General features: G+C 38.2%; 1 pseudogene; it reads left to right on the plus strand.

Annotated features, from left to right (window-relative positions):
• Nucleotides 1–45,223: 45,223 nt before the first annotated feature.
• On the plus strand, nucleotides 45,224–111,569 carry LOC118633531 (annotated as a pseudogene).
• The last annotated feature ends 32,610 nt before the right edge of the window (nucleotides 111,570–144,179 follow it).

The following is a 144,179-nucleotide window of genomic DNA, read 5'->3' on the forward strand; positions in this document are numbered from 1 at the left end:
TGAATGGTTTGGTAGCTATTTAACCCTCCTGGACATTGAACTTAATCCCTAGTACTCTGCCCAATGCTTAAATTCAAAGGTTCTGTGTGATCACACTAACTCATAAGGTTTTTGCTTTGTTATGCATATTTCATGGTAATAGAAGCATTTGAATGTAAAAGAAAGTTCAAGAGTGTCTTTTGGGAGAAATACACTTTTACCTTGCCTGTACTGCTATCCTTGTCTGTCTTTCTATGACAGGGGACCAAAGTTATTTAAGAAAATCTCTTGTGTAAAGGATGAGCTAATTGTCTTTTTTCTTATTCAGCATCTCATACTTAGAAGGAATTGGGTAAATATTTGTCGACTATATTAGTGGATATTGATGTTGTTGAAAAAAGGCCAAAGGTCCTATTGCTAATTTGGGAAGTTTCAGCCTTCCGTTGTAAACTTGGTGTGGGAACAGAGTCATGTTGCAATGAGAATGTTAGATTTTTGGAGAATGTTGGTAGGAACATTTCAGGAGTCACCCAGAGGGGCAGCTAGGTCTTCTGTCTTCTCTCTGCCTTGAAGACAGCAATAGCAACGTGCTGACTTCGCGACCATGCAAATGGCCTCCCACAAGGGAGTTGTCCGTAGTTTTATTTCATGATGTTGAGGTCACACACCATCTTAAACTTCTTGTTTCTTCTTTCCCTTTGGACAAACATGGAAACAAACAGTATGTTATCAATTGATTGATGTTCTTTTTGCCCTGAATTTGGTCATTGAGCCAGCGAGATACCCAAATCACAGTCTTGCCCTCACCTACTCTATTTTGTCATCAGTCCCTGGGAGTGGGGGAGGCAATGACAGGTGGTAGAGAAATACTTCCAGATGAGTCTAGGAACCCAGCCATGCCTCTGACGAGACGATTCGCCACGGGAGTTTCTCCCCCCAGGCCTAGGCACGTTTGTCGCAGGGATGTTGGAAACCGGGCTCCAACCTCCAGTTTGAACAGCTCTTTCTTCTTTTACTTCCTTCTGTAAGCTCAGGGAAGAAAACATTTCTACCTTTGGAAAGAAATCATGGTGCGAGGTGCAGCCGCTTCCTCAGAACATCGGGGCGTTTGTGAAGAAGCAGGGCCCTTAGAGAGGGCGGTGTCTGGGGCCGCGGGCTGGCGGCTGTGTGGTGCCTGCCTCCAGCTCGGAGCCTCAGGGCTCTCGCCAGCACGGTTCAGACTCGATGGGAAATGTAATGAAGTTTCCGTCAAATGTGTAATCTGTGTGTACAGAAAATTCTCATAGAAACTCCATGCACATATATTTTCAGTCAAGATTCATGACCTAATCCTCATATGCTTTCTGAATTACTAAAAACCTATCATTTTTATAATTAAAATGTCATGTTATACTAATAGATATGTACGTGGCTATATTTTCTGAAACAAAACCTGGCACGATGTGACTGGTAAGACTATAGTAGTAGATAAATGGGTCCATAAGAGCAAACATTTGAAATTATCTGGAAAATCCAGGGGTTTTGAACCCAGCCCGGCCAATTATGGATATGGATGTTTTGTTAGTCTCAGTTTAAATTGCAGGGATAAAGGCTGATTTACTTCCTTCTTTTGTCCAGTGTTAAATTACATATTGAGAAAAACATTGTTACTTATTATATCTAGTTATTGGAGCTGAAACCTTCAAGCTCACAAGTGGGGCTTTATAAACTCAGCCACGCACAGAGCAGCCTGTCCACATTCTGGCTGTAATAATTCTGGATCCCAGGTTTGACCTCAGGACACGTTGTGTGGATTATAACACAGGGAACTAACTAGCTTCTAACAGGAGGCACATCTGGAGGGCGGATCCCTTCAGACATTCTGCAGCTCTGGAGAATGGAAGCCAGCCGGACTCACCAGGGGCCAAGTTGCTGTCAAGTCCAACACGGAGTAGAGAACCAAAGACATCAGCGAGTTTCCTAGTAAATACTCAGGGGCCCAAAGACTCCAAGGATCAGTGACATGAATTCAGGATGATGGTTCATGCAGCTAAGGCTCCTTTGTCCTCCAGGATAATGACGCTTGGAAGCCCAGATTAGAATTTTATTTCAATTTGTCTCACTTTGCAACTAACAGTCCAGGGTATCTGTGGCATTAACGGGATTGCCGTTCTGTTTTGCCAACACCTTCGCATTTACAAGATTAGACATCTTATCCAGACGAAGAAAGTCTGTTATATATTGAACCACATCATCATGTCGATTCCTGAGCGAGCTGATTTTTAGCATATTTGAATATATTTACATGTAAACATAAAGCCATTCCAGTTTTTTATACTTCTGAGCTTGTAACAGAAACTGGTGTCTTTGTTACTCAAAACCAAACATGATTTTTAAAGGAGATTCTCATCAGTGAATAGAAGTCAGCCAACATATTATTAGGAGTGTACACCTTTTAAGAAGTGGGAAAGAGAAGACTTTCATATATGCACTAACATTCAATTTGAAATACTAGATTTTTTTCTCTCTCGTTACCTTTACCTCCTTTATGACTGGCGTTGGGCTTGGTGCTTGATTTTCAGCTGCGCTCAGTTCAGCCAGCGTGTATACCCCTGAGTGTGGGCGAGGGCAGGACAGTCAGGCTGAAGGGCACCTTTTGAGTTGTAGGAAGAAAGAGAGGCATCTGGGAGAGTGGAAAGAGCCTGCATTTTCAGTGGCTGTTCCTATTATTTATTGCTGTGTAACAAATCCTTCAACATTTAGTGACTCATACAAACAACAATCAATTTGTTGGTGACAAAGCTACAGTTTGGACAGAGCTGAAAAGGACTTACTTCTGCTCAGATGGGATGATTTGAGTTGCTAGAGGCCGCTCCCCATCATCTCTTTAGGTGGTCCCTTGGCATGGTGGCTTTGAGGTAGTTGGACTTGGTGGCTCAGAGCTCCAAGGGTGAATGTTCTGGAGACCAAGATGGCAGCTGCCTTGGAAGCCACCTGCATCTCTTCCGCTGAATCCAACAAGTTGTGGTCAAAGCTGGACACTGAAGAGGCAAGGACAGATTTAGTCAGCAATAATTATTGCAACAGGGAAAAGAATCCAGTGTGAACTCAACTTCCATTTGTACAGAGGTGACTGGGTGTTTGAAAGAGAAGGTGAGGGCCGGTTCACGCGACACCCATCTGGGTTTGCTAACTGGTGGCTACGGAAGTTAGACTCCTCCTGTCCCTTTGAGGCTGGGACGCAGGTGTTGGCTGGAATAAGCAGTAAATTTGTTTTGGTAGCCTTGCGTTTTCTCACGTAAACACTTTAAGGGGGTGAGGGTCCTCCTAGGGATGAGGCCTTGAGATGTTAGAAACGATGCTAGTGTTTTCTTTGAGTCTGTACAGGCGAAGTTGAGGCCCAGCAGAGAAGGGACTCAGAGGAGCCCGGCTAGAGGTTGGTTAAGGAGAGAATCTTTGTCATCGCACAGGCTAGCTTTGATTTCTGCAGAAGGGTGTGGCTACCAGAGGTGCAGATTATTGGGGGACTATGCTCAAGGTTACCGTAGTAGTTAAACCAAGACCTACCTGGGTTCAAAGCTGGCTCAGATTCTTTAGGCGAATTATATCTCTTACGGAAGCTTGATGTGCTTGTCAGCAAAATCCTCATAGCATTTTATGAGGATTAAATGAGATAGATAGTGCTTGGTAAGTAGTAAGTAAAGTGGTCAATAAAAGTTAATTCTCATTTCTGTCATTGTTATAACACTGATAATTTACACAATAATGGGAATTGTTAGGGACTAAAGGTTTTTCTTTGTCACTAAGACCACTGAAAAATTGTGAGCCTCCTTGTCTTCCCTGAGTGCAATCCAGGTTCCTGTCACTATATATTGCTGTTTCTGCTGTAAATTGGGGGAAGGACATCTGCTGTACAGGGCTCGGCCAGACCACAGTGGACAGCAGGCTGGTCTTTAACGTGAACACAGAAAAGATCATTTCGTGTGAATTTCACACCCATGCTCCTTGTAGAACCTGTTCAGCATAGATGGACACACATTTTTCTGCTCTTCTTAGAGACTGCTATGTGTGTTAGGTCTGTAGAATCCACTATTTAGAACAAGACAATTATTTTATATCACATAACGTGTCACACATGGGCAACGTTACTTCATAGTAACAGAGCTCAGTGTAGTTGTACTCGTGTCAACACACACTTGATGTTGAGAACAACTGGATCCTCGGCGGGTTCAGTCCAGCAGAACTCAGCAGTGCTCAGGGCATCAGTAAGGGCTCCTTGACAGCGCGGGTTCTCAGGTGGCGGCGACTAGACCAAGCGACTGCTGATGGGAAATTTATAAGCAACATTTATCCATTTAAACAGTGAGCTTTTGCCCGATGTTCAGTAACATAATACACCCGCCCTCTCACTGGAAAATCAAGCACGGAAGAATGTGTTAAGAGCAGAAAATGTAAACACATTGATGTTCAAAGCGATGACTTTGGTGAAACTGACCTGTGTTATGAATGACTTTCACCTAGAACCTTGTTGATCCTGGCTCACTTCTAAAAATGAGGATTTAGGAAATCCTATTTTCAATATCAAATCACCTACGGAGAAATATTTTTTTCTCTCTCTCACCTCTTAAAAACCCAATATATAATACATTTCAAGATTTCCTATTTACTCAAGGATATATGATAAAACCGCAATAAACTGAGCTTCTAAAGGATGATCTTATAAAATAGTTTCTCGTAATATTTGTTGACTTTATCAAGCTACCTCCTTTTCTTTTATAGGAGTGATAAACTTGGTTTGGCACTAATACTGATGATCTCTATTTAAGTGCACATTTTCCCCACAGCTGAGGTGCAGGAGACCTATCGATGTTGCTAACAAGGTCCCCAAGTCCCAGAAGCACCCTGAATTATAATAGACTTTGAAATAAAAAGCCTATGAATAATTCAGTGTTGTGGGTCCTCCAGGGGTGGGATTATTGCCCTTAGCATTATACAGCATGAGCACTGCATGTCCTTTATTTGGAGTAGGCAGATGAATGGACTGGAACCAAATGTGGGCCTTTGGATTTGTTTTAAGACTTTTAACAGTTTAAATAGAGAGAGACAAAGAGGTCATGCTTCTTGTAGTTTGGTTGGAATATACAACCATGTTGTTACTATTATTTTAATAATTATTAAATTGTCTGGTGGTTGTAATTAAAGCTTTTCAGATACCTAAACTAAATGACTGATAGGGCGACTCATCTAGAGGGGAGTCTGATTAATTGCTACATGTAAGCAGTAGGACATTATGGCCTTTCTGATGTAACTTTCTTTTCTTAAAAAAAAAGTTTTTTCTTTATTGATTTGGGAGAGAGAGGAACATCCATTGGCCGCCTCCTGCATGCCCCCCACAGGGGATCTGGCCCACAACCTGGGTATGTACCCTGACCAGGAATCAAACCTGCAACCTCTTGGTACATGGGTCGACGCTCAACCACTGAGCCACACCAGCCGGACTGTGATGCAACTTTCATAAGCAGCATTCCTATTTGGAGTGTTCCTTTTCTTGCAGTTGTTCATTGGGCTGCTCATCTGTAGTCCATCAGCTGGTTAGCATGAGTAAATATGGGCCTGACTTATACAACAAATGTCAGAGTCCTTTCCCAAGCCATAGGTTGGAAGTAGAATCCCATTTGCTAGAGCAATACAGATTCTCTTGAACTTGCCAGAAATACAAGGTTTTGAGCTGGATAGTTCCACCTAGATACAAGGCCCCCGAGACACACTGAAACAGAGCTTTGAAAGGGGATGAGTATGGATCTAGGCGCTAAGATGATCTTTTAAGTATTTCTTTTTACATGATACAAGTATAACCCCAACATAGTAGCCTGTGACATCAAAAACGATTACATTCCCCAGGCATGCAAGAATAATGGTATCTTAGCTCTCCACTCATGTAACTGCTTAGAGTATCCCTTCCAGTGTTTCTGGGAGGCCCCAAAGGGTTTTGCCGTGTATGATCACAAACTAATCCGTCGGCAGAGTACGTGGCTATGTCTGCCCTGTTGTTCTCCTCTCGGTCTAGCTCCCACACAGCTGATCCTTTGCCCAAGAAGTAACTTGACAGGTTTCTCCGCTTTATAACTAGACCTCTACTAACAAAGTCAAGGATCATGTCTACACATCTCAAAACATTCATTCTTGGACTATTAGTCATGACAGCTACAATCTCCTGCAGCGACAAATATTTATCTTGTATACAACAGTCTGATTTATGCTAGGTGGCTTCCCTGTGGATGGTGACTCAGGACACCTTTGAGCCCCAATTTGTCACAAAGGGGCTCTGAAACATGGGTTTACCTTATTTGCAGCCTCCTCAGAAGGTTGTGGGAATGTTGACACAACACGGAACCACTTATACGAAGAGTGTCTTTCGGCACCCAGTTACCAACCCTGAGCAATAGTGGCTTAGAATGGTAAGGCTTCTTCCTTCCTCCCTCTGTGTTTTTTGACTTACCTTTTAAAAAAAGTCTGAAGGTATCTGCTGGCATTGGTTCTGGCTGCATTTTTTCTTTTCTTTTAATCAATCTTAGAGAGAGGGGGACAATGAATTCATTAGCTGCCTCCAGCAAGTGCCCTGACTGGGGATCAACCAACTGAGCCACACTGGCCAGGGCAGTTCTGGTCGGTCTTTCATGATGCTGAGTCTAGCATTTGTGAATTTTCCTTGTTTTCTTCCCTCAGCTTTGTCAACTATGGTTGCAGAGGCCACTTGATGCGGGACATTGCATCAAATTGAATGCAGAAGCAGATATGAGTTACAAAGATTAGCAAAATATGAAACAGTGCCATTCTTTTATTTTTTTTTCTCTAGAAGGAATATTTTAATACAAATGATGTTTCTATTAATAGTTGATGAGTTTCTAATGTTTGATTTAACTTTCAAAATAGTAAATATTTAATCCACACATGCAAAAGTGTTTTTGGAGGGGTCCTCAATGATTACATATTAAAAGTAGTAGAGAGATTCTGAGACCAAAAAATTTAATAAAAGCTGTTTTATAAAATAATCTAGCAATTCATTCTGTATTATGAGTTTTGCATCTGGTTTTCTCAGTTTATCATTTGGCTGTTTATTGTGTTTTTAATTATAGAAGTTTTATGATTTTTATGGAGTTAAATCTGTAAATTTAGTTCCTATCGCCTCTGTCTTTCTACTATTTTCATACATATGTGTGTGTGTGTATATATGATTATATATTTTTTAGTGCTTAGACACCTAGTTTTTTATATATTGTAAAAATAGATATAACTCTTTATATTTGAAGAAAAGTCAGCTTTCTCAACATCATATATAGAAGATCATCTTTCCCCCTTTTAATTTGATAAGTGGTTTCTTAAAACACTAGTCTTTGGGTATTTCTCGGCTACAACTAGAAAGACAGTTCTCATTACCATAGCTTTAAAATATGATTTTGACATCCATCTATTATCAAAAGTATTCCTCATTTTGGTTTCTCAAGTGACATTTGCCGTAACTCTTAGAAAAAATACACAGAATTATACTGATGGAAATTCCTTTAAATTATGCATGCCATTGGGGAGAACTGACTTCTTTATACTTCTGAGTCTTCTAGAATTCCTGTCCATTAGATTGTCTTCATATATATGTATTTAATAGTCTGTAATGCATATTCTTTCTTATAGTAATCACACTTTTTTTGCTGGATTTGTTTTTAAGATTTCAGTGTGTTCTTTCTAACCTACTTAGAATTTTCGCTCATCATAATGCCACTAGCCACCCTGTTTTAAACCACGGAACTTATATGCATGTGTGCATGAACAATGGACATGGACAACAAAGCTGGGGACAGGGCAGGGAGGAATCAGTGGGGGAAAAAGGAGAAACATCTGTAATAAAAATAAATAAAGCATCCCCAGTTTCGTCCCCAGTTTCAGGAGCTTTTGGTCATTTCTTCCTATGTGCTTCCAATTTCTATCCACAGTTACTATTATGATAGGTGATTTTTTTTTATCCTCACCTAAGGACATTTTTTTGTTCAGAGAGAAAGAGAGAGAGAGAGAGAGAAACACTGACGTGAAAGGGACACATCAAGTGGCTGCCACCTGTACCACCCAACCAGGGCCGGGGACAAACTGCAACCAAGGTACGTGCCCTTAGCGGGAACCGAACCCGGGTCTCTCTGGACTGCAGGCTGAGGCTCTAACCACTGAGCCAAACAGGCAAGGGCTGATAGGTCATCTTTTTACACTTTTCTTTTCTTCTTTTTCTTATTATATATATATATAAATATATATATATATCATATATTTTTTTCTTTTTTTTTTTAAATTAATTTATTTTTGTTACAGATGTTTCTCTTTTTTACCCCCACTGATTCCCCCCTCCCTACCGTCCCCAGCTTTGTTGTTCATTGTTGATGCATACATGCATATAAGTTCTGTGGTTTATCTCTCCCCCTCACACCCTCTTCTGGGGATTGTCAGTCTGTACCCCACTTCCACATCTCTAGGACTACCCCATTCCTCAGACTGTTATGTTCATTATATTCTACAAATAAGTGAGATCATATGACACTTGTCTTGCTCTGCTTGGCTCGTTTCACTTAGGATGATACTTTCCAGGTCTCTCCATGTTGTCTCAAAGATAAGAGATCTTTCTTTCTTACAGCTGCATAGTACTCCATTGTGTATATGTACCACTGCTTTTTTATTCATTCTTCTACTGATGGGCACTTGGGCTGTTTCCAGATCTTAGCTATTGTAAATAGTGCTGCTATGAACCTGGGGGTACATATATTCTTTCTGATTGGTGTTTCAGGCTTCTTAGGGTATATTCCTAGAAGTGGGATCACTGGGTCAAATGGAAGTTCAATTTTTAATTTTTTGAGGTAACACCACAGTGTTTTCCATAGTGGCTGCACCAGTCTGCTTTCCCACCAGCAGTGTACTAGAGTCCCCTTTTCTCCACACCCTCGCCAACACTTGTTGTTTGATGATGGCAGCCATCTGGCGGGTGTGAGGTGACACCTCATTGTTGTTTTAGTTTGCATCTCTGTGATGTTGAGCATTTCTTCATATGTCTCTTAGCCATTTGTATGTCCCACTTTTCTATCTTGCATTAGAAACTCAGAGAATGAACAACATTTGTCTTTCTAACACAGATTTTCAGAAAATATTTTCAAACTAGACTAACACCCTATGTCCTAAGATATCCTATTTCTGGGAACTGTTTTTTTTTTTTCCCCCTAGTTTCCCAACAGACTCATGTCTCTTTTTGAAGCTGTTCTTTTCTTCTCTTACAGTATATTAAGTTAAAGTTGAATTGCTCCAAAGGGAACTGAGCAGCTATATTAGTTGCCATGGATAACCCGAACTTTCCTGGAGTAAAGGGAAAGTGAATATAACAAAACTTTTGCAGAATTTCAAAAATTACTTTCTTTGTTGTCAGCATCATGCAGAATTATCTGGCCTGAACTACTGGAGTGATCCAGACCTTGTGGAGAATATATAAATTTAGATACTTTAGCTATTATTTGAACTTTAACCAACTATTTCTTTCAAGGCACCTTATATAATCTATTTTTGTTATTCTTTATTAAAGTGTAGTTGACATTCAATAATAGTTTTAGATGTGATCACCACGGTAAGTCTAGTAACCATCTGTCACTGTACAAAGTTATTCTGATGTTATTGACTGTATTCTGTGCTGTACGTTATATTCCTGTGACTGACTTATTTTATAACTGAAAGTTTATACCTCTCATGCCTTTTATCTCTCCTACCCATCCCTTCCAGCAACCATCTGCTTGCGCTCTGTGTCTCTTGTTTGTTTATTGAAGTGCACTTGAAAGCAGGACTCCTCAGTTGAACAAATAAAATGAGATGCCTATTTTAATTGGCATGCAGAAACCTCCAAAGTAGTTCCATTGAATGATTCATTGTAAAAGGCTAATGAAAAATTTCTTTTTATCCTCACCCGAGGACATTTTTCCATGTTTTGTTCAGATAGAATGGGAGGGAGAGAGAGAGAAACATTGATGTGAAAGGGACATATCGAGTGGCTGCCTCCCGCACAACCCAACCAGGGTCGGGGACAAACTGTAACCGAGGTACGTGCCCTTAGCAGGAACCGAACCCGGGTCTCTCTGGACTGCAGGCTCATGCTCTAACTGCTGAGCCAAACTGGCCAGGGTGGCTAATGAAAATTTAAAGTCCAAGAGATACCTAAAACAAAGGCCTACATACTGATGTAACTATTACTGCTCCCCTCCATTTGCATTTACCTGAGAACTTCCAGTCTACCAATCCTCTATCCAGATCACCTTTAAAGAGACTGCAAGATCATAAACAAAAGTTGGCCAAGTTAGTGGCCTTCGAGATACCCCCATATCTACCTTCCACCCCATATTTGTTTCTTCCACCAATGATGAGACTCTGATAAACTACTAGTTTTCCCCTTACAGAGCCAAGAGAAAAAATTAAAAATCATGGAAAACCTTGCCAAATTCTGGTACATATTTGGACTCGACTCTACTTTAAAGTACTTGCTCTGGAGCCTGGAGGTGCAACCCTGGGAAAACAAACCAGCAAAAGGTAGGAGTCCTTTCCCGAGTCAACTCTTCTCAGCTCTGCAGTGCCTATGAGAGGAAGGCGGAATTTCACACTGCCCCTTCCAGTTTATCTTCAGGGACAGCTATCATCTTCTTGTTTTGTGTCCTGAGAACTTAGCATGGCAACTATTAGGGTGGAGTCCACAAAACTATGCTGGACATAAGTATGGGTTGTACTCCATTTGCAAAACCATACAACAACAACAAAAAATCTACCAGTAATCAAGAGAAAGGAATTCAATTAGAACATTTGAAAAACCAACACTTTGCCCTGGCCAGTGTGGCTCAGTTGGTTAGTGTGTTGTCCAATGCACCAAATGGTGGTAGGTTCGATTCCTGGTCAGGGTGCGTGTGAGAAGGAATTGATTGGTGTTTCTCTCTCTTCCTTCCTCTCTCTCTAAAATCAACAAAAAGAATAAAACAAAAAACCAACACATCAAAAGGAAAGAGATGCAGTGAAGAATAACAATAACAAAAAATTAAAATTGCAGTAAGTTCATACTTATCAATAATTGCTCTAAATGTAAATGGACTGAATGCTCCAGTCAAAAGACAGATGGTAGTCCAGTGGGTGAAAAGTATGACCCATCTATATGCTGCTTGCAAGAGACTCACTTTAGATGAAAATATATTCCATACAAATAGAAACAAAAAGAAAACTGGGGCAGCGATACTTATGACAAAATAGAATTCGAAACAAGGAATACAAAAAGAGACAAACATGGACATTATATAATTTTAAAGGGTTCAATCTGAAGAAGATATAATAATTATAAATATCTACATACCCTACACAGGAGCACCCAAGTATATAAAGCAAATTTTAATGGACATAAAGGTAGAAATTAATTGTAATACTGTAATAGTTGGGGAGTTTAATACTCCACAGACCTCAATAGATAGATCATTTAGACAGAAAATTAAGGAAATAATGACCTTATATGCTACATTAGACCAATATCACTTGATAGACATTTATAGAGCATTTCATCTAAAAACTGCATATTATTTTTTTTCAAGTACATATAGAATATTTTCCAGGATATATCACATATTAGCCTCAGCAAATCAAAGAAAAATGAAATTATATCAAGCATATTTTCTGAACATAATGGCACAAAATTAGAAATCAACTACAGGAAGAAAACTGAAAAAAAAACAAAAAACAACACAAAAATCTATGGAGATTAACCAACATGCTTCTAAATAACCAGTGGGTCAAAGAGGAGATCAAACAGAAAATCAAAATCTACCTTGAGACAAATGAAAGCACAATTTTACAAAATATGTGGGATGCAGCAAAAAGAGAGATAAGAGGAAAGTTTATAGCTATACAAGTCTACCTTCAGAAGCAGGAAAATCTCAAACAATCTAAATTTGTACCCAAAGTAAGTAAAAAGAAGGAAATGATAAAGATTATAGCGGAAATAATAACTAGAAAAGTAAAATTAATGGAACTAAGAGCTGCTTATTTAAAGGAATAAATAAATCTGGCAAGACTCATCAAGCCAAAGAGAGAACACAAATAAAAGTAAATCTCTCCTGTTTTGCATCTAATTTTAATCAACACCACAAAAATACAAAGGATCATTAAAGAATACTATGAACAATTATATGCCAACAAGTTCAGAAATCTAGAAGAAATGGATAAACTTTCAGAAACACACCCTTCCAAGACTTAAACCAGGAAGAAACAGAAAATCTCAACAGACCAATTACTAGCAATAATATTGAAGCAGTAATAATAATAATAATAAAAAACCTCCCACAAACAAAAACACAAGACCAGATGGTTTCACAGATAATTTCTATCAAATCTTAAAAGAAGAATTAGTACCTGTCCTCGTCAACCTATTCCAAAAAATTTAAAAGGATGGAATACTTCCAAACTCATTCTATGAGGTCAGCATTACCTGAATACTGAAACCAAACAAAGATACTACAAAAAAGAATTATAGGCTAATCTCTCTGATGAACACAGATTGTCAAAATTCTCAACAAAACACTAGCAAACTGAGTCTAACAATACATTAAAAGTATTTTGCACCATAGTCAAGTGGGATTTTTACCAGGGAAGTAAGGGTGGTTCAACATCTGCAAAACCAAGGATAACAACTGAAACAGACTCCTAGATACAGAGAACAAACTGATAGTCACCACATGGGAGGGGGACTGGGATGTGTGTGAAAAAGGTGAATAGATTAAGACGTACAAATTGGTAGTTACAAAATAGGCATAGGTTGTAAAGTACAACATAGGGAATATAGTCAATAATACTATAATAACTATGTATGGTGCCAGGTGGGTATTAGATATATGAGGGGGATTACTTTGTAAATATATAAATGTCTAACCACTATGCTGTACGCCTGAAGCTAATTAAAATATTGAATGACAACTGTAATTGAAAATTTTAATGAAACAAAACTAATGATAAAAATAGATGCAGCAATAGGTGCAGAAAATGCATTTTAAAAATTCATTAATTTATGATAAATCTCTAACCAAAATGGTATGAAAGAATTGACCTCAATGTGATAAAGGGTATGTAAGGACAAGTCATCATACTCAATGGCAAAAAGTTTTTAAGATCAGTTATAAGAGAAGGATGCCCATTCTCACCACTATTATTCAATATAGCATTGGAAATTTTAGCCATAAGAAAAAATAAGACATCAGAATTTGAAAGAAAGAAGCAAACTGTCACTATATGTAGATGACATGATATATATAGAAAACCCTAAAGAATGCACCAAAAATTAATAGAATAAATTTAGTAGGATACACAATATACAAAATCTGCCATGTTCCTATAAATTAATAACAAATAATGAAGAGAAATTAAGAAAATAATCCCACTTATGATCGCATCAAAACCTATAAAGTACCTAGGAATAAATTTAAACAAGCTGGTAAAAAACCTGCACTCTGAAAACTATGAGATACTGAAGAAAGAAATTGAATGGGACATGAAAGAAATGGAAGTATATTCCATGCTCATGCACTTAAAGGATTAATTAACCATTCTACCCAAAGCAATTCTTATCAAAATACCAGGGATGATGTTCTCTGAACTAGAAGAAATAATCCTAAAAATTTTAGGGAACCACAGTTCTCTGAACTAGAAGAAATAATCCTAAAAATTTTAGGGAACCACAGAAAACCACGAATAGCCAAAGCAATCTTGTGAAAGAGAACAAAGTTGGAGGTATCATGCTCCCTGATTTGAAACTATACTACAAAGCTATAATAATCAAAACAATGGGTAATGGCACAAAAACAGACACGTATCAGTGGAACAAAATAGAGTGACCAGAAATAAACCCTTGCCTATATGATCAACTAATGTATGATAAAGGAGGTAACAATATACAATGGAGTAACGGTGGTCTCTTCAACAAGTGGTACTGGGAAAATTGGACAGATACATGCAAAATAATGAAAATGAACCACTCTCTTAACATATTGAGTTTATTTTTGTTTATGGTATAAGACTTAAATATATGACCTGAAACCATGAAACTCCTAGAAGAAGCATAGTAGTAAAGTATTTGACATCAGTCTGAGTAATATCTTTTTGGATACATCCCCTTGAGCAAGGGAAACAAAAGTAAAAATAAACAAATGTGACTTTATCAAACTAAAAATCTTCTGCACAATGAAGGAAACCATCCACAAAACAAAAAGACAACCTACTGAATGGGAGAATACGTTTGCAAGTGATATATCTGATAAGGGGTGATATGCAAAATATATAAAAATCCAATAAAATAATGGCAGAGGACATGAAGACATATCTCCAAAAAAGACATACAGATGGGCAACAGAAATATGAAAAGATGTTCAATATCACTAAACATCAGGGAAATGCAAATCAAAACCACAATTAGATACCCCCTACACCAGTCAGAATGGGTATTATCAAAGAGCCAACCAACAACATATATTGGTGATATGGAGAAAAGAGAACCCTTGTCACTGTTGGTGAGACTGCAAATTGGTGCAGCCACTATGGAAAACAGTATGGAGATTTCTCAAAACACTAAAAATAGATATACCATGCGACCTAGCAATACCACTTCTGTTTATCTGAAGAAAATGAAAACACTAATTCTGAAATATATGCACTGCTGTGTCCATTGATAGATGAGTGGATAAAGATGATCTGGTATGTGTGTGTATATATACATATATAAAAGATGGAATATTAAGAAGGTAATCTTGCCATTTGTGACAATATGGATCGACCCAGAAGGTATTACACTAAGTGAAATGTCAGACAGAAAGACAAATACTGTATGGTTTCACTTATATGGGGAATCTAAGAAACAAAACAAAAACAGACTGAAACAGAGACCAAAGGGATGGTTACCATCAGGGAGGGGGTGGGAGGATGGGTGAAAAAGGTAAAGGAGAGTTTAGTCCATAATATTGTGATACGTTTGCACAGTGATAGTTGATTTTGGTAATTGGTAAAACTAAAACTAATGTAATATTGTACTTAAAAAATTATTTTTTCTGTTAAAAGGCTCAAGTTTTCTTGGACTATTGGCCTACTTTTGATAAGAGATCATGAAAGTTTACTTACTTTTAAGTCATCTACATGGACAGCAAATATTTTTGTCTTAACAAAATGATTTAGTGTGCTTCATGTTGTCTTTATCAGGTCTTTAATTACTTAAGAATACCCAATCTTTTTAATATGTAAAGAGCTAAGTGTTGTTCACTACTGTAACCCTCTATATTTGCCTTTAATATTTTTTATTGTCACTTAGGTTAAATAGATAATCAAATATTATTTTATCATATCTAAGATTCCATTTAATAAAATATTCAAACCTTTTTGACATTCTAAATGCTGTTTCTCTGACCTCAAACTAACTTTTCAATTTCTTGGAGGGTCCCTGGAGAAATCTCAAAGGATTTGTTTCTTACCTGGTAAGATGTTAAAATATTGATGTTTATTTGATAAATTACATAAGATGCATTCTCAAATAAGAACTAATGCTAAACCTCCATCATATTCGTATAGATGCATGTTATTACAGTAAAATGTGTTCTAGAAATTTTATAAAATTCCTAGAAATCTGGTATGTCCTGGTGTAATGTTATTAGTCATAATTCCACTTATTATCTTAGAATGTCGTATAGCACAGGAATAACCAAGTTTCCTTGTCGATTCCCTTATAATGAATTCTTATCAGATCTTTAAACAGGGAATTTTAATATCTTTTGTCTTTTACATACTATTATTATTTTACTTTGAATGAAGCTTTTGCAACAGTGGGGTTTATGGAAAGGACCCTACCGAGTACTCTTGGTCACTGACACAGCTGCCAAATTATGTATCAAAATTGGGTGCATATTTAACCAGGGAGGAAGGCTCCACCTAACATCTGGTCCTGTGCAAAGGCTGGAGACTTCAAAATGAAATTGACTAGGAAGAGAAGTGGCTGGACATTGGATCAAGAATATTTCTTTCCATTCCTCCTTCCTCTCCTGGCCATTCTCCGCCCCCCTAGTTCTTTGAAGGTGTTTTTAATTTTAATTTTTTTTGTCTTGACCTGACCAGGAACTATAATGCTATTATTCACATATCTCAGGCCACTGTAAAGTGGGTTATCCAACCTCCAAATGATTGTTGAATTTGCCACAATACTGGTGATCCTGTAGTTTTGCTTGTCACAAACTTCTCCCTGATTTCAAGTGCCTCAGTTTCTCTGGAACAAACTCAACCTCCTTTCTTTCATGTCAGACGTCCTAACCCTGGAGTTAGCCAGACTCCATTTCCCTGTCTCTGGTTAGCCCCCTGGGGAACCTTGTATCCAGGCTCTGCGCCCAAAAGAGGGAGAGGGCGTGGAGACACAAGGCAAGGGTCAATCTATAGACCCTTCAATTGAGTGGCCTCCATGGCCATCACCTTTCCAGTCCCAAGCCACAGACTCAAATGGGAAGTGTTGGGAGGCATTCATGATTCAAAATTAGCTTCCTCTAGCAGATCCCTCCTCTCCGGGCCAGGAGTAAGTGTGTGTGAGGCTATGATCAGGAAACTCTTAACTCGTGGAGATCTCGGAGACCTGCTGCTAAAGTAGTAGCAGCCCAACAAACACCCCTAGACTCTCAGGCCAAAGTTGTTCTTGATCGGCTAGCCCTCGGTTATATTTCACCACTTGCTGCACCTGGACTGCGCCTTCCGGTGAAGGTGCGACTCAGCCCCTTGGCTACAAAAAGTGACTCCTCCTTTCTTTGACTAACTTGATTCTGATTGGTTGGGACCGAGGCTCCGAACTGCACTCCAGGTGTTGGGAGCTCTCCTGCACGTGGCAGTCTCCCTGGGCACTGCGTTTTCTCAAAAGTGTTAAATGCATGTTCACAGCCACTAACCCCCAAGCACACAATCTCCCAAAAACTAGAACATCAGGAAAGGAGTGAAGAGAAGGAGCAACGTGAAGAATGTGAGCCCGACCTGTGAATGTACCACACACAGATTCAGCAACAAAAACCGCAAGAGCTACAGAGTGGTAGCTGGGAGTAACCCTGAGGCCTTCAATTTTGATCACATCTCACAGTTAAGTCAGAGAGTGTGATCAAGGGGAGGGAGTTGTTAAAAACAAGACAACAGGGCCAAAATGGAGTCAGTTATGCTAAGCCCCATGTCACCAAACCAAGACTTGTCTTTTTCAGTGTTGGCTCTCCTAGAAATGGAATCGGAAACCGGCCCATCAGGAATCGCCTGAGCAGCACTAGTTAGGTCATCTGCCTGCGGGACCCCTGCCCTCGTCTAGGAAGGTAACCTTGCCATAGGCAACCCACATTTTTTTTTTGCCTCGTATAACTTGTTTGTTCCCTTCTGCCTGTATAAGTTTTTATTACATATAGCTCCATGGAACTCCTTTTTATCTGTCAGATTGGATGCTGCCCAATTCATGAATCATCAAATAAAGCCAGTAAGATTTAGAAAATTTACTCATTTAAATTTTTTTTAACACTAAGAATCCATGATGGGAAAGGACTGTTCATGATAAGGGGCCATTTTAGAAACAGAGAAGTTGGTTCTTGTAAGTTTAATGGAAAATTTTAAAGTAAAATAATTTAAAAACTGGGCATATGGGTACAAAATAAATTTAATCCCTTCTAAATTATTGTGACTTGGAGAAACATGCAAAGGATACTCCAAAAGTAATGACTGTTTATTATGATGGATAAAAGTACTAAATAATTTTGGGGGGATTCTCTACTTTCAAAAGTAGGAACAGTTATATTTTTAAAGTTACTATCAAACAAATCACTTTAAAATTAGAGCTTAAAGACAACTACTTCAAAAGTTTACTTATTTTCTGAGTAAACATATACATTATATAAAAATATACACACTAGTAAAATGAGGGCTTTAACTGTTCTCAGGAAAGCTAAGGGCTTTGGGTACATTTCTTTCTTGGAGGCAGGCTTTTCAACTTCCAGAATTAAAAGAAGTTCAACTCTGAGGCCTATTCATTATAGAAAAATTGATTCATAATTATAAGTGAAATTTGTATTAAACAGTTTTTCCAAAGAATTGACTACTGTTCTAATAGCTTTGTTTGCTTTCACAATAAAATGATCATTTAATGGGAAAGAAAAGTTGTAGCTAATTAAAGACTAAAGTAATATATATACTGTACACTTCATTTTTCAGCAATTAATTGATAACCTGCTTACCTTGGGCTATCTAACAATTAACCAGGGAAACATTTCTAGGAAATAGGAAGCATTAATGCAAATGTGTTCTAGATTTATTCTTTTCTTTTTTTTTTATCCTCACCTGAAGACATTTTTCCATTTTTTGTTCAGATAGAGCGAGAGGGAGAGAGAAACATCGACGTGAAAGGGACACATCAAGTGGTTGCCATCTGCACGACCCAACCAGGGCCTGGAATAAACTGCAACCAAGGTACGCACCCTTAGCGGGAACCGAACCTGAGTCTCTCTGGACTGCAGGCTGATGCTCTAACTGCTGAGCCAAACCGAACAGGGCTGGATTTATTATTTTCTAATCCACTTACCACATTATGTAATCTGGCACAAGCAGAAAACTCCCTAGAAAGATTAATATTCAAAAAACACCTCTAAAACCTCTGGTTTGGGGAGCCCTAATTGTTTTGGCAACATAAATTGTTAGTATAAGGAGTTTCTAAGGATAATTCTCATCTATCACAGAAGTCTGAGTAAGAAAAGGAGAATAAAGTTTTCTAGATGTTTCTATATTATGGATTGGCAGCTCTAACATGTTCTTGATCAGGGTGAATATTAATGTACTTATGCTGATATACCCACAAGTGGCTGGGTCCATGTGTGGTTACAGGTGTCACATTTAAATACCACTGCCTGTCTATGGCCATACCACCCTGAACACACCCAGTCTTGTCTGAATACCACTGCCATGAACTAAATTATAGAACAATCAACCTGAATAACCAACTTAAGGCTAGATGAACAGACATCTTATAACCAAGGTTTTATAGAAGAAGCTACCTCGAGACTGGTAGGAAGGGCAGAGTGCGAACAGGGCTGGCCCCACACCCATGTGCTTCTGCTGAGAATCTGGAGGGATATTTCAGCTTCAAAAGTTCCCCTTGAGGAATGTGGGGTTTCAACCCTATGCTCAGCTCTCCAGCCTGAACCACCAGAGCCAGGAAGAGGCACCCACATAACATTTGGCTGTGAAAATCACCTGGGATTCTGTCTGCCAGGGAGAAATGGGAATCTTCTAAAAAACCTAAATGCCTTCTTAAAGGGCCAGAGCACAAATGTTCTTCCCAGCCATCCATCCTGGGCTCTGGCTGAGGGAGGATGATTCAGAATAGATTATAGTCATGTGAGGATAGATTGTTTGTGTGCCTTTGGGGAAAGAGCTGAAGGAACAGCCACCAGGGTTCCTGTGTTGAGTCCCTTTCTTACACTGAAGATAGATGCCATCTGTTCTGGCTAGAGCACTCCCCTTCAAAGAGAGAGCAATCATAAGAAGAATCAGTCAGGAATGAAGAATACAGTAGGGAATCAACAGCTAGCTTAATGAAGAAGAGTATTGAATCAGAAATTTGGAAGACAAGGTAGCAGAAAACACCCAATCAGAGCAGCAAAAAGAAAAAAAAATTAAAAAAATGTGGATAGACTAAGGCCCAACACATCATAATTAGAATGACAAAGACAAAGAACAATGAGTGAATCTTAAAAGCAGCAAGAGAAAGAGAGTTACTTACAAGGGAACTCCTATAAGACTGAAACATTTTAGACAAGACGGGATTAGCAAGAAATATTAAAAATGATGAAAAACAAGGACCCACAATCAAGACTACCCTATCCAGCAAGGCTATCATTTAAAATTGAAGGTCAAATAATGAGCTTCTCAGACAACAAAAAGTTAGAGTTCATTACCACCAAACCAGTATTACAAGAAATGTTAAAGAGTCTTCTTTAAGAAGAAAAAAGAGAAACATAGTTATAAAAAAATAGAATGGCAACAAATACATACTTATCAATAATAACTTTAAATGTAAATTACATGCTCCATTTAAAAGACCTAGGGTAGCTGAATAAGAAAACAAGACCCATATGTATGTGGTCTACAAGAGACCCACCTCAGATCAAAAGATACACAGAGACTAAAAGCAGAGGGATGGGGAAGATATTTAATGGAAATGGAAATGACCAAAAAAATAAAATACAAAGCTGAAGTAGCAATACGTGTAGCAGACCAAATAGACTTTAAAACAAAGCCTATAATAAGAGACAAAGAAGGACATTGCACAATGATAAAGGGAGTATTCCAACAAGAAGATTTAACCCTTGTAAACATTTATACACTCAACCTAGAAGCACTTAAATTTATAAAGCAAATCTTGATGGACATGGAGAGATTGACAGTAATACAATCATAGTAGCAGATGTTTTCACCTCATTGACATCAATAGATAGGTCTTTTAGACAAAAGAACAAATTAACAAGGAAACAGTGGCCTTAAGTGACACACTAGACCAGATGGATTTAATTGATATATTCAGAGCTGTTCACTCTAAAGCAGCAGAATATACATTTTTTTCAAGTGCACATGAAACATTTTCCAGGATATAGCACATGTTAGGAAAAAGCTCAATTAATTCAAGAGGACTGAAATCATATCAAGTATCTTCTCTGATCATAATGGTATGAAACTGGCAATCAATCACAAGAACCCTAGCCCCCAAAAAACACACAAAGACATGGAAGCTAAATAACATGATACTAAACAATGAGTGGGTTAACAATGAGATCAAGGAAGAAATCAAAAGATACCATGAAACCAATGAAAATGAATACACAACAACCCAAAATCTATGGGACACAATGAAAGCAGTCCTATAATAGAAATTCACAGTAATGCAAGGCCTACCTCAAGAAGCAAGCTAAATCTCAAATAAAAAAACCTAACTTTATACTTAAAGGAACTAGAAAAAGAACAAAGACCAAAGTGAGAAGGAAGAAAACAAAAATCAGGGCAATAATAAATGAAATAGAGACTAAAAATAATACAAAAGATTAATGAAACCAAGAGTTATTTTTTTTGAAAAGATAAATAAGATTGATAAACCTTTAACTAGATTAATCAAGAACAAAGAGATGACCCAAATATAATCAAAATTGGAAGAGAAGAAGCAACAACGAACACCACTGCAATACAAAGGATTGTAAGAAAATATACGAACGACTATACAGGGTGGAGAAAAAGTAGGCTTACAGTTATTTATATGGAAAATAATACAATACTTAATAATTACTAATACAAGAATAAACTGTGTTTCACATGCTAACAATGGTAAACCTTCTTTTGACCCACCTTGTATGCTAACAGATTGGACAATTGGGAAGAAATGGATCAATTCCTAGAAACATATAATCATCCAAAACTGAATCAAGAAGAAACAGAAAATCTGATCAGATAGATTACAACTAATAAAATGAAAGCAATAATGATAATAATAATAATATCCCAGCAAATAAACATCTTGGACCAAATGGATTCACAGGTGAAGTTTACTGAACATTCAAAGAACTAATACCTATCCTGCGGAAGCTACTCAAAGAAATTGAAGATGAGGGAAGATTCTCAAGTACGTTTCACAAGGCTAGCATTATCCTAGTTCCAAAACCAAATATAGACACCAGAAAGAAAGAAAATTCTAGGCCAATATCCCTGATGAAAGTAGATACAAAATATCAATAAACCAAATCCAGCAATACATTAAAAAGATCATATTCCATGATCAAGTGGGATTTATTCTTGGGATGCAAGATTGGTACAATATGCAGAAATCAATTAACTCGATACAGCATATAATCATATCAATAGATGAAAAAAAAAAGCATTTGACAAAATTCAGCACCCATTTTAAAACTCTCTACAAAGTTGGGATAGAAGGAACATACTTCAACATAATAAAAACCATATAGGAGTCTGGCTGGTGTGACTCAGTGGTTGAGCATCGACCCATACACCAAGAGGCCACTGGTTGTTTTTTTTTTTTTTTATCCTCACCCAAGGACATTTTCCCATTTTTTTGTTCAGGTAGAGTGGGAGGGAGAGAGGGGAACAGAGAGAGAGAGAGAGAGAAACATCGATGTGAAAGGAACACATCGAGTGGCTGCCACCCGCACGACCGACCAGGGCCGGGGACAAACTGCAACCAAGGTACACGCCCTTAGCGGGAACCGAACCCGGGTCTCTCAGGACCGCAGGCCGACGCTCTAACTGCTGAGCCAAACCGGCCAGGGCGAGGTCACTGGTTTGATTGCCAGTCAGGGCATATGCCCAGGTTGAGGGTCTGATACCCAGTGGGGGCTGTGCAGGAGGTAACCAATCGATGTTCTTGCTCATCGATGTTTCTCTCTCTCTCTTCTTCTTTCCTTCCCTTTCTCTCTAAAGTCAACAAAAAGGAAGAAAAATAAGAAAAAAAAAAAACACCACACACACACATATGACACCCCACAGCCAACATCATATTCAAATATCCACAGGCAAAAACAAAAAGCATTTCTTTTAAAATCAGGAACAAGGTAGGAATGTCTGCTTTCACCATTCTTATTTAACATAGTACTGGAAGTCCTAGCCACAACATTCAGACAAAAGAAAAACATAAAAGGCATATAAATTAGAAAAGAAGTAAAACTGTCATCATCTGCAGATGACAGATATTGTATATAGAGAACCCTAAAGATGCCATAAAAAAAACACACAAAAAACTAAAACTGATAAATTCAGGAAAGTAGCAGGATATGAAATTAATATTCAGAAATCAGTTTCATTTTTACAAACCAATAATGATATCAGTAAGGGAGACTAAGAAAAGAATCCCATTTACAATTGCATAAAACAATACTTAGGAATAAATATAACCAAGTCGATAAAAGACCTGTATTCAAAAAATTATAAGATACTGAGGAAGATCAAAATAAGTTATATACCATATTCATGGATAGGAAGAATTTTAGCATCATTAAAATGTTCATACTACCCAAATCAATTTATATATTCAATGCAATTCCTAGCAAAACACTAATGGCATATTTCATAGAACTAATAACTCCAAAATTTATATGGAACCACACATAAACACACATACAAAGCCTCAGCAATCTTGAGAAAGAAAACAAAGTTGGAGGGCTCACACTACCTGATACCAAACTATACTACAAGGTCATAGTAATGAAAAGAGCATGGTACTGGCATTAAAAATAGACATAATAGATCAGTGGAATAGAAGTTAGAGCCCAGAAAAAAAAACCCACAACTATATAATCAATTAATATTTGACAAAGGAGGTGAGAACATACAATGGGGCAAAACAGTCTATTTAATAAATGGTACTAGGAAAGTAGAACAGATACATGCAAAAAAAATGAAACTAGTCCACCTTCTTATAGCATATACAAGAATAAATTAAAAATAAAGACTTAAATGTAAGACTCGAAACCATAAAACTCATAGAAGAAAACATAGGCAGTAAAATCTCTGACGTTTCTCTTAGCAATTTTTTCTGATATAGCTCCTTGGGCAAGGGAAACAAATAAATGGGACTACAAAAAACTAAAAAATATTTGCACAGCAAAGGAAACCATCAACAAAATGCAAAGACCCACTAAATGGAAGAACATATTTGCCATTGATACATCTGATAAGGGATTGCTATCCAAAATTTATAAAGAACTCATACTATTTAATATCAAAGACACAAACAATCCACTTTAAAAATGGGCAGGGGACATGAATGAACATTTCTCCAAAGAAGACATACAGATGGCTGATAGGCATACGAAAAGGTGCCCAAGTGCCCATCAGTAGATGAGTGACTAAAAGAGAGGTGGTACATACATACAGTGGAATATTGGCCATAAGAAAGAATGAAATCTTATCATTTGCAATAGCATGGATGGACTTAAAGGGTATTATGCTCAGTGAAATAAGTTAATTCTATAGAGACAAATAACATATGATTTCACTTACATGTGGAATCTAAAGAACAAAATAAATTAGTAAAATTGATACAGACTTATAGACACAGAGAGAAGACAGGTGGTAGTCAGAGGGGAGAAGAGTTGGGGAGCTGGGTGAAAGAGGTAAGGGGATTAAGAAGTACAAACTGGCAGGTACAAAATAGTCACAGGGTTATAAAGTACAGCATAGGGAAGATAGTCAATGATATTGCAATAACTGTGTGGTGTCAGGTGGATACAGGAAGTATTGGAGAACACTTTGTAAAATATATGATTGTTTAACTGCTGTGCTGCACACCTGAAACCAGTACAAAATAATATTGAAAGTGAACTGCAATTGAAAACTAAAAGATAAACCAAAATACCACCACCACCAAGAATGCATATTGCAAGCAACTGTGAGAGACATTATTAACATGCCTCCTCTGTATTTCATATGTAAAAACTCATTAAAATTTTAACTTGACCTTTTGACACTTATTAATTTAAAATTGGAGGTGACCCAAAGTGTGTCACTCGGCTGTGTACACCATGACTGAGAACTGCTAAATTAGAACGTCCCTTTCCAACTCCTGTGAGTGGGATCCATGATGTTTATTTCTGCAGGTAAAATGTTGAAGACACAGCCAACTGTCCAAGTCTTGGATTAGTTAATGTGACAGTCAGTTGTTTGGGGCAAAAGCAGTGGTACGCTATAACTATCTAGATCAAGCTTTCTCATCTTCAGCACTAATTACATTTTTGATACTTGGAGCAGGATAATTTTTATTTTTGGTGGAGGGCTCCCTTGTGTACTGTAGGACGTTTAGCACCATCCCTGGTTTCTACCCACCAGTAGAAGCCCCCCTTCCCCTGTGTAATAATTAATATGTCCCCAGACATTGCCAGTGCCCCTCTGTGGCAAATCACCCCCAGCTGAGAACCACCGTCTAGATCATGAAACAAGTAAGCACACTGCTTATGTGCCCCTTGGGTGGTTGTACAGGCAAAGCCCTAGAAATTGGTTTTTCAGAGTGACTTTCCCTTAGTGAAATATCACATGCTTATACAATCGATTCTGACTCTACTCAAGTTGTTTGAAAGGAAGGAGAAATCTTCATATCATCTGAAAAAAAATCAAAGGTAACAGGCTCTGATAAAATCACCTGCATGTTACCTCTTTTCTAGGGATAGTGAAATGAAATATTGGACAAAGGAGTTTACAGGTTGCTAAACATTTTTGGTTCATTTTATAGAAACAAATTGAATCTATTTTTCTGAACAATGTCATATTAATCACCCAGAAAGTGTTCTTGCATACAGGAGATATCCTATCCTGGGCTTTGAAATACAGCCATCTCAAGTGTTCTGCATGAAATCGAGTCTTGTGTTGACTTATAGTTCATCTGTTTATGATATTATCTTCATCTGGGCAGAGAGTCAGGAGAAATTACATGAGTTCTATTAAGGCCTAAACACTACCCATTTATCCCAATACAACAGTCACAGAAAAAGATAATTTTTTCTCAGTGTCAACATTACCTTCAGTTTGTATGAAATTATTACCTCCATCCACAGAAAACCAATGGACCATTTTAACTATTTATTCCACTCAACTTGTCAAACTAAAACAGGGGGAACATGCCAGTAATTTATGGCGGGGCCTGCACACACTGCTAGCACACCATAGATGGAAATCCAAACACCTGGTAGACGGCTTGCGTCCATACGAGGAAAATAGCTGGCCAGGCTTGGGTGAACCAAACCCGTGTGAACATGCCTTCACCGAACGGAATTCACATGTAAGGTTTCATGAAGTGTACTTTGCCCTTCACCTTTTATGCTGGGAAGACTTGACACTGTTACTTTATTCTTTCTGCGCCCTAAGCATCCGGCACTGGGCATGGGGCTGAGAAAGAACAGGCAACAAAACCTTCACTGGACAGATCAGCGGAGCAACCGCTGCTAATTCTGTTTTTATCAGATAAGATTTTAGCATTATAATTACACAGCAATTTGACTCAAATGTAGTGAAACAGGAAAAAACAAAGTACATCTGTCATTTTTTTTTGTCAAGAAACTTAGCAAAAGAAATTGACATTTATTAAAATAAACATCTGCTTAATAGAATTTCCTAAGATATAGAGATGTTTATAAAGGATAGTTCAATGAGGCAGTGTCTTTAAAAAATATTCTTTAAAGTGTCTTTTTATAAAAAATTCAAATATAACACATTCTTGTAGAGCACTTGAAAATACAAAAAATAAATATTAAGAAATTCTCATAATTCTAGTTTGCAGGTATAATACAGTTAGTATATTGGCTTATTTCACATAGAAATTGTTGCAATCAGTTTACATAATTTAAAAAATATATCTGATTCTGTAAGTTAATATGTACTGATTTCTAATGTGTTGAATAATCAAACACCTTTTCAAAAATTGTATAAGATTTTACTATAATGTGTATACTGAGATTGATATAATCATATGCCTATTACTATTTAGGGTATTTCAGTATTTCTCAGTTAAAAATATGTTGTAATTGCATTTACCCACATATTTGTGTGCCTGGTATTTGGAATTAACATCTGAGGTTATGTCTATTTTTTAAGCATTTTGTTATATCTCATCAACTGTTATAGGCTAAATTGTGTCTCCCCAAATTTATATGTTGAAGTCCTAACCCCCAGGACCTCAAGATATGACTTGATTTAGAAACAGGGCCATTGCAGATATAGTAAATTAAGATGAGGTCACACTGGAATGGGGGGAGGGGCGTCCCACACCAGAATGGCAGTATCCTTCTCAGAAGGGGACACTGGACACGGACACAGAGGGGAGCGACAGTGGAAGGAGACAGGCACACGGCCCTGGACAAGCCCAGAAGAGAGGCCCGGAACAGACGCTTCCCTCTCAGCCTCGGAAGGAGCCAGCCCTGCCAACGCCTGGATTCTGCCCTGGCAACTCCAGAACCGCGAGGCAGACTCCCGACGTGCAAATTCAGTTAGTGGCACTTTGTACAGCAGCCCTGGCACAGGAAAACCCTAACCAACACTGCAGCAGTGTCTCTGTGCACTAAACTCCTTCTCCCTGGTCCAACAACACCTTCACTGACACTTGGAACTGTTTGCCAAGCATTTTTACTCTCTTATTGTCTTTTATTTCCAGGTCGTTTTATATATCACTGTTTCCTTACTTCCAGCCCATAGTCATTACAGAGGGCATTTTCTTAACCGACTATTCCAATGGTCTGGAATAATGAAAAGTAATAGCAAGAGCTAATATTGAATGCTTTCTATGTTCGGGCTTTGTGCTAAATTAAACTCTTTATGTTAATTACCTCCGTTTTGGCCATGTGAGTGGTCTCGGGGAAATAAAGTGTCATCTCCATCCTCTGCGGTTTCGGTTTGTCATACAGGTGTTGGGGCATTTTAGACATCCGTTATGTTAACAGCTTTACTACCCCAGCATAGACCCTTAAAAATGACTGCAGCCGGATGTGGCGTTCTAACTAACTAGACTCTCACGACACCGGTGCTCAGGGAAACAGATTGGAATTGGCATCGGGGCGGCATTAATTCCAGAAATTGTCATCTTCACTGAATTAAATTCAGTTGGAATTTCACTAGAATTTTCACAGTATTTCAATGCACTGAATAACTCCTTCCCTCATCCCCAGGAGAAAAGCCCTCCAAAAAGACTGTTCAGAAGGTCAGAATGTCAGAAAGCCAAATAGGATGCCAATGTTACTAAGTTAGTAGTAACAAGTGGACAAGGTAATTATGCTGAAATCTGACCCCAGAGCAAGAAACGGCTCTGGGGGGTTTGGGAGCAGAGAGGCCTGGTGGAGGCCAGGGCAGCAGGGGGCGAGGTGTTCGGGAGGGGACTGGGCGGTGAGCGGGAAAGGGGGCTGGATCCGGCAGGCCAGGGTCGGCCTGCAGAACAGGGTCTGGGGACAAGGGGGTGGAGGAGTTGTGCAGGGGAGGTAGGCTCCTGTCCAGAGCAGAGGGGATGTTAATGAGAGGAGACAGGGCTGGTGGCAGCTGTGAATCTTGTCACTTAGGTTAGGTGGCAGCTGCTGGCTAATGCAGGGCTTGTCTGGGGAGACAGCTGTCAAAGCCCAGTGTCAGCCAACCTCCCGTGTGAGCACTATGCAAGGGTGGAGTTTGACAGGAGAACAAAAGATTTTCTTTCCTTTTTGCTCATAATTTATTTCTCACTACCAGGGAGGGAACTTGGAACTCAGTCTTAGAATTCTGCAAGGGACCACCCAGAAAGGCGGGGCCCCAGCCTGAAGGGGCGGGGAAGCTGGAAGAGGCCTATGGAATGAAGGAAGCTCTGAGAGGGTGGGGCATTTATAATTCATGCCAGCACCTTCACAACAAACGTGTCTGGCCTCCGTTCAGCTAATGCTCTTTGAAATTCTGCACCCAACTCCTACGCCTGGGAGCCCCCGACAGCACCAAGAAAGTCCCTCACACCAGCACGGTACCACATAATTCAACTCAGTTCCCACACTGTCTACCTGGATATGACACCCGATTGCACAGGTTAAGGACAGGCGCAGTGGCAAGTTCAGGTGGTCACCTGTGCGTCTGTGAACCAGGGGTGCCCAGGAAGCCCTCCTTGGGTTCGATTAATGGCTTAGAGTGGCTCACAGAACTTCAACAAAGAAGATTCTGTCCTCCGTGGATCTGGGGCTTGGTATGCTGGCTGTATGGAAGGATTCTGGATCACCAACCCGAAAACTCCCCAAAACTCCTTGTTTTTTTTAAGGATGTTTCATTACATAGACATGATTGATTAAAGCATTAGCCCTTGGTGACTGATATGACCTCCAGGCCCTCTCTCTTCCCCAGAGGTGGGGACGGGGTTGGGGACTGAAAGTTCCGTAGTTCCAATTCTCCAATCACATGGTTGACTCCGCTGGAACCCAGCCCCCATCCATAGGTATGATAAAAAAAGGTTTCTCATCAACATAAAAAAAATACAGCTTTGTTGCTCTTCAGGAAATTCCAAGGGTTTTAGGAGCTCTGTGCCAGAAACAGGAGTGAAGGCCAAATACATATTTCTGTGGATGAAAAGTGGGCTCTATAATAAATGGGACGAGTCCAGTGACCAAAAGTAACCTCTCGGGTGATCTGACCATGAATTCCTAACTGGGCAGGTCATGGTGGATGTCATGCTCTGGGCCTATAACTTCTTTAGTGAAAGGTTTATCTTTGCCTTAAGCAAGCCCTGTTCGTGTGTGTGTGTGTGTGTGTGTGTGTGAACCTACATTAACACACCTTTGAAATGCTTCTTTTTCAGCCCTGCCGGTGTGGCTCAGTGGTTGAGCATCGACCCATGCACCAAGAGGTCGCCAGTTCCATTCCTGGTCAGGGTACATGCCCAGGTTGTGGGCCCGATCCCTAGTGGGGGGTGTACAGGAGGCAGCCAATCAATATTCTCTCTCATTGATATTTCTCTCTTTCCCTCTCCCTTCCTCTCTCTGTAAAATAAATAAAGATTAACAAAATGAAATGCTTCTTTTTCAGACCCCTCAGAAACATAACCACCCTCAGGAGAGCACATAATCTTAAGTATTCTGGAAGCCAACCTCTGCCTTGCCTTCGCCCGCTCTCTTGTAATCTTCCTACATTCCAAATGTGTAGAAGAAACTGTTGTTCTTTGAAGCATTTTCTTGGTCTATTAAGATCTTGCTTTCAGGCCAGACTTCTGTTTGGCTCTACTAAACTCAAAAAATGTCTACAGGTTTGGATGTTCTTACGTCAACATTTCTTACTATAAATCATGATATCACACTCTGCTTCCTGGCTTCACCCCTCCCCGGGGAAGCTATTCATGTGTTCTTCCCAGGGTGACAAGAATGTCCGATGCCTTCACAGGGACGTTTCCTGTTGCTGCAAGAGACCTGATGCCCTGTTAGGAGCAATAAAATGCCTGTTTATGCACAAGGCCAAATTTCAAATTTGGCTAAACTGCAACTGACAGCAACAGCCCTAATCCTGTGCATATTTCTTCTGGGAATTGATTCATTTTATTCACAACTGTGCAGCAGTAAGTTTGTGCGCTTGGACTTCTGCACTTTGAAGTCCACGCGTCTTGTCTCCGGGTAGCCCTCCCTGTGCTCACCCTGCCACTATTCACCACTCATTTCTTCTCCAGCCACGGCCGGGCAGAGCCAAACATGTGCAACACATTTGCCCAACTTAACTATTCAATATTTATTTTGTATCCCCGTGCTTCATTCAGCAAGGATTTTCTGCCAACCCCAGGATGTAGAGAAAGTGATTTTATGAACAGCTGTTTCTGGCTGATCATCTATTCATCCCATCTTTCAATCAAAATCAAAATGCAGAGAGGGTGTGTGTGTGTGTGTGCGTGTGCCAGGTGCTATGTTTGGTGCTGGGAGTATGGTAGTAAACAAAAGTGGTTTCTTTGGAGGCCACCTGTGGGATGGCACTACAGTCTAGTGATAACAGCTATAGGATTGGGGGGGGTTCCCCCAGATTCCTGTCTACTCCAACTATTGCATCATCCCTCCAGGGCAGGACTCCCTAAGTCATTCAAGCTTTATAAACAGGTCTCTGGGGCACCTTGCAATTGCCCACAGAAATGGCAGCACTGACATATCAAAAGTTCGGCATTTCCCCAAATCCGTGGCTTGCCTGTGCAATGCTCTCTGTCTACTGGCATCTTGCATGCAGTCAAATCCATCTCACTGAATTTTCTGACTGTGCAGAATTGGTCCACAGCAGCTGAATCTTTTTCAAGTCAGGAATGTGTTCGCAAAGGTGTCTCTCCCCCCAAAGAATGCACTGGATCAAGGCTGCAGGTCGTAAATTCTACTTTGGTATAACACTTGATCATGCTGTTGTCTCCACAGGAAGGCTTTTGTGATCTTAATACACAGCAGGCATGACACTTGACTGTAACAGCCTGTAATCTGGGAGGAAGTTTCCAGGAGGCTGTGCTCTTCTGACCATTTAGTTCTGTGTGACTGCAGAACTGGCTGCTTTCCAGAGATTGATGGAATCCTTCCGCCCATCCGTGCCCCGAGGGTGCCAGAGCCCTGAACCACGTCCAGGGCAAGAGCAGCATTGCCTTCTGCCCTAGCCCTCTCTTCCTCTCGCGCTTGACCAGTTCCTTCTCGTGCAAAGCACCCGGGGCACGAAGATCAACGAGGCACAACTCTGACTCAGTACACAAGAATGTACCTCATTTTGACATCACATAAACATAATAAACAATTACAAATAACAGCAAAGCCTAGAGTTTGGATTAAGGCTTCAGGACAGTATACAGTTTAGTGATAGAAGACCTAGGATGTACAAATGCCTGTCTCTATTATTTTATAACAACGGCAGGTTGTTATGCTTACTGTTAAGTATAAAGCCTATTCTGAAATACATGTCAGAAAAAAATCAATGTAGTCAAGTGACAGAGGGCCCTTGAAGAAAGTCTGTCATGGTCTGGTGTCCTGTGGAACACAGAAGGGAGTGGTCAGTTCTCCTAGGGAGACTTCTTAGAGGTGAGTCTTGTGAGATCAGCCAGGATCAGGGAGCAATTTCAGGCGAAGGGAACAACATGAACGTAGTCCAAGAGAAGGCGTTTGGAATGAGGCATCACGGTGTATTTGTATAACTGCAGGTTGTTGTTTGGTATGGCTGGTGGATAGAGGACGGGTTTTGGGAGATCTGACGGAGGCAGGACCCAGATCATGGAGGATTTTGTACGTAAGATTGCACAAAGGAACCAAATGAAAGCATACACACAAAAATCCGAGGTCCTGCTTACCATCATGACTGACCAGCCCTGGCCGGTTTTGCTCAGTGGTTAGAGCGTCAGCCTGCGGACCAGAGAGTCCTGGGTTCGGTTCCCACTAAGGACATGTACTTTGGTTGCAGTTTGTCCCCGACCATGGTTGGGGTCATGTGGGTGGCAGCCACTCGATGTGTCTCTCTCACATCGATGTTTCTCTCTCTCTCTCTTCCTCCCTCTCTCCCTCCTGCTCTATCTGAAGATAAATGAAAAAAAAAAAGACCTTGGATGAGGATAAAAAAACAAAACAAAAAAACAAAGACTGACTAGTAATTTAAAGAACACAGTTAATCATGAGGCGTACACACAAAAGAGAGATCTGCGATTATGAACACAGCCTGCCAGTCCTTTCTTGCTGAGTCAAGATGCACTCTAGCCTCTGTCATCATATGAGGCCTTTAATGAGTATCTGTGACTACACTGTTTACACAGAAGAGAGCTGATTTGTCCTTACAGTTTTAATCTCAGTTGCTTATTCACGTGGTTACATAGCTTACACGATGCTTTCTAGGGAGCCGTGTTCTACAAACCCGTGGTGTTTTGGGTTTGTTCACCCTAAGCTGTTATAAATAGATTGGGTACATCTTGCTAAAAGCATTTCAGAGATAAGGGTTCTTCCACTAGCAAATACCATGATTACAGTTGACAGGAGATCTATTATTATGTTATTGGCATGTTTATAAGGAAATTTGGTGTCATTACTTTCTTTCCTCCCCAGGTGATTCTCTGCTTAACTCCTCCATTCAAGAAGGGGAGAGAACACATTGTAGGTTTGCTACAAACCATTTATTCCTCGGCATGCATTCAGGCTACCGTAAAAGTTGCATGCATTTATAATGCAGTTCTGAGACTGTCTGAATCACCTGAGTTTCTTGGTAAAATGCACATCAAAACAGATCTTTAAAGCTGGGGCCCAGGATTTGATTTTAAAGACTAATAAAGGGCTCAGATGGTAAGGTAGAAATATTCTGAACTCACCTCCTCCCAGGGACACACTAAATCTATAGCTACTGATAGAGCATTTTCTTATGAAACAAACAAACAAACAACAAAACCCAGCAACTAAACATGAGCTGAGCAACATGAGCAGGTGAGAAAGCATCACATCGCAGTGGGTAGGAGAGGCTCCGACTCAATCTGGCCATAAAGCCCACCCCTGGTGCAGCCACCCACAAATGGGAGGGAAGTCAAAACCCAGAACTTCTTACTGTGGGGCAAAGGGTTTAAACCTCACATTGGGCACCCCAACTTTGAAGACCTGCACCTGAGAGACAAGCCCCCAAAGTATCTAGCTTTGAAAACCAATGGGGCTATATCCACAAGACCCGCAAGGCTATACCGTGTAACACAGAAAGGACTCTTCAAGCTCTCACGTGCTACAGTGCACTTGTCCCAGGGCCCAGCACATAGGCCCTCAATGGTACCCGGACTAATCTTAAAGCATTGACCTAAGGGGCAGGCATTTAACCTAGCGCACATCTGCGGGCCTGCTGGGAGAGTCTCTGGAGAACTACACTGCTGGGTGCCGCTTTCATGTGTCTTTTTGTTTAGTTTTTCAAAACCCTAGACCTTTTTATTTTTCCCCTTTTCTCCAGTGACCACCATCTTTACCCGACCCCTCTACCTGGCTCAAGCTACAGGGTGCCATTTTTCGACTCTACCTCTGCCGTGACCTAGAGTACCAGTATCTCCCAGAGGAAAACTTTTATATATTTGATGCCCTGGTTTTTATATGTAGTGCTCTACTTCTGTGGCTACTGCCCAGGGGAAACCCCGATCACTTGGCTCTGGTGGTCATGGGGCTTGTGTTCCTGAGTCCCATGGAGCTATAGCAATTTGAGAGACAGTTTTTGACAGGCTGTCTATCACTCACCGGGTACCATACAGATAGAAGGACTGAAACCACCACCAGTCTTACTGTGAAAGAGGTCTACTTGTTCGTTCTGAAGCTTCAGCCCGAGGGAAGAGCCTCAGGTTTGCTACACATGGAGAGGTCTATACAGGTGTTCTAGGGGATGAACGTAGGCCAGAGGATGGCATCTCTGCCTCAATACAGCTCACCAGGATTTCCTAGAGGATCTAAGTGAGATCCCCTTACTGACAGGTCTTGGCACACCCTCAACTACTGGGAAATATTAAAAATAAAATAATCTGTTTGAAAATTGCAGAGGTCTGAAAGACAACCATGAGCTAGGGCTGGGTTGAAGGGTCATAATGGGTAGCATACATCGGGCCTATTACTTCCCTGGTAAGAGGTTTATGCTTGCGTAAGCAAACTGTCCACTATTCTTGTGCATCTAAGTTAAAATAACCCTCTTTGTCAGACCTCTTAGAGTTGTAACCACCCTCCAAAGAGCAAATGCTCTTCTTAACTATCCCATAATCCAATAATAGAAATTTACCCAACTTCTTTTATCCCACCTTTATGTAGTCTTCCTCACATTCTCCTCTTTATTCCAAATGTATAAAAATAATAGCAACACTGTCATTCTCTGCCGCACTTAACATCTTGCTTCCTGGCATGTCATCAGTTTGGCTCAAATAAACTCATAAAAAAGCTATACAGGTTTGTACATTCTTTTTTTGTTGTAGTTAATTTTCACCCGAGGATATTTTTACATAGAGTGGAAGGGAAGGAGGGAGAGAGAGAAACATCGATGTGAGAGACACATCATTGGTTGCCTCCCACATGACCCCAACTGGGGCTGGGGATCAAACCTACAACCCAGGTACATGCCCTTGATGGGGAATCAAACCTGTGACCCTTCAGTCTGAGGGCCAATGGCCAATGCTCTAATTGCTGAGCCAGACTGACCAGGGCACACGTTCTTACATTGACCAAAAAAAAAAAAAGCAGCAAAAAAGAAAAATAATTTAAAAAGTGAAGATAATTTAAGGGACTAATGTGATATCAAGCAAAATAACATGCACATTATAGAAATACCAGAATGAGATGAGAAAGGAAAGGGGTAGAAAACATATTTGAATAAATAATGCTTGAAAAACTTTTCTAACCTGGGGAAGAAAGCAGACATCCAGGCCCAAAAAGTACAGAGAGGCCCAAATAAGTGAAACTCAAATAGACCAATACCAAGGCAAATTAAAATTGAAATGCAAAAGTTAAGGACAAGACAAAAATCACAAAAGCAGCAAGAGCAAAACAACTATTATGCATAAGGGAATCCCCATACCGTGCACAGATTTTTCAGCAGAAACTCTGCAGGCCAAAAGGAGGGACCTGATACATTCAAAGTACTAAAAACAAAACCCAAAGCAAACAAACTAAGTTAAGATTTAGAATTGGAGGAGAAAGAGTTTTCCACATAAGAAAAAGCTGAAGGCGTTAATGATTAAGCCTTACAAGAAATGTTAAAGGGACTTCTTTAAGCTTTAAAAAAAAGGGACACTAATTAATAACAAAAAAAAAAAACATAGAAAGTATAAATATCATTGATAAAGGTAAATAAATAGTGAAGGTAGTGAATTAATCACTTATAAAGCTCGTATAAAGGTTAAAAGACAAAAGCAGTAAAAATAACTATGACTACTTAAGGAATACACAAATTAAAAAGATGTAAGAGATGACACCAATAACAGAAAATGTGGGGGGAGAATAAAAATGCAGAGCTTTATAATTAATCCAAACATATAATTAATCTAAAGAACACTGTTATAAATATAAATTATTGTATGTAAGCCTTATGGTAACAACATAGTAAAAGCTAATAGTAGACATACAAAAGGTAAAAGGAAAGGATTATAAGCACACCACTAAAGAAAGTCATTTAACCACAAAGAAAAAGAGTAAAAGAAGAAGAAATAAACAGGAACTACAAAGCAGTCAAAAACCAATTTTAAAATGGCAATAACTACCAATAGTTGATTTAAGTGTCAGTGGGCTAAATTTTCTAATATAAAAACAGAGTGGATAAATGCATTAAAAACAAGACCTAGCTATATGCTATCTACAAGTGACTCCCATCAGATGTAAGGACACACATGATCTAAAAATGAAGTGATGGAAGAAGATATTCCATGCAAATGGAAACAAACAAACAGAAAAAGCTGGGATAGCAATACTTAAATCAGACAAAATAGACCTCAAAACAAAGGTCATTAACATCAGAGAGAAAAGGACATTACATAATACTAAAGGGATCAATCCAAAAAGAGGACTCTTGTAAACATATATGCACCCAGCATAGTAATATCTAAATATATATAAAAAATCTTGATGGGCAGAAATGGAGAGATAGTAATAGTCATAGTAGGGTATTTTAACACTCTATTGACATCAATGGGTAGATCTTCCAGACAGAAAATCAACAAGGAACAGTGGCCTTTGATAACCCACGAGACTGGATGGATTTAGTTGATATCTTCTGAGCATTTCACCCAAAAATAGCAGACTATACATTCTTTCCAGGTGCACATGGAACATTTTTCTAGGATAGATAACATGTTAGGACACAAAACAAGTCTCAATACATTTAAGAAAATATTGACATCATATCAAGCATCTTCTCTGAATGTGACAGTATGGAACTAAAAATCAATCACAGGGAAAAAAAACTTGAAGAAAATAACAACAGAAGGTCATGGAGGCTAAACATGTTACTAAACAATGAATGGGTTAACAATGAGATCAATGAAGAAATCAAAAGATACCTTGAAACAAGTGAAAATGAAAACACAAAACCCAAAATCTATGGGACATAGCAAAAGCAGCACTAAGCAGGAAATTCATAGCATTACAAGCCTACCCCTAGAAATAAGAAAAATCTTAAGAACACAATCTAACTTTATACTTAAAGGAACTGGAAAAAGAACAACAAACAGACCCCAAAGTGAGCAGAAGAAAGGAAATAATAAAAATCAGAGCAGAAAAATACAAAATAGAGTCTAAAAACATACAAAAGATAGTTGAAACCAAGAGCTAGTTCTATGAAAAGATTAAAAGATTAACAAACCTTTAACCAGACTCATCAAGAAAAAAAGAGAGAGTACCCAAATAAATAAAATCAGAATAGAAAGAGAAGTAACAACGGACACCAAAGAAATATAAAGGATTATAAGAAAATATACAAACCGTATGTCAATAAATTAGACAATCTGGATGAAATGGATAAATTCCTAGAAACATACAATCTTCTAAAATGGAATCAGGAAGAATTAGAAAATCTGAACAGACCAATTACAACTAATGAAATTGAAGCAATAATAAAAGTAACAAAAGTCCTAGACCAGATGGCTTCACAGGTAAATTGTACCCAACATTCAAAGAAGAACTAACACTTATCCTTCTCAAACTATTCCAAAATACTCAAGAGGAGACTCCTGAGCTCATTTTACAAGGCCAGCATTATTCTAATTCCAAAACCAGAAAAGACACAATGAAGAAAGAAAATTATAGGCCAATATCCCTGATGAACACAGATGCTAAAATTCTCAAGAAAATGTTAGCAAACAGCAATACATTAAAAAAATCATCCACCATGATCATGTAAAATTTATCATGGGGATACAAGGGTGGTATAATATCAGCAAATCAATAAACGTGATATACCGCATAAACAATATGAAGCATAAAAATCATATGATCATATCAATAGATGCAATAAAAGCATCTGATGAGGTCCAGCACCCATTTATGATAAAAGCTCTTAGTAGAGGGAACATACTTCAACATAAAATGCCATATGTGACAAACCCCCAGCCAACACCATGAACTCAGTGGGCAAAAACTAAAAGCATTTCCCTTAAGATCAGGAACAAGATAGGGGTGTCCACTTTGACCACTCATATTTAACATAGTATGTGAAGTCCTAGTGAAAGCAATTAGACAAGAAGAAATAAAAGCCATCTAAATTGGAAAAGAAGTGAAAATGTCACTATTTGCAGTTGACATGATACTGTATATGTATAGAGAACCCTAAAGATTCCACCAAAAAACTACCAGAACTGATCAATGAATTCAGTAAAGTAGCAGGATACAAAATAAATATCCAGACATCTGTGGCATTTTTACAAACCAGTAATGAACTCTTAGAAATGGAAATTAAAGAAACAACCTCATTTGCAATTGCATAAAAAATACTTAGGAATAATAATAATATTATTATTTTTTGGTTACTCCTCACCTGAGGATATTTTTTCCATTGCCTTTTTTTTTTTTTTTTTTTTTTTTTTTTTTTTTTTTTAGAGAGAGAGAGAAGAAGGGAAGGAATTATGGAGAGAGAGAGAAAACACTGATTGGTTGCCTCCCATGTGGCCCTGTCAGGGGCAGGATATCAAACCTGCAACCCTTCGGTCCCTGGGTCAATGCTTTAACCACTGAGTCAAACTGGCCGGGGCCTTAGGAATAAATTTAACCAAGGATGTAACAAACCTGCACTCGGAAAATTATTATACACCACAGAAAGAAACTGAAGAAGAGACAAATAGGTGGGAGCATATAACGTGTTCATGAATAGGAAGAATTAGCATTAAAACATCCATACTACCCAAAGTAATCTATACATTCAGTGCAATTCCTATCAAGACACCAATGGCGTATTTCACAGAGATAGAACAAATATTCCAAAAATTTATATGAAACCACAAAAGACCCTGGATAGCAACAGCGATCTTAAGAAGAATAAAGCTGGAAGAATCATGTTACCTGATATCAAACTACAATGCAAGGCCATAGTTATCAAAACAGCATTGTACTGGCATGAAAACAGACATATAATATAGGTAGAGCATTGAACAGAATAGAGAGCCCAGAAATGAACCCACCCCTTTATGGTCAATTAGTACTTGACAAAGGAGGCAAGAACATGCAATGGGAATCTGGGTGTGAGTGAAATGGGTAAAGGTGGTCAATTAGTCCAAACTTCCAGTTATCAAATGAACATTTCACAGGATATAATGTGCAACATGGTGACTACAGTTAACAGCATACTCATGCACATTTAAAAGTTGCTAAGAGACTAGATCTTAAAAGTTCTCATCACAAAAACATTTTGTAACTAAGTATGGTGATGCATGTTAACTAGGCTTTTTGTGGTTCACTGTTTGCAATAATATAAATATCCAATTGTTATATTGTATACTGAAACGAATATAATGTTACATGTCAGTTATACCTCAATAAAAAATTAAGACCACAATATAATTTTTTATGCAAACTATTATTTGAGATTTCCGTAATATATGTTGGAGACATTTGAAGTGAGTTTCAATGTTTGAACAGAGGGGAGTTCTGAGATCGCCAGTAGCTTAAGCTAAATGAAACAAAGTTTGATTAAAAACCTAGAAATCAATCTGAGAGATAAGAAATAAAATGCCCAGGGAATGGTGCCTGCCTAAGATTATTGGAATGCAAAAAGGTGCATTATTTCTTATTCTAGTCAGACCTCGGATACTGCTGTTGGCTTTCAGGATATTCACTCTTCAGGAGGTGGAGAATGTTTATTTATCACTAGCATTTTGTAGTTATTCTTTCTGACTAATTGTAATGTGCTATGATAGAAAACTCGATCCTTTTATCTCAATAAAACAGTTGAAATGTGTTTGATACAGTTTTAAAGCAAAATTTTAAATATTCTAGAGTGGATATTTCAAAAATTCCCTTGTTGGACTAGTTCTAACTATATTTAGAGATAAACCCATTTTTCTTGGGTGAGGGACTAGAGAAGTATTGCTTAAGTGAAACTCTTTAAACTCGAACACTCAGTCCATCATTTGTTTTAGTCTAGTAGCACTCGAAGAAAATGGTAGTGATGATAAAAATCCATCATCATCTACAAGGTGTGTAGTCATCAGATTCATGGGCTCTGCAGCTAGGAAGCTACAGTTCAAATTCCAGATCTCTTATATTCTCATTGTAGGAAATTTAATCTTTCTGGGCATCAGTTTCTACCTGTGTGAACTGGGGCTAGTAATAAAACTTACCTTTAAATGGTGAGAGGTTTAAGGGAAGGCGTTCATGTAAAGCAGAGAAACCAGAGACATGTTGAGCACATAATAAGTGTTGAACAAATGCAGCTACTGTTATTTAGGGTCATTGCACATGTATATACAGGACATATGGTTTTAACTTAACTGCATGATAATGTTTTCTCTTCTGTGGTAGACAACATGCCTCTTTTCTGACTCCATTACCCCTTCCCCGGTTTCATGTTTTCCTGGAAGGACTGTCAACCAAGTTACCTCTTTTTCTCTTAAGAAGTGGGTGTTCGAACCACACAAATTCACTCACAATCTGTCTACAAAGAAATGAATCTTGAGAATAGAAAATGTTTGGGGAAAAAACGATTTTAATATAGTCCTTAAAAAACTTGTCTATAATTCCTCCTACCTTATTCCTTGATAATGGTTGTATTTCTATTCTTTCTTAGATTTGATGAGCCAATTTTTTAATGCACTTATGTGCACTTTCAATAGAATTGGTTTCCAATGCTTATAACCAAAGGACTCTCAATGATGTATCAATATTAATATTTTGATATATATCAATTGACTATATGTACAGTTTTTCTTCCTCCTCTTTAATTGAATGTTATGTAAATTTATTCTAATAATATGAAATATTTTGCAAGCATCATTTTTATGGCAACATAGTTTTACTGCAGTTTACTTAACAGTTTCCCTCTGTTGGACATTTCAGATGTTACCAGATTTTGCTATTGAAATAAAATATAGGAGTTTTGATGACAAAGTTGAGCACTATATCAACTTAGCCAACTTTAAATCTTCTGTTTTCCACACAGATCAAATCAGGTCAGAGTGAGTCAAGGTGGAAATGTTTCAACTTTGCACTAAGCAGTGGCCTGTGCCCTGAACATCACCAACTTTCTCATGTCCTTTCATCTTGCCCCAGTGAGCTACTGACCACATGTTTCATTTACTCAGGGTCTCACTATATTAAGAATATAGCCAGATACTTGAAAATGTTTTTATAACCAATTACATGTATTTCTTTCTTTTTTTTTTATCCTCAACCGAGGACATTTTTCCATTTTTTGTTCAGACAGGGCGGGAGGGAGAGAGAGGAAGAGAGAGAGAGAGAAACATCGACGTAAAAGGGACACATCGAGTGGCTGCCACCCGCACGACCAACCAGGGCCGGGGACAAACTGCAACCGAGGTACATGCCCTTAGCGGGAACCAAACCCGGGTCTCTCTGGACCGCGGACTGACGCTCCAACCGCTGAGCCAAACCGGCCAGGGCCCAATTACATATATTTCAATAGATAAGTGTTGAATGCTGAAATGTCCTAATAACTATTGGAAATAATCTTAATTAAAAAAAATATATTAACATAGATTATCACAGGAAGTAGTTAAGGTGGTACTTTTAGTTCTACCAACTCTGCCTTTACTCCTAAGTCTAGCTTTGCACCATAGAATTCAACTAGAGAACTAAAGAAGCTGAGAGCCCAGCCAGTGTGGCTCAGTGGTTGAGCGTTGACCCATACACCAAGAGGTCACAGGTTCGATTCCCGGTCAAGGCACATGCCCAGGTTGTGGGCCGGATCCCCAGTGGGGGACATGCAGGAGGCAGCCAATCGATGTTCTCTCTCATCAATGTTTCTCTCTCTCTTCCTCTCTCATTAAAAACCAATAAAGAAAAAATAAAAATAAAAAAGAAGCTGAGAGAGTCTGTCTCATGAAGGAGTTGTACTAAAATATATTTCAGGAAATGATGATCTCAAACGAAAGCAATCTTGTCATCATCCTACATAGATCTATGACCATGTCTTTTTTTATGGTTCAGAATTATGATATATTTATGTTTTGCAATCCTCAGGTCTTTCTGAAATCTGAATCCAGAGAGGGGATTGTTTTTTTCTTTTTCTTTTTTTTAATCCTCACTCGAGGACATTTTTCCATTTTTTGCACAGATAGAGTGGGAGGGAGAGAGAGGAAGAGAGAGAGAGGGAAACATCGATGTGAAAGGGACACATCGAGTGGCTGCCACCCGCACGACCCAACCAGGGTTGAGGACAAACTGCAACCGAGGTACGCGCCCTTAGCGGGAACCGAACCCGGGCCTCTCCGGACCGCAGGCGGATGCTCTAACCGCTGAGCCAAACCGGCCAGGGCGATTGTTTTTTTCTTTATAGACGTAGACATGCAGGGGTCTAGGTGGCTTACTATGCACACAAAATCACAGAAACCTGTTCTGGTTAACCTAATGCATTGTTTTGGGAAAGGACACAAAGTAAGTTTTTACATTCAGTGACAGAGAGTGATTTGAGTTTGTTATGGCTTGAGGTTTCTTAAAAAGTTCTAGAAATGCTAATTGTACATTTTATTAACACAATGACAGCAGCTTCTTGAAACATAATTCTGGTGATTAGTATATTTACTGGGCATCATAAATTCATTTCAGTATTAACTCAAATCCAATGAACATCATTATCTTCCATTTGAAAAACAATATTACTGTTATTTCCTGGGATAGTATAATGCGATCAAGTGGATCCCATTTGATTTGGGATTAGGCTTCCCAAGGTCAGTTCTATTTTTCCTGATGTGTTACTCCCTCACCTCCTCCTTTTGATAGGTTCCTAGAAGCAAAGAAAAATATAAACCTAACACTAACTTCAACGTCATATCCATAACCTGATTTGTGAGTTTGTTACTTTCAGATATCTCAGTAATCACTATGAGAGAGTGATGGACCTCTGATGCACTTGAAAAAGCTGTTCCCAAGTGTTCTGTCCACAAGATCCCTTTAGATTCCTAAAACTTATTGAGGATCCTCAAGAACTTTAGTTCATATGAGTTATGTCTATTGATATTTACCAAATCAGAAATTAAGCCTAATAAAAATTGAATTATTTTTTCATATAAACCAGTTAGATGTTAACACTAATAACATAGCTATATAAAAAATAGAAATATGTTCTAAAGCAAACAATGAGTGAGAAAAATGGCATTGTCTTACATATTCGTGAATCTCAGATTCATATCTGCTTCTGTCTTCAATTTGTTTCAATACGTTTTGGTTGAAATAAATGAAGAAAACCTGGCCTTGCATACATAGATAGTTAAAGGAAAAGAGTATTTTAATATCCCATTCAGAAGTCATTTTGAATAATCATCTTTGACACTTCAAAAGAACTTGACAAATGGTAGTTTCTTAAAGGTTAGTTATAAAGTGGAACCTGAAATTCTTCCTATCAGTGAACTTTTCAAACTCTGTTTCATTACTATCCTTTGCATTCCCTTGAATTTTGAAATGGAACTTTTAACCCATATACAATTTTGTAACATCATGCATTGGTCTTTTGGAGATATTGGTTCATTCTGCTAATATACTGTTAGAGGAAAAAGTATTCTGACACTTGTTAAGACAGTAAGGAAGGTTTTACTTGGGACTACTGTAACAGGTGTCATGACTACTGCAATAGAGGAGAGAGATCGGGGTTAACTCCTCATATAGTCAAGATAGCGGAGGAGCTGATGAGCAGAGTAAGGGAGAGCAGTGGATGAAAAACTATTACAAGAAATCTTCAAGCATGGGGGGATTCTTGCTTAACAGGGCTTTTGCTGAAGGCAGGTCAAGGATTATACATTAAAGGTGGGGATGATGAACTTGATCAGATATCAAGAGTGGGGGAGGAGGGAATCTTGCTAATGTGACGTTAGCAGGATCTTTGCTGAGCTATGCAGATCCAGCAAAGATGGGAGCCAAAGTCAGGGCCTAGTTTGAGAAGAAGCTCAGAAGTGCCTAACGAATGTTGGTTAGAAAGAACATCTTTATCAGCATCTTCTAAATACTGACACATTTCATTATACAATTTCAGAACATCACAATTGTTAATATCACAAAAATGTTTAGGTATTGGGAAGCTGTCAAGCTCAGTGATGGAGTTTTCCAATATTCTTATTTTTACTTTGAAGCTCAACTGCTATAACTGGCAACAAACAGTGCTATTATTTTCCTTCAGGTAAGAGGCTCATTTTGTTAAGTTTTTAGAAAATGTCTATCAAATGGCCAATGCTGAATAATCATAGTGTGTCTTTCATAGTTCTTGCAAGTAAAATTGACAGTCCATGAGATGAGTGACTCGTCCATCAGGCAACCAAAACAAATGCGCAAGAGTTCTCTCTCAAGACAGCCACCACACCTCAGTACGCAGAGCGCTTTATATATACACTTTCAGGGGTGTCATAGAAATGTTATAAATGTGTGAAGGGTCAAGATTTAATTATTTATACTGCTTCATCAAGGTTAGTCATAAGTGAAATTGGCATTTTTTTGAATTGCAAGGGTCTTTTGATGAAGGTACAATCAACAGTCATCTAGTTTGGTTTCACTGTTCTGATTTGTGCTAAGGTACCAGTGTTTTACCTACCATTGCTTTTGCTCCAACTAGTGCAAATGTCAACCAGTGAAAAAGGCAACTCTCATCTTATTAGAAAAATAATTTTGACCTTATGGGCCCCTAAAAGATTTTGGGGGACCCCCCGGTGCCTGCCAACCACACTTTGAGAACTGCTGATTTAGATAATCAAAATCTGGGATCTGATTTATAGTATACCATCATATGCTAATCTTTAATTTTACTAATATCCTAGGGGTGTTTCCTAGGTTGAGATTTCACTACTCTAACCCCATCAAAGTTTTATTTATTTATTATTGCAAAGGTACTTTATTAACTAAATCATACTACAAATATGAAAGGCACCAAGTTATAGTAGGAAGAACATAACTATTCAGTCACACCACATTCCAATAACCCTGAATGTTTATTGGCGTTCCTCACCTCAATTTCTGCTTCAATTTTGCCCTCCAAGTTACATACTAATAGTGGTAACTATAACTATCATGTTGGGTTGTTGTGAGGATTAATTGATAGAACACTTAGCATAATGCCTGGTACTTAGCAAATACTCAGCAAATGTTCGCTGCTGTTACTATGATCATCATCATCATTGCTCTTATTATTCCTATTATTATTACGGTATATAGGTTCCATTCTACTTTTCTAACTGAAGCAAATGGAATCATCTGTTTTGTTTTGTTTTTTTTTCTGATACAGAGAGGGGGCAAAAATCAGTTGCCAGTTCTGGCAGGAAAATTGCATACTGTGGTTGTTGACTGGTACTCTGAGCGAAAACTGAGTAATACCCATCCCCCCAAAGTTATAAATCAGTTTGCTACTAAAATAGTTTCCAGATTTCAGAACTGTAGATATATCCTTATCCACTCTAAAATAACCTCTCAATTATCCTGCCTACATTTAGAAAGATCTTTATTAGCAAATATATATTTCTTATATATTAGAACACGAGGTTCTAATTTAAGGATATTAGCACAATTTCCAGGCTGGTTGCAAAATGGCTGCACCCAGTGGTGGATTTAAACCTTGTGAGCTTCGTGTGTGTGTGTGTGTGTGTGTGTGTGTGTGTGTGTGTGTGAGAGAGAGAGAGAGAGAGAGAGACCGACCGACCGAGACCAGGAACAGCACTGGGGTGTTGTGGTGCCCAAGCAGCCCTGACCTGGAAGGGAAGTTAGATGGGAGTCTGTAGGCTCACTGTGGTTCTGGAAGGGGCCAGTCTGGAAACAGTCAAGGTAAGGGAAGACATATGAGCTACCAAGCTGTGACAAGCACAAGTCTATGTTGTTGAAGAATGGACGAGACCCCGGGGGAGTGAGACCAGACATAGCTCACCAGAACTGACAGATGCTGATAGTCCCCCAAACTGAGCCAGCTTGCTGCAGGCTTGTATATCCATACACAGAAGAATGTGCTCATTGAAGTAAACTCCCGGTCTCAAATTTCCATCATCTCTGATCGCTTTTGTTGCTTCATGGTTCAACTTTTACACAAGCTCAGTGTTCCAGCAGCTGATGGCCCCCAGAATCTCTTCAACCTCGGCGTGGAGTATAGAGAGAAGATGGTGTTCATCAGCAACTACCTCCTTTCTGCTGCCCTCACCTGCGCAAAACTTACCACAACCTTCAAAGAAGGATGGAGCATCATTGACAGTAGGACCTTGCTTTGAAACAGAGACTGTTGACATTGCATCCCTTGACTCTTCCAACTCACTGTAGGAAGATGACCTTTATGCACCAAGACTGTGGGGTTAGTGGGAGCCAAGGCTATACATTTTATTTGTTTATCTTATAAACACTGTTCTTGCAAACAACAACAACAAAAAAACCCACAAAAAACAAAAAGAAAGAAAGAAATATATATATATATATTTGGTTTTAGTCCCAGCTCTTGCAACAGAGATCCTAAAACCCTTGTAATTTTTTTGTAATGAAAGCTGTAAAAAGACCCTGTTATGTTAATGAGATAATTTTGGAAAACACCTAAAGATGGGGAGTGGTTGTGAGGAGAACCAATGGTGTGATTAGATGTTTCTACTCCTCAACCTCCACCTCCTGGGAGGGGGAGGGACTGGAGATTAAATTAAATTACCAATAGCCAACGATTTAATCAACCACCCTGATGTAATGAAGCCTTCATAAAAACCCATAACAATGGTGTTCTGAGAGCTTCTGAGTTGGTACACACACACACACACACACACACACACACATTTGAAGAGAGTGCCAATGCTTGGAGAACAGAGCAGCGCCTTAGTCATTTTTCCATACCTTGCCCCATGCATTTCTTCCATCTGGCTGTTCCTGAGTTAAATCCTTTTATAATAAACTGGTAATCTAGTAAGTAAAATGTTTTTCTGAGTTCTGTGTGCTGCTGTCGCAAATTAGTTGAACATAAGGAGGAACTATGGAAACCAATTTTAGCCGGTTGGCCAGAAGCGCAGGTGACAATTGAACTTGCCATTGGTGACTGGCTTCTGAGGTAGGTGTGGAGTGTTGCAATCTTGTGGGACTGAGCTTTCAACCTGTGGGACCTGACACTATCTTCAGGTACATGTGTCAGAACTGAGTTGAACTGTGGGACACCTTTTCATTGTTGGAGAATTTCTTTGTGTGAGGGAAAAGCCCGCACATTGGTATTGGTGTCAGAATGATAATATATGAAACAAACAGATAACTCTACCAAAGCAACCAGCAAAACATTTCATACCTAAGTATCTTTTGGATGGATTCATAAAGCTCTTATTTTCTAAACACACATAGAAATAATAGTTGAAACTTATGGTAATTTGATGTTGGTATGTTCACCCTTGACAATAAGGTGCCTGGACAGTGTGGAGTTGTCTCTAATTCACATGAAAATGTTATTTGTTGGCTTTAATGGCCCAATTTCCTAATTTAAGAGGTGTAAAAATGACCATGCCCTTTGAAACAGTAGTCATAGTTTAGGAATTTATTTTAAGAAATTATTCAGAGATAAGTTCATAAATTTATGTATGAGAAAGAATTATTTCAGTGTAACTCATAATCACAGCAATTTGGAAACAACCTAAGTGTTCCAAGAAATACGAAATTTTAGGATAATTTATGGTAAATAGTATCATGAGATTTTTGTAGACATTTAAATATTGTTTTGGAAGATAAGAAAGTCCTCATAATCTAAATGACCTCTTATAAATATAGGATATAAAATTGCACATTCAAAATAACAGCTGTGATTAAAAAATATGCATAGAAACTAGTATGAAAAAAGGTGTAAACTTGAACATTGCTTACTTCAAAGATACAGCATTGTGGATAATTTGTGTTTCATATTGTCTGCCAATATTTTTTTCTATTTTTATTGTTTATGTGCAATACTTTATTATTAGAAAAAAGATATCTTAATAAAATAAAAGGTAAAAAAAAAAAAGTGGTAAACACAATTAACCACCGTGACTGAGAATTCAAGTGTCTCAAGAGAGATTAAATCTTGAGCACAACAGCCTAATTTTTATTGACTTCTTTCTGTCACCATGTCAAGGTTAGATTTTGTTAGTAATTTTTCTTCCACTAGAGTGCATTGTAGTAGAGCTAATCAAAGCATCTGTGCCCTGAATTTCCTAGAAGGTGGCCTATCTTTGTTTCTGCACTTTTAAACCTTAACAGCCATTTCTACCTGTGTAACAGATAAGAGGAAATTTTGGAGAGTTGCTATTTTCCATGGTGAAGGCTGTTCCTCAAACCTATCTAATGTTGCTGCTACATCCCAAAGTCCCAGTGGGACGCAGGTGCATTACATAAGGCTGGAATAATACTCATAGGTGCAGCCATCAATACTAAATAAATTTTGTCTAATTTTTCTTTTACATGAACACTCTACCTTATGAAGGAACACTCTGCCATCATGTTCCCAGAAAAAACAGCTATACAGTCAATCATTGAGCCAATTGCCTCAATCCACTACTAAATAAGAACTCTATATTTCTCCTATGTGAGTATTCATTGGAAGGAAATTTAAGCATTTCTTTAAAAAAATTTTTATTTCCATTATTGATATTAGAGAGAGAGGAAGGGTGAGGGAGAGAGAGAGAAACATCGATGAGAGAGAACATCAACTGGCCGCCTCCTGCATGACCCCTACTGGGGATTGGGCCCATAACCTGGGCATATTCCCCGACCAGGAATCAAACTGGCAACTCCTGGTGCATGGGTTGATGTTCAACCACTGAGCCACACCAGCAGGGCTAAACATTTCTTTACTTTTTTTTTTCAAATTTGCCCTCTGTCCATGATCAACCTATCCTTCAAGGCTCAAATTCCTTTTCTCCTTCTTCTATTATTCCGTTCCCCCTTAAATCTGCCTTCTTAATCCTGCTGCCATCTCTTATAGATAAGCTAGAAAGTTCCGCACTTGCAGTTGCCCCAGTAAAACCAATTTGCTGGGAACCCACACATTCTTTAGAGTGAACCTGTAAGATAAAGCTTTCTCTTGGTAAAATTGGTCACTTCTTCTAGAATATAGTTTGAAGAATAGAGAGAAAAATATAGTACAATAGTAGATAGTACCATTGTTTTAGAGACTTAAAACAGCATTTCACTGAACAAACTACTCTAAAATTTGTATTGAACCACAAAAGACTCCAAAAAGCTAAATAAATATTGAGGAAGAAGAACACTATACTCCCTGATTTCAAACTATACTACAAAACTATAGTCATCAAAATAATATGGTATTGGCTTACATACAGACATATAGATCAATGGAACATAATAGAAAACCAGAAGTAAAACCACACATATATGGTCAATTAATCTATAACAAAGCAACCAAGAATATTCAATGGTGAAAGGAGAGTTTCTTCAATAAATGCCGTTGGGAAAACTAGACAACCTTATGTGAAAGAATGATACTGAACCACTCTCTTATACCATGCACAAAAATTAAATCCAAGTGGATTAAAGACTAAATGTAAGACCTGAAACCATAAAACTCATAGAAGAAAATATAGGAAATATAGGTGGTAGGCTCCTTGACATTGGTCTTGGAGATGATATTTTGGATCTCACATCAAAAGCAAAGGCAACAAATTTAAAACAAACAAATGAGGTTACATCAAACTAGAAAGCTTCTGCACAGCAAAGGGAAGGGGGAACCATCCACAAAATAAAAAGTCACTCTTCTGAAAGGGAGAAAATATTTGCAAGCCAATATATCTGATATAGTGTTAATAGCCAAAACACATAAAGAATTCATACAACTCAACAGCAAAACTCCCAAACTGATTACAAAATGGACAGGTATCTTAATGCGCATTTTTCCAAAGTACACAGAGAAGATGCTCAACATCATTAATAACCAAGAAATACTAATCAAAACTACAATGAGATATCATCTCACACCAATTATAATGGGTGTTATAAAAAAGACAAGAAATAACAAGGTTGGTGAAGTTGTGGAGAAAAGGGAACTTTTGTGTTCTCTTGGTGGGAATATCGATTGGTACAGTCACTATTGAAACCAGTATGAAGGGTCCTCAAAAAATAAAAAAATTTAACTATGGTATTATCCAACAATTCCACTTCTGGGTACTTATTTGAAGAAAACAAAAGCTCTAACTTGAAAGGATATATGCATCCCCATGTTGATAGCATCATTATTTACAATAACCAAGATATGAAAACAACCCCAGTGTCCATCAAAATGTAGTATATATACAATAAAATATTATTCAACCATAGAAAGAAGGGAATCTTGACATTTGCAACAAGATAGAATTTGAAGGCATTATGCTAAGTGAAATAAGTCAAAAAGAAAGACAAATACTGTATAATCTCACTTACATGTAGAATATAAAACATAAAACAACAACCAAACAGACAGGTTTATAAATACAGAGAACAGACTGGTGGTTGTGGGGGTTCAGGATGTGGGGATGGATGAAGAGGTGAAAAGTACAAAGTGCCAGTTATAAAATAAATGTCATGGAGATGTAATATAGTCATGGTGATTATAGTTAATAATTTTGTATTTCATACGTGGAAGTTGCTAAGAGAGTAGATCATACATATTCTATAAAACAAAACAGCACCCAACAAACAACATTTTACTTAAAACAGGACTTTTACTTCCATAGTCCCTTCACTTCTTGATCAAATCATGATGAATGTTGCTTAAAGGAACATAAGTAGAATTTCTTCTTAATTTGCAAGGATGAACATTTCTCCACTAAGGGTGTGGACTGATTTGCTAAATATAAACTTTGTATGAAATTTTGGGGTTGAAGAATTAAAAACAGAAGTTTTTATGTATAAGTTATGAAACGTTATTTAGAGACAAACTTATGACTGCCATCTCTTATATACATATAATTTTTACATTCGCCAAATAATAAAGATACAACATAAATAAAAGGAAAATACTATCATTTGAAATTAGCATAATGATTACTTATGATTTATGCAATGTTAAGAACCAAAGCCTTTGAGGATTTTCATCCTCCAAATATTCAGCATCTTTGTGTAGCAAGTGTAAAAAACAGAGTCCTCTTATCGGGGGGTAAAAACCTGAGACTGTTTTATATTTTCCAGTTGTCTCCTAACTGCTGTATTCAACACACTTGGGTGCAGGTGATATGAGGAAGGAAGGGCATCAATAGCAACCACTAACTAAAGGAGGCTGAGGTAAAAAGACATGGATTCACTGGAATATTAATTCACAATTAGGAGATGTTTTGGTTGAGGGCTGCCATTTGCACATAATGGATAGATGACGTCCTCAGAATGCTCAGGTGTATTCGTCTGTATCACTTTGATGACTTCAGCAATCTTATACTTTCTGACATAGCTGTTGGTCTACTTGATCACATTCACTAGACAGTCAATGCCTTGGTAACAGAACTATAACTGAGCTGTTCTATCACCACTGGCTCTCGATCCCTGGTACCCTGAGTGTTAACAAACAGTGTTTCGATGAAGAAGTAAAAGGCTGTGGGTTCATTAAATTAAAAGCTCTCTTTATGTGGATATGCTTTTATCTTCAAGATTTGATAATCTGGACCACTTCCTGTCTCTATAGTGAAGTAGGCAAACGCTGTGCTCACCTCCTCCCATGACCACATCAACATTACCATTAAAGTATAAACCATCATAAAAAGAGCACCTGATAAATATATTTTTTGATAAATAAAACCAAACATTTATTTACACCAAAGAATTCCAACACTGGGTCTTTCACCTACGAAGGACAGTGTTATACATATGCACACAGCAAGGGGTGGCAGGGCTGTCACAAGAGAGTTTATAGTGTTTCCACAACTACAGGTCTACCATTTAATTGACATTTAATTCAAACAATAAAATTAAATTAAATTTAAAAAGAAGCGCTCAAAGACTAGCTGAGCAGAAGTCCTATAACTAAGAATGTAAAGAAGCAGCCACATAAAGACTAGTAGGAGAGGCAGAGATGCAGAATGGGCAGGTCCCACACCCACAGTGTGACAATAAAGAATCTCGGCTGCAGAGGTTCCTTCTAAGGAGTGAGGGGCCCCAGCCCCAAATCGGGCTCCCCTGCTCAGAGCTCCAGTGCTGGAAACAGAAGTCCCTATAACTTCTGATGGTAAAAACCACTGGGGATTGCATCCTAGTGAGATAAGGGGCTGCTGGAGGTTTAGGTGCTGCAGGTCTTAAAGAGCCCAAGCACAGATTCACTCATTCACAAACTCACTTTCTCTGGGCTCTAGCACAGAGGTAGCAGCTTGAAAAGCACCAGGGACATAAGAGGAGAAACTGAATTGACTAGCTTCAGGGCAAGGGCCGGAAGGGCAGAGGTTGGGACTGCTCTCTCCAGGAACAGAAGTGCTGGAGGGTGCCATTATTCCTTTGTTGAGCCTCCCCCAACTCAGCCAGCACAATATAGGCAATTGCCAAATCTGAGCTCTCCGTTAATTTGGTTAACACCAGTGGTGGCTGGTGATTCCTTGAAACCCTGCCCCACCCAACTTGCAGAGGCTCCTCCACACAAGCAGCCTACCTTACTGAAAACTTTTCTAAAATTTATCAAATGTCCATAAATCCTAAATAAGCAGTGGCTGGCCTTGTTGTGACCTGCACGACTTGCTAAGATATGCCAAGCTTGATACAAGTGGTGATGAGTCTCAACTTGTATTGTAACTCCCAATAGATAGCCCCAAGCCTGGCATCAGCAGTGGCTGATCTTGGCATAGAATGAAGCCTAAACTAAGTGACCATAAACCAGGCACACATGGCAGCAGACCTCAGCTCACATTGTGGTGTCCACCAAAGGGTCCCAAGCCCAACACTAGTGGCAGGCAGCTTCAGTTCGCAGGATAGCTTCCCCGAAGTGCCTCCAAGCCCAGCACAAGTGGAAAGCAACTGCAGATTACTTTGTAGCTTCTAATGGACATCCCCAAGCCTGGCACATGTGGTGGGTGACTTTGACCTGCAACAGAGCCCCTCCCAAGAGGCTCCAGGACCAACACACCTGGCGGCCAGCTTCAGACTACACCAGACGACCACACAATGACAGACCCAAAGGGCGGACTTGACTGCACTAAAGCCCCACTAAAGTGACTCCTGCACAAAACAGCATTGTAGTCATAGCCAGCCCTCATAGACAGTAAGCCCTAGGGTCAGTCCCACCCACTGATGTGCCAACAGCGATCAAAGCTCAACTGCAACAGGAGGGCACACAGGGACACCCCTGGAACACCTGGCTCAGGTGGCCAAGGAGACTATGCCATTGATCCCACAGAACACTTTCTTCATAAGGTCACTCTCCCAAGACAGGGAGATGTAGCAGATTTAACTAATGCACAGAATCAAACACATGGAGTCAGCCCAAATGAGGAGACAAGAAAACATATCCCAAATGAAAGAACAAAAATTCCAGAAAAAGAACTAAACAAAATAGAGACAAGCAATATACCAGATGCTGAGTTCAAAACACCGTTTATAAGGATGTACAATGAACTTAGAGGAAGAATAGACTGACTCAGTGAGAACTTCAACAAAGAGATAGAGAACATAAAAAATCCATATAGAAAACGTACAAAAGGGCTTGTCAGAAACAAACAATACAATGATTAAAATAAAGAATACATTACAGAAAATTAACAGAAGAATTGAGAAAGCAGAGGACATCAGTGATCTGGAAGACATAGGCATGCAAAACACCCAATCAAAATACCAAAAAGAAAAAATAAAACAAATGAGAATAGTGTAAGGGACCACTAGGACAACATCAAGCACACCAACATTTGCATCACAGGTGTACCAGGAGGAGGACAGTGAGCAAGAGACCGAAAACCTACTTGAAGAATTATTGACAATCTCCCTAAACTTGTGATAGAAATAGACATACAAGTATAGAAAGCGCAGAGATTCCCAAACAAGATGAACTCAGAAAGGCCCACACCAAGACACCTCATAATTAAAATGCCAAAGGTCCAAGTCAAAGATACACTGACAAGTAGCAAGAGAAAAGCAGGTAGTTTTGTACAGGGATGCTCTGATAAGACTGTCAACTGAATTCTCAACAGAAACTCTACAGGCCATAAGGAAATGGCACAGGATATTCAAAGTGATGAAAGACAAAGACTACAACCAAGATTGCTCTCCCTAACTCGACTCTCATTTAGAATAGAGGTAGAGAGAGTTTCCCTGACAGAAAAAAGCTAAAAGAGTTCATCACCACTAAACCATTATATTAGTATGAGAAATGTTAAAGGGAATTCTCTAAGAAGAAAAGAAAAGAAAAATATGAATAAAAAAATATAGGAGATAAAAAATACTCAATGACAAAGGCAAACATTTAGTAAAAGCAGGGGATCAACCAATTATAAAATGAATACAAAAGTTAAAAGTCAAAAGTAGGAAGATTATGCATAATAACAATAAAATAAGAGGTAGAAATACACACACACACACAAACAGAAATAAATGACAAAAACATGTATGTGGAATGGGTGAGTAAAAGTTGTAGTGATTTTAGAATATGTTTGAACTTAAGCAACCATCAAATTAAATAGACTGCTATAAAAATAGTGTGGAATACATGAAGTACGTGGTAACCACAAACTAATAATCTATAAGAGATATACAGAAAATAAAGAGAAAGCAACCCAACTCAACACTATAGAAAGTCATCAACATACAAGAGAGAGTAAGAGAAGAAAGGAACAGAGAAAAACTACAAAAACAATCAGAAAACAATTAGAATGGCAATAACTACATAACTAAAAATAATTTAATGTAAATGGATTAAATGCACCAATCCAATGACATAGGGTAGCCAAATAAATGAAAAAAAAAAAAAAAAAAAAAAAAAAAAAAGACCTGTATACATGCGGCCCAAAGGAGATCCACTTCAGATTGAAAGACACAAACTGAAAGTAAAGGAATAGAAACAACATTTTATGCAAATGCAAAAGAAAAAAAACAACAAAACCCAAAAAACAAAAATAAAAAAATCTAGGGTAGTAGTTCTTATACCAGATAAAATTTAAGATAAAAGCTGCAGCAAGAGACATAGAAGGGCACTTCATAATGACAAAGGGATTGATCTTACAAGAGGATATAACCCTTACAAATATCCATGCACCCAGTGTAGGAGTACCTACATATATTAAGCAAATAGTGATAAACATAAAGGCAAAGCATGATAGTAACAGTAATAGTATCAGCTTTTAACACCCTATTGACATCAGTGGATAGATCATCCAGACAGAAATCAACCAGGAAACAGGCCTTAAATGACACATTAGAGCAGATGGATTTAATTGATATTTTTAAAACATTTCAACCCAAAGGAGCAGAATATACATTCTTTTTAAGTGCACATGGAACATTTTCCAGAATAGACCAGATGGTAAGCCACAAAACTAGTTTCAATAAATTTAAGAAGATTGAGAACAGTGTAAGGATCTTCTCTGAGAACAATGGTAAGAAACTAGAAATCAATTACAAAAAGAAAACAGAAAAAACACACAAACACATGGAGGCTGAATAACATGCCACTAAACAATGAATAGGTTAAAAATGAGATCAAGAAAGAAATCAAAAGATACTGTGAGACAAATGAAAATGTAAATACAATGAACCACAATCAAAGAGACACACCAAAGAAGTTCTAGGAGGGAAATTTAGAGCAATATAAATTTACCTCAGAAAAACAAGGGAAATCTCAAATAAACAATCTAACCCTATACTTGAAGGAACTAGAAAAAGAACAACAAAGTTCAAAGTGAGTAGGAGAAAGGAAATAATAAAGATCAGAGGAGAAATAAACAAAATAGAGTCTAAAGAAACAATACAAAAGATCAATGAAACCAAGAGCTGTTGTTTTTTTTTGAGAAAATAAACAAGATTGACAAACCTTTATGTAGACTTGTGAAGAAAAAAAGAGGACCAAAATAATTAAAATCAGAAATGAAAGCAATAACTGATAAATGAAATAAGATAACTGATACCACAGGAATACAAAGAATTATATGAAAATACAACAAATAATTACAAATAAATACTACAAATAATGCCAACAAAATGGGCAACCTGGAAGAAATGGATGAATTCCTAGAAATATACAATCTTTCAAGACTATATCAAGAAGAAACAGAAAATTTTAACAGACTGATAACTACTAACTAATTAAATCAGTAATCACAAACCTCCCAACAAAAGTCCTGGACAAGATGGCTTCATAGGTGAATTTTAGCAAACATTCAAAGAAGAATTAATACCTATCCATCTCAAATGATTCAAAAAAATTCAAGAGTAGTGAAGATCACAAGCTCATTTCATAAAGGCAGCATTACATTTACTCCAAAACCAGCCAAAGAAATTACAACAAAAGAAAATTATAGGCCAATATCCCTAATGAACATAGATGCAAAAATTCTCAACAGAATATTACCAAACTGAATTCAGCATTAGATCATACACCAGGATTGGGTGGGATTTATTCTGGGCATGCAAGGTTGGTACAATGTATGAATCTACAAATTCATACATGTGATATATCTTGTAAGGGGCAAATATCCAAAATACGTGAAAAATTTATAAATTAACACCAAAACCCTCCCCCAAATAATCTGATTAAGAAAATGGGCAGAGGACATGAATGAGAATTTCCCAAAGAGGATGTACATATGGCCAACAGACATATGAGAAGATCCTCAACATCACCAACCAGGGAAATGCAAATAAAACCACCATGAAGAATGACATATCAGAAATAAAGAACACATTGGAAAGTCTAAATACGAGAGTAGAGGAAGCTGAGGACCGAATCAGTGAATTAGAAGACAGGGTAGAAAAATCAACCAATCAGAAAACCAAAAAGAAAAAACAATTAAAAAGCAGCAAGACAGCTTAAGAGACCTGTGGGACAACTGGAAACGTAATAGCATTCACATCATAGGAGTCTCCGAAGAAGAAGAAGAAGAAAATGAGCAAGGGTTAGAGAATATATTCAAAGAAATAGTGACAGAAAACTTCTCTAATTTGGTGAAGGAAGAAGGCATTCAAGTTCAAGAAGCACAGAGAGCCCCAAGTAAGAAGAACCCAAACAGGCCCACACCAAGACACATAGTAATCAAAGTTCCAAAAATTAAAGACAACGAGAGAATCCTAAAAGCAGCATGAGAGAAGAAATAGGTTATCTACAAAGGAACCCCCATAGGGCTCTCAGCTGACTTCTCACAAGAAACACTACAAGCCAGAAGGGAATGGCATGAGGTAATCAAGGTCATGAAAAACAAGGATCTGAATCCAAGACTATTCTACCCAACAAGGCTATCATTCAAAATAGAAGGTCAAATAAGGAGCTTCTCAGACAAAAAAAAAAGGCTAAGGGAATACATTAGCACCAAACTAACACTGCAAAAAATGTTAAAAGGACTATTGTAATTAGCAGGAGAAATAGGAAGAAAAATATAACCCCACTAATAAAAAATGGCAATAAATAAGTACATATCAATAATCACCTTAAATGTAAATAGACTAAATGCTCCCATAAAAAGACACAGAGTAGCTGATTGGATAAGAAAGCATGACTCATCTATATGTTGTTTACAAGAATCCCACCTCACAACAAAAGACTCAAATAGGTTGAAAGTGAAGGAATGGAAAAAAACCTTCCAAGCAAACAGAAAGGAAAAAAAGATGGGGTAGCAATACTCATATCTGATAAAATAGATTTCAAAATGAAGGCCATAACTAGAGACAAAGAAGGCCACTACATAATATTGAAAATATCTATCCAACAGGAAGATATAACCTTGATAAACATATATGCACCCAATATAGGAACACTAAAATATATTAAAAATCTTCTGGAGGACTTCAAAGGAGAAATCGACAGCAATACAATCATAGCGGGGACTTCAAAACCCCGCTGACATCACTGGATAGATCCTCTAGACAAAAAATTAGCAAGGAAATAGAGACTCTAAATGAAGCACTAGACCAAATGGATTTAATAGATATCTACAGAGAATTACACCCCAAAACTACAGAATTCACATTCTTCTCTAGTGCACATGGGACATTCTCAAAGATAGACCACATGTTAGGACACAAACTAAGTCTTTACAAGTACAAGAAGACTGAAATCATATCAAGCATCTTCTCAGATCACAATGGCATGAAACTAGAAATCAATTGCAACAAGAACATGCAAGGACATTTGAACACATGGAAGCTAAATAGCATGTTATTAAACAATGAATGGGTTACCGAGGAGATCAAAGAAGAAATAAAAAACTTCCTGGAAACCAATGAAAATGAAGACACAACAACACAAAATCTATGGGATGCTGCGAAAGCAGTTCTGAGAGGGAAGTTCATAGCACTACAGGCCTACCTCAAGAAACAAGAAAAATCTCTAATAGACTAAATAACCTCACAATTTAAAGAACTAGAGAGCAAAAAAAGAAAACACCAGAGCAAGTAGAAGGTAAGAAATAGTAAAGATCAGAGCAGAAATGAATGACATAAAGTCCAAAAAAAAATTCAAAGGATCCATGAAACAAAGAGCTGGTTTTTCGAAAAGATAAACAAAATTGATGGACCCTTAGCTAGGATCACCAAGAAACAAAGAGAACCCAAATACACAAATTCAGAAATAAAAGAGGAGAAGTAACAACTGACACCACAGAAATACAAAAGATCGTTAACAACTACTATGAACAATTATATGGCAACAAATTCGACAATCTAAGCGAAATGGACCAATTTCTAGAAACACATAGTCTCCCAAAACTGGACCAGGAAGAGATAGAAAACTTGAACAGACCAATAACAACAGAAGAAATTGAAGATGTAATCAAGACTCTCCCAGCAAACAAAGCCCAGGCTCAGATGGCTTCACAGGGGAGTTTTACCAAACATTCAAACAAGAACTAACACCCATTCTCCTCAAACTATTTAAAAAATTCAAGAAGAAGGAAGACTTCCAAACTACTTTTATGAAGCCAGCATAATTCTAATTCCAAAACCAGAAAAAGACACTACAAAGAAAGAAAACTACAGGCCAATATCCCTGATGATCATAGATGCCAAAATCCTGAACAAAATACTAGCAAATCGGATCCAGCAATACATCAAAAAAATTATTCACCATGACCAAGTGGGATTCATCCCAGGGATGCAAGGCTGGTACAATATTTGCAAATCAATAAACGTGATACACCACATAAATAAAATGAAGAATAAAAACCACATGATAATATAAATAGATCCGAAAAAGCCTTTGACAAAATCCAGCATCCATTTCTGATAAAAACACTCGGCAATGTGGGAATAGAGCGATCATATCTAGATATAATAAAGGCCACGTATGAAAGACCTACAGCCAACATCATACTCAATGGGCAAAAACTAAAAGCATTTCCCTTAAGAACAGGAACAAGGCACGGATGCCCACTTTCGCCACTCTTACTTAACATAGTACTGGAAGTCTTAGCCACAGCAATCAGACAAGAAGAAAAAATAAAAGGGATCCAAATTGGAAAGGAGGAAGTGAAATTGTCATTATTTGCAGATGACATGATACTATATGTAGAAAACCCCAAAGACTCCATCAAAAATTTATTAGGCTTAATAAATAAATTTTGCAAAGTAGCAGGATACAATCAAGAAATCAATGGCATTCTTATACACCGATGATAAACTCAGAGAAAAGAGAAACTAAGAAAACAATCCCATTTACCATTGCAGCAAAAAAATTAAGATACCTAGAAATAAACTTAACCAAAGAAATAAAGGACCTATTCGCAGAAAACTACAGGGCATTGAAAAAAGAAATAGAGAAAGATATTAAAAAGTGGAAGCACATACCCTGTTCATGGATTGGAAGATTTAATATTATTAAAATGTTCATACTACCCAAGCAATCTATAGATTCAATGCCATCCCCATCAAAATACCAACGGCATAGTTCACAGAATTAGAACAAGTACTTCAAAAGTGAATATGGAACCAAAAAAGACCTCAAATAGCCACAGCAATCTTGAAAAAGAAGAACAAAGTTGGAGGGATCACATTACCAGATTTCAGGTTATACTACAAAGCCACTATAATCAAAACAGCCTGGTACTGGCACAAGAACAGGTATATAGACCAGTGGAACAGAACAGAGAACCCAGAAATGGACCCAAGGAAATATGCTCAATTAATATTTGACAAAGGTGGCAAGAGCATACAGTGGAGTAAGGACAGCCTCTTTAATAAATAGTGTTGGGAAAATTGGACAGCTACATGCAAAAAAATGAAACTATACCATCAACTTACACCCTACACAAGAATAAACTCAAAATGGATAAAAGACTTAAATGTGACTCATGAATCCATAAAAATCCTAGAAGAAACTGTAGGCAACAAAATTTCAGACATCATACACAGCAGAATTTTCACTGATACATCACCTAAGGCAATAGAAACAAAGAAGAAAATGAACACATGGGACTACATGAAACTCAAAAGCTTCTTCACAGCGAAAGATACAATCATCAAAATGGAAAGGCTACCCACTGTATGGGAGAGCATCATTGCCAATGATATATCAGATAAGGGGTGAATTTCCAATATATATAGAGTGCTCATACAACTCCACAAAAGGAAGATAAAGGACCCAATTAAAAAATGGGCAGAGGAACTAAATAGACACCTCTCCAAACAGGACATACAAATGGCTGTGAGATATGAAGAAATGCTCAACCTCACTAATCATCAGAGAGGTGCAAATTAAAACAACAGTGAGGTAGGTATCACCTCACACCTGTCAGAATGACCGCCATCAACAAATCATCAAACAAGTGTTGGCGAGGGTGTGGAGAAAAGAGGACTCTAGTACACTGCTGTTGGGAATGCAGACTAGTGCAGCCACTATGGAAAACAATATGGTGTTACCTCAAAAAATTAAAAATTGAACTTCCATTTGACCCAGTGATCCCACTTCTAGGAATATACCCTAAGAAGCCTGAAACACCAATTAGAAAGAATATATGTACCCCCATGTTTGTAGCAGCCCTATTTATAATAACTAAGATCTGGAAACAGTCCAAATGTTCATCAGTAGACAAATGGAAAAAAAACAGTGGTACATATACACAATGGAGTACTATGCAGCTGTAAGAAAGAAAGATCTCTTATCGTTTGAGACGACATAGAGGGACCTGGAAAGTATTATCCTAAGTGAAACAAGCCAAACAGAGAAAGTCAAGTATCATATGATCTCACTTATTTGTGGAATATAATGAACATAACAGTCTGAGGAATGGGGTACTCTCAGAGACGTGGAAGTGGGGTATAGACTGACAATCCCCCGAAGACGGGACGGTGGGAGAAAGATAAACCACAGAACTTATATGCATATATGCATGAACAATGGACATGGACAAAAAAGCTGGGGACAGGGCAGGAAGGGAGGGGGAGTGGGGAATCAGTGGGGGGAAAAGGAGAAACATCTGTAACAAAAATAAATTAATTAAAAAAAATTAAAACTTGGACTACCATATGACCCAGCAATTCCATTTTTGAATCTTTATCCAAGGAAATCCTAAACACTGATTCAAAAAGATATATGAACCCCTAATGTTTATTGCAGCATTATTTACAATAGCCAAGATATGGAAGCAACTTAGTTATCCATTGATAGATGCATGGACGAAAAAGATGGAGTACATAAGTGCAATGGGATACTACTCAGCCACAAAAAAGAATGAAATCTTTCCATTTGTGACAACATGGATGGACCTAGAGGGTATTATGTTAAGTGAAATAAGTCAGACAGAGAAAGACAAATGATTTCACTTGTATTTGGAATCTAAAAAATAAAATGAACAAACAAACAACACAGAAACAACTCATAGATACAGAGAATGAACTGAGAATTGCCAGATGGGAGGGTGTTTGGGGTGTGGGTAAAAAGGTGAAAGGATTAAGTAATACCAATTGGCAGTTATAAAAATAGTCACAGGGATGTAAATTACAGAATAGGGAATATAGTCAATAATACTGATGTAACTACGGTGTCAGATGGGTACTAGTCTTATTGGGGTAATCGCTTCATAAGTTATATAAATCACTAACCACTATTTTGTATACCTGAAACTAATGTAACATTATATGACAGCTGTAATTGAAAATAAAAATTATTTAGAAAATAATCTTATAATTTAATTTGTATAACCTACTCTGAGCCTCAGAATCTCTTAAAATATATTAAGACACTGAAAACCACAGTTGATCTGTTGTATATAGCACATAAAGTCAAACACGGTCATACCCATGACACCTATGTGTGAATTATAAAAATAAGCTCTTTGCTCTGGGTAGTTACATCCCTCTTGGCCAGGGTGTGCACATTGATAATCCAAGTGCAGGCTGGCAACCTCATTTACCTGGATGCCTATGAGAATTGATTAAAATGTTTGTATATGTTATAGCAGATATCTGACTCATAAGTTTCAAAACACTTAATTCAGCTCTGCCATTAATTAGGGAGAACTCGATAATGGGAATGTGTCTCCCTTGTTTGTATGCCCCTGCTCTCTATTATAGTCACTGACACATAAGAGTAATCAGATAAATATGTCTCACGAATGATCCCAGATCTGTGTATGAGACCTCACCCTTTAGTTTTCAAAAGTCCCTTTTCCAAATGAGCTTTGAGAATGAGGGCAGAAAGACAATCTTGTTTCACGTTTAATACCATGTGCTAAACGTTCCCACTACTGAGGTTGCATCTTGGAACAATTGCCTAAGGTGAATGGCAGATGATTGGAATTTATGTTCTGCATATGCCTCTCAACTCCTGTGAGGGGAGGAGGACTAGGGAGAGCTGCTTGACAAGCAGTTGAAAATTCTATTTCCACTCCCCATGTACTACAATTACGGCTGCTATCAGTGAGTGTCAAACACGTGGCACGAGCTTCTCGAGAGAGCAGACCCCACAGTTCCTTCAAACATCAATGGGAGTGACATGACAGATCAAAATCTGTCAGTTGCTTTCAGTCTTTTTAAATACATATGACAGTCGCATTCATACCACATGATTTCAACAAGATCACTGTTATTCAAGTCAGCACCTAGAAATTAATCATTTCGCCATTATTTGAGTGTTAACAAGACACTTGAGTGGAATCGTTTGACAAAGACTATTAACATTAAATTGAGAGGAAAGGCACAGATGTCAAAAGCTAATCAGCAGTGGACAAATTCTACAGAGGATTCGAACGAAGTCTTAGAAATAGACACTGCATTTGGAGATCTCACTTTAGGTTCCCACATGTCATCCTAACCTCTCTTCCTTAACTGAGTTCTTAAGACCTAGCCAGAATGTCATTGACCTTGGCATTCCTGTTTCAGAGAAGTTACTTTCAGAACCCAATTAAAAATCATTATCATCATTAGCATCATCATCAGTCTATTGAATAATTACCAGGTTATAGAAATTGTGCTTAGAATATTATATTATGCAGAAGTACCATTATTGCCCCTATTTTCAGCTAAAGAAATTAGGTACAGAGAGGTCAAGTACTTTGTTCAAGGTTAACTTATTTAGGCAACAGTGGTTGCTTTCTTACAGATCCAAAATTTCACCCTCAGAGCTGTTTCGGGACTGTTTCTTTCTATTAATGACATGTTCCTTCTTCAGAGATGAACAACTCAGGTTTTTAATTTTATTTATTTTTTTATAAAGCATTTTAAAATTGATTTTAGAGAGAGGAAGGAAGGAAGGAAGGAGGAGAGGGAGAGGGAGGGTGGGAGGGAGAGGGAGGGTGGGAGGGAGAGAGGGATGAAAGAGAAACATCTTCCTACATATGCCTGACCAGGGATCAAACCCACAACCTGGGTATGTGCACTGAGCAGGAATCAAACCCACCACCTCCTGGTGTATGGGATGATGCTCCAACCAACTGAGCCACACCAGCCAGGGCCAAACTCGAGTTTTTTATATCAAATAAACAGTGAGCCAGTAGGCAGTGTAGTTTAATTTTGAGAAGCCACATTATCCTTTGAAATATAGTATTTCTCAGTTCTAAAATTTCAATTTGGTTCTTTTCAAATCATTTGTGTTTGCTAAGTTTTCCCAACTTTTCATTTATTAGGAGAATATTTTCCTTTGCCTGAGCATAGCTATAATAGTTGCTTTAAAGTCGTCTGCTAAGTACAATATTTAGATCATTTGGGGCTGTTTTCTGCTGATAGTCTTATTTTGAGTATTGTTCATACATTCCTGTTTCTTTGTATGTTGAGTAATTTTGGATTATACCCTGGGCATTGTGAATGTTATGTGTTGAAATGTCTGGATTGCTCTATTTCTCACAAGAGTAGTATCTTTTTGTATTAGCAGGTGATTCATTTGGTTGAACGCAAAGTAAAATTTTCTCAGACTACAGATGAAAACTTATTTCAGTTCTTTTATCCTAATCTGGGTCTGATGTCTGTCCCACATGTGTGTTTCAGAGGTTGGCCAGGGATTTGGACAAAGAATTTGGGGAATTCTCTCCTTATCTTTCATCTTTCCATGACCATCTTACACGTGCACCCTACCCTTTTCAGAGATTGTGTATGTCCAAATGCTGTCCTCTGGTTCTGTAGGACAGAAACATTGTAGGTTTTCAATCCGAACCATCTCCCATGGTTCTGGCTATGAACTGTCCTCAGTGAGGAAGTGGGGGGGGGGGGAGGGGAGAGAACTTATTGAGTACTGTTCCCTTCTTCCAAGTTTTGACTTCTTGCCAGAATCTGCCTGTTTTTACTCACTCTTAGTGCCTTTAAGAAAGTTTTTTTTTGGTACTATGTCCAGAGTTTGCAGTTAATTGCCTTTGGGAGAGTTAGTCTGATAGGTACTTACTTGGCCATGCCAGAAGGATTCTATTTTGAGAATATGAACAAGCTAAAAACCTTTCCCTAATAATCATAAATGTGCATGTGCAGGCATATACACGTTCACCACATATGCAATGTAGCAGACAGTTCTCGGGGATTAATGCTTCTCTGAACTGTGTGTTTACAGTGGATCTCAGGTCAAGAATCCCTGATCCTTGGGCCTGGTGAAGAAAATCCTTGTTCCAGAGCAGAGATCAGCAAAGTTTTTCTTAAAGGTCAAGACAATAAACCTGTTAGGCTTGTGGGTGGGCCATATGATCCCTGCAAAAGCTGCCGTAGATAATACATAGATAAATGGACATGGTTATATTCCAGTAGAATCTTCCAATAGAAAAATAGGCCATAAGCCCACGGGTATAGTTTGCTGACCTCTGCTTTAGAAGAGAGAGCATGAATTGAGAGAAAATGATTTTAATAAAGACATCAGTGTTAAAGAAAAATCCAAATTAATAAATCAAAAGAGACAGTGGTTACCAAGGAAGGATGCTGACATTGTGTTTACTTAAAAAGCAAAAAAAAAAAAGGGCACAAACCTTATAAAATCCCTTTCAACTTCTTATAGCCAAGATCCAAACATCAAACAACATACTAACAAGCCTAACCTAGGCTTAGGCATGGGAGTTACTTCATCAGTTCTGCAAAATTCAAACTCCAAATCTAGTTGTAAATGAAGTGTGACATCTAGTTTCTCACTGCTCTGTAGCTGTCTATTTATAGTCTCTATTCTCCACTGGAATGTGAGTTTATGGTATGGGTTGTGGGGGGGAGGGGTATGTCATTTACTTATTTGCTTATGTGGCCATCCTAATACTTAGTGTGGTCATTGCCACATAGTACTTGCTAAATATACATATACAAATAGGTGATAGGCAAGACATTTATTTAAATAAATATCCATAACAAGAGAGTAGTAATAACACACATACACACAGTACATTCATGTTTCACAGGAGTAAAAAAAATCACAAGATCTTGATTTTAGGTTAAGATCATAAATGAAAGGATCAGTAAGAGTTCCATAGGGGGGAAAATATTGAAGTTGTATCTTGAAGAATGGGCAGATTTAAAAAACACAAGAAAAGATTCTTTTCATTGGTTTTTCTAACAATTAAAATGATAAATATTTACATGGGTAAGAAGGTTCCTCAATCCTGTCTTCCTGATCAGCGAATGCTTCTTCCTTTGTTGATTGGTCATTCCTTCCCCCACTTCTCTTTAGAAGGAGAAGACACTGATTTGATGTACCCGCCTGTGTTAGTGAACAAGGTCCCTGTGAAAGGCAGAATCAAGTACTCCTATTTTCCCAACCATGTGCTAGAATACCAGCCTATGTATCCAAACCTCTATGCCTATCAAACATAGATTTTGATTTCTCTACTTATGGTCATTCAGAAAGTAGTAATACTTCCAGATATCCAGACAGGCATATAAGAAAACAACAGGACCTATTTATTATTTGCACTAAATTTGATAGTCTCAATTTAGTTTGATCTAAGCTTGAATGCAACTTCAGCATTAGTATAATTAACAGTAAAGTGGAATCTTGTGTCCCACTTTATATTTTCTACCTATATTTCAGGTGGAAATCTTCCTTGGAACCTCTGGCCTCACTGTTGGTTATAATACTACTGAAGAGGGTCAAAACCAGTCCTTTGGAATTAGCTTAGAGTAAAATCTAGTTTCCACATTTGTTCTGTGGCCATTCTGCCTGGAAACATATGTACTCATTACCTTTACTTGGGCTACTGGATATGCACTTATCTCATCCAACCATGGGTTTTCTACTGGGGCTACTTTGAAGTTGTAGAGTCAGCATGGAGCACCATTAAACAACTGTGTGGAAAGACTCACTAGGAAAATTCAAACAGGAAGAAAATGTTTCGGAATCATAGAAACAAAATTCAAAATGAAACACTTTAAATTTACTAGAAGTTCCTTGAAAAATCATGGTTACATTCAAGAGAATATCTTAGTGATCACTTCTTCTCCAGCAGCAGATAAGGTTGTATGAAGCGCAGAGTTTTTTTTTTTTTTTTCCCAGAAAAGAAGGTTTGGGAAGGAAGATGGTGACAGGCAGGACTAGAACATGGATGAGTGCGTGAGAGTGTGAGTGAATGTGAGCATAGACGACCAACCTTGAGCAGTGCAGAGACACGGGGCAGAAGGTTCCTGAGCTGTGGAAGGAAAGCAGAAGGCTACATGGTAAACAGCAAGCCAGCGAACTTTCCCCAGCACGGCCGGAGGCCCCACCATTTTGGAGGAGCCAGGGTCGTCCCTGGGAGGAGGAAACAGGGAGCGGCTGGGGCCCAGCAACCTCAGTCCACTAGAGCGCGCTGCCTCATCCATCCAGTGAACTCAGCTGTGTTGGCACGGTCGTCAGCACACAGTACGTCCCCACAGCAGTAGCTGAAACCAGTCGGGAGCCGGAACCCCACCCCCAACAGCAGCAGCGGCTCACCCAGGCCTGTGGTGGTGATGGTGCCGTGGCCCGCAGGCTCCAGATTCTAGGCCCGCGGCTGCACACAACCAGCCCAGGACCCAGGCTCCAGGCCTACAGCAGCGCATCAGCAAAGACAGACCAAGAGCAGTGCCCCAGACCAAGTAGCAGGGCTACAGCAGCTGAGACCTGCCCCTGACCGCTGCAGCAGCGGAGCTGGAGTGGGGCCCCTCCCCCCAGCAGCAGCAAAATCCCAGGTGCAGAGCATCCTCAGCCCTCAACAGTAGTAAAGGATTGGGATCTGAGAGCACCCCCTGGCGGCAGCAGTAGCAGTGCAAACTGTGAGCAGACACTCACCCCTAGCAGTGACTGATCAGGAGCTAAACCCCACTAGGCAGCAGTGTCACCCAAATGTACACCAGCAAGACCCACACACCCCAGCAGAATACCAGAGGGACCGATGAACCCCAGAAGTGCACCAGTGGAACCCACAAACCCCAGCAGCATACCAATAAAACCCACGAATCCAACAGGACACCAGCTGGACCTACGCCCCAGCATCATACCATAGGGACCCACGTACTGCTGCAGCATGCCAGTGGAACCCAGGCACCCCAACAGTGTACTAGTGGAATCCCACACACCCCAGCAACATACCAGCAGGTCCCACACACCCCAGCAGAGCACCAGACAAACCCGTGCACTCCCCACCCCCGGCAGCAGCAGCAGCAGCAGCACATATTGGCAGCTAAGACCCATCCCCAGCAGCATCAGCAGAAGCTGATCAAGTGTGGTGCCCCAGTCCGAGTAGCAGCAAATCTTGGGAGCTGAGACCTGCACAACAGACCAATTCTAGCCGCCAGGTGTCAACACTCCAGGACCCACAGCAGACAAGAGAAGCCATACACCAAAAGAGGCTGGGAGGCACAGCAGTCTTAATTGATACACACTGACCTGCCTACACATTCTAACATCCCTCACCAGGCTTAGAACTACCAGATTGCTAAAATGGTGAGACAAAGAAACAACACCCAAATGAACAAAAAAAAAGAGGAATCACCAGAAATGGAACTACAGGAACTAGAAGAAAGCAACTTGTCACACACAGAATTCAAAGCAATGATCATAAGGGTGCTCCAAACTATTTGGTGAGAACTACAAGCAACTTAATAAGAATTATGAAGAGCTCACTGGGAACTACTTCAGCTTAAAAAAAGAGGTAGAAGCAATGCATAAAGAGGTAGAAGCTATACATAAAAATCAAGAGGAAATAAAGAATGACATAACTGATACGAAAAATACCTTAGAAAGGTTCAATAGTAGATTAGAAGAAGCTGAAGACCGAATCAGCAACTTGAAAGACAAGGTAGAGAAAAACATCCAAAAAGAGCAGCAAATGGAAAAAAAGTTTAAAAACCATGAGGAGAGTTTAAGGGAGCTGTGGGATAATACAAAATGTAACAACATTCACATTATAGAAGTACTGGAAGGAGAAGAATCAGAGAAAGGAATAGAGAACCTGTTTGAAGAAATAACGGCAGAAAACTTTCCTAAACTGGTGAAAGAAAGAGTCACACAAGTCCAGGAAACACAGAGAGTCCCAAGCAAGATGAACCCCAGAAGACCCACAGCTAGACACTTCATAATAAAAATGGCAAACATTAAATACAAAGAAAGAACCTTAAAGGAAGCAAGAGAGAGACAGAAAAGTTACCTGCAAGGAGCTCCCATTAGACTGTCAGCTGATTTCTCAATAGAAACGCTGCAGGCCAGAAGGGAGTGGCATGAAGTGTACAAAGTAATGCAAGGAATGGGTCTGAATCCAAGACTACTCTATCTAGCAAGGCTATCATTCAAAATTGAAGAAGAAACAAACAGCTTTATGGATTAAAAAGAAAAAAAAAAGCTAAAGGAATTTACCACCACCAAATCAGCACTGCAAGAAATGCTTAAGGGACTGTTGTAAGAAGAAGAAGAAGAAACAGAGAGAGAGAGAAAGAAGAACACAGACATAAAATAAAAATGGCAACCAATAACTACCTATTAATAATAACCTTAAATGTAAATGGCTTAAATGCTCCAATCAAAAGACATAGGGTAGCTGATTGGATAAGAAAGCATGACCCATATATATGCTGTTTACAAGAAACTCACCTCACAACAAAAGACTCACACAGGATGAAAGTGAAGGGATGAAAAAAAATTTACCAGGCAAACAGAAATGAAAAAAAGCTGGTGTGGCAATACTCATATCCAACAAGATAGACTTCAAAATGAGGGCCACAATAAGAGACAAAGAAAGTCACTACATAATATTAAAAGGATCAATCCGACAAGAGGATATAATACTGGTAAACATACAAGCACCAAATATGGGAGCTCCAAAATATATTAAAAAACTTCTGAAGGATATCAAGGAAGAGATCAATAGCAATACAATCTTAGTGGGTGATTTTAACACCCCACTTACACCACTGGATAGATCTTTCAGAAAAAAACTTAACAAGGACATGGAGTCCTTAAATGACAACCTAGATCAGTTGAACTTAATTGATATTTACAGAACATTTCACCCCAAAGCTGCAGAATATACATTCTTCTCAAGTGCACATAGGACATTCTCAAAGATAGACCACATATTAGGACACAAAGTAAATCTCTACAAATTCAAAAATATTGAAATCATATCAAGCATCTTCTCAGATCACAATGGCATGAAACTAGAACTCAATTATAACAAAAACATTCAAACACTTGGAGGCTAAATAGCATGTCATTAAACAATGAATGGGTTACCAACGAGATCAAGGAAGAAATTAAAAACTCCCTGAAAACTAATGAAAATGCACACACAACAACAAAAAATCTATGGGATGCAGCAAAAGCAGTCCTGAAAGGGAAGTTCATAGCACTACAGACCTACCTCAAGAAACAAGAAAAATTCCTAATTGACTCTCTAACCCTACAACTTAAAGATCTAAGAAAGAAAACAAAACAAAACAAAAAACCCAGAGCAAGTAGAAGGAAAGAAATAGTAAAGGTCAGAGCAGAAATAAATGACATAGAGGCTAAAACAAACAACAACAACAACAAAACAGTTCAAAAGATCAATGAAACAAAAAGCTGGTTCTTTGAAAAGATAAACAAGATCAATGGACCTTTAGCCAGATTCACCAAGAAACAAAAAGAGAGGGCCCAAATAAACAAAATCAGAAATGAAAGAGAATAATTAACAACTAACACCACAAAGGATCATCGAAACACTATGAACAATTACATGCCAACAAATTGGACAATGTAGTCGAAATGGACAAATTTCTAGAAACACACAGACTCCCAAAACTGAACCTGAAAGAGATAGAAAACTTGAACAAACCAACAACAACAAAGGAAATTGAAGATGTAATTAAGAAACATCCAGCAAACAAAAGCCCAGGCCCAGATGGCTTCACAAGGGAGTTTTACAGAACATTCAAAGAAGATCTAATACTCATTCTTCTCAAACTATTCCAGAAAATCCAAGAAGATGGGAGACTTCCAATCTCATTTTATGAGGCCAGCATAATCTTAATTCCAAAACTGGATAAAGACACTTCAAAGAAAGAAAACTACAGGCCAATATCCCTGATGAATACAGATGCCAAAAACAAAATATTAGCAAATCAGATCCAGCAATACATCAAAAAAATTATTCACCATGACCAAGTGGGATTTATCCCAGGAATGCAAGGATGTTCAATATTTGCAAATCAATAAGTGTGATACACCACATAAACAAAATGAAAAATAAAAACCATATAATCGTATCAATAGATGCTGAAAAAGCATTTGACAAAATCCAGCACCCATTTCTGATAAAAACGCTCAGCAATCTGGGAATAGAGGGATCATATCTCAACATAATAAAGGCCATATATGAAAAACCTACAGCCAATATCATACTCAATGGGCAAAAACTAAACACATTTTCCTTAAGAATGGGTACAAGACATGGATGTCCAATTTTGCCACTCTTATTTAACATAGTATTGGAAATCTTAGCCACAGCAATCAGAAAAGAAAAAAAGAGATCCAAATTGGAAAGGAGAAAGTGAAACTGTCATTATTTGCAGATGACATGATATTGAACATAGAAAACCCTAAAAACTCCATCAAAAAAGTACTAGACTCAATAAATGAATTTGGCAAAGTAGCAGGGTACAAAATTAACATCAAGAAATCAATGGCATTCTTATACAACAACGATGAACTCACAAAAAGATAAACTAAAAAAACAATCCCATTTACCACTGGGGAGAAAATATTAAGATACCTAGGAATAAATTTAACCAAAGAAGTAAAGAATCTCCTCACAGAAAACTACAGGTCATTGAAAAAATAAATAGAGTAAGATATAAAAAAGTAGAACCATATACCTTGTTCGTGGATTAGAAGAGTTAACATCGTTAAAATGTCCATACTACCCAAAGCTATATATAGATTCAATGCAATCCCCATCAAAATATCAATGATATACTTCACAGAACTAGAAGAAATAATCCAAAAGTTCATATAAAACCAAAAAAGGCTCCAAATAGCCACAGCAATCTTGAAAAAGGAGGAGGGATCACATTATCAGACATCAGGTTATACTACAAAGCCACTGTAATCAAAACAGCCTGGTACTGGCACAAGAACAGGCACATAGATCAATGTAATAGAATAGAGAACCCAGAAATTGACCCAAGACAATATGCTCAATTAATATTTGACAAAGGTAGCAAGAGCATACAGTGGAGTCAAGACAGCCTCTTTAATAAATGGTGTTGGGAAAATTGGACAGCTACCTGCAAAAAAATGAAGCTAGACCATCAACTTACACCATACACAATAATAAACTCAAAATGAATAAAAGACTTAAATGTGACTTGTGATTCCATAAAAATCCTAGAAGAAAATGCAGGCAACAAAATTTCAGACATTATACACTGCAGAATTTTCACTGATATGTCACTTAAGGCAACAGAAACAAAGAAAAAAAAAAGAACACATGGGACTACATCAAACTAAAAAGCTCCTAAGCAGCAAAAGAAACAACCATCATAATAGAAAGAGAACTCACTATATGGGAGAGCATAATTGCCAATGATACATCAGATAAGGGGTTAATTTCCAAAATATATAGAGTACTCACACAACTCAACAAAAGGAAGACAAAGAAACCAATTAAAAAATGGGCAGACCCTGCCGGTTTGGCTCAGTGGTTAGAGTATTGGCCTGTGGTTCAGAGAGACCCGGGTTCGGTTCCCGCTAAGGGTGCATACCTCGGTTGTGGTTTGTCCCCGGCCCTGGTTGGGTCATGTGGGTGGCAGCAATTTGATGTGTCCCTTTCACATAAATGTTTCTCTCTCTCTCTCTCTCTTCCTCACTCTCCCTCCTACTCTGTCTGAACAAAAAATGGAAAAAGTGTTCTCGGGTAAGGATAAAAAAAAGTAAAATGAAAAATGGGCAGAGGACTTAAATGACACTTCTCCAAAAAAGACATACAAATGGCCAAGAGACATATGAAAAAATGCTCAATGTCATTAATCATCAGAGAGATGCAAATTAAAACAACAATGAGGTATCACTTCACATCTGTCAGAATGGCCGCCATCAACAAATCATCACACAAGTGCTCATGAGGGTGTGGAGAAAAGGGGACTCTAGTACACTGCTCGTGGGAATGCAGACTGGTGCAGCCACTAGGGAAAACACTATGGTGTTACCTCAAAAAGTTAAAAATTGAACTGCCATTTAACCCAGTGATCCCACTTCTAGGAATATACTCTAAGAAGCCTGAAACACCAATCAGAAAGAATATATGTACCCCCAGGTTCATAGCAGCACTATTTACAATAGCTAAGATCTGGAAACAGCCCAAGTGTCCATCAGTAGACGAATGGATAAAAAAGCAGTGGTACATATACACAATGGAGTACTACGCAGCTATAAGAAAGAAAGATCTCTTATCCTTTGAGACGACATGGAGGGACCTGGAGAGTATTATCCTAAGCGAAACAAGCTGAGCAGAGAAAGACAAATACCATATAATCTCACTTATTTGTGTAATATAAAGAACATAACAGTCTGAGGAACAGGGTAGACCCAGAGATGTGGAAGTAGGGTACAGACTGACATTCCTCAGAAGTGGGGGGGGGGGGAAGGGATAAACCACAGAACTTATATGCATGTTTGCATAACCGATGGACATAGACAATAAAACTGGGGATAGGGTGGGAGGAGATAAGGAGGAGGGAGTCAGTGAGGGGAAAAAGGAGAAACATCTGTAAGAAAAATAAATAATAATAAAAAAAGGTTTGGTTTCATTTTATTTTCTGATTGCCTGGTGACTAGAAAAATAAGAATATCAGCAAGGATATAAGGAGAAATGAATCTCTTCCATTTGAATGAGACAACTGTGATTTTCTTAAAATTTGGTGAAAATATCAGCTTGTTATAACCTTAAATCCAAATATTCTTGAACTTCAAGCTGCTTTAGTATTTGGCTACTAGGTGCTTTGTGATATTATATCACATATACTGAAGATTGATGTTATTACTCTCCTGACTCAGGTCCATAAATGGTTTATACATACTTTAATTAGTTGCTCAAACTGTGGCTCATAAATTCCCTGGACTAGGATATCACCTGGAATATTTATTTACTATCCTGACCTCCTGAATAAAAAATCTCAAGGTTTGGGCAGTGTTTGGTGTTGTAACTAATTGGAATCTAAAAAAAGTGAGTACAGCCCAACTGTTGTGGCTCAGTGGACTGAGCATTATCCCATGCACTGAGAGGTCCCGGTGCGATTTCTGGTCAGGACACATGGCCAGGTTGCAGGCTCCATTCCCAGTAGGGGGTGTGTGGGAGATGACCAATCGATGGCTCTCTCTCACATCAATATTTCTATCACTCTATCCCTTCCTCTTTCTCTAAAAAATCAATAAAAACATATTTTTAAAAAGAAAAAAAATGAGTATGTTTATCCCCTCCTACTGTATTCCCTTTAAGTATGGTTTAATTGGGTTCAATTTTTGAAGGTATTCAACAACAAGAGTAAATAGGAGTAAAATAAATATTATTAAAAATCAAGAAGGTTAAGAAAATTAAAGCTTTTTTTTTGGTCTGCCTAAAGTAGGTCATATATTGTTCAAAATCCGTTTTATTTTGTCTAAATGTAAAATAGGTCTCTTGTATAGCATGCTTGTTTTAACGTCATACAACAGCCAAATTAAATCGTCAAGCAAGCAAGGCAGAAATATATAGCACAGTCTGCAGGAAGATGACAATTTAAAAAATTTAAATGTCTCACACGAACATATTCATCAATAACACTGTAGTGATATCATTGCTCATTCCAATGTCCATATAAATATGCTGTAGTGAATACTCCTACAGATCTTAAAGCTTTTGCTTGACTCTGCCTTGGCAAAATAAAATAGGATTTTACAACATCTGATAAAAATGCATTTAGATTCTCATGACACATTACTGAGTACAACTGGCAAAGAATCAAATCAGGGTGTAGAAAGTGACTTTGTGGTGGTATCTATAAAGACAAATCAAAGTGGGGAGATGAGGCTATTTTCTGGATAATTCAGGCTTTTTATGTTGATCCAATCAACTGGTCATTACTCAGTTTTACTTTTCTTGTGTAGCTGTAGGCTATGGTGTTTTTCTCTACTGTGAATCTAGTGGATTCATAGTTTGTGATCTGAATAAATTTTAGCAAACTTCTCATTTGTATGCATTAATAACTATATTAGTTGTAAACATGTATTAAACATTTATGTACCAATCATGGCTCCAATTATTTTAGTGTTTATTCATCCTTTATAATAGCTCAATGAAGCAGATATTAACATTTCCATTTTATAGATGAAGAAACTAACCCCGACAGTTTAAATAACTTGCACAGCTAGCAAGTAGCAGAACCAGGACTTAAAGTTATGTGTTTAATTCTAAAGCCTTACTTTTATCAATTATATTATACTAAGAGATTTGAAAAATAGGTTATATTCAAAGGCAACTCTGGTCAACATGGCAAAGTAGGTAGATGCTGTGTCACCTCCTCCTATGACCACATCAAAATTACACCTAAATTCTAGAACAGTCATCATGGAAAACCACGTGAAGACTAACAGAAGTCCTATGACTAATATTATAAGGAAGCCATGAAGAGACTGGTAGGATGGGTAGAGATGTAGAATGAACAAGCCCCACACCCATGGTATGTTGATTTAGAATCAAGAGGAATATCTTGGCTGCAGAGGTCCCCCCTTGAGGAGCAAAGGCACCCAAGCCTGGGGTATTAGTGCCAAGAAGAGGAGTCCCCATAATATCTTGCTGTGAAAATCAGGGCAAGTGCTAAAGGGTGAGGGGTTGGGACAGCTTTCTCCAGGGATGGAAGCTCTTGCAGATATCCTTGTTCCTTTGTTGAGCCCAACTCCTACTCAGCTGGAAGAAACAGGTAGGCACCAAATATGAATTCTCCATTAACTTGGCTAACACCATTTACCCTGCCCTGGTGATTCCCTAAGACCTTGACCCACCCAATTCACACTCCAAGCCTGAGCCAGTTCCAGTGGCTTTCCACAGTAGCATCTACCTTGGCTCATGCTGTAAACTTTCCTAATATGTCTCATAGGTTCACAAATACTAACAAGCAGTGGCTGCCCTTGGTGTGCCCTGTACCTCTTGCTAAGCAGCCCCAAGCAAGTCTGGCTCAAGTGGTGACCAGTCCTAACTTGCATTGTAACTCACATCAGATGGCCCCAAACCTGACATAAGCTGTGGCCAATGTTGGCTTGGAACATAGCTTCAGCTAAGTGGCCACAAACCCAGCACAAGTGGTTCCTGGCCTCAGCTTCCATCATGGTGCCCATCACGGGGGCCCAAGCCCAGCACTCATGTCAACCAGCCTTGGTTTACAGTGTAGCCTCTCCCAAGCACCTTTAAGACCAGCACAAGTGGCAACCAACCATAGATCACTTCCTAGCTTCTACCAGGAGGCCCCAAGACAGACACAAACAGTGGTGAATCTTGGCCTACACCTGAGCCCCTCCTAAGAGGCTCCAGAACTAACATACCTGGTGGATGGCTTCAGATAACACTAGAGCATTACTCAACCAGATCCACAAATGACACACACAAAGGGTGAATTTGGCTGGCACCAGAGTCCCATTAAAACAAATCTTGCTCTGTGGGCTCAGCCCTCATACAACATCTTGTCTGCTGTAGTTACAGTTAGCCTTCACAGACAGTCACCTTGAGGGTCAACCCCACCCACTGATGTGCCAACAGCAATCAAGGCTCAGCTACACTATCCACACAAGGGACAATCCTGGAGCACCTAATCCAGGTGAACAGGGAGACTATGCTACTGGGCCACAATACAACCACTACATATGGCTACTCTGCCAAGACCAGGAGATGTAGTAGATCTACCCAATACATAGAAGCAAACACAGGGAGTCAGCCAAAATGGGGAGACAAAGAACTATGTCCCAAATGAAACAACAGGATAAAACTCCAGAGAAATAACTAAACAGAATGGAGAAAAGCAATCTACCAGATGCTGAGTTCAAAACACTGGTTATAACGATGCTCAATGAACTTAGGGGAAGAACAGATTAACTCAGTAAGAACTTCAACAAAGAGATAGGAAACATAAAATGGACATGGAAAACAAAAAAGAACCAGTCAGAAATGAAGAATACAATTACTTAAAAGAAGAATATAACAGAGGAAATCAACAGAAGATTAGATGAAGTAGAGGATCAATCAGTGATGTGGAAAACAAGGTAGCAGAAAACACACAATCAGAACACCATAAAAGGAAAAGAATTTAAAACAATAAGGACAGTTTCAGGTACTTCAGGGACAACATCTATATCATTGGAATATCAGAGGAGAAGAGAAAGAATAGGGATTAAAACCTATTTGAAGAAATAATGACTGAAAACTTCCCTTACCTGGCATTGGAAATACACATTCAAGTCCAGGATGCACAGAGAATCCCAAGATGATAAACTCAAATTGGCCCATACCAAGACACATTATAATTAAAATGTCAATGTTTAAAGAGAAAGAGAGAATCTTGAAAGTAACAGGAGAAAAGCATTTAGTTTTATACAACCACGTTCCCATAAGGCTGTCAATTCATTTCTCAAAGGACTGGATCAAAATATTAAAATATGAAAAGCAAGGACCTATGACCAAAATTACTTTACCTATCAAAGCTATCATTTAGAATTGAAAGAAAGAATAAAGAGTTTCCCAGAGAAGGAAAGCTAATGGAGTTCTATACCACTAAGCAACTCCACAAGAAATGTTAAATGGACTTCTTTAAGTATAAAAGATAAAAATATATATTTGAAAATATAGGGAAGAAGTGCTTACTGACAAAAGCAAACATTTAGTAAAAGTAGTAGATCAACTAACAATAAAGCTAGTGCACAGGATAAAATACAAAAAGTAGGAAGATAGTGTGTAATTACAATAATAAATTAAGGGTTACACAAAAACACACAGAAAAGTAAAAAAAAAAAGACAAAAACATACATAGAGAGGAAGAGTAAAAATTGTAGTGATTTTAGAATGTGTAAGAACTTAAGCAAACATCAACTTATTACTAACTAATATAAACATAGCTTGGTATGTATAAAGCACATGATAACCACAAACCAAAAATCTACAAGAGATGTATGAGAAATAAAGATTAAGGAATCCAAACATAACACTACAGAAAGTCATCAACATACAATAGGAGAGAGCAAAAGAATAAGAAAGAGGACTACAAAAAAAAAAAAAAAAATCAGAAAACAATAAAATGATGATAACTACATATTTGTTAATGCTCACTTTAAATATAAATGAAACAAATGTTCAAAAGACAGGTGGCTGAATGAATAAGAAAACAAGCTCTGTACGTAGGTTTTCTACAAGAGACACATCAGATTGAAAGACACACACAGACTGAAAGTAAAGGAATGGAAAAGGTATTTCATGGAAATGAAAATTTTTAAAAAGCTTCAGTAGCAATATTTATGAGACAAAATAAACTTTAAAACAAGAGATGAAATAAGAGACAAAGAAAGAAATTTCATAATGATAAAAGAATCAATTCAACAAGTGGATAGAACTTTCATAAATATCTACTACTCATCCAATGTAAGAATACCTAAATATATAAAGCATATATTGATGAACACCAAGGGAGAGATTGCCAGTAATAGAAGAGGACTTTAATACTATATTAAAATCAATGGATAGATAATTCACATAGAAAATCAACAAGGAAACAGTTGCCTTAAGTTATATATTAGTCCAGATAGACTTAATTTATATTTTTAGAACATTTCACCCTAAAGATGAAGAATGTACATTCTTTTCAAGTGCACATGGGACATATTACAGATAGACCAGATGTTAAGCCAGAAAAGAAGTCTCAACAAAATTAAGAAGATTAAAATCATATTGTTTCGTCTCCAACCACAGTGGTATGAAACTAGAAATCAATTATAAAAAAACAAAACAAAACCCCAAAACACAAAAACACATAGAGGTTAAATAACATTCAATAAACAATGAATGAGTTAGCAATGAGATCAAGGAAGAAATCAAAAGCTATCTTGAGAAAAATAAAAATAAAAACACATCTCAGACCTATAGGATACAGACAAAGCAGTACTAGGAGAAAAATTTATAGCAATAGAGGTCTACCTCATAAAACAAAAAAAATCTCAAATAAAATGTCTAACTTTATACCTAAAGAAACTAGAAAAAGAACAAAGACCCAATAGAGGAGAAAGAAGAAAATAATAAACATCAGAGTGGAAATAAATGAAATAGAATCCAAAAAACAGAAAAGGTCATGAAACCAAGATCTGGTTCTACAAAATGGTAAACAAAATTGATAAACCTCTTTCCAGATTCGTCAAAACAGAAAATAGAGGACCCCCCCAAAAAAATATCAGAAATGAAACAGAAGTGTCAACTAACATGAAATAAATACAAAGAAAGGTTTATAAGAAAATAGTAGAAACAATTACAGTTGTCCCTCATTTATCACGGTTAATTCGTTCCAGACTTTAGTGGTTGTACCTAGTGTTGAAGGATTTCTGGGGTGCTCGGATACAGAGGCCTACAGTCCATATGTACAGTAATTTTAATTTTAATTGTAATACAGGGGTGTATAATTGACTCAGACAAATGAATGTGTGCTGTATCATTTTCACTGTCTCGAGCAACTTTTTAATGAATATATTTGAAAAAAACACGATAGAGTGAAGCCGTGAAAGTTAAAGCGCTAAGTGGCAAGGGACAACTGTATATGTAAACAAGTTGGACAACCTAGAAAAATAAAGGACAAATTCCTAGAAACACAATCTTCCAAGGCTGAATCAAGAAACCGTAAATCTGGACAAACCAGTAAGTACTAACAAATTCAAACCAGTAATCAAAAATTGTCTATTAAATAAAAGTCCTGGACCATATTGCATCACAGGTTAATTTTACCAAACATTTACAGAAGAATTAATACTTATCCTTGTCAAACTATTTCAAAATATTGAAGAGGTGGGAAGGCGCTAAATACATTTTATGAGGCCAGCATTACCCTGATATCTAAACAAAGACAAAGACACTACAGAAAAAAAAATACACCAATATACCTGATAAACATAGATGCAAAAGTCCTCAACAAAATATTAGGGAATAAAATTCAGCAACACATTTAAAAAAATCATACACTGTGATCAAGTGGGATTTATTCCCAGGATGCAAGACTGATACCAATATCCACAAATAGATTAATATGATACACCATATAAACAAAATAAAAGATAAATTCATATGATCATGTCAACAGACGCAAAAAAGCATTTGACAAAATCCAACCTCCATTTATGATTAAAAACTTTCAAAAAGCAGAAATAGAGGGAATATACCTCAATATAATAAAGGCCATGTATATGGCAAACCCAGAGCTAATATCATACTCAATGGGGTAAAGCTGAGAGCTTTCTCTTTAACAAAGACAGAAATGTGTACCTTCACCATTCTTATTTAACAAATGGGGGAATCAATGAGATAAATGTAAATTTATCCATTCTAAGACTTAGATCAGGAAGCCCCCAAAGCAAGATATGAACCATTAATGTTATCATTTAGAAAATGTGTTAGGAGAAAATGTGTTAAAATAGAAGCCCAATTCCTGGAGAACATTTGGGTGATGTCCAAAGATTTGTATATTTAACAAATTCCTAAGTTATTTTTATAGTATGGCACTGATTTAAACAGATTATCTTGTCATTTAAAACAAGAGAACGGACTCCAGTGAATTTAGTCATGCAATTTACAAAGTAAGAATGCATCTTACTAAACTTAAATTTTTTTTCTAAAAAGTCTCAGCAAAGGGGAATAGAGGGAACAGTAATAAAAGGCTATATATGACAGACCCACAGCCAACATTAAACTCAAAGGGGGGAAACTACAAGTTGTTCCACTTAAAATCTGGAACAAGACAGGGATGTCTGCTTTTACCACTCTAATTCAACAAAGTACTGGAAGTCTTAGCCACAACAATCAGATAAGAAAAAGAAATAAAAGGCATCCAAGTTGGAAAGCAAGAAGTAAAACTGTCATTATTTGCAGATGACTATGATATTGCATATAGAGAACCCTAAAGAATCCACCAAAACACTATTAGAACTAATAAATGAATTCAGCAATGTAGCAGGATACAAAATTAATATTCAAATATAAGTTGTGTTTTTATACACCAATTACAAATTTCCAGAAAGAGAAATTAAGAAAAACAATCCCACTTACAGTTCCATAAAAAGAATAAAATACCTAGGAATACATTTAACCAAGGAGGTAAAAGACCTATACTCAGAAAACTGTAAGACATTGAAGAAAGTACAAATAAATAGAAGTATATACCTTGTTCATGGATAGGAAGGAGTAATATTGTTAAAATGTTCATACTATCCAAAACAGTCTTCAGATTTAACACAATTCCTTTCAAAATACTGATGCCAGTTTTTACAGATTTAGAACAAATAATCCTAAAACGTATATGGAACCACAAAGACACTGAATAGCCAAAGCAATCTTGAGAAAAAATGAACAAAGTAGGAGGTATCATTCTGCCTGATATCAAACTACACTACAAGGCCATAGTAATCAAAACAGCATGTTAATGGCATAAAGACAAACCCATTGATTAATGGAAGAAAATAGAGAACCCAGAAATAAACTCAAGCCTAAATGGCCAATTAATCTAGGACAAAGGAGACAGGAATATTCAGTGGGGTAAAGGCTGTCTCTTCAATAAATGGTGTTGGGAAAATTGGATAGATACATGCAAAGAAAATGGAACTGGAACACTTTCTTACACCATATGCAAAAATAAGCTCAAAATGAATTAAAGACTTAAATGTAAGACCTAAAACCATAAAACTCCTAGAAGAGAACACAAGCAGTAATCTTTTGACATCACTCTTAATGCTATATTTTTTATATGTCTCTTTGGACAAGGAAAAGAAAGGAAAAAATAAACAAATGTGACTATATGAAACTAAAAAGCTTTTTGTTTGTGTTTTTTTTTTTTTTTTATCCTCGATGTGAAAGGAACACAACGAGTGGCTGCGACCCGCACGACCAACCAGGCCGGGGACAAACTGCAACCGAGTCACGTGCCCCCAGCGGGAACCGAAGCCGGGTCTCTCTGGACTGCAGGCCGACGCTCTAACCCTGAGCCAAACCGGCCAGGGCACTAAAAAGCTTTTTGCACAGTGAAGGAAACCATCAACAAAACAAAAAGACAACTTACTGAATGGGAGACTATACACCAATGATACATCTGATAAGGAGTTAATATATCTCATACATTACCCCCAACTTTTTTTTTTATTAAAAAATGGGCAGAGGATCTGAATAGACATTTCTACAAAGAGGACATACAGATGGCCAATAGACATATGAAAAGATGGTCAACATCACTAATCATCAGAAAATGCAAATTAAAACTCCAATGAGATATTATCTCATGCCTGTCAGAATGGCTGTCGTCAATAAATCAACAAACACAAAGTGTTGGCAAGGATGTGGAGAAGAAGGAACCCTCCTGTTCTGTTGGTGGATTGTATATTTGTGCAGTCACTATTGAAAACAGTATGGAGGCTCCTCAAATAAGTAAAAGAACTACCAACAACTCCATTTGTGGGTATTTATCCAAAGAAATCCAAAACACTTATTCAAAAAGACAGCTACACCCCTATGCTCATTGCTGCATTATTTATAGTAGTCAAGATATGGAAGCAACCTAAGTGTCCATTGACAGACAAATGGATAAAGAGGTTGCATATACACTGGATTAGTACTCAGCCATAAAAAAATCATGAAACTTTGCCTTTTGCAAAAATACGAATGGATCTAGAAGGTATTATGCTAAGTAAAGTAAGTCTAAGAGAGAAAGACAAATTCCATATGATTTCATGAATATGTGCAATCTAAAATACAAAACAAACAAACAAAAAACAAATTGATACAGCGAACATTAATGTTTGCCAGATGGGAAGGGATTTAAGGTGATGTGTGAAAATGGTTAAGGGATTAAGAAACCCAAATTGCCAGTGAGAAAATGTCATTGGGATGTAAAGTACGGCACGGGGAATATAATCAGCAATCCTGTATTTACTATGCATGGTGTCAGATGGGTACCTGACTTATAGGGGTTTTCACTTTGTACAGTATATAAATGTCTCGTCACTATGTTGTGTACCTGAAACTAATAAAATATTGTATGTAAACTATAATTGAAAAATGAAATAAAAAAGTAATCATCAGAAGTGTTAATATATTGACTTCAATTAACGACACTGCTTTTTTCTTGACATATAGTTGACATGTAACGTATTACTTTCAGGTGTACAACATAATGATGTGATATTTGTAAATACTGAAAAATGATCACTACAATAAGTCCAGTTAACATCCATCATCACACATAGTTACAAAAATTATTTCTCCTATGATGAGACTTTTAAGATCTGTTCTGTTAGCAACTTTCAAATATAGAATACAGTGTTATTACGCACAGTCACCATGCTGTACATCCCCAGGATTTATTGTATACCTGAAACTTTATACCTTTTTTCCATCATCACTCATTTTGCCCACCTCACCCTCTCACTTCCCCATCCTCCTATACCCCTGCTTCTGGCAACCACAGATTTGTTCTCAGGATTCATGAGTCCATTTTTGTTGTTGTTGTTTGTTTTAGATATCATATATTAGTGAGATCATATGGATTTGTCTTTCTCTGACTTACTTCCCTTAGCTAATGTTTTCAAGGTCCATTCATGTTGCATTGTTTCTTAATGCTGAATAATATCCTTGTAGAGTCATTTTAAGACCTTCTTTGGATCCGATTTCTTGCTTGGAAATTTCTACTAATCTTACCTATAAACAATAGCACTGCTTCTTAATAAACATTTATTGAAATAAAAAGAAAACAGGGGTGGAAGGGACCAGGCAGATTACATTTGTCCCTTCTCTGACCCATGGACTAAGATGTGATCTTCTTCGTATGTGGAAAGCAAACATTCTGCTGACTGTCCTGTAGGTCGCTTGGAAGCTTTTGATGAAGTGGTCCCCGGCATGAAAACACATCATGTCACATCACTTTTCTCTTTCCTTAGCTTCTTTTTAAAATCTCACCCTCACTGACCTGGGATTACATGTCCCAGATGTAATGTCAGCACTTTAATGGGTTGTTGAATGGGTGCCTCAGAACATCCTTCTTAGAGGGCCTAAGCTCAAACAGTAGCCAAGGTATGCACAGGCCTTACATATGTGAGAGCCCATTCTCAGTGCTTCAGATACACTGACTCATTTAATCCTGCTAACAACCCAGTGGGATGTTGTTATTCCCTTTGTAAAGAAAATTAAGATATTGAAACATTAAGTCCATCTATGGGACCCAGCATAACAAAGAATGCTTTGTATGTTTGTTGCACATCAGTACACAAATGAATAAATGAATGTAAACTTGCTCTAGAGAGAATGAAATAATTCCACTTCTAAAACTCACTGAGTGCTGCCATTTATATTATTCTGCTATTTGCTGAAAAAACAAAAAAGCCACTTCATCCCTGCATCTCACAATATATAGTTCACAGAATAGTCAACATCTACTTGTTAAAATAATGCATATATTTAAATGTATCTTTATTGATGAAAGTATTACAGATGTCCCTCTTTTGTTCTCCCATTGTCTCATTGACCCCTCCACCCGGCTCCAGGCCCACCCAGGCCTTCACTGCACCACTGTCTGTGTCCATGGATTTGCATATAAATTCTTTGATTAATCCCTTCCTGCCACCCCACCTTCCCTCTGAGATTCCTCAGTCTGTCCCATGCTTCCATGAGTCCAATTTCTTTTGACAAATATATAAAGTATATTTTCAATGTTGATAGATTATGACACTGTTGTAATTAACTAGTTGTTAATAACAGGACAGGAACAAAAGAGAGACCGGGTATTATAGGCATGTTCCCTGCAAAACACTGGGGAAGAGAACCACCTAGGGAAGAAACATACCCAGTAAATTTAAGGTGGCATAGGAAAGATACTTGCCTGTCAATCATACCTGGGGACAAAGAGGGTTGGCCAAAATGGGCATGGCCACTGCAAGCACACAAATATTTGGAATATATAATCCTCTAAACAAAGAAATTTGCTCTCATGATTCTCTTGTGCTTTTGGGACTCCTGAGACTCTTGTTGCTTGTGGCACTCTCTTGGATGTCCTGCATTCGCCCATGTGGCCCATGGCCTTGCGGACCCCACGTGCAAAGGACTAATGGACTGCAGTTCACCTGATGCTGACCTGGACTTGGCTTCAACATGGAGAGAAAACTCTGGACACTGGCTCTGATTTCAGCTCCACTGAAACCCCAGCTACACTGTTATGACTGGACTAAGGGAAATGGGACTTTGGAAACCCAGGGGTGTCATTTCATGAAAATAAAGCTTTCCTACCACACGAATCTCAGAAAATTTCTTTTCTTGGGATATTAGAAACCCATCCCCAGAAGCAACCATGGGAGACGAGGCATGCTCCCCTCCACTAATAGACACACAGACATAAGACACTGAATGACATCACTACTGCATGGTTCAAGGAGCTCAGATTATGAGGGAAGATAATGGTGGGGAAACTAATTTGGGAGATAATGTGCCACAACTTTGCTTTATCTCAAACAAAGCGAGTTGCTGAAATTCAAAGTTCCTCAGGGGTGTAGAATGAACAATAAATACGTGATAAATACAAGCTACTACTGTTAAAATCAATGTCGTGCCCAGAAAAATAAATAGGCAAGAAATAAGCATCATTTTTTTGCCCTTCATGAATTTTTCTGGGAATCAGTTGATCTTTTGTTAATGGTCTTTGTTTCCTATTTGATGAGCCTGCTGGGGGTGCAGTGGCCCCTGTTCAAGAATTGATCAGAGCTTTGAGAGACTTGGGAACATTTAAAAATTTGACCAGAATTGGAAACAAATGTCGAGGGGATAAAAATGATGCAACTACATCAAATATTAACCCAAACACCTGGTCTTCTAATATGATTGGTGTCCACAGCTCTGTAAGCATTTTACATGTTTGTTTGTTTGTTTTTTCCAGGTATTAAATGTTTTCAAAAGAGTGAACTTTGTTTTTTAATGAATTGATTTTGTGTAAAGGATGGAATATTATAGTAAAATTTTATTAAGCCCAGTAATTTACCAATTACAAATGGTTTCTTCACAATTCTTTATAGCCTTATAGTCGATAGTTTATCACAAGTTTGTAAGATAGTTAATGAGAACAGTTAAACTTGTAGCCTTATAGATTTTAAATCATGTTATTTTCTATTGTACTGTAATCAAACATCTAACTGACATCTGACTTCTACACCCACACGTTGGGTAAGCTATGGGTATTTTTCATTTCACCTTTGGGAAACTCGAGCATGCTGTTAGGTGCCGGTTAAATCTTATAGTTGTAGAGCTAGAATTTGAATACAAGTGGGGGTGAACTGTAAGGCTGTGGGTGACTGGGACAAAGCATCACACCTCTTTTTGGTCTTTCTGGAAGATACCTTTCCTAAAGATAGTGTTGATAGCCCTATGGCTCCATCAACTGGCTCCTGTAAGCTGGCCCCAGGGACACATATGAGGCTTATCTGGGTGATTGGTATTATCTCCTTGTTCTGGTGACTGATTTGGGAATTGGCATATAGCCAAAGGCAAAAAGCAACGATAGTGCTCTCTGACATTTTTCTACTCAAGCTAGCAAGAAAAAAAGAATATTTTCATGACTATTTATTCCTCTGTAGGAAAGGGGTGGGAGAGAATAATAGAATTAATCATAGTGGGGTACTAGCCACAGTTATGAGAAATGTTAACCACCCTTTACAATGGTCATTGTGATTGCTTTGTTCTGATTGTTCTGATTTAAGAAAAGCCCCTTCTGACCTGACTGGAGGTGTGCGCCTGGGGAGTTTACCTGGGGAATGCTGTCAATTCTCCGAATCTGAGGACAAGGGGGACCACCTGACATCATGGAAAGATTAACAACCTGATTATCCGAACACTGGACTCGGAAGGCAACTCACTGGCTGGCGACCAGCCCCTGCAGCCCCTAGCCCATATTCCTTCTACCTTTGCCTGAAACCTTTTAAAATCCCCCCCACCTGCTCCCCTCTTGCCTGTAACCATTTTATTTTTTTTTTCTTTCTCTTTTTTGCCTAACTGCCTTTTCTCACATAGTCATTGTTTCTCTACCCTTTAAAAGCAGCTGTCAAGTGAGGAGAGATAGTGCAGATTTTATGGGGTTATCATACTGCTGGCAATATTGGAATAAAAGCTCATATATGATTCAACCTTGTCTCGGCTTAATTGGCTCAAGTAGTGACAGGTGCCCAGACCCATTCATTGTCCAGTTTCACTTAGAATTAGTAATTTGTTATAAAAAAAATTAAGATTTCCCATTTGTTCAGGTCATTTATTTTAGTTAAATTTTTCTAGGTATTTGTCCATTTTATCCAAGATTCTTTTTTTTTTTTTATCCTCAACTGAGGACATTTTTGCATTTATATTCAGATAGAGCGGGAGGGAGAGAGGGAGAAAGAGAGAGAGAGAAACATTGACATGACAGAGACACATCGACTGGCTGCCACCCACATGACCACAACAGGGGCAGGGGACAAACTTCAACCAAGGTACATGTCCTTAGTGGGAACCGAACCCGGGACTCTCTGGTCTGCGAGCCAATGCTCTAACCGCTGAGCCCAATAGGCCAGGGTTATGTCCCTCTTTTTAATTTTAACATTTAATTATAACTCTTTTTTCTTCTCTTGTTTAGTTTTTCCACAGATATTTGTCAATTTAGTCTTTGTAAAAAATAAAATTTTGGTTCTTTTGAGAATAATGTATCATTCCTTACATATCATTAATTTCCTCTCTAATATTTATTATTTTTAATGTCTACTTCAGGTTTATCTAGTAGTTTGTTTTGTAACATTTAAAAGAAATAGTTGATATATTTATATTAGGCCTATTTCCTATAAAAATTACAGCTAATGATTTATCTCTAAGCATTGCTTTAGCTACATGATGTCAGTTTTTATATGGCATTATCATCTGTAATTTTTTTCTAATTTTCATTATATTTTTCTATTTGGCTCATTAATTATTTAGAAGTATGCTTCTTAACTTCTAAACATATGTAGTTTTCCAAGTTATTTTTATTACTGATTATGTGATAGATAATTTATATTAACCAAATATTTTTGAAATGTGTTGATATTTGCTTTATGTTGCCATAAGAAGGGGTGTGTGTGTGTGTGTGTCTATGTTTGTGTATGACTTAAGCATGCTTGAAAAGAAAATGTATACTATATTAGTTTTCAGTATGCTATATTTACATATACATAAAACAAGTGTTTTAATTGCTTTAAAATCTTCTGAATACTGTTTTATTTTTTCTTATGTTTGGCTTGCTTGTTCTATCAATTATTAATGAAAATGTAAAAAAATCTCCTGCTATGATGGTGGATTTATCTAGTTCATTTTTTAACTGTATATTTAAAAATAATTAGATTCATAGGAAGTTACAAAAATGCAGAGAGACCCTGTGTATACTTCACTCAGTTTTCCCAAGTAATTATATTTTAAATAACTATAGTACACAATTAAATCCAATAACTTGATTGTGGTAAATGTATGCACATAGGCCTGTGTCATTTAATCACTAGTTTCCTAGAATATTGATTCCATTGCAATCATGATACAAAACTATTTTATCACAACCAAATCCATGCCTTAGAGAACTATAAAAGAACACACAGCTGAGCCCAAAGTCAACAGAAGGAAGTAAATAATAGAGTAGAAATAAATGAAATAGAGAATAGGAAAACAGAAGAAAAGCTTAACCAAACTACACGTTTGCTCTTTGAAAAAATAAACAAAATTGATAAGCCTTTAGCATTAGTGGTTCTCAACCTTCTTAATGACACGACTCTTTAATACAGTTCCTCATGTTGTGGTGACCCTGAACCATAAAATTATTTTTGTTGCTACTTCATAATTTTGCTATTGCTATGTCTTAGGCGACCCCTGTAAAAGGGTCATTCAACCCCCAAAAGGGTTGCAACCCACAGGTTGAGAACCACTTCTTAGCTAGACTAACCAAGTCAAAAAGAGAGAGGATCCAATTCAACACAATTACAAAGAAAATTATAAGAAAAAAGGAGACAACTGATACCACATAAATACAAAGGATCATAAGAGGCTATTATAAACAACTATACCCCAACAAACTGGGCAACCTAAAAAAAATTGAAAAAATTCTTAAACATACAACATACCAAGATTGAGTCAGAAAGAAATAGAAAATCTGAACAGACCAATTAGTAGTAAGGATAGTGAATCAGTAATCATAAATATCGTAGGAAAAAAAACAATCCCAGGACCAGACAGCTTCACTTATACATTTAACTAAACATTTAAAGAAAATTTAATTCCAGTCCTTCTCAAATCCTTCCAAAAATTTAAAGAGGAGGGAACACTCCCAAACTCTTTATAAAATATCCCCACCTGAGAATACGTTTTTAAAATTGATTTTAGAGAGAGAGAAAGGAAGGGTAAAGGAAGGGAGGGGAGGGGAGAGAGAGAGAGAGATTGATTAATGTGAGAAACACTGATCTGTTGCCTCACGTACATGCCCTGACCAGGATTAAATGTGCAATCTAGGTATTTGGCTTGACTGGGAAGCAAACCTCAACCTTTCTGATATATGGGATGATGCTTCAACCAACTGAGCACTGGGCCAGAGCTCAAACTTCATTTTATGTAGCCATCATTACTATAATACCAAAGCTAGAAAATGATATAACAGAAAATCCCACAAGCTAATATCTATGATAAATATAGGTGTTCTCAATAAAATATCAGCAAACTGAATTTAGCACAATCAAATGATCATTTGTACTATCAAATGGGATTTATCCCTGGGATACAAGGATGGTTCAACATATGCAAATAAATCAATGTGATACATCACATTAATAGAATAAAAGACAAAAGCATCCAATAATCCCAATGAACACAATAAAAGCATTATTAAAATGTCTATACTACTCAAAGCAACTTAAAGATTTAATGCAACTCCTATCAAAATTTCAATGGCATTTTTGTTTGTTTTTACAGACCTAGAACAAAGCATTCTAAAATTTTTATGGAACCATAAAAAATCCCAAATAACCAAAGCCATTTTGAGAAAAAACAAATCATGCTCCCTGATTTCAAATCATATTACAAAACTATAATAATCCAAACAGTATGGTTTTGGCATAAAAACAGACATACAGATCAAAGAACAGAGATCCAAGAAATAAACTGACACATATTGGTCAATTATTTTATGACAAAGAGCCAAGAACATACAATGGGGTAAGGAAAGTCTCTTAAACTAATCAGTATTGAGAAAACTGGACACCTACTTGCAAAAGAATACAATTGGATTGCTATCTTATACCATACACAAATATTAACTCAAAACTGATCAAATATTTGAATATAACACCCCAACCCATAAAACTCCCAGAAGAAAACATGTGGCAAGCTCCATGATATCAGTCTTGGTGATAATTTTTTAATTTAACACCAAAAGCAAAGCCAACAAAAATAAACAAGTACAAAACAACAAAAACAAAACAAAACAGCACAAAAACTTCTGCACTGCAAAGGAAACCATCAACAAAATATAAAGACAACCTACAGAATGGGAGAAGATATTTGCAAAGCATGTATCTAATAAAGGATAAATGTCCAAAATATATAAAAAGTACATACAACTTAACAGCAAAAAGATTTTTGATTCAAAAATGGGCAAAAGATCTGAATAGACATTTTTCCAAAGAAGACATACAGATGGTCGACAGGTCCATGAAAAAGTACTCAATATCTCTATCCCTAGAGAAAATAAATGCAAATTAAAATCACTGAGATATTACCTCACATTTGTTAGAATAAATATTATCAAAATGACAAGAAATAACAATGGTTAGTGAGGATGCAGAAACAAGGGAACCCTTGGGCACTGCTGGTGGAAATGTATATTGGTGCACCCACTATGGAAAACAGTATGGCGTTCCCTTGGGAAATTAAAAATAGAACTACCATATGAGCCAGCAATTCCACTTCTGGGAATATATCCAAAGGAAATGCAAACACTGCAGGCATACCTCATTTTATTGTGCTTCACTTTATTGTGTTTCACAGATGTTACCGTTTTCACATGCAGGCAAGACCCTCCACCAGAAAAATGAACATAATTTACTTATTGCAATACCAGCTTTATTGTGGTGGTTTGGAACAGAATCTTCGAGGTATGCCTGTATGTTGAAGAGATATCCCCCATGTGATATCTATGTGTATAAATGTAAAAATAAAATATTATTCAGCCACAAGAAAAGAAATTTTTTTTGCCATTTACAACATAGATGGACCCTGGGGCATTAAGTAAAATAAATCAGACAGAGAAAGATAAATACCATATGATCTCATTTACATGTGAAATATAACCAACCCCCCTCAAAACAAAACAAAAACTAACAGAAATGCTGGCTCATGGATACAGAGGAGATTGGTGTTTACCAGAGGCAGGGCTGGTGGAGTTGGGGGTGGAGAGTGGCCAAATGGGTGAAGGGAGTTAAAGAGTACAAAATGCTAGGCATAACATAAATAAGTCATGGAAATGCAATGCACGAAATGGGGGTATAATTAATAATGTATACTGCACATTTGAAAGTTGCTAAGAAGTAAATCTTAAGTGTCTGTATCTCAAGAAAAAATTATAACTATGTGTGGTGACAATGTTAAGCAGACTTCTTGTGATGGTTTTGCAATACATACAAATATTGAATCATTATGTTATATACCTAAAACTAATATAATGTTATAATGTCCATTATATCTAAATTTAAAAAAAGACATTTTTTATGAATATGCAATTCTAAGTTAGGCACCCTCTATGCCCACTGAAGGTACTATCACACTCCTGGCTTCTGCTGTTGCTTTAGAAATATCAGCTGTCAGTTCAGTTTCATCCATTTGAAAGTACTACATATATAAATAAAGAATCCTACTTCGCAGAAATTCATTTATCGCAGTAGAGTCTGGAACTGATTAACCTCGATTAACGAGGGCCGACTGTATTATATATGTCTTTCCTCTCTAATTGATTTTAGATCCTTTTCTTTGTCTTTGTGTCCTGAATATTCAAAACAATATATCTAGATGTGGATTCAGTTTTTATCATTTCTTTCCTTTTGTTGACATTGTGGAATCAATACATTGTCCTTCATTTGTTTTGAAAAGTTCTTGCAAATACTGTTTTCATCATTTCTTCTCTCCTTTTGGAACTCTGATTAAATGTAATTTATATATTTCATTTTTGGTCTCATTTTAAATGATTGTATTTTCTATTGCTACCAGTTTATTTGGTTCTTTCCCCCAACCTTCCAAAATTGCTTTGTCTTTTTGAATTCTCTTGTTATGAGTCATATGTTTAGGTTGTTTCAGTTAGCATATTCATTTTCTTTTCTCAACTGTATTTTGTAATTCTAATACAGATTTTCTTTTTTTTTTAACTTAAAAATATTTTTTCTTTATTGTATATAGAGAGAGGAAGAGAGAGAGAGAGAGAGAGAGAGAGAGAGAGAGAGAGAAATGTCAATGAGAGAGAACATCAATTGGTGGCCTCCTATATGCCCTGCACTGGGGATTGGGCCCATAACCTGGGCATGTACCCCAACTGGGAATCAAACCGGTGACCTCTTGGTGCATGGGTCGATGCTCAACCACTGAGCCATACTGGCTGGGCTATAGATTTTCCTTATTGCTCTATTCCTGTTGGCTCTTGTTCTGGGGCCACATTTCCTGTGTGCTTCCTGGTTTTTTAAAACTTGAGAAAAACATCTTAAGGCCTATTTGACAATGAGTTAAGAATTTGCATTTGTTTCATCCAGGTACCCCAGTGGCATCCATAGCCTGAGGAAACTTTAAACAAAGTTGTAGGCTTGAGATTTTCAGGATGAAATAGAAGGTAAACGCCGGGCTCAGACAAACATGGATCTAACTTGGGCAAATACACATTCAGAGTAGATTTATTTTTTTCTTACATGTTGTACTACATTTTATGATGGACAATTGCTTTGCAGCCTCCTGCAGAGTTAGGTTCTTTACCCTAAAATGAGGGTTTCAGCTCACTGTCAAAGGTTCCAGTAGACGTCCTTTTCTCTGGCCACTCAGATGGGCATTGCTGTCCTTGCAGCCTGAGATGCTGTCGGAACTGAAGCTCAGGTTCCCCAAGTTCAGCAACTACCCTCAAGTTTAAGGGCAGCTTTGCTGTATACTTTCATTAGTGTTTGGTCTTTTGAATATTCCTTACTTTATTTTAGCTTACTAATACATTTAAAATTTTTATTTTATTTGCATATGACACACAAACTGGAAACAAACAAAATATCTATCAATAGATGAATGAATAAATACATTATATTATATTCATGCAATACAATACAATACAATAAGAACAATAAAAAAGAACTACGCACAACCAATTGCACCTAAGAATATAGATGAATCTCACATTAGTTGAGGGGAAAAAACAACTAGACATAAAGTGCATATTGCATAATTCCACTTATATGACATCCAAAAGCAAGTAAAAGTAATCAGTGCTGAGAAAAGCAACATTACTGATCACCCTGACTTGAGGGCTGGGGGTTGGTTATTGACTAGGGAACTCTATGATGGGAATTTTTGGGGCTCTGGAATTGTTCCAGATCTTGATCTGGGTGGGGGGTACACAGGTATAAAAACTCATGTAGCTGTACACCAAGGATTAGTGTATTCTGCATGCTTAAAGCATGGACATTATACCTTAATAAAAAAATATATATGTCCTCCAATTTTAGTTGGTTGGGCCTGCATACCTCATCTGCCTTACTATTGCAAATAAAAATCCAAAGGCTTTACAAATGTAAGGGATTTATATTCATTACCTACATTGCCAGCATGTAGTGAGAAAATTGGATAATTATTTAGAGAAGGCAATGAGAATATAAAGCTGCCACTTCTCCCGTTTTGGCAATAAGGTTTTAATTCTTTTAATCATAACTTACACTCCGCACTTCATTTTGCTTTTATAGTCAGTATGTGAATGAATGAAAACATCTCCTAGAGAAAATGTATTAAGACAAAGTATTAAGTAATATAAATGCAGATATAATTTCTAAAGGTATAGTAAGGCCATCATTTTTATAACAAAAGTCTTCAAAATAAATGTACTTTTAATTCTTTAATAAATGATACCATGAAGACCACAGGCAACTGGATCTGAAGGAATGTGATTAATTTTTTTAGTGTCTCATTTCTAGATACCTATATCATTTCTATACTGTACATATACTCCAGGCATTTTTTTTCATGTCTACTTACAGTTTATGTCTACTTGCAGTTTATGTATAAAGTACATTTGTGTAAAGCAGTTTATTAATAGAGAAGATCTATTTTATTAGCAAAAGGAAAGGGGTTGTTAAATGGGTGTATTTACGGTGTATTTACGTATTTAATAGCCATTGTTTACACATGTGCTAACAGGATCATTACTTGTTTATGCAAATGAAGAGCATGGAGTGGGTAACAAATTGCAGATACTGCAAGATGCTTATCCACTGCATAGTGAAGCTTGCAACTAATGTTTTACTCTCAGAATGACTCATATGTCTTTATACATCTTTGTCTCCCTCAGCAGGTTTTGCAAAGTGCTTAATATATAATAGGCTCCCAGGAATGTTTGCCAAATAAACAAACAATAATGACAACCTACCCTTCCTTTTAAATCATATTTGTTTTTAAAACTATGTCCTCATCCTTTAGTGGCTCTCCAATAAATTTCACAGTAATGTGATGGGAAAAGAAGAGTATTATAACCATTGTTTTGATGGATCAAACATTAGCGTGTACCGCTACCATTTTTTCCCTAAAGCAACAGATGCTTCAGGGTATGAGAGGATACTACTTAATACCAATGGGAACCAATTGTTAACCACTTTATTCCTAAGCATCAAAAATTAAAATCAACAAATATTTACCTAAGTACAGTATTTGCAATGAATTCAGGTGGATGCAGGGATTCTAAAACTCATAAAACATAACCCCGATCTACTTGGGAGCTGAACCCCTTGATATTATGCATTCTCATACACATTTTTGGTGCGATGCTCTAAGGGGATCCTAGGACAAAACTGCCCGTTAAAACTCAGAAGCACTCGTTCTGCTGTGTACAGGGACCCACTCTGCTCAATGAGACCACATTGAATGATCTCTCAGAAGGCGTGAATTCTATGCACCTTGGTTTTCATCATCTAATAATTGGAGGCAACAACCTCCCACAGTGGTTGTTTTAATTGGACAAGACTTTCATCTATGTCAAGTGCCCTGCACATTGCCTGGAACGTTACAAAATGCTCAATAAACATCAGTTATATCATATATTATATATATGTTCAATATCGTTTATATTATTTAGTGGCTAAGAGTCTAGATTTTGGAGTCAGATTTGAGACCTTGTCCTGAATGTCACTTGAGAGTTATACAAGCTTGAAAAATGACTTCATCCCCCTCATCCTTAGTTTTTCCAACTTCAGATTAGAAAAACAAAATAGTCCTTAATACTCCATTACTGTAATAATTAACTGAAATGATGGATGCCAGTCAGGACTTCAGTGTAGTGCCGGGCACACAGCAAGTGCCCAATCTATCAGGTGATGATAATGCCTTCTCTCTACAAGTTGATAAATGCCTCCAGAGCCGATTACTTATCTTAATTATATGGGCCATCTCTGAATTTACAGGGTGGGGAACCGAAGAAGAGAGAGAGAGGAGATGCAGTGTGAGATAGCCACATGTGTCCTGGGAGCAGACACTTTCAGATCAAGGAAACAAGAGAAGACAAGGGAGAGAGTTTGATTTGAATAAAAGGACCCAGTTGAGAACAATTTACCACAACTTTTCTCTATTCTCAGGAAGCCTTGCAGCGTCCTTCATCGAGGAATTTTACCAAATCAGCCAGGCTTAGAAAACATTAGTGATGGAGGAATCTAGTGACAATAACTCATTGGAAAAATGCACCTATGGATCAAGACATCTATAAGGCAGTTTTAGGTTCAAGGTTGACTTTGCTTGAATTACCTGGATATGTGTCCCAGTATCTCATCTGAAATCCCCGCAGTCTTAATGACAGCCCTGGGAACTGGCTGAACATAAGTGAACTTACAACCACTAAAAGGTAACAGACAACAGCAGGGAACAATGACTTCAATTTGTGGATTGATTTTGCCTTCCTGTCAGTCCCCAGACTTTCATTATCCTAGTCAAATATAACTTATTAGCTGTCCTTTTTTTTGCTTACATTCTTAGCTTGGAAATATTTCCAAACAAAAAATGCCTCTGGGTTTCTGTCTTGCTAGCAAAGTGCCTTCTTTTATGGTCTTTACAACTCTCCTGTCCCTTATTTCTCCAAATCTGTTACCTTCCTCTCACTATTCTTACATTATTTGATAGCCTAGGGCCTGCGGATAACTCCAAAAGGTCATGCATATCAGAGAAGTCCTGCCTCCCCACAAACATGCCAGCATAACTCTATCGGATGCTGAGAGATGAAGAGGAGAGATTTGCAGCTGAGGGGCTGAATTCTCTTATCCTTGTCAATATCTTACCCTGGTTTAGAGGTTTTTATGCCCCTCCCTGCTGTCACTTCTATTTTCTCGTCACCAAGGTAAACCTGGAAAAAGACACACTAACTAGGGCTTTTCACTATCCTGTGTAGCTGATCCTATTGAAGAAAGTAAATCACTTGGAAAATGACAGAGGAACAGGACTCATTCTGTAACTCCCGAAAGCACAGTTGGGGGGAAGAGGTTATGTAAATGAAAGAAGTAAAACCCATTTTTCCCCCCTTTTTACTATTTGACTGCTGAATGCTTTGCAGCTTTGTAATTTGGAGAGAGTGGCTCAACTCCTTTTGTGCCGTACTTTATCATGTTATATAATTACAGCTGCCAGAGCCCAGCATCTAATTCTGCTTTCCATGCATGCGTACTGTACATCACCGTGAGTGACAGTTCTTTTAGATATTGTTGGTTGCTTAGCACTTTCATTTTGTATCTTTTCTCCTATCAGTCCCAATCCCAGTAATGAGTTTACAAGGCATCTTATTGTGACTTGCCTTACTGCCACAAAGAAAAAATCATTGCAAATAGTGCCTTATAAAGTCTGTACGTAGGGGTTTCAAAATGTCCATTCTCCCTTCTTCTGCTCCTCCCTTCCTTTTGTCTGCTAAGTATTAGTATGTTTTACACATATGACATTGGAACCAGTGGCCCATGTTTTGTAATTGAACATTCCAGCTGAAACGGAATGGAGACGGCTCATTAGCTGGGGGCGGTTGGGGCAGATGGGGTGCATACTCCATTTTGCATAGTTTCTAACTTTTTGTACAGGCTCCCTGACACCTGGCCTGGTTAAGGCACACTCCCTGTCGGAACTGTGAGGGCCTTTGAGGCTGTGATCCCTCCTCTGTGGTGAAGGGAGACTTGTTAGTCCTCTGTGTTGGCATCAAGTAGAAAAACCTTCATACGTGCTAGGTATCCTCAAAGGGTTAAATCCATCTGACAGGCTTTATGCTTCCCCTGTGTTTCAGCCTTTGGCTGCCAGCATTGCACAGGGTGAATTAGCTGGCACTTTTGGAAGACAACACATTATTACAGAGTCACAACCCTAATGGTGCTTGACCTCATCGGTACCAAAATCCTACTCCTAAGAACTTTATTAAAGCATGATTTCAAAACAAAATCATAGGTAGGAACTAGTCACTGAAATATTTTCTGGAAAAGCCAGGAAGATTTGAAGATGTAAATCAGGAAGACCATGTTGAATTGTGTAAAACATGGTAAGTGAAAAATGCCAAATGGCACACACACTATTAGAACGACTAAGGCTCTTGGGGGTATATGAAAATGTAGAGTGGCCATGTTCGACGTCAGAAAGTGTTGTCTTTTAAATACCAATTCCCTTAATTTTACTGATTAGTTTATTTAGTAAGAAAACATCTTGGGTTAATGTATTTCATCAAAGGGAAACATGCCCCCCAGAGAATTTTCATCTTGGGAAGTTTGGCATAAGTGGCACTTATGTGTGTTTGGACAAATTCAGACCTTGGAAACAATTCGTTAACTCAGAGTCGGAGCCCTCTTTCCTCGTGCCTGCTCTCCTTCTGTCCCCCCAACCCCCAAAATTACATCAAGTCCTGTGTGTAAGTAAAACCACAAATTCTTCTCCCTGAACATGTTTACCTTGTCACATTTGAACATGTAGATGCAATTGGCTTTTGTGAAAAACAAAACGAAACAAAATCATGTCAGAAGATCTAAATGTAACAAATACATTGAAGAGAATGGAAACTTCAGTGATGGGGAGAAGCTGAAGCCCTTGGATCTTACCCACCACACCCAGAGCAGCGGATTGGTCAGGTTGGGCACTCTCACCCAGTAGGTTTTGGAACCCTGAGGATGTTGTGTGGATTGGCATTTTTGAATTGTGAAGTATAAAATCCTTTACACCTTTAAGACTCCAGTAAAAGGCAAAGAAGAGAAAACTTTATGTGATCATCTCCATAGAAGCAGAAAAATGCTGTTGACAAAATTCAACATTAGTTGATGATAAAAACTCTTAACAAAATAGGTAGAAGAAATACACCTCAACATGATAAAGGCCATATATGAAAGGCCCTCAGCTAATATCTTCTTCAACAGTGAAAGGCTAAAGATACTCTTTTGCATAAGGAACAAGACAAAAGTGCTGACTCACTACTCCTTCCTATTCGAACTAGTGCTGAAGTACTAACTAGAGAAATTAGGTAGGGAAAAGAAATAAAAGACATCAGAATTGGAAAGAAAAAAAGTAAAATCGTCTTTATTTGCAGATGATAATTTTTTTTCAATTCTCACCCAAGGATATGTTTCTATTTATCTTCAAATAGAGTGTGAAGGGGGGAGAGATATCAATGTGAGAGAGACACATCGATTGGCTGTATGACCCCGACCAAGGTTGGGGACCGAATCACAACCGAGGTACGTGCCCTTGACCGAAATTGAACCTGCGACTCTCTGGTCTGCAGGCTGACACTCTAACCCCTAAGCCAAACCAACCAGGATGATAATAATTTTGTAGACAGAAAATACTAATGATTCCACCACCATTAGATCTAATCAATAAATTAAGTAAAGTTGCAGGATACAAAATTAACGTACAAAAATCAATAGCATTTTTATACACTAATAAATTATCTGAAAAAGAAATAAAGAAAATCATCTCATTTATAATAGCAAAAACAAAAACAAATAATCACTTAAGAATAAATTTAACTAAGGAGGTGAAAGATTTTTACACCATAAACTATAAAATGTTGATGAAAAGAATTAATGAAGACACACACAAAAAAAATGGAAACATAATTATATGCCCATGAATTGGAAGAATTAAAATTGTTGTCCTGGCCAGTGTGGCTCAGTTGGTTGAGCATCATCCTCTTCACCAAAGATCTCAGGTTTGATTCTGGTCAGGGCACATGCCTAGGTTGCAGGCACAATCAGTAGTATGGGGCCTGCAGGAGGCAGCCAATCAGTATTTCTCTTTCACATATGTGTTTGTTTCTCTCTCTCCCCCACCCTCTCCCTTCGTCTTTCTCTAAAATCAATCAAAACACATTAAAAAAAAGAATTAAAATTGTTAAGTGTCCATATTACCTAAAGCTATTTATAGATCTGATGCAATCTTTATCAAGACTGGTAAGGGTTTCTAAGGACTCATGGAAACTTGCTAACATGATGAACATGTGTTTAAGCATCCTAAAAATAATGCTAAAAATGCATTTTTATTATTAACTTAAAAACTGAAGATATCAAGTGTTTGTTAAGAACTATTTGCCGGGTAGGATTTCTTTTCCCCAGTGTGTGTAAGATATAATTGATTTACAACCCTGTGAAAGTTCAAGATGTGCAGCATAATGACTGACTTACATACCACAATCATTTCACTCTCTATCTAAGTCAATCATTATGCTATATACATCTTACACTTAATAATAAAAATGCATTTTTAGCATTATTTTTAGGATGCTTAAACACATGTTCATGTTAGCAAGTTTCTATGGGTCCTTAGAAACCCTTACCATACAAGTCTTGGATTTCCTTGCTGATGCTGAGTTGTTGTTGTTGTGTGTGTGTGTGTGTTTTAAATTCTCACCTGAGGATATTTTTCCATTGAATTTTTTAGATACAGTGGAAGGGAGGGAGGGAGGGGGAGAGGGAGAAAGAAAAATATCAATGTGACACATCAATTGGTTGCTTCCCTCATGACTTTGACCAGAGTCGGGGATTGAACCTGCAACCCAGGTACATGTCCTTGACCAGGAATCAAACCCGCAATCCTTTGGTCTGAGGGCCTGATGCTCTAATTGCTGAGCCAAACTAGCCAGGGCTGAGTTCTGGTTTTTGTACATGGAGTCAATATCTTTAAAATTCGTACTGTTTAGCCCTGGCCGGTTTGGCTCAGCGGTTGGAGCGTTGACCTGCGGTACAGAGAGACCCGGGTTCGGTTCCCGCTAAGGGCACGTACCTCGGTTGCAGTTTGTCCCCGGCCCTGGTTGGTCGTGCAGGTGGCAGCCACTCGATGTGTCCCTTCACATCGATGTTTCTCTCTCTCTCTCTTCCTCTCTCTCCCTCCCGCTCTATCTGAACAAAAAAAGAAAAATGTCCTCGGGTGAGGATAAAAAAATAAAAATAAATAAAATTCGTACTGTTTAAAATTGAATATCTATGTAATGAAACTTTTTGCTAATAAACTGTGAACTTTTTTTTTAAAAAAGGGCTAAAACTTGAGGAAAGTTAGATCAGAAGGAAATGTGCAATTTTGGCTTATAATTCAAAGCAGTAGGTATTTATACTCTTCCTCTTTAGAGTTGCATTTAAATCAGGAACTGGAATTATTATCAGAGGAGAGCGTTTGGTCTATATAGAGAAGTATAAAGAATTGAAGTCACTGTAATGAAGCAGTAACAATGTAATCACTGAGTGTCTGCTATATCCTTGATGTCTGAGATAATTTGTCCAGTAACATATAACCAAGAGAGATTTGGTTTTAAATGGTTCTCTAGTAGAAAACGTGTTTTTTTTTTGGTTTGTTTTTTTAAAGATAAAAAAACTTCCCCCAACTCCCTCCCTCTAATTCTTGTAATAAAGTTCCCAGTTTCCTTTGGGAAACTATTATTCTCCAGTACTAATGATATGTATTTTAGATGGATGACATGTAATAAGAACTTGGTCCATCAGGAAGTCCCATCCTCCTGACCACTATGAAATGGTCCAAAGCCATTGGAACAAAGAAAATGTCAGATGTTTGTTAGAATTTTGAGGGAATAAGGGAGTTCTTTCCACTGAGGTTATAAAATTTAGTAGATATGCCATTGTTTGGGGAAAGAGTACTTGAGAAGGAAGATTACATGGAAGTAAGATGAACCCGGAAATGGGTAGAGAGTCCCAAGTTTCAACCAGGCCTAAAACTAAACTTCCGTATTTCAGTTCCCCTTTTTGTTTAACCCAATTTGAGTTGAGTTTTGTTTATTTTTCAGTTTTTTCTTTTAATTTTGCCCCAAATAAACTGATTGGAATAGCATTTCATATCATTGTTAAACTAAAGGGAAGCTCAGAAACAGAATCTATTTTTCTGCTCAGAAACCGTTAACCTAATTCTACATATACAAAACTATGCAACATTATTTTCAAAAAGAAAACAACATAAATCATCTTTTCTGGTATGATTTTACCTACTAAGTATGAACTGAATTAAAGACCAGTCATTAAGTAATTTAAGACACTTACATACAAAAATCCCTTCAGTCTCAAAAAGTGCCCTATAAGTATTTTTTGAAAATCAGCCGACATTCCTAGATAGCATTTTACATTCATGCGTTATAGGGAATGCTTTTAGTTTGCTAAACCCAGATTACACGGAGTGGGAACGAGATGCTGACATGCAAACACTGGGTGGCAAGTAGGAAGAACTTGCTTTAAACTCGCATGTCCATGCACAGTGCTTATCTGGGTGGTGAAAATGGACAGCAGTCAGTGTGAAAGGGAAGAGGCAACCCAAATAAAGCGCTCACAAGAGATCTCTGACAGTCTCCCGAATTTAGATTTCTGGAAAAGAGGAAAAAGCTTTATAATTTAATTTTATGTAGGTTTCTAGCAGTAATGAGATAGGCTAAGTCGGCTGAGATAAAACAAAGTACTGACAGAGTTATTTGGTTGATTAATTCCAACAGAAAGTAATGGAAAAGGAACATTAATTTTGAAGAGAATATGCTAGTTATGCAAATTTATTAAATTATCTATAAAACTTAGTCATTTCCCTACTGCTTTGCTGGAAAGAGCTCATGGTTTTAGAATTTTCCAACAGAGCCCGATACAGTATAGGCATCATAATTGATGACTGTTATTATTATTGTTATGTTGATCAGGTAAGGGGGAAAAAAAGCTATATCTTATTGGTAAATATTATATAGAGATAGCATATGTGATATACATATATATATATAAAATCTTCAGGTAATATATTATATATTATATAATATTCATATATATATTATATATAGTGGATATATATATATAATAACTATATACGTATTAAATGCACACACACATATATATATATAATGATATATGTAAAATGATTCCCAGGTAAGGTTCACATGGTTTTAATTCACAGGTCAATGCAGATGGCAGTGAAAACTGCACTTTTGGTTGTAGGGACAGAGTTTAAGCAGAGATGAAAAGGTCTGGACCAACTACCATGGAATGTTTGTTGCTTCGGTCTGTATGTACCCGCCTGCGCCAGCTTTATCTCTCTGTGATGTGCACAGAGTCTCCGCCCAGAAATCTTCTTGCATGCAGGGTCCATTCAGGGCTGACCAATCTCCAGGGAAAATGATCACTTATCATTCACACATAGATTTATCCTTCAAACTCCAATAAATTAATGTCCTATCACCCCATCCCTTTTTAAGGCCTTTCGTAGACTCCCCTCCTTCAGGCTTATTTATTTGATTCATTGCCAAAAGGCATGTTTCACATCTGCAAAGCAGCTGATACTCATTTAAGGGGTTTGCAATAAGGGCTGCAGAGATTTCTCAACCTTTAGGATATTTTCATTTACAGTGATACCTCGGTTCTCGAACGCCTCGGTTTTCGACCAAATGGAGATTCGAGAAACTTTTGTCTCGGAATCCGAACAAATATTTGGAACTCGAATTTCCGAGATGAGCCGAGTTGAGCCGAATGGCGTTCATTCGGCCCAGCGCGCCTTGCTTGCGTCATCAGTGTGAGTGCAGAGAGAGAGTCACGCTTTGTGGAGTCCGCTTTCCTATTGGTTTCATTGCTTCGGTTCTCGAACAATTCGGTTCTCGACCGTCCTCCTGGAACGAATTATGTTCGAGAACCGAGGTATCACTGTATATAGTTTCGAGGACAGTCCACTTCCTGGTTTTTGTTTGTTTGCTTGGTTTTTTTTGTTTTGTTTTACTTATTTATTCTCACTTCACTGCTTATTTTCTCTCTGTCTCCAATGCTGATTCTCTACTCAGCTTTTAACTTGGGAGTGTTCCAGGGCTAGTCTTCGAACTTATGATTATTTTCTTCCTAAGTGAACTCACGAGGTCTCATGGCTATAATGTCACCAGAAGCTGACACTCGAATTTATTTCTCTAGTCTTGACTACGCCCCATCTCAGTTGCCAACTGGAGATCGCCACCTGGCTCTCTGAAGTGCAACCTAACAGCTTATAACATAGAACCACTGATCCCCACAACCCCTGCTCCCCCATTGACTTCTTCCCTAGTTTTCCCCATCTAAGAAAGTGGCACAAGGCATTTTGATGTTTTTATTTTACCCTTTCACACCTTTTTAAAAAATCCTACCAGTAAATTTTATTCATTCAATTTCCAAAATATATCCCCAATCTTTGTGCTTCCCTTCATACATGCTGTTATCATTCTAGTTGGAGCCATTATCTATTAAACTGATTAATAACTTGAAAGAAACTACCCTCGTAACTAGTCTCACTTCTGACTCTTGCCCTTGATACAATATTCTCAGCAGCCAATAGATTTCTAAAACCCTCATAAAATCAAATTATGCCCTTCCTTAAATCCTACCACTGACTGTCACTCACTCCTGGAAGAAAACTATAATTTCTGTCTGTTTTCATTAAACAAGTTATCTGGCTCAACCTTCACCTTAAACCCCCCAAATTTCATTTCTCTATTTATAGTGGTCCCGCCTTATTCTCTGCCTCAGTCAAAGCACCACCTTTGTACTTGTAACTTCCCCTCCTGGGAGGTCTACTCCAGCTCAGTTCTCCCAGCTCCGGTCTGCGACTGCTGCTCCCTCAGAGCGGAGCTCCCTGTGACTTCACGCGAAATGAGAGCACAGAGATGCTCTCTCACATCACCCTATTTTATTTTATTCATTTCATTCAATACCAGTTGAACCATAAGAAAACACTTTTTTGTTTTGTTTAGAAATGATGAGTTTCTTATTTATCCTGTACTGTTGAAAACATTCTCATTTGTTTGGAGCAGAGACGCTGCTGTCATACATGTCTTCCCCAATGCCAAGAACAATGCATCGCACAAAGGAGCAAAAAATATGTTCCCTGAATGAATGAATCAATAAGTATTATTTGGATTGGGCCTAGTCAGAGAAGTCAGGAGGGCTTCCGTGTGGAAGTGATATTTGAGAAGAGGTTGGATGATTTGTAGGCATAATATGGTTTCCTTTTTGAAAGTGAGTGGTGGAGGAATAGGGGTGGGGAGTTGACCATTTCTCGAAAGAGTGATGGCATATGCAAAGGCCCAGTGGTAAGAGGAACCTGGATGCACGGGAGGAACAAAGTCCTCCTGTGCCAGGAGCTCAGTGGGCAACAGGGCTGGTAGTGCACGAGGTGATTTGTTTTCAAATTGTTTCTCAGTGAAATCTTTTTTTTGTAAGCAAAATTTTATGTTGAATTCTAATACATTTCCATGGCTCACCCATGATTTCCCGACTCTTTTGTTTTGTGAGGACCCACAGATCTGTATAGTCTACTAATTAAAAACTGCCAGTTTGGGAAAGCATATATTTTTTGTAGGTAAGACAGACTTTCTGGGATTTGTTTATTGGGCTATACCCTGGAAGGGAGGTACCCACTTCATATACAATGCCAAGCCCAGCCCTGCCATTCTAGGAATTCTTTTTTTTTTTTTTTATTTTCTTTTCCTTTATTGATTTTAGAGAGAGAGGAAGGGAAAGAGTGAAAGAAACATTGATGAGAAAGAACATTCATTGACTGCCTCCTGCATGCCCCCCAATGGAAATTTGGCCCACAACCTGGGCATGTACCCTGACCAGGAATCGAACCGGTGACCTCCTGGTGCATGGATTGATGCTCAGCCACTGAGCCACACCGGCTGGGCAGAAATTTGGTTCTTAAAGTCTCTGGGGCAGGGGAGGTGGTAGCTCAGGGCTGGGTATTGGAACACATGGGCTGTCATCCCAGGGCTGCTATGCAAGATCAGGAGCCTCATGCTTCAGTGTTAAAACCCACTGGGCTGGTCTCCCTCCGTAGCTCATTTCTCTATGGCTCATGCATACCCTACCTCTGAGTGCCAGATTTCTCAATAAAAAAAGGGGGGGGGGCAGCAAACTATAGAGTCCATACATTATTCTAGAAAGGAAAGAGCTCACATGGAATCTCAGCTGTCAGTTATCACCAATATTATCATCACTGAATTCACCTGAGTTGTGAGAATTAAATAGAATCATATATTCCCAAACCCAGAGGGGTGCTTGGTGCTCAGTGATAGCATAATTGAAATTCTTCTTCTTCTTCTTCATTGTTATTGTTGTGGTTATTAATATTAACTTGCTATAAAATTGTTTCCTAAACTGGTCAAGACTTAATTAGGTGGTCATACCACAATAGTGAATTCTGTGGTTATTCTAAACAGTGGTCCTTGATGGGACCAATTTTGTTTCCCCCAGGGGACATTTGGCAGGTCTGTGGGCATGTTTTTGTTGTCACAACTTGGGGGGTGGGATTTCCACTGGCATCTAGTGGGTAGAGATCAGAGATGCTGCCAGAATCCACAATGCACAGAACGGCCTGCTGCCTGGCCCCACGGCGAAGAACTTTCTGGCCCATACTGTCAATAATGCTGCAGTTATGAAACCCTACCCTACAAAATCAGGCGCTGTAACTTTCCCATAAAGCTTGAGTTTTCGTCTTTGTTTTCTAATTTGCTTACCATCTCTGGCTCCTGCTAGCTCAAGCAATTATACTTTGCCTGGAACATAGTAGGCAGTAAATAAAATTTTGATTAACTAATGCTGCTAAATGAATGGTTTTTATTCCTGTAACACAGTGTGCTTAACTTTTGCAAGAAATATTAGCTAACTTGAGAGTACATCTGTAATTAGAACCCAGATTACAAGATTTCAGGACTGAGTAGAATTGTCCTCAGCCCCTTAATTTGTTAAGTATTTAGAGAACCACATGCACATTTTAGTAACAGCAAACCTCTTAGACAAAAATTTAGTCTCTAATGTATGTCATCAATTTAACTACATGGTTAGGTTGTTCTACTTGTTCTGTTCAGATCCCTGCAAAAAAGACACATTTGGAAGAGAATTTCTGCTTGAGAGAATGTTACAAAAGTGGCCTGCCATACTCTTGAAGGGGAGGGTGCTACCTTAAGGGAAACAACAATCTCATGCACCCTATCTGAGGTTTAAGAAACTCCCCTGAAGTCTACTGGGAAGCCTGTTTTCCAGAGGCAGAGAGAAGCATTTAAGCTCTAATGAGGCTATCATGGGTGAGGTCGGGGCTTCTCAGCTCTGGCTGCACACTGAAATCACCTGGTGAGATTAAAACCCTACAGTTGCCTAGACCCACAACCCTCACAATTTTAAGCAAAATTTCTGGGTTGCGTCTATATATCAGGATGTCACACAGCTCCCCATGCAATTTGTATACATTGTCAGGGCTGAGAACCCTTAGCTTAGGTGAAGAAAGAAATGACCATTATACTAACACTTAAGCTGTCCTGGAAAGCTAAATCAGGCAACATCGCTGGATTTTTCATTTGTGATATTAATAGGTGTCTTGCTATGCAGGGAACCAACAAATCGTACACAGCATTAACAAGAATACCTTATATCTGTGTTTTTATTGTCAATTTTTAGAACCACATTGATATTGAATTCTTGAAGCACCATCATGAGTAATCAGAGCGCAAAAATAACAATGTTGAAAACAATGAACTCAGAAAGCTCACTTGACTTACCCAAATGTGAGCTGCTCATTCCTTCCCCTTTTCCTCCACTTAGTTCTTCAATTTCATCTATTGTGTCTGCCATGCGATGGAGGTTAGACATTAACGGTTCAGGAATTATGGCAGCAGGACATAGAATCCCAGGCAGAAGGCCCTGAGATGACAGGAACATCATCAAGCGACTGGAAGAACAGGGTCCGTGAGAAGTGCCCTGTCACAGGGGGCCATGGCAGCCCTCCGAGTTCACCGGAACGGGGGTTCTGCTGATCTTGGTTCCTTGTTTTCAGCATTGATACTCTTCTCCTCTTTCCATTCCAGGCATTTAATGTCTGTCTTCAACACAAAGCCTTCTTTGTTAGATGCGTAACTTTTCCATTGTAGTACTGACGTTCCCTACATATTTGCTTCTGCTACAACTGTTAATGGGTCCTCTTCTCCCAGCCACTGTATCAGGCATGTGACCAAGGGCTGACCAACCCTGGGACCCCGTTACTCTGTTCACAGTGATTGGTCTGAAGTGTGGTCGTGTGCAGTACGGCCGTGCCTACATCTCCCATGTGATTTCACTTGAGGATCCGCGAAACAGTGCACCTCTCTTCTTTGTGGGTCATGAGCAGCGAGAGGCCTTCTTTTTTGAACAGAGAGCTGTGTGTGGCGGGACACAGAGGTCAGCAAAGAGGAGGACCAACAAGCACAATCAAGAGATGGAGAGCGAGGGAGCTTGAACCAAGGAGTGTTGTGCCCTGGACGCTTGTGTCCCTTGGATTCCCTGATTACTTAAGCCAATAATTTCTTAAACCAAAAAACTTATATGCATGTATGCGTAACCAGTGGACATAGACAACAATGCTGGGATTGGGTGGAGGGTGTCACATGTTCTAAAGACTTCAGGCATTTGAATTTGCTTTCAATTAATTAGTTTCAGCTCAGAATGGTGTTCTTACATATAACTGAAAATATCAAGGATAATCCCCCCTCTAATCATAACCTTTGGCCTTGCCTACAAAGGACATTCCTGTAAACATCATGGGTATAAAGCTTTAGTGCAGTGATTCTCCAAGTGCCCTCCTGGACCAGCAGCATCAGCATCACCGGGGACCTTGTTAGAAATGCAAATTCTCAGGCTCTTCCCAGGACTTACAGAATCGGAAACTGTAGGTGAGCCCAGCAATCTGTGCTTTAACAAGCCCTCCAGGTGATCCTGATGGATACTAAAGGTGGAGAACTAGGCTGGCGAGTCAAAACATGCCCCCACCTTTTTTAAAAAATGAAAGGTAGTCAAAGCATATTTTGAATATTATGAAATGTTTATCACACACACACAAATCTTCCTGTCAAACAATGTGACAGACCTAGACAACCTGAAAATGTCTTAACCTATTTATGTTGACAATAGCACTAAACAGTAAAAATAATAGTAGCTAAACTTCACTGATTGCTTATTATACACCGGAGATCGTGACACTTTCTTTACAGATATTACCTCCCTTTGGAAAGTTGACACCGTGGAACTTTTCAGTGTCAGTGTTTCCTGAGAATGAGTTCTCAACACCCTGGAAACATTCCTTGGATTAGTGACTCAGTAGGCACATCACCTGTATTTGTGGGTTGCATTTTTGTGGTCCCTCTTATTTTCTCAGGAGAGGAGATAATACCATTCTAAAGAACCAAGGAGAAATATTTGATGATAAAAAAAAAAAAAAAGCTTTTGCAAGGAAGGTTAGAGATGGAAAATCCTTGCAAATGATTCATTATTTGCCTATTATCACGTAGGCATACCTAACCCAGGTGGAACGAGGGTGCAATTGACAAGCCCTCTGTTTTCATGATGGTCACTTGAAGCTGATAAAAATGGTCTGGTACTGTGGAGAGGGAATCATATGTTATTTATTTGGTGGTGGTGGTTGTTTTGAACACTTGAAAGAATATCAGAGACAGTCTACTGTAGCATTTTCAAATACTGATCCACACCACCCAGCTGGGCATCTTAAGAATTCCCAGGGGCTCATTTCCTAAGACTCCGAGTCAGATGATCGGGAATGGATTCAGGAATCCGTAATATATGAAAAGGCTTCTCAGCCAGATTAGGATCTCTAAACCAAGACCATTGGTTTACAAGCCGTGCACTAATCGTTCCGGGGAATCGTTGTAAGGGCTGTGGGCAATCTGCCAGTGACTGCCAGTTTGTCTGTTTCATATTCTGAATATTTGTATTTCATTTAAAGAAAGGAGTGTGCTACACTTTATTGAAATTACTCTTTTGGTTCATTCTTTGTTTAGGTTTGTAGGGAGATTGGGACCGAAGCCAGGCCTCCGGAGGGCCATTCCGATGCTCAGTCGGCCAGCACCAGGGGGCCAGCAGGATCAAGGACCAGTGAGGGAGAGATCTCTCTCAGAACTCTTCTAGCTTTCCAGCCATAAGGCAAGTTTAAGGGTGTGACAATTTGGTCAGATCCCTGTGGCTTCTCACTTGTGATACTCACCATTTGAAATCTGACCCTTTGTGAACCTGACTTGTTCCTTCCCAGAAATCTGCTGAGGGCTACACGGCGGCTGTGTGTGCTGGTCCGTGTCCTTTGAGTGACAGCTGGTGGGAGGAAGGCTGGAGCTGTGGTAGGCTCAGGTCTGGGGCAGAGACACTTGCTCCTTTCTTTCTTCCTCTTCTGGGATTTCCTCTTGGATCTAGTGGTGCACCTTTTTGAGGAGATACACTAGGACACAGGTCTTAAGATTCCTGTTCTGGGAATAAAAATGTAAAAATACTATTTTATAGAACACACACACACACACACACACACACAATCTCACTGAGGATGATTCTAAGTTTCTTTTGTAAATATGAGGCAATCAAGAGAAAAAAAATTATTCTAGTTCCTCTTACGAACCTGGATACTTTCCGTTGGTGGCTATGATGTCCACTAGCAACCCACAAAGGCTGATTTTGTGCTCAAGAGATGAGCACAGGGCAATGTAATACCCCTTTCCTTATGGGGCATTGCCAGTTTTTTTTTTTTAGTGAAAAGAAAAAAAATTCACCCAAAGGGTTAAGAAGTTCTTTTACCAAAGTAATGTTCAAGTACTTGCCACAAAAGGACATAGTCAAGGTGTCAGGGGCTGTGCCTCTTGTATGGACAACAAGTTTCATTATATAATTCAAAGGAGGGGATTTAGTCAGGATTCTTCAGAACCGACAGGATGTGTATGTTCAGAAGAGATTTTATTATAGGGAATTGGCTCCTGTGATAATGGAGGTGGACAAGTCCCCAGATCTGCAAGAGTGAGTCAGCAGGCTGGGGTGCGTCCCTGGGGTACTTCCTTCTGAATCCGAGGGCTGGAACCTAAGCCTTACAGAGAGGACGGAACGGATCTTTTATGAGCATCCAGCTAAGCAGAAAATGACCAGGTCTTCACAGGTAGGCAGACCCAAAGGTTAAGTAAAATTATATGAAGTATCTAAAACAGACTATGTTCTTCAATCCCCAGTGTTAGGAAATCAAAGTTACAAAGTATTTAAACTATTTTCTGTTAAACTACTTTAACCTTTAGCATTCATAAGCGGGTCCTTTCATCTTCTGACACAACTTACCGAATACTGGGATCCAAAGAAATCACAGTTGTCTGTCAACTGTCCTAGAGCAAATGGATATGATGGGTGGGGAGGGACTTGTTTCCCTCATAGAACAGCGATTCCGTTTTAAACCTGAAATACATTGTTTCTTTTCATGGCTGCCCAGCCCTAGTTTCCAGTACGAGGCCCAGGATGTAGCTGGGGTGCGGGGGACTGACTACATTCTCTGCTGGCCTAGGAGATATTTCTAAATATCTTTCTTCTTTTGTGCCCGTTCCACAAATTTTTATGCTGCCAGTCTTTGAATGTGGTGTAAGCATCAACCCCCAAATAAGAAAGTTGATTCTAACAGAGCTCTGTAATCAAAAGTAATTTTCCTTTTGCAACCATTCTGCAAAGGCAAATAGAACATTTGAAGTTGTTCTGTGACTTCCATTGTCTTACATTAGTATTATTTTTTGAGAGTTGTCATGTAATGCTAGGGCAAAGCTGAAATAATAATATCCTGTATCATTTTATTTTATTTTTTGTATTTCTAGCCAAACTCACTGCCAGACTCTTTTCAACATTCCCACCATCCCTTTATATCACCTGCTGGGCCAGTCTTTCCTCAAATCAAATGGTTGAATTTTCTTATTATGTTTCAAGTGTCTTAAAGATGCTCTTGTATTTGCAGCGCCCTGGCAGCTAGGCAACAGTCTCACGAGCTCCAGCCCACGTGGAGAAGAGGAGAGTGCAGTTTAGGAGGAGACTGGCAAAGGAAGCAAAGATTTGAGTGCTGGGATCTCCCATCTGCTGACTTTGACTTGGACGAGGAGCGACCCCGAGGTGAAAGTACGCAGGTTACCACAGAGGCATGGGGCCCATTTGTCTTCTGATAAAACAAATGAAAAATAGAAACAAAAGTTTTAAAAAATAAGGTCTTGGGAGAGGAAGTGTCTCACCCAAAACTCAAATCAGAGCGCAACACTTTCCAGGTTCAGGGGCAGAGATGTGACTGTGATGCTTTCTAAAGTCAGTAGAGAGAGATGGTAAGTCAGGGCGTACTGCTGCCCAAGTCCTTGGCGCGGAACTAATGCAATCTGCCTGCTGACACACAAGCCAGCTTGGGGCATTCTCTCGGTATTCTCACCACCCAACATACCCACAAATAAGAATGACAAAAGCCAACCTTCGCTGAGTACTTAGTATCTGTCAGGCACATTGGTAAGTGCTTTGCATACATTGTCTCTGTGATTCTTCCCAGCAATATAGTGAGCCATCACTGGTACTGTTTCACTCATGGGGAGATAAGGTTGAGCAACATGAAGTACACTGACTGTTCAGTTAGAGTGAAATATGACCCCAGCTACATAATTTGTGAGGTCTTTTGTTCAAAAATAATAATTATTATTATTTTAAAATAGTAAAATAGCTTGCCCGGTCAGTGTGGCTCAGTGGTTGAGCATTGACCCATGCACCAAGAGGTTGCCAGTTCGATTACTGGTCAAGGCCCATGCCCAGGTTGTGGGCCCGATCCCCAGTGGGGGGCATGCAGGAGGCAGCCAGTTGATGTTCTCTCTCATCAATGTTTCTATCTCTCTGTCCCTCTCCCTTCCTCCCTTTCTAAAAATCAATAAAGGAAAAAACACATTTAAAAAATAGTAAAATAGTTTTACAGCAGTATAATTATTATAAAAAACTGAACATATTTAATGTATGCAATTCAGTGAGTTTGGACATATGCACACACTGGTGAAACCAACACTATCAAGGTAATAGATGTATCCATCACTTCCAAGAGTTTCCTTGTGTCTCTTAGTTTTGTTTCTTGTTTGTTTGTTTGTGTTTTGGGGGTAATTGTAAGAATACTTGAGATGAAACCTACATTCTTAACAAAAATTCAGGTACCCAGCGCAGTATTGTTAACTACAGGCACCATGTGTACAGATCTCTAGAAGTCATTCATCTTGCGTGACTGAAACTTTCTGCCCACTGAACAACTTCCCATTTGCCCCTCCTGGCGACCACCATTCTCTCCTTTGCTACTATAAGATTGCGTACTTTGGGCTCCTCATATAAGTGGAGTCAGGCAGTAATTTGTCCTTCTGTGACTGGCTTATTTTACTTTAATATAATATCTTCCAGGTTTATCCATATTATAACAAATGGGAGCATTTCTTTTATTTTTAAAGTTGAATAATATTATAGTGTATGATTATACCACGTTTCCTTTATCTGTTCATTTGTTGATGGACATTTATATTGTTTCCATATCTCAGCTATTGTAAATAATGCTGCAACGAACATGGGAGTGCAGACGTGCTTGAGGGACTGATTTCAATAATTCTAGATACATACCTATAGAGGAATTGCTGGATCATATGGTAGTTCTATTTATACTTTTTAAAGAAACCTCCATACTGTTTTTCATAGCAGCTGCAACATTTTACATTCTTATCAACAGTGTATAAAGGTTCCAATTTTGCCACATTCTCTCCAACATTTGTTATCTTTTTTGTTTGTTTGTTTTTCATAATAGCTGTTCTAACAGGTGAGATAATATATCATTGTGGTTTGGATTTGCATTTTCCTGATGGTTAGTGACATTGGCCATTTTAATGTTTTCGTTGGAGATAAGTCAAGTTCTTTGCCCATTTTTAAAATGAGTTATTATTAGGATTTTTTTTGTGTGGCTCTTTTGTTATAGGGGTCTTTAAATATATGTTTTGGTTATTAGCCCCTTATCAGATATGTGGCTTGAAATATTCCCTCCTATTCCATCTGCAGCCTTTTTGTTTTGTTGAGTGGTTCCCTTGTCATGTAGAAGTGGTTTAGTTGGATGTAGTCCCACTTGTCTATTGTTGCTTTTGTTGCCTTTTTCTTCAGCTTCACGTGCATGTGCAAGAAATCATTGCTAAGATTAGTGTCAAGGAGCTTTCTGTTTTCTTGTAGGTGTTTTAGTCTAGGGTTTGACATTTAAGTTTTGAATTCATTTTGAGTTGATTTTTGTCAGTGATGTAATAGGAATCCAGTTTCATTTTTTTGCATATAGCTACCCAGTTTTCCCATTTATTTATTTTTATTAGTATTATCATTTTAGTTTTCCCATTATTTGAAGAGACCATTCCTTTGACATTATGTACTCTTGGCGCCCCGATGGAAGATCACGTTGACTATATATGTGTGGATATATTTTGGGGATCTCTATTCTGTTTCATGGGTCTAGATGTTTCTCTTTATGCCAGTACTTCTCTCTTATTTTCTTCATCTAGATAAAGGTTGGTCAATTTTATTTATCTTTTCAAATAAACCAACTCCTAGTTTTATTGATTTGTCTACTGTTATTATAGCCTCTATTTTACTTATTTCTGATTTTATCTTATTTCCTTCCCCTGAGAGCTATGGGCTTTGCTTGTTCTTTACTTTCTAGTTCCTTGGGGTATAAAGTTAGGTTGTTTATTTGAGAACATTCTTCTTTTTAAATGTATATAAAATTGAAGTTGAAACACAAGGACACTAAAGAGCAACATGAAAACATACGAAAGCCTAACACTCTCTGGTAAAGGTAAATACATAGACAAATACAGAAAACAGTAACACTGTAATGGTTATATGTAAATTACTTTTAATTTTAGTATAAAAATTAAAAGACAAAATATCATAAATAAATATATCTACAAAAATTTGATGGTGAATACAGAAAATAAAAAGATGTAAATTGTGATATTAATAACAAAGTGTGACAAAGTTGTAGCAAGTATGTTTGTGTACTTTTGAGGTTAAATTGTTACCAGCTTAAAATAGATTGTTAGAACTATGAGTTGTTTTATTAGCCTCCAGCTAACCAAAAAGAAAATACCCATAGAAGACACAAAAAAGAAAAAGAGAAAAGATACAAAAATGTCACTATAAGAAATCAACAAAACACAAGAAAAAAAGGAAGAGAGAGCCAGAGGAACAAAAGAACAAGACAGGCAGAATATGATTAACAAAATCAAATAGTAAGACCTTCACGTTAAATAATTAAATGTAAACGAATTAAATTCCTCAGTCAAAATACATAGAGTAGATGAAAGAATTAAAAAAAAAAAAAAAAAAAAAAAAAGACCTGCATGTATGCTGTCTATGAGATTCACTTTAGATTTAAGGACACATATAGATTGAAAATAAAGAGATGGTAAACATTTTTCACACAGATACTAAATAAAAAGAAAGAATGAATGGATATGCTTACAAAGTTAAAATACACTTTGTCAAAATTGGTCACAAGAGATAGCCATGAAACGAATCTTAACAAATTCGAGAAGATTGAAATTATACTAAGTACCTTTTCCTACCACAGTGGTATGAAACCAGAAATCAATAACAAAAGGAAAATTGGAAAATTCACAAATATGTGGAAATTAATACTCCTGAATGGGTCAAAAAACAAAAAAAAACAAACAAAAGGGAAATCAGAAAATACCTTGAAACAAATGAAAATGAAAATACAGCATACCAAAACTTATGAGATGTAGCAAAAGCAGTACTAAGAGAGAAGTTTATATTAGTAAACACCTACATGCAAAAGGAAGAGAGAATGGTTACCACAGTGCATTAGAGCAAGCACTTAGTAAGCACTCATAAAGCTGGCCCTGCTCTCCAGTCATGCTGAGTCAGCTTCGTTTCTCTGCATCCTTCTCCTTATTCCCATTGGTTCTCTTTATTATGCATTCTCTGTTTTCCACCCCCCGTCCCCGCCTTTTGATGCTTCACTCTTTCTCATTTTTTTTTTGTACATATTCATCAACTTTTCTGTTAATGTTTCTGTGACCCAGTACCTGTGACTCTCTGGGGTATAGGTTTAACATGGAAGAGACAGAGGACATTTGGCTTGAAGTAATTTAGTTTGGTGCATCAGCCACGTGGAGAATTATCAGAGAATGGGCGTGGCAATAGCCCACTCACAGCCTGAGTCAGAGATGAAACTCTTCTAGTTTCATTTTAGTTATTCTTGTTTCCTTCAGGAAGGAAGCCCACCCAACAAAATGTTTCAAAGACCTTTCTGATGTGAACTTCTTTCTCAAGGGAAGCTTGTGTTCCCCAATCTGCCATAATTTTAAACCTTTAAAATAGACTGTGCAAGATTCTGGAGCACACTGGATCAAGAAATCAAAATGAAAATTACTAATACTTTCTGTACAAGGGAGAATAAATATATATCCTCTGTCCTTCCTAAGTACACTCTTGGAAATAGGGCCCAACAGAGCCGGCCCCAAACACAGTAAAGCAGTTACCAGGACATAACAAGGTATTAGATATGGAACCATGTGGCCATTCATGGCTATTCTTCATTAAGGAGATAAAGTCAAAGCTGTTAGAAAGCAAAATGTCATGATGGATATAGGAGTTATCTGCCCTTCTAAATTCATACCAATTTAATTGATGTATTTTCCACAAAATATCCTTTTTTGGTTCTGTTTCTTACATTCTTCTCTGACTTTCTGTCTATTCATACCCATGTCAACCCTGTCTTCTCTCTTGCCTGCCAACTTTGTTCTTCTGTATGGCAACCTCCTCTCTGATAAAGTCCATTGTCATCCTTCCCTTTTCTCCTCCTCCTTCTTCTGAGTTATTTCTTCCTCCTCTGCCAGTCTGGAGTCCTGGGCATTCATTTGCGCCCCCCTTAGTCTCTAAGAGAAGACAGTCACCTCTAATCAGAGATCAGTGTTTTACACTTAGGGGATTTTTGTTCTGGTAATCATGGCATTTTCCGGTGCAGACATGGTGAGGTTCAATGAGATTTATTAAAATGTGCATGTTCCTTGGGCTGTCTGAAGGAGAGGCAACGCACAAATCAAATCAGGTTTTCCATGATCACAACTAATAGCAGCAACCGACAGAAGTCTGCTGTTGAAGTGTTTATTCCCATCTGAACCTGACCATACATTTGTGAGTTAATATTTAAGTGCTATGAGGCTTGTGTTTTACTTTATTCAATAGAAGAGTGATGGTGGTTGTATCTTTTTATGTCTGTTACCGGGGGACCATGGGTGGTACCTGCTGTGGCTCGGACATTCACATTACTGGAAGGTGTGTGCTGTTTTTGTAGCTGTGGAATGGGATGAACTGATGTCTTCGGCTCCAGATTTGGCTGTGTAGTGCTTTTCATGTCAGTTGTGGGATCCAAAAAACCTGCAGGAAGATATCACTGAACAATTGTTCCAGGAAGCTTAGCCTTTTCCTTTCATCTTTATTTATTTATTTTACACCTCTGGGGGTCAAAATCTGTCACTGGGGTTAGCTTGGCTCCAAGGAAGGTAAGATTTTTGAAAAGAACTATACTCCTCCAATTTCAGAGGCTGAGGCGGAAGGGAGCGAGGAAGCTTAGGAAGGAAATGAGTGTGTGACGCTTACATAACTGAATTAGGCAGGAGTAAGGAAGGTCTCAGAAGAGACGAGGGATCTATCAACCAGTTTTCTCCCTCTTGGAAAAGCACTGCAATGTCATTTTATGTCCTTTCAAGTAGATTCTAAACAGTATTTTTTAAAATTAAACATTTGAAAATATAAAGAAGAGAAAGAAACAGACGAGGTTTTGTGTGAAACATACTTTAGCAATGAGATAACCCTGAGTAGGAAGAAAGCGCTAGGGCAGCAGATTTTTAAGAGACATGTTCTTAGTTTTATTTGATCATACAGCCATAAATTCAAATTTTTGAATTGGTTAGTAGTTTCTTAAGATTTTGAAAGTGAATCTATTACTGACTTTGTTGCCATGAACAAATACTGCAGGTATCCTTATGCCTGAGACTTCCATTGTACACAGACACCTTCAACTGCTGCTAGAGACTGGCTTAGGAGAGGTAAGCAAATTCAGTTTGAAAGAATATTCTTTGAGCTTTATTCTGCACATAGCATTGGGTGTCATGGCACATGCAGCAGAGAAGAAGGCATCACGATAGGGCATGCCATCAGTACATGTGGAACATTTTAGGGGCAACACAGCAGCACATGGTGGGACTCAAGGGTGACGTCTCTGTGTGCACCTAGGATATCAGAGGAAGGAGGGTTGTGTCAGGTGGAGTGCAGCTCAAATACACTTTAAAAGGCTAGGAAGGTTTCAAATAAATTGCAAGGAAGAAAAACAAGAGAACTGGAGGGATGAAAACCAGCCTCAGACCACTGTGGAGGGTAGGAAAACCCCACCTGAGTTTGTAAGGCACAGCTGAGTTTGCTACTGGGTGTCTTAGGTAGTGTGAGCCAGACAGGACCTGAAAATGATGCTGGGTATGTATAGGAAATGTTTCGTCAATGCCTAATGTGGGCTGGGCACCACTTGAAGCATTGGGGTTACAAAAATAAGTAGGATTTGCTACTCTAGAATCTCACTGTCTTATGAAAGAACCAAATAAGTAAATCAGTAATCACAAAATTAGAGTAATACACACAATAACGGTAGGTTTTAAGATCTCTTAGTGGCAGTTAGAAAGGGTATAATTTCTGCAATAAGAAAGGGTGTTATCTAGGTGGGGATTGCTGGAAATAAATATAGTTTCTTTGCACTGAAGTGTTTGGATCAGAAAGCCCGATACAGGCACCTTTGTGTAGATGTTGTGGGAAAATCCTAAATGGCAAAGATGTGAAGTATTCTTCCTGCAAATCAAGTCCCAGTGCGCTCTGACCCAAAGGCACTGGCTCTTTTCTGGACCATTCGGCCTCAGTATCGCTGCTGACAATTTGGGGATTTTACAAACTTAGGAAGAAACAAAGAAGGCCCGAACCTGGCCAGTGTGGCTCAGTGGTTGAGCATCGACCCACGCACCAAGAGGTCACAGGTTCGATTCCTGGTCATGGCACATGCCCAGGTTGGGGGTCAAATCCCCAGTGGGAGGCATGCAGGAGGTGGTCAGTCAATATTCTCTCTCTTCGATGTTTTTAGCTCTCTCTCCCTCTCCCTTCCTTTCTCTCTAAAATCAATAAAGAAAAAAAAAAAAAAAAAGAAGGCCTGAAATCAAAGAATGTTTTCAATTCTTTAGGATGCAATTGTAATAACACACCTTCCCCCATTTAGAGCAACAGAAGCTCTGCAGATTCAAGCGTCTGTAGTTTGAAAGCCAAGTGGGTTATTTGAAAGAATGTGGTTTCTGCTGATAATTGAAAGGAGGATAAGAAGGTTATAAACAAACAATGGGCTGAAAACAAAACAACAGTCAGAGAACAATTTTATTTGGTATCTCTATTTCTTATAATTAAGTCTCAGCTCAGTAATTTGAAACTCAATTTTCAGTAATTTTTTGCAAGTCATAGGATGCTAGATCTATGGGTACACTTTGTTAAGCTGACACTGAAGTTAAGGTTGAAGAAATGCAGAGAGGTTGTGATGAAGTTTTAACTCTTGCTTATTGTCTACATTAAAAAATTGTCATATGGAGAAGAGGAGAAATGGGTTGCTTTATTTGCAGGCACCACAAAGAATTCACCATTCTTTTGTTCGTTCATTCATTCATTCATTCATTCATTTATTCACCCATTCTCTAAATATTTATTGAGTACCTTCTATTGGCCAGCCATCATGTTAGTCTCTTGTTAAGAGTTTAAGATTAGGCAAGTTTTGTCTTTGGCATCTAGTTAAACAGTTTGCAATACTTTATAGTAGTAATAATAATGCTAGCTAACATTATTGTGCTTGGCATTTTTCTAAGTATTAACTCATTTAATAATCTTATGTATTTTATGAGGTATTATTATTATAACATTCCTTTTAAAACGGAGGCAGCTAAAGCTCAGAGGGAATAAGATATTTGCAAAGGCCATGCAGCCAGATATGATTTCAATTCAGGCAGCCTGACTTCAGAATCTAGATTCTTAAAAACTTTGATAAATATAGTGCATGTTCTGTCCACCAGTCAACAGGACTGTATTGAATATACCTGTATCTGTGAACATCTCCAGTACAGAGGCCTTTTCTACGTCATCTCCTTATGCTCAGCACCTAGCATGGAAACTCATAATATATATTTAATAGATGTTATTGGGTTGCCAGTGAAACTTGTTTTCTTTCACAGGATCACGAGGAAAGCATCCATGGACCCATGCATGGGAGGTTGTGGTGTGGCAAGATTTATTTTGGTGAAAATAGAAGGCTGCCCTTCTGGGTTCTGGTTCCCACTATCCCATCTCCTTCTGTCCACAGAGACATTGCAATCTTGTCTTCATCGAGGCCAAAACCAAGGCCTGCGTTCAGAGTTTCTGGTTCGTATTAAAGCTTAGTCCTTTGCAGGCCCCCAGGCTGCTAGATCCACGTGGTTGTCCGTGAGCGCGAGAAGGAAGAGGGCAAACGGGGTCATCAAGCATGAGAGCGCTCTTCCTTGTTCCTCTGGGATTGTGTTATCTTGGGCTGGGGAAAGACCTGGAGCTTTTCCCCAGGCGTTCCCAGGCTTCTGGGTCCACCCCCTGACCAATCGTTCCCTTCCCCAGGTTAGATTGATAGACCTCTATGGTCCAGCACCTCCCCCTGCACCATTTTGACTTCTATTACCCACGTGTTACCTTCCCATGCACCCCCCCCCCCCCACACACACACACAATCCGTTCTGGAGGGGAAGGGAGGGGTACGATCCCTGGTGAGGCAACATTGTGATCCCTGGAGTGTATGGCACTGTGGCTGGCTGGTGAAACAAACTGGCTCATTGTGCCCTTCAGCTCCCTAGTCCATTAGGTTCAACAAGGTCCGGTTCTCTTTGCTTCCTTCCTTATTAATATCTAGTTACCTACACTAACAATTGAATAAATATTTCAAGGAATACTGAAAATAAAGAAGATAAGGTTCCTACTTTAAGCTGTTCATAACCTAATGACTACTGTAATTACACTTTACATTTGTTAAGAAAACACTTTCAAAACTTGGAAATAGGCAAAAGTGTGTACAATATGTCCATTGAAAGTCACACTTTCAGGCCCACCAAGAATTATTTAATTCTTTAGGAAAGTGTACCTGTGTTTAACTTTGCCCTTTACTAATTAATTAGACCAAAAATACTATGAACTTACATATTATCTTGTAGAGCTCTATATGGTAGAAAAAATAATTTCAAGGGTTATAGTTTTATTGCCCTACAGAGCATTAGCCAGTTTTCCTAGCAAGTTGATTGTAATATTAAATTTCTTAATGCTTATAAATAAATGTTCAGTTCCTTATGTACTCTTGGGACCAGCTTTACAATTCTATGGGGTCTCTAATTAATGAGTTAATACATTTGTGTCATATAATCATTCTATATTTATATTAGCCGTGTTCTACGAGTTTTACGTTTTTGCTTTGATATCTTCCTCATTAGAAATTAATGCAAAATATTGAGTATATTTCACTTAAACAATTATTTATATGATAATCATAGCTAACAATTGTTAAGGCATTATTCTAAACATATTCTATGGGTTATCGAATTAAATTCTTACAACAACCTTGTGAAGAAAGTGTCAATGTTATCCTCCTTTAGATATTGAGGAAGTTGAAGGGAAAAGGTAAGTGAGCTGCCTGAGTTTATTTAGCTGCTATTGGTGAACTCTGGAGGGATTTGAAATCAAACAGCCTGATTCCAGAACTACCCCATTATCCACGCTATAAACCCCGCCTAATGCATGACCTCTAACATCCCCAAACACTAATTAATGTTAATTAGTATATTCACCTACGGACAATGGGCCAATTAATAACTCCCACCCCTTGAATATTTACCATGTGCCAGACACTGTGCCAAGGGCTTTACATATAATGTTATTTAAACATCACAAAAATTATGTTTTCATTATTCTCATTCCAATTTGACAGACAAGGAAATCAAGACTTATGGAAATTAAGAGTAGTATCTAAGGTCACACAGCTGAACCTCACAGACAGTCTGGTCTGTCTGATGCCAAGGCCAACCTTTCAACCCTTTTATTTGATTCTTTGACAATCAGACATCACTAGATTATCTTTTAAAGCGCCTCATATCGTTAGAGCTGATTTGTTAGAGCTGATTCCAGCAAGAAGGGTCATTCAGCCAAACAGTTTTCACATTAGCAGAGTATGAGTTAGAGCCAACTTAGCTGTTCATATTACTTTCGAAGCTTATCACAGAATCTAGATAAATGAGGGTACTGATGGTGATGGTGAAACGAGTTTTAGTCCATCAGTATACAGCAAATTCTCGATTTTGCGGACCTCGATTTAATGAACTTCAGATTAATGGACACAATTTCTGGTCCATATGTCGTATGTGAAAATTAGCACCCTGTTAATTTGAAAATGTTTTAACCAAGGTTTGCTTATAATTAAATTAACAGGAGGTTTTCTTTGTTATTAATTTACTATTATTATTTTTTTAAATATTTTTTCTTTATTGATTTTAGAGAGAGAGGAAGGGAGAGGGAGAGAGAGAGAACATCAATTGGCTGCCTCCTGCATGCTCCCACTAGGGATTTGACCCACAACCTGGGTATGTGCTCTGATCAGGAATCAAACTAGTGACCTCTTGGTGCATGGGTTGACACTCAACCAGTAAACCATACTGGCCTGGAATAATTCAGTTATTTATTTATTTATTTATTTTTTGGTACATGCCCCTAGGGGGAACTGAACCCGGGACTCTGTGGTCCGCAGGTCGATGCTTCAACCGCTGAGCCAAACTGGCCAGGGCCAATTCAGTTATTTTTAACAAACTTTAGTGAATAGGCCATATGTTGGAAAAAACACAGTAGTAATTTAGTCAACATAAATAAATATTACATATCTATTAAATCTAAGAGTCACCACTAGTAAATAATGTTTGGCAAATGATTAGCACATGGTCCTAGGGCATTGTGTATGGTAACTCGTTCTGTTGTTATGAGGTGTGACTTTCTGGAAGAGTCTTTTCTTTTTTGGGGGGTGTTTCTGTGACATTTATTTATTTATTTTTTATCTTTATTGTTGAAAGTATTATAGATGTCCCCCCTTACTCCCCCATTAATCCTGCGCTCACCCCCCTCCTGCCTTCTCCACACTATAGTCTGTGTCCATCGGTTATGCATATATCTGCAGCAGTTTTGGCACTGGTGGGCCAATGTCCCCACCTGCGCTAAGCCACGCCCCAGCCATGCATTTGTGTACTCTCGGTGACTGGTGAATTCACGTATTTACTAGACCTATCCAGTATAAATTTAAAATTACTGTAATACATATAGAAAACTTTTCTATGAAATTAAACTTTTCATATATACTTAATTTAAATTACACAAATGTGTCTTAATTTGTCAATTTCTTAACATACTCATTTGGAAAATGTACTTTATTATATAGTGGACTTTTGTCTTTAATGGACATCCCTTTGCCCGAATTAGTCCATTATATTGAGGTTTTAATGCAGGATATGAGAAAACTATAAGCAAAGATTTGGAGATCATTAACAATCAATGACAAAGATACCAGAAACAAGAATTATTTTAAAATAATGAACAAGAATAATTTTTTACAAGTGAGGGTAGTAAAGTGGAAGATCAACATCCAGAGTGTAAAAAGCACTGGATACTTAAGAAGGCATAGAATTTACATGGTCCTATAACTATATCATATTTTGCTCTGCTTCATGTAATTCCCTGGAATAGCTTTGACTCCCATGTACCTTCCACTTACCTATATTCTATCCACACTTCCAGATTTGACTGAAAAACATTATATTCTAGGCAGACTGCCCTGGAAAATGTAGCCCTTAATCATTTCCCTACTCCTTTATGCTCTTATGGTAGAGACCCTCTAATTGCTTAGAAACCCTGCTGGATGCTCCTTAAAATGCAGATCGCTAGGCTCCTCCCCTAGAGTCTTGAATCCATAGGGCTAAAGTGAGTTTCCAACCAAGACATCTGGTGAACCTGTAACAATAACTAGTCCTCCAGATAATACTGCTTTAGGTGATCTGAAACCAGATTTGGAAAAGTACTGTCCTGAGTATTTAGGATTCAGAGATGAAGTAGAAATGCATTTATTTGATCAAAGAGTGAGTATCTCCAGGCCTTCTTTCTTTGCTCTCTTCTGTATTTTCCCACCTAATTTCCTGGATCAGGAGATTAGACGAAGACGAGACTAAAGAGGCAGGAGAAAAAGAGAAGTTTCTTTGCTTCACCCTGCCCCCCACCCAAACAACAGAGAACGATCAGAAGTGGGAAAAAAACCCAGACAATCTATATAAAGAAAAATGGCAGAAAAGGTGGAAAGAGAAAGGCTGAAGAAGAGAACACGTCAGGAGGAGGGAAGTTTTGGGAAGAGAGATTTGAAGTATTGCTGTTGGTTGTGAATGGCCCCCTTTGATGTATTTAGAAAGACCATGAAGACTGAGATTTCCTTCAAATTATTTTTTGCTCTTAGACTACTAAGCGTTTCTCAAATGCAGTTCTGTACAGAGAGGGAGCCACACAAAGGTTTCACAATGTATTAAGGTGACAGAAAAAACGAGAATGTTCTCAAGATGTTTATTGTCTGGTTGTAGAGATAAGATGACTGGGAGTCGGTGTTTGCAAAGGTTCAGGGACTGGACTCACAGCCCGGCCTGGGGGCAACCAGTGGAAAAGTCCAGGGGAAGAGGTTGCCAACAGCTAGTCAGTCTCACTAGTCTTCGACGTCTGTTGCTCTTCTCTGGGTGAATGTTGTTAGACTCACCAAGCTGTAGACTCATCTTGAGCAGAGGGACCACATCTTACTCATATTTGCATTCCTACAGCCTAGGAGGGTGCATTGATGTTTGTGCTTTAAGGAAATGATTCCTGAATCAATATCACAATTAATGCCAAGTTGAGCTTCCTGAGAATCCTTCAGCCCCTTGTTTTGCTCTTCTCACAAAAAAGGGAGATGTGGAAGTATTTTGCATACAGTCAGAAAGCTTTCAAATATTATGATAAATAGTTGAACAGAGACCCTTCCAGTGTCTGTTAAAACAGCCATAGATTGCAGAGGAAAAGATGATAAGGTTAGGTTACAGATCCCCAAACAGTAACAGTTCACTAAAAAGTGTGGTATTATTTTCTGTTTCACATATTTGAACAAAGAAAATGAGCATCACAGCCATTGAATAAGATAAATTTAATGACAACTCCATCACTGCAATTATGAAAGACAATTCTGACAGAAGCCAGAGAGAGAGAAGAGAAAATATGAAGAGATAAACACATTCTCCGAGATTAATTCTTACCCAGGGCACATAGTATAAGCAGCCTCTGAATCGTTTTCATTCATCTCTGTCTGTTTCTTCTAATTCGGATGACAGAGTGGCTGAGTTAAATTGAAACCACGTTAAATTGACAAGCAAAGAGTGGCATTGTTACTGGCTGAAAATCATTAATTTTGATGTGATCAATTCCTTTTTAATGGGGGCAATTTTATTATCTCTGGTGTTTTTGTTTTGGTGACTTTTTCCAGTAATGGCAATATTTCAAGTAAGCCAGAGAAGAAACAAAACAGCCTGCCACTCTTTATTCAATATTGTTATATTTTGAAAACTCCTTGCTGCTTAGTCTGCTTAATGTAAGATGAAAAATGAACAGGATCAGGAACACAACAAAATCATGATTGTAAGGTACTGATTAATTTTGAGGTTTTATAGGCATATACACATGGAAGCAAGTGCGAAATATCCTCCATCTGGAGATCAGTGGGAAGTTTCTACCAGCGGGGAAGAAAACACAGTCATCCAACAATGCCTTCATCAGTGAATGTCTCCTTTTGGGAGCCTGCTGTATACTTACTGTCTCTGTTTTCAAAGAAAGCATTCTTGTTTAGGCAATGTAATGGGTGACAACCTCGGCTACGTATTGTCATCTCTAGAACTTGAAAAAATTACTGTTGCTCCCTAGACATTTGTATTTAATTAGCCTGTAGTGCAGCTGGGCAATGGGATTTTTAAAAGACCCCCCAGGTGATTAACCAAGGGGGCAAATACACTAATTGAATGGGGACTTGTCTTTGGCTGTGTTCAGTTGTCAACTCAGAAGGTTAAACTCAAAGGCTTTAACTGAGAAACACTTCACACTAACGTGGTGGCAGGCAGATCTCCTCTTGCATGATAACTTGATAGATTTGTAGTGGTCGCCTGAAGTATATTTACTTATTTTTTCTTTATTGATTGTAGAGAGAGAGGAAGGGAGAGGGAGAGAGAGATAGAAACATCGATGAGAGAGAACATCGATTGGCTGTCTCTTGCATGCCCCCCACTGGGGATTTGGCCTACAACCTGGGCATGTGCCCTGACCAGGAATTGAACCAGTGGCCTCTTGGTGCATGGGTCAGTGCTCAACCACTGAGCCACACCGGTGGGCAACCTGAAGTTTATTTAACAGGATATCAAAGCCAGCTGTAGTGTGAGGAGAAAATGATTTACTAGGGACAGGAAGAGTGAGTTGTGCTATAAATGCCATGTGTTGCCCAGCCCTCAGTTTGCAAACACAGGCGTTTAAATTATGTCTAATTCAGGTGGGATTCCCATTTAATAAGTGGTCCCAGTTCACCAAGCAACCAGCACATTCTTCTTTCTAGTACAGGTTTTTCGAGGCAAAATATTCTTTGTGCTGATTCTGTTTTGCTTCCTCTATCTCCATTTCCATGATTTCAGCCTGGAGGGGTGACAATAGAAAGCTGGATTTTGAGCTTCTTGAAATCGGAAATTGTCTTTTATAATCTTTGTATCCCGAGCACCTAAAGCAGGCTTTGGCATGAGGGTGCTGATAAAGAGTCTGTACGTTTAAATGACTTCACTCAAGCACATCTGAAGTGTGTCTTCCTACCTTTGACAGTCACCTCTGTTCTTTAAAAACGATTGTTCTTCCTTTTCCCTTTGTGTTTACTCACTTGGGCATTGTCCTGGCCTCCTGAATGGGAGGTGTCTCCGGTCAGGAAAGCCTTTATGTTCAGTCCAATAATTTCCCCTACTGTCCCAGCTTTCTACGCGGGCGACCACGCTGCCCCCTGGGGAGTCTGTGCAGCAGGCCGTCTTCCCCAAAGATGACGCCACGTTTTCTCCCACTTCTCAGGTTCCCTGCAGTGTGGCCTGGCCACTCCTCCACCAAGAGGGGGTCTGTTTCACCACCTTCCATCCTGGCAGCTTCTGTACCACTTTGCAGAACAGACGGGGAAGTGATGCTGCGTTTGTTCGGAGCGTAGCCCTTAGCTGTGCCGGCAGCTTCGTATTCCTCCCCCTTGGAAGCCAACCCGTAAGAATTGTGTCTACCCTGAGGCTCCCTTGCTGTGAAAGCCAGGAACTAGTGTGGAAATGCAATGTGGTGAGAGAGAGACAGGCCAGGGTGCCAGATGTGTGAATGAAGACACCTCGGTGGTGGGTCCTTCAGCCCCGGCTACCAGCTAATGCCACATGGTTCAGATCCAAACTGCACAACTGAGCCCTTCCTGCATTTCTTGCCCCCAAGATTCTCTGAATAATAAAATAAAAATAAAAATACATATGTGTAAGTCTTTAAATTTGAGAGTAGTTTGTTATGCAGTGATGGCTCACAGGGACAGACTCTGGTCAACTCCTGTCCGCCTGTGTGTTCCCTCCACATGCTGTGCTTTCTGCCCAGTGACCTCTACTTCGAAGACATGTTTCAAATCCCCGATGCTTGACCACATGGTCAAAATATTTCTTGAGTCACAGTGACTTCTTTGACTCCCAGCCCACCAAACGTGTGACCTTGGACATATCATTTTCTTTTTTCTGAGCCCCAGTTTTCTTGTTTTGTGAAATGGATTAAATACTAGGTAAAAATAGTGTTGGGGGTTAAATAAGTATTATATACAGGCACTGAGTATGGTGCTTAGCTCATTATAAATGGTGAGATAACAGAAATTGTTAAAAATGCAAAATAATAGCAACTTTTCTGCCTCTGATTTTTGTTTGGTTTGTTTGTTCTGCTGGTTAGTGGCCAAACTGAGCAACTGTGCCTCATGTATTGTCCTAACTTCACCCTAGTTACGCCTGAACATGCACATGCTCAGAGTTCGGAAATATCATATCCTCTTTGAAATGTTAGTCCTTGGAGAGTTCTTTAGTGACCACTGAGTGTGGCTCCCTGTCCCCATCATTTTACGAAAGAGGGAAAAGCCCGGCATGTGTGGCTCACTGGCTGAGCATCAACCCATGCACCAAGAGGTCACTGGTTCGATTCCCAGTCAGGGCACGTGCCCAGGTTGTGGGCCAAACCCTCGGTGGGAGGCATGCAGGAGGTGGCCAATCGATGCTCTCTCTCATCAATGTTTCTATTTCTCTGTCCTTCTCCCTTCCTCTCTCTCTAAAAGTCAATAGAAAAAAAAAAATCAAAAAAAGAGGGAAGAACTTCCAAGGTAGATTGCCTTTGACAGATTCTCTCTAAGGAAACATCATATTCTCTCCTCTATGATACTTTCTTCTTTGTTATCTCATAGACTGTCTCCTTCTCCCACAGATGTGGACAAGGGAGAAAATGGTTGTGTTTAATATGAAAAAGGCATGGCTGGCATTTCAGTGTGTAATTCTTGGAGACATGGGGACAAAACAAGTGTGGCTTTCAAAGGAAAGTGTTTGCTAAACTTTATTCTGTATTATTGGTTGTTATTTAAGCATCTTATTTCCTCAATAACCTGTGAGCTCCCTAAAGTTAGGGGCCATGCTGTTTATTTCTTGTGTATGTAGATAGCCTTTGCACAGTTCTGAGTAATGAATCATGTATTCGAACAAAAGATGCGCTCAAATGTATAGAGAAAAAAAGTGTCCAATGAGAGCCAATTACATCTTAGACCTTCACATGTTATCTTATTTGAAGTATAGACTCTAAAGTACCATCTTAATTAAGGCAGACAGGACTACTACAGTAAGTATACCCTGAATATACTATAATTGCCCATTCTAAGATGCGATTGCCGGTCAGTGGGTGGTGAATGAAATACCCAGTCTCCTTTTCCATTTTGTGGCTCCATCATCATGTAGGGTTCTGTCTATATATCCAGTGTAGCGGGAGACCCTGCCCTCTTCAAATGGCTAGCCAGTAAGCAGCCCACATCACTTCTGCTTGCTTTCTACTCCCACACTCACCTCACCTCACCGGGCAAATTCAAGGAGGTCAGTGGGTTGGGACAGTTCTTTGTGTAGGGCAATGCCATGTAGGATGTGTATCCTCATTCTCGGCCTCTAACCACGGATGCCAGTGGCAGCCCCTCGTAGTTGTGACTCCAACACCCCTCTCCAGATGCTACCACATGTCCCCTGGGGTGTAAGGTCACCCCTGGTTGAGAACCTCTAGACATGCCCAGTGTGCAATGGTACAATAGGGATAGGATGACCACAGTAAAAACTCCTACTTAAAAAGAGAAGGATGGCCCTGGCCCGTGTGGCTCAGTTGGCTGGAGTGTCATCCCATGTACCAACAGGTCTCAGATTCAATTCCCAGTAGGGGCACATACCCAGGGTGAGGGGTCCATCTCCAGTCAGGGTATGTGCGGAAGGCAGTTGATTGATGTTTCTCTTTCATATTGATGTTTCTCTCTCTATGTCTCTCCTGTCCTCTCTCTAAAATCAATAAAAAAATAAAATAAAAAGAGAAGATTGTGTGTGTGTGTGTGGGGGGGGTAGGGGAGATGGGTGAACAAGTTGAAAGGATTAAGAAGTACACCTAGTTACAAAACAGGGGGTGGAGAGCACAGCACAGGGAACATGGACCATGATATAAAGACTCTGTGTGGTGCCAGGTGGGTGCCGGGCATACCAGCAGGACACTTGGTAAATATGTGATTATCTAACCTCTATGCTGTACAGTTGAAACTAATAGAAAGTAAATTGATTTTAAAATGTAATTGAAAAATAAAATTTAAATTACAAGATAAAAATAAAAAGGGAAGGATGAAAACCAGTTACCAGTCTGGTCCCATGTCACAATGGGATTCCGGGGACAGGTCTGTGAAGTGGAGCAAGTTTGTTGACCGGTGTCATCAGCCTCTCCTTCTGAGGTCTGGGCGGAGCTCCTTCCGGCAGCTCTCCACCACCTGTTTATCCCCTGGTCACCTCTGAAGAGCACCGAGGTGCCCACGCTGAGCTTCTGCAGCCTGCTGGTTTCTGGAACAAATTCCGAGCCCTCGGGATGCTTTACGACTTAAGCAGTGAAAGGCATCTTTCAGCCAGGCTCGTGGTTTCGTTGCCAATATAATTCTCTCCAAACTTTAGTAAAGTTTTGATGTATTTGCTTCCAGGGAGTTCTAAATAGCAGCAACCATATCCTAAGTTTTTGCCTAGATCCGCCCTCCATACTTTTTGCCTTCCTTGTCCCTGTGCCTCTTCCTCTCAGGTCACTAGCACTTTCCTTGAGGCTATCCGAAATGGAAGACTGGGGTAGAAATATAACAACCTTAATTTATCTTTGCCACAAGGCTGAATTCCTTTTTTTTTTTTTTTCAACCAAGAAGTCTTAATGGTTTTCTTTCCAGTTGTCTCCTGTTCTTGGCAGTCTATAAACGATTGGCTTCTAAAACCCTGTAAAGTTGTTTAATTTCTGCTTGCAAAGCCTTGCTTGTAATTGTTTGCTCTAAGCAGCAAGAAACAGCCAGTAAGCACAGATATTCTAACACGTCTACCTGCTGCCTCCGGAGCAGCGGGCTCTGTGTGTACTCGATCTTCCTTCCCGTGGCTGTAGATGGCACTTTCACCAGACGTGTCTCCGGCTTTCTAGACCGAGAAATCTCTCTGTACTCCCGTTGCAGGTCCAGTGAGTCCTTCATGGCTACATATTTGATCAGTTTTCGTTAAAGCAGTACTTCACTGGAAAATGCTAATTCCTATGTTAGGTAGGTAGGTTAAATTGTTTGAATACATAGAATGTAGTAAATATACTTTTATTAATATCACTTTATTAATATTGGTTAATAACTTTGTTACTATAGCTACCTGGAGAGTATTATGCTAAGTGAAATAAGCCGATCAGAGAAAGACAAATATCACATGGTCTCACTTATTTGTGGAATATAATGAACAAAATAAGCTGATGAACAAAATAGACCCTGAGACATAGAAGTAGGGTTCAAACTGACAAACCTTAGTTGGGAGCAGGGGTGAGATAAACCAAAGGCCTTATATGCATATATGCATAACCAATGGGCATAGACAACAATACTGTGTGTGTGTTGGGGGAGGGGCAGGATCAGGAGGAGGATGTCAATGGGGGAAAAAGAAGAAACATCTGTAACAAAAATAAATTATTTAATAAAAAGATGGAAATTTACATCAATTATATATATATTTTCTATTCAATACACATCTAATAACATAAAATGGCTCAAACACAGAAGAAGTTTATTTCTTAGTCATAACTACTCACGGCAGGCATTATGTGTGTGTGGCTTTGCTCCTTAGAGATTACAAACATCGGTTCTTTCCACTGCATGATTACACCATCTCTAGGGCCTCAGGAATCACCTGTTCCCACTGAAACTACACTGGCAGGAACTTAGTTCCATGATTATTTTCTAGCTGCAGGCTGGCTGGACTCACAGTCTCTGTGGGACCAGGCATGGGGCATGAGAAGGCTCTGGGCAGGGGCAGCTGCCCCTCCAGGCTCTCTGTATTCAACTGAGTCCCGATGCCACTCCGAGTTCCTGGCTTCATATTCAACTTGAAGGGCAGCAGACTATGCCACCCAAAAATATGACTGTAGGAGTTCAGTGCATGCCACCCCCAATTATGCCACTCTTGTATTTTTGAGCTGGTAGGCACATGAAAAACAGCAAATGCAGGCTTTCTCTAACTCCCCTGATTTGCCTAACAACATCCTCCAGAAGGAACTCAGTTGTCGTAAATCCCCTGAGAGTTTAACAGGGAAATCGAGTGTTACCACAGCAGAGGAGACTAGAAGTGCACACCTTACCAAAATATTGTCACAAACTATCATACCTCCCATCTATTCTTCCAAGGGCCTGGCCATCTTTCCTAAAAGTCATTTACTCTCTGCTAAGAAGCTTATGTTCCCTCTTTCCTTTTTCCATTAAGATAGCATTTACTCCTGAATTCTAAACCACCTTTGGAGTTAAACCTTTTTTCCTGGGTATCTCCCATGTATACATGAGCTACACATGTTAGTAATTGTCTGTTTTTCTCTTGTTAATCTGTCTTATATTACAGGGGTCTTAGCTAAGAACTCAGAATGAAATCTTGTCCTTCCACATCAGTAAGTGGCACGATCATCCACTTAGTGGCTCAAGACAGAAACCTAAGTGTCCCTTCTGTTACGTTACCATCCAGTTCAGTTACAATCCCTGTCTTCTGTTTGTTCATTTTAAATACCGCTAAGCAGAGTTAGCCTACTCATGATCCTTGGCTCGTGACACGCTCTGTGACTTCCCCCGTGTTGTCGTTCTGTATCCCCTCTGAGGTAACTGCTTTCTCCAACCTTTTCTCTGTGTTTCCTTATGATATTTTATCACATCTACATGTATTCCAATACATGTTGTTTAGTTTTTTAATGTGTACAAAAAAGGAGTGAGGATGTCTGCAATCCTCTGGGACTTAACTTTTTACTCAATATTGCAGTGTTAATATTTCTCCATATTATTGCGTGTACCTATAGTTTTAAAAAAATATATATTGACTGTTTCATAATATTGCAAATATATCAGATTTTATTCATGCTCATTTTAGTGGGCATTTGGGTGGCTGTTAAGAACACTGTAATTTTGTGCATTCCTGTGCATATCTGCTGTGTGCATGTAAAAGAGTCTCTTGGGTATGCACCTTGGAAGAATTCCTTGGTTGTAGCATATGAGAATGTTCAAATTTACATAATTGTTCTAAATTGTTTTCCAAAGTGATATTTCCAATTTATACTCTTAGCAGAAGGATTCAAAAAAATCTTAATGATTTATGGTCTCTCCAACCTTTGGTATTGTTGGATTTCTTAAATTTAATGGATAGAATTTGTATAAAATGATCTTTTAACATAGTTTTTGGTTTACATTCCCCAATTGCTATTTAGTTGAACACCTAATCATATGTTTGTTTTTCTGTGAAATGCTTCTCAATGATTTAAATGGAGATTCTTTTGGTTTTCCATGAATATTATTATACCACCTGCACATAGTACATTTTATATTTCCTTTTTCTAATCCTTATGATTTAAATGTATTTTTCCTGTCTTATTTTGCTGGCTAGTATATCCAGTACGATGCTGAATTAAATAGCATAAAACTTCTTTTTTTTAGTTATGATTTTAAAGGAAGTGCTTCAAATAGTCCCCTCTATAGGATCTATTTGTTATTGCTGTTGTTAAATATAAATCCTTTATCAGAGTAAGGGTATTTTATTCTGTTTTGAATTTACTAGGATTTAAAAAAAATCATGAATTTATTTGGAATTTTATCTAATAAGTCTTCTGCACATTTGGTGATGACATTATGGAGCCTAAAACATGTGCTATACATTTCAGGCTGTCAGAAAGATAGGGGTTAACTTGGGGAAGAAAATACACAAAAGCACATGTAGATACACATTTACAATATTCCTGTAAAAAAAGTCAGTAGTTGTTTCTTCTTTCGAGAAATGAGTGCATTTTAAAAGAAGGTTATGGGGTGGGATGAGGAGAAAGAAGATGTATTGCTTGATATGTCTATTATGAATAAGGGGATAGGACGGGGAAAACAAAGGAATGTTAACTAATCATTTGACCATATCAAATTAAACAATGAAAATATCAGATCAACTTGTCAGTTACATTGGGAAAACAATACACTTCAGAATGAGAATTTTAGAAAGAAATTTCATTAAAACTGCATTTTAGAATGCAGTAACTCTTTTAGGTAGATAAATCTAACGAAATACACTATGTTCCAAAAAAGCACTCCTGTCTCTCAAAAATAGATTCCTTTATCAACACATTTCATAAACATTGAATATTCCATCCTACCATTTACATTGTGCTATTAAAAGCTCTAAGAATTCCTGAAGTTAAATATCCTTTTTAAGCCATATTTGACAAACACATGTGGTACTAAAAATCTTTTCTTATGTAACACATATGAACATACATGGAAAAGACGGACTGATTAGAGTAGGGAGAGGATGAATGTGGGGAGGTGGGGTAGAAAGCAGTTTAATAGACTTTTGGAAATGTATTGAAGAGTTTCCTTTGAAAATAATTAGGACTGGGCAGCAAATTGCATTATTAGGGTAAAAGGAAATGCCAGAAGAATATAAGAAAGATTCACAGATGATACTGGGTTTTGGAATGTGATAAATGGGAAAAATATGGAACCATTAAGCAAAACTAGGACCGTTGGGTGGAAAGTTTAATTCAGCTTGAGCTATTCCACCTTGGAGGTGCTTGGAGAACTTCAGGTGGTTTCCAGCAAACAGTGGATATGTCTATCTGTACCTCCGGGATAGAACAGAGCTTTGGTAGTCACTCCTGTAAAGGTGATTGAAATGAAATCGAGTGTGGATTCCCAATGAGAAAATGATGAGAAACGAAACACAGCCTTATTTAGAGAGACGAGAAGAAAAGAAGAGAGTAAAGTAGAAAGAAAATAACAGCAAACAAACAAACGAAAAACCTAGCCAAGGAGGACAACCTAGAGTGCAGCCTCCTGAAATGGCCAGGGAAGGAAACAGACGAGGAGTGCTTGTGGACAATGACTATCGTCTTAGAAGAATTTTCTTTTTTTTAAACAATTTTTTATTTATTTTTTTGTTACAGATATTTCTCCTTTTTTACCCCATTGGCACCCCCCTCCCCACCCCACCCCCGCCCCATCCCCGGCTTAGTTGTCCATGTCCATTGGCTATGCATACATGCATATAAGTTCTGTGGTTTATCTCTTCCCACCCCCCCACCCCTCTTCTGAGGGATGTTAGTCTGTGCCCTACTTCAATGTTTCTGGGTCTACTGTATTCCTCAGACTGTTATGTTCATTATATTCCGTATATAAGTGAGATCATGTGGTATTTGTCTTTCTCTGATTGGCTTATTTCACTTAGGATAATACTTTTGAGGTCTCTCCATGTCGTCTCAAAGGATAAGAAGATCTTTCTTTCTTACCGCTGCATAGTACTCCATTGTGTACATGTACCACAGCTTTTTTATCCATTCGTCTACAGATGGACACTTGGGCTGTTTCCAGATCTTAGCTATTGTAAATAGTGCTGCTATGAACATGGGGGTACATATATTCTTCCTGATTGGTGTTTCAGGCTCTTAGGAAATAAAAAATAGGCAGAGGAGCCGAATAGACTCATCTCCAAACAGGACACACAAATGGCCAAGAGACAAATGAAGAAAAGCTCAACATCACTAATCATCAGAGAGTTGCAAATTAAAACAACAATGAGGTATCACCTCACACCTGTCAGAATGGCTGCCATCAACAAATCATCAAAAAACAAGTGTTGGTGAGGGTGTGGAGAAAAGGGGACTCTAGTACACTGCTGGTGGGAATGCAGACTGGTGCAGCCACTATGGAAAACAATATGGTGTTACCTCAAAAAATTAAAAATTGAACTTCCATTTGACTCAGTGATCCCGCTTCTAGGAATATACCCTAGAAGAATTTTCTTAGAAGAATTACACTTTTTATTTTCTTTTGAAAACCTGTACTTTTCAGAATACTCTATTTTTGTTGCATTTGGGACTTGACGGATGCTTTATTCTAAAGACCTTTGTTACATTGTGGGGTATGACCTAACTCAGGATAATCGTGGTTCCAATAGCTTATCTGCTTCTGTAACCCAACCGTGTACAATATAAAGGGAGAGGGAAGAAGCATTCATTTATAGATGGAAGCTCTTCAATTCATTGTCACAGGAGAGTTCTGTACCATCTTGGTACACGTGCAGCTAAGCCCTGGGACCTCATTTGAATTGGGAAGTTGAACAGTAATGATCTCTTGTAGCTCAGAGAGCATGAAAACTTTAGTTTATCATCATCCACACCATGTCCCAGAGCTTTCCAAATGAGAGGAGGAATCACAAATGCATCTCAGGTGCAAACACTATATTTTATGGATATGTGTTGGTTAGGGCAGCCTGGAAAACAGTTGAATAATGGAAACCGAACTCATCGCTGCCCCATAAACTCTCCCTTCTTATTAGAGATGCATCTCATGAATTTCTTGCTGGCATCCAAGTTGAAGCTCATGACCTCACTGCTGTGGTGTGCATCAACAAAGACAGCCAATAAGGGATTCTTCTACATTGTCAGCACCATACGCTGTGGCAAATGATCCGTTGGGACCGATTTTATGAGAATACCCCCCAAATTCAAGCATCATCTGCGGAGCAAGTAATGCATTGTCAAAACCTTCCAGCTCCGTGGGATCTAGGTGATTTATCTCCTGGGAAACTTTTATAAATTAACATATTATTTCCTATACAATGAAGAAAAATGAAAGGTACCCTTATCCGCATGTCTTCAGAGAAGAAACCATGGTGGAGGGGCTTACTTATGAAAAAAGATTAAAAGAGCTGGGGGACAAATAGAAGGGGAAATAATGATAGCCTGTGAATATCTGCAAGAAATAAAAACAGAGGAGAGTGAAATTACAGTATTTAAAATGGCCCAGTAGGGGATAACTAAGAGTAATGGGTTGAAAATAATGGAAATGTTTCGGCTTATTCCCAGCGACATCTTGCTGGCAGTGTTAGATGATGGACTCATCTCCTGAGGCAAGTGACAGAATTGCTGTCACCTTGGGAGTTTGAATCTGGAATGGAAAAATACATAGATTTGGTGGCAGACCACAACTCTGCAGTGTCAAAGACATGGAGTCAGACTCATTTGTTCTGAATGTTTTCTATCTGGAGATGTTATGATTCTCAAGACAAATAACGCTCAATGCCTGTCCTTAATTACCTTAGCATCTGTGTGTGTATCATTTATAAAGCTTGACGTAAGGTCTTCAGAGAATTATTTGTCTGATTTATGCTCTCGTGGAGGATCATTTTTTTCTCATCAATGATACATCTTTGTTCTAGTTATTGGTTCTATGTGTCATTTTTGACATGTGAATCTCATGCTTTGGATTATAATATGTATCCTCAGATATGTACAAATGTATACAAGAGTGACACTGTCTAAACAGTGGAGAGGGGCTGGCAAAATACACATTGGGAACCACAACGCCACTTCTTGCAGGGACATGAGTACACACAGGGGATTGTCATTTGGTGCCAGTGGGTCAACTTCACGGATCCCATGGAGTCCCTCAAGTAGTAGGAAATCGTTTGTGTGAGTACAGATTCATTGTGTATGTGTGGGGGTGTACAATATGTGGAGCATTCTCCAGCTTCTAAAGAGGATGCGCAAATCCCCAAATCTAAAAACTAAAAGTGAAGGTGAACATTTGAAACAGATAGTCATTGAAATTTCATTCCTATAAGTTTTGATAACATCATGAGAAAATGTAAAAATATCTTAGTGTTTATTTCTGATAAGAAGTAAAGATATTTTCATTATTTAGTTCTCCTTGTAATAGTCTCTGATCACTATAGAAGGAGGAAATAACAGATTTGTATGACTCGTCTCAGGATTTGGGACATACTCTACCTGATCACATTTTTTAAATGAATTTATTTTTTGTGAAACTGACATGTACTCTCATTAAGGAATTAATGAAATGTAGAAACGCACACAGCAGAAAATTTAAAATCACCTGAAACCAACCCTACTTTCCAGAAATGACTGTTATTACCATTAGGTGAATGCCATTCCAAATGTCTCTGTGTATATATAAAAAGAGAGAGATAAGTTATTGTAAACCAGACAAACTCTGCAAAAATGGCATTATTATATACATGCTAAATATATCAATTTAATTTTGTGCTAACTTAACAGGACTAAAAGTCAAAGCAATAGAAGGAATTGAATATAAAGAAATTATTCACTCTACAATTTATTTTTCCTCAGTGATTCCCACCAAAGTGAAAAAACAGTATTGTGAAAAACATTAAGAGATTGGTATCATTGTTCTTTTTAAATAATACTTACAATTTTATCTCTTACCTTCCTTATTAAAATATTAGAAAACTAGCATTATTCTACTTTCTCTAACTACCACTCCAAATTCCCTAATATAGTTCCATTCTTTAATTTATTTCAGTTCTGAAATTCCTTTTCACTTATTTGTTTATTTAAAAATTATCTAGTCTTGGAGCTTTTGTTTTATTTAATTTGATTACTTAATAAGATACTCTCTGGTACAAAAGATTTTTCGGGAAGTTTCTTTTGATCTTTGAGTTATTTTTTAATTCACATTGGATTCATCAGTTATTATTTCTATTTCTCTCTATTGGAAAATGTTCCCAATCTATTACTGTGCTATTTATATTGAATTTGCTTAAGGATCTGATTGATTTAAGTGACAATCATTGTTCCTCATGGATGAGATTCTCTTCCTCCAGACTCATAGGTCACTTCCTAGCCTAGATTGGCTGTTTTTACTCCTGTGATTCAGTCATTTCTGTTCAGTGTTTGGGGTTACAGAATACAAATTATGATCATTTTTGCTGAAGAGACTTCCAAAGGACACTGTCCTCTGAATATACCGTAGATGAGTACTTTAGAATGGGTTATTGGTAGAGCCTACAAATTTTCTAATACCATTGGCCTTGATAAGATGCAGAAAAGAGTTAACTATCTTTTGTTAGCATAAGTTTTTGTTTTAGAGAAAAAGACCGTGTTTTGTAACTGCCATGAGAAAGCTGTGTCTGCCCTATTCACAGAGTGGGTTACACAATATCTAGGTAACCGAATTCAGACCAGTAACCCAGTTTCTGTTTATTAAAAACAAAGATTCATCAAATTAAAATTTTAAGACATCCAACTAGCTTAAATGTAGAGAAATCATAACTCATACTATAATATAAAAATAATGAACATCTTTAACTTGACTAAGGAATAATGGACAGATATAATTGTAAATATTTAAAGTGTACAATGGTGACTGGATGTGCATAGACATAATGGATATTTTGATGACTGAAAGGCACTAGGAACTGGTAATGGTTCCATTCCACTGAAAGTTGAAACAAAATATCTTTGAATACTTAAGATAAGCCAGGATAAAATGTGTTGGTTTTCATTATTAGGTTATTGAATGAATTACCCACAAAACCGCTCTATCTCCCAACTCTGTCCAGACAGAACATGAGGATTCTCCATGTGGTAATTATCAGGAGTAAAGTTGACACAAAACTTCAGCTCTTCCCATTTCAAAGGAGTCATGAATCCTCAGAGCTTCAACCTGGAAACCATCTCACTCAAACCCTTCTCCCCCCAGTGAGGAAACTGAGGCTTGAGGAGAAGGCAACTTGCTTAGGGTGCCTGAGGGCCGAACTGGCTGCTTTCCATCCTGATCTAGATCTTTCCCACTGTGCTCACTGCTTCTAGCTCAGATGAATGTCTTCTCAGAGACCCGAGAGGCTCAGAGGCCTCTTGGGGAAATGAGTCTGTGAAGGGGTGATTTATAGGTGCAATAACGCTTGGCCTGGAAGTGCCCAAGGAAAGAAAGCAGACTGTGACAGGTGCGTGTGAATGAAACCCGAGGCCTGTTTATACACCTGGACGAGGTGGCTTCTTCCTCAGAACCGCAAGGAGAGGAGTGGAGAATAATTTACAGGCCACGCAAGGGTTTACTGAGGGCATTTTGAAGTACTGGTATTGCATGTTTTTATTCTGTCTGGTAGAAGTAGAAAACAAAAGAGATGCTCACACACACTGAAAAAGTGCTAGTTTTAAACACAACTGGGAGCAAATATGTGGACATTTTTCTAGCAGGTTGAATATACCTAAGACAATATTTGTGCTTAAATATTTGTGGTTAAAAAAATCCTTCTAAAGAAATAATAGCGAATAAAAAGAATAAGAAACTGATATTAAAATATGTGTAATACCTACTGTTAGGTGAAAAGAACCACAATACAGAATAATATATATGTTGTACATATATTGAATATTGTATGACAGGTATAATATACATATAATAAATATTATATTATATATATTATATATATTGGAAGGCTGAAGAAAATACACAAATATCTCTCTATATGTATTCATATAAATATATACACATATCCCTACATAGTTCAATATATGTATAAAGTGCTATATATAAGTGCATGGTAAAACGTCTCAAATGCTATATTCTAGACAGCAGTTCTAAATCAGGACAGATTTTACTCTGTCCCCTGCCCCCTCCCAGGGGACATTTGTCAATGTCTGAAAATGTTTTTGTTACCACAGGTGGGGGCAAGGGGAAATCTGCTGACATCTAGGGAATAGAAGTCAGGGATTGTACTAAACACCCCTCAGGACAGCCCCTCATCCGAGAATCATGTCACCTGCTGTGTCAGGCAGTCTTGCTAAACCCTGCTCCAGATTGACTATGGGGTTGTCTCTGGAGGGTCAAGGGGCACCTAGGAGTTAGAACGTTGGGGCTTGAAGCGTATTGCCAAATTAAGATTTTTCCTTCGAGTCCATTAATATGAGAAACTTACCGATTCTTAAAGCAACTTGGGGTAAGTGCTGTTTTGATGGTGCAGTCCATTGTGTTATGAGCAAAGTAAAACCCTGCTTCTCTAGGGTGAGTGGCATTTTAGGGAATGTAAACAGGAATGATTGCTGATTTTGTTTATTATACGACTTTCATTTTATGAAGGAGGCTAAGGAATTTCCAAGGTAATCTAGAGGAAATTCTAATGTCTATTAGTAGGATTTGTTAGTTGGAAAGGATTTCAAATCCTGCTGAAACTTTTGCATTTTCTAATATATATCTCATAGGGCTTATATAGACCTCTATTTAGAGCCTCATTACTTGGTCAATAAGACCCTCTCCACCATTACTCTGAGGTATGTATGTGCTCTTTTAAAGTATGTATTTGAGCATTTTCAGTGATGAGTCATTTCACAGGCCAGCCTTCTATACTTTTTATAAAACATTGCCAGCACATGGAAGGTTGAAGACAATACTATAATAACTATCTATGAAGATGCCAGCTAGGATGAACAGATGTCAACAATTTGCCATATTAAATGCAAATCTCACTCCCCTTCTCAATTGCTTTCTCTCTTTAGAGAATACAGCATTACAGGTGAAGCTAAAGACCTGTTTATTCCCCCACCTTCCATACCCAGAAAGAGCCCTTATTTTGAACTTGATGTATAATCCTTCCCATTTATGTTTTTAACTTTTACAATCAGAATTATCTATTACATACACATATACTTAAATTTGATTTTCTTTAAAAGTGTAGATGAATGGTATCCTTCTGCATTTTCTTTTCTTTCATGATTATATCAGTCACAAGTAATTCTACTTCCTACCTTTGAAATGCTACATGTATCATATTCCATCATGTGAATATATGATCGATTATCTATTTTCTATGTAGTTTGTTTCCTTTTTAAAAAATATTATCACCCTGGCCGGTTTGGCTCAGCAGTTAGATAAATTGGCCCACAGACCAAAGGAGTCGTGGGCTTGATTCTGGTCAGAGGCACGCACCTCTGTTGCAGTTTGATCCCGGGCCCTGGTTGGGGTTGTGCAGGAGGAAGCCAGTCGATGTGTCTCTCTCACATTGTTTCTCTCTCCCTCCCGCCTTCCCTCTCTGTCTGAAAATCAATGAAAAAATATCCTCGGGAGAGGATTAAAAAATAAATAAATAAAAACTATTACAAATAATGTTGCAATGAACATTACTGTTCCTGTTGCCATGGTTATGTGAATGAAAGCTCCTCTAAACAAATACAGGCTGGCGCAAAAGTAAGTTTACAGTTGTTCTTATGGAAAACAAGACAATAATTTATAAATAATAATGCAAGAATAAACTCTATTTCACATACACATTTAAACCTACTTTTGCCCCACTCAGCATTTCCCAAGAGGAAACTGCTGAATCATAAGATCTGCCCAGCCTCTGATATTAGTAGGTAGTGAGTGAACGCTCTACTCTTCAGTTTTAGCTCATTTATAGCTTCACCAAAAGGGGTTGAATTCCTGTGTCTTCATAGCCTTTCAATATCTGGTTCTTTAATTTTTTGGCAAAAATTATGGGTACAATAGAATTTCATTTTACTTTTATTTTTATTTTTCTAATTACTAGTGATGGAAGAACTTTAAATATTCTATCCATTCTGTATATTCTGGGTACTAATTGTTTGTGTATGATATGTGATATAAATTAATCAATTTTTCCTTTTATGGATCATGCTTTTGGCACCAAGTCTAAATTGATTTTAGAGAGCAAGGAAGGGAGAGAGAGAAAGAAACCAATCGGTTGCCTCCTGCAGACCCTTTACCAGGGATTGAGTCCGCAACCTAGGTGTGTACTCTGACAGGGCATCTAACCAGAGACCTTTGGTGTATGGGACGATGCTCAACCAACTGAGCCATACCGGCCAAGGCAAATCTAAGAACTCTTTACTTAGTTTTAGATACCAAATATTTTGACTTATATTTTTTCTCATATTTCGTTCCAAAAGTTTTACAGGTTTATGCTTTACATTTAAGTTCACAGTCCATTTTTTAAGTTAATTGTTGTATTATATGTGAGAGTAAGGCCCAGGGCTCATTAAATAAAACAACAAAACGATTGTTGTCCAATTTTGCCAACACCATTGTTGAAAGGCTATCTTTCCTCCATTTGATTTCTTTTGCAGCTTTGGCAAAAATCAATTGAATTGGGCATATTATATGGATCTATTCGTGGATTTTCTTTTCTGTTCCATGAATCTTTGTGTCTATCTCACCGCCTTGGTTATTTATCTACCTAATATGCCTTGAAATCAGGTAGACATATTCCTCCCAAATTACTCTTCTTTTTCAAAAGTATTTTATCTGCTCTAATCTTTTTGCCTTTTCTTATAAATTGTAGACCACTGTTAATAAACTATAAAGTTTATAATCTGTAGTCACAAAAACTCTCCAGGAATTTTGAAACAAATTGTATGTATTGAGCCTATATATCCATTTGGGGAGAACTGATACCTTTATTATGTGAATCTTTTAATCTATAAACATGGTATATCTCTTCATTTTTTAGATGTTTGATTTCTTTCATTAGCATTTTGAAATTTTCCGCATAAATATCTTGTACATAATTTTTTAAGTGCACAACTAAAAATTTAATTTTTCCTAGGAACAATTAAAACTGGCTTTGTGGTTTATTTCAGTTTCTGAATTTTATAAAATATGAATCATTATTGCATGTTGATTTTGTATCCCATGAATTTTCTGAACTCACTGTTCTATGAGATTTTGAAGATTCCTTAGGATTTTCTACAAAGCCAATCAAGTCATCTGCAAATAGGGGCGGTTTCATTTCTTCCTTTCAGATCTGTATGTCTTCTATTTCCTTTTTCTTCCTTGCTGCACTTGCTAAAACTTCCACCATTGTGCTGAAGTGTTGAGAGCAGATATCCTGCCTTGTTCCTGATATTAGCGAAAACATACTTAGCTATCCATGCTCTTCATAAAGTTAAGGGAATTAACTTCTGTCCCTATTTTCTGAAAGTTTTGATCATGAGTGGGTGTTGAATTTTGGCAAATGCTATTCTTGCATTGATTGACATAATCATGTGGTTTTTCTTCTGTAGTTGAGTATATGGTGGATTACATTGACTGATTTTCAAATACTCAATTAGCCTTGCATCCTTACAATAAAATCCTATGTAATCAGTTTAATTTCTTTTTAGATGCTGTTGAATTCTATTTACTATAATTTGGATAAGAATTTTTCCTATATTTATGAGTTATATTGTTCTGTAGTTTTCTTTTTTACTGTGTTAGTTTGGTTTTGATGCCAGGGTGAGACTAGCTTTATAAAGTAAGGTGTAAAGGTGTTTTTCTTTTTCTGGAAGAGATTTTCTAGAATTTGGGCATTAATTCTTCTTTGAACATTTGGTAGAATTCTCCATCGAAACCATCTGTGCCTGGAGATTTCTTTTTTGAGCGATTGGATTATAAATTAAAATCTGCTAAAGTTATAAGACCATTTAAATAATCTATTTTATACTAGGTGAGATGTGCCAATTTGTGTTTTTCTAGAAACTGGTTCATTTCATCTAAGTTTTTAAATTTACATATGTAGAGTTGTTGAGAATATTTGCTTATTATTCTTTTAATGTCCTCTAAATCTGTAGTGATATCTTCTATTTTTTTTCCTGATAATAGTAATTTGTACCTTTTCTCCTTTTAAAATTCTTTGTCAGTCATGCTAGAGGATGATCAAGTTTATCTCTTTTAAAAATGAACTAAAAACAAACTTTATAAATGAATTCAGTAAAGTAGCAGGATACAAAATAAATATCTAGAAATTTATACCATTTTTATACAAATGGTACATATACAGTAATGAACTATCAGAAAGGAAAACCCAAAAAATAATCCCACTTATAATTGCATTAAAAAAATCCTTTGAAATAAATTTAACCAAGGATGTAAAAGACCTGTACTCAGAAAATTATGAGACACTGAAGAAAGAAATTGAAGAAAACACAAATACGTGGGAGCATATAAT

Source organism: Molossus molossus, unplaced genomic scaffold (genome assembly GCF_014108415.1).
Source record: "Molossus molossus isolate mMolMol1 unplaced genomic scaffold, mMolMol1.p scaffold_m16_p_18, whole genome shotgun sequence".
Taxonomy (NCBI): Eukaryota; Metazoa; Chordata; class Mammalia; order Chiroptera; family Molossidae; genus Molossus; species Molossus molossus.